This window comes from Adiantum capillus-veneris, chromosome 24 (genome assembly GCF_014529385.1).
Source record: "Adiantum capillus-veneris isolate H3 chromosome 24, ASM1452938v2, whole genome shotgun sequence".
Lineage (NCBI taxonomy): Eukaryota > Viridiplantae > Streptophyta > Polypodiopsida > Polypodiales > Pteridaceae > Adiantum > Adiantum capillus-veneris.
Genome location: NC_140954.1, coordinates 19,440,467 through 19,584,645, shown reverse-complemented (window position 1 = coordinate 19,584,645; position 144,179 = coordinate 19,440,467). Strand labels below are relative to the sequence as shown.

The window sequence follows — 144,179 nt, the reverse complement described above, 5'->3', positions numbered from 1 at the left end:
TGGGTTGATTATCAATGAATCCAAAACAAAGGGTATGCTTGTAATAACCAACCATAAGGAGAAGCATGCATTGTGTACAACAATGAGATACTTGAAGTTGTTGAGAGCTTTAAGTACCTTGGCCTTGAGGTTCCATCATCATAAGTGGCATGAATGTGCTATGAGTCGTTTGGAAGCGAGAAAGAGAGCATATTCTGCATTTGAGAACATGTATAATGCGGGAAACATCGAGTGTTGGGTTCTCAAGAAGTATCTTTTTGATGCTTTGGTGACACTGGTTCTTCTTTATGGAGTTGAAGTGTGGGGTGGGAGCATCTCAATGTCTACTTGGAAAGAGTTTCAGAATGTCCAAAAGCGTTTTCTTACAAACTTTCTCCAAGTGAAGACACAAACACCATATGTGCTCCTACTTCTTGAGTTGGGATGTCTTCCAGTTGAGGTTATGGGCATGGAAAGGGTTGTGGAGTACATGACAAAGATGCATCAAAGCCCCTCACATTGACGTCCTACAATTGCATGGGAAGCAAGAAAAAAAGTTCAAAAAGACGCATAAAAGCAAGATCTTGAGCACGGGATGGATGCAAGACATAAAGAAGTGGTTTGGGAGATGGGATGCATTACACTTGCTACATGATGCTTCAGTCGACTCCCAAGTGAATGAAGCTTTTCTACAACGCCAATGTATTACGGCTTGGGAGAAATCCGGTGGGTCACGCTTCATACATTACACCACCCATATTGCTCCCAACTACAAAACCATGTTCTTCACTGAAAGAGGAAACCGTACTCACACTTACATGCTTGAGCCTATCCCCTTGTCGATGATACGCACTATCATAGCCATTCGGCTTAGCTCCCATTTCCTTTCATGCGAGATAGGGTGTTGGGGCAATGGAGAAGAGTCAAATCAACTGTGCAATTATGCTCATTGCAAGTTCGAGAGTCTGAGTACCATACACTACTAGAGTGCTCAGCTTTTGCTCACATTATACATCCAAACTTGCGTCTCTCACATTTTCAGCCATAACTTAGACCTACACACTTTCCTCTCCCAGCCAAAGTGTGGGCTCTCCATTGCGACTCTCATCACCACAATTTTGGAGCATCGAGAGCCAGTCATCAGCCATACACATACTACATCACATGTAATTTTGGTCCCATAGGTCATTTTGACCTCCGAGGATGATAATAAAATCTCTCTCTCTCTCTCTCTCTCTCTCTCTCTCTCTCTCTCTATGTGTGTGTGTGTGTGTGTGTGTGTGTGTGGAAGTAGCATCTCAAGAGATAGCAGGAGGCAGTTGTCACCCCAATCCAACACCCTTATGACATTGTCCTCGTCCATACAGAGCGCCCCCTTTGCTACCTTCAAGTATTTGTGTACACCAAATGGGAGATGGCCACACAAAAAATTTCTACCTTCAAGTAATTGCACAAATGAGATGGGAGATGGCCATGGCAAGGTGATGGGACAACAAATCAGGAAAATAGTGAGGCCTAGCATCGGATGACCACCAGCTTCATCCAGATGGGGAGAGCAAAGACATAGTAGACCGCAGCCAAGGGTGACACTACATGCAATGCAAGCTATGGTAAGGGCTAAGCTAATTTACGACATGCGTGAAGAACAGTGGCAAGAGAGTCTTGAATGGCTGAGGGCTTCCACAAACAGTCAGCATGTGAATCACCACAGCAATAAGCCCAAGCGTGCAATCATGGCACTCGGTATGAGCAGCAGTACGTGGATTGCATTTTTTATCTAGAACCTGGAAAACTACAAATGGAACAATGACTATTTTTGAACGTTTCTACACTATATTTCTCTAAATTCTATAAGTTTTCTTACTTCAAATTTAAAGTTTAGATCTAAGCTTTGTAAGTTTTCTCGCCTCAAATTTAAACTTCAGAGGTAAATTTCAAATTTTGTAGTTGGGATTATATTGAACCTATGTTTTTTATCGAGAACTAATCTAGACCCCGAGAGAGAGAGAGAGAGAGAGAGAGAGAGAGAGAGAGAGAGAGAGAGAGAGAGAGAGAGAGAGAGAGAGAGAGAGAGAGAGAGAGAGAGAGAGAGAGAGAGAGAGAGAGAGAGAGAGAGACGTAGACGTAGATGATCAAAACCCCTCGGGATGTGAGGGAAATCTTGATTCAAGGTGGTATTTACAAAAACCTTCAATTCGGCGAGATGGAGAGAGAGAGAGAGAGAGAGAGAGAGAGAGAGAGAGAGAGAGAGAGAGAGAGAGAGAGAGAGAGAGAGAGAGAGAGAGAGAGAGAGAGAGAGAGAGCCTATAGTGCATTCTCTAGGGAAAATTCACGTGTACAAAGGTCCTACTCTTGTGCATAGCGACCTTTGGAGTCAGTGTGTGTGCATGGCTTCCTTCTCAAGTGTTGACTCCCAATAGTGACCTCTTAGTGCTATTTTATAGGTGCAAGCTGCATTAGTTTAACATAAACTGATTAGGTTAGGGCCCTAAGCTGGAGAGACAAAGCAGGCATCCGGGTCCTGGATGGTTGACTGGTGCTTTGTTTTGGGAGGAATAGAAAATGATACTCTCCTAGGTGGGCCTTTTTGACCATCTGGCATCACCTATAGAGAGGTGGAATATACAATTGATTTTTTTTACAAGGTTTTGTCTTGAAAAAGAAAAATGGATTACCCTATGGATGTTTACTGTGGAGATGCGTCGGGGACGAGATGCCGGTGAATTGCAAGCTTTATTGGTGCGTCGATGCAGCGCGCTCGTCAACTTCGGTGCCGACTGGGGCATGCCTTCAGCATCTTTCTTCAAATTGTGGTCGCCATTGCGTGATCTTGGTCCGCTTGTCGATGTGTCGTCGTCTGTCTTTGTTTCTTTTTTCTGCTTCCATGCGTACCATGTGTGTGCGTTGTTGGTGTGTATGTGACGGTGTGCGTGCACTCATGCATGTAGTGTATGTATGTGTTTGTGAGTGTGTATGTGTGTTTATAAAAAGAGAGAGAATGGGCTGAATTTTATAGAGAGAGAGAGAGAGAGAGAGAGAGAAAGAGTGAGCAAGAGGTAGATGGGGCTGTGTGAATATATGAGTGTGTGTGTGTGTGTGTGTATGGTAAGAGAGAGAGAGAGACTTCTTACACAGAGAACGAAAGAGAGTGAGACGGAGAGAGGGTTGAACGAGAGAGAAATGGAAAGAGAGTGAGAGATGGGGAGAGAGAGGCTGAGAGTGTGTGTGTGTGTGTGTGTGTGTGTGTGTGTGTGTATGGGGTTGTATGTGTGTGTACGGAGAGAGAGAGAGAGAGAGAGAGAGAGAGAGAGAGAGAGAGAGAGAGAGAGGTGTGAGGGAGTGTCTGTGAGAGATGGTGAGAGTTTGTGTGTGATGTGTGTTAAGAGAGAGAGAGAGAGAGAGAGAGAGAGAGAGAGAGATTTAACTGTTACAGTATACATAACACATGAGATATTCTACAAAGACCTTGGCCTACAGATAAAGTACAAAGTCATGTATTTGTTTCAACAGTTTATCCAAAGCAAATACATCATAATAATAGGCCATTAAAGGGTAGGATGGTCCTGTTATAGTCCAATAGTTACAAGTACAACACTTTATCTTCTTAATCAATTGCCAAGGAGAGGACACCCTTACCTGCATCCACAGTAAGAAAACAAACTATTTGTTAGCTTCCAAACAGCATTGCATGTAATTGGGGTGACCTAGTTGTCATCCATGTCACCAAGGTATCAAAAAAAGAAAAATCATGCTGCTAAGGTTTAAAGTGATTAGTAATATTTTGTTTCCCTAAACTAGAATGGAATTTTGAAACAACTTTCCAGTTTTAGTTCAAGTAAAAATCCTTCCTTCCGTACTTTAAAATTTAGTTTTTATCGATCAAAACAGTGTTCATGCTATATCAGTTGTTTTTTATGTTACTGTGAAGTCAGGTCTTAGTGTTTTTCATCAAGATTAATCAATCATTAGCATGGTTGTCCGCCTCTACCAGTATTTCCACCATCAAAAATATTTCAAAAAGCCTATTTTAATGAGTTAAAGCAATCTTTGAGTCACAGCTTTTCTTTAAAAACCAAAAACCCAAACAGTAATGATCCGAGATTTTAGTCAGCAGATAAAAGAATTTTTTACCACCAGCCTTTTTATCGTCTGGTTATGCTACCATTTAATCATATAGAGAATAAATAGAAATATATTTTGCAACCCCACTCATTCAGGTCGAACGAGAGGCCCATATCCCTCATGTGTTTCCAAAATAAATCCCTAAACCAACCATTAATGACTACAGCCTGCTATCGGTTCATTTCTCCGCAACAGAATGCTCAACTGTTAGTATTTTATTGCTTTACATAGCCTGCAAAATAGAAGTCAGTCGAGGGAAAAACCAGTCCGTTCCCAGACTAATGTCATCCAACCGTTCGAAACACACACTGTATCGACTAAATAGTATAGATTTGTAAGAGCCAGTCCCAAGGTCATGCAACCCTATCCCTATAAATGAAAAAGAGCATATGTATACAGTCACTCAATCAAGCTAGTGTGAGAAAATGCTTCAGCACGAACAACCTCCTAAATCCAGATAGAAAGAATATGAGCATATGCATACATTCACATCCAATCCAGTCATTCAATTGGTATTTCTCTCAGGCCAAAAAAAACCAAAAGCTCCTAGCTAGTACAAATACTTGTATGTAAAATATGGCTTTTAGAAAAACAAATAATTGCCATAGCTACCAGCCAATAAAAATCAGAGAAAAAGAGTATGGCTCCGGCACCAACTAAGACCAGCAAAGGCCACTAAACAATTTTCCACATAGAGTGGGGAGCCTTTAAGCCGTTCCGTTCCCAAACCAACTCAATCACCAGAATATGCTTCAGCCCTAAACAACTCATTAGGTCAGTCCATCCTATCCGTCAATCGCTGCAAGACAAACTTAATACTTAAGTTTAAGCATCATAACTATATATACAAGGCAGCAGTTTAATAAACCAGCAATCCAGTCGGAAAAACCAGACATCCTATCCAACATACCACTACCAGATAGTGCCTAGAGTCAAGGTAGACCAATCCCAAGAGTCGACAGCAGTGAATATAACCAGCAAACCAGTCGACAAAAATAACCCCAAGACCAGCAGAGGATAGCTTACCCTACCATATATAAAACATCGGCAAGGATTCTCACAAAACAACTCATTGGGTCAGTCCAACCTACCCGTCAAAAACGCTGCAAGATAGACTTGATATTTAAGAGTAAGCATCATAGTTGTATCATATTAGGCAGCGGTTTAATTCACCAGCAATTAGTCGAAAAAAAACCAGTCATCCTATCCAACATACCACTACCAGATAGTGCCAAGAGTCAAGGTAAGCCAATCCTAAGAGTCGGCAGTCGTGAGTAACACCAGCAAACCAGTCGGCCAAAACCAGCATAGGATAGCTTACCTCACCATATATTTACCAACGGCAAGGATCCTTACATAGTCAACAATCAATCTCAGTCCATCCACTGATTAGACACATCACTACCAGATAATGCCAAGAGTCAAGGTAGATCCAGCCCAACCCCTCAAAATGAGAGAGAAGAGTAGTCCAACAGCCCGAGACTACACCTTGTCTCAAAACCTTACTCCTTAACGGATATACTGAGCCATGCAACAGTCCGAAATAGAAGCTTAAGCTTTTGTAATATATCCAAAGAAAGACAACTCAGTCTGCAAAATAGCTAGGACATTATAAGAAAGCATACATTACCCCATACCAAACACCGGACAAGATACAATCCATCCCTTTATTCACCACATTCAGTAGAACACCCGAACAGTGTCAACCACTACTCGGATACAAGGCCAGTACAACCTTTTAAACACATTGGATTACCCAGCCCGATCCATTGAGCTATTTTGAGAAACCCAATCATACCATATCCAAAAAACCATAGAGTGAGCCTTGCTACAGCCCGAACCACGAGCGTCCATGTTCCCCATTAGAGATAGAAAGCATATTTTAATTATTTTGCAAAGTTTAAACCGAAAATGGTGTAAGAAACATTAGTGAATTACCCAGCAGAAAAACCTTCATTTCAAACCGTTATATCAAAGAATACCATGCCCAAAGTGCCATTCAATTTTAAAATCACACTGGGTACCTCTGTAGATCCGGCCAACGACTTCTTGTTAGGAGCCATCACCAAAGGACTTGCAGAGATGAAGCCACTCACAATCTCAACAGTATTGAAAAAGACAGAAAGGAAACCCAATGCGGAGTGGAAGCTAAGTGAGCTTAGGCTCACCTTATATAGTATTGCCAAAGAAAGTCCGCAGTCGCATTCAACTGGCCGTGGAGCCCTCTTCGGGGCATATGGAGAGGCTGGCTAGCAGCGCATTCGATTCCTCCCCCATCCGATGTCGGGCGGTGCTCTGTGCATGCAACCCAAAAACAGTAAGCGGCGCTACCTTCTTCCATTGAAGTCGATATGATGTGTTGTCACGCCTCATTATGCAATGAGATATTTGGTTAGAAAAATGAAGACCCTCAAAAAAGTCCAAGGCGCCCAAGAAGTCTTCTTTTCACACAATATATCAAGGGGTGAAAGAAACCCCAAGTAGTTACCATGGATGAAGAGTCGCCAATCCTTTAGCAGGATACAGAGAGAGAGAGAGAGAGAGAGAGAGAGAGAGAGAGAGAGAGAGAGAGAGAGAGAGAGAGAGAGAGAGAGAGAGAGAGAGAGAAAAGGGTCAAAGTAAATCAGAGAGTTACAATGTAGTAGATATGATATCCAGTCCGATCTAGTCTAGTGTTTAGACCAAGCCAGAGATAGGATGTGGTATATCAAATCTCGTTGATACCAAGTATATATATATATATATATATATATATATATATATATATATATATATATATATATATATATATATATATATATATATAGAGAGAGAGAGAGAGAGAGAGAGGGTGTGGTGCCAAGCTGGGGCGCCCCTCTGTGGGCACACGAGTCAAGGAGGGAGGGGTGGCAGAATTCAGAAAAAATATATATATATATATATTTTTCTTGTATTATGCTCCTCCATGAGTGGGGTTGGTTCCCACGTGCATGGCTCCAAAAGCCGGCGTCATTAGCCCTCCACTTCTGGCTAGATGCATTCATGCCTCTAGCTCTGCTTCTGATTCTCTAGCAGTGGAGTTGGAGGGTTCATCCTCCTCTGGTATATCTAGCATGAACTCCAAATCAAACCTTAAGAAGTACCTTTTGAGCCTCCATCCATTGACTCTGGTCCTGTGAGTTCGATTGTCTGCTTCGATCAATTTGTAGCTACCATTGGTGTATCACCTTTTGAAAATGAATGGACCTTCCCATCTGGGCTGAAATTTCTTATCTTTCCTAGTGTCAAATATATTATCGTATCTCAATACTAACATGCCTTTCTTCAGACCCTTTTCCTTAAGCCCTCAATTGAATGTGATTCGGCGTCGTTCTACTTGTGTTGCATAGTAGTTGATTGCATCTTCCCTGTCTAGAAGCCTTTCTAGATCCAAGGTGTGGTTGTAGAGATGGGCAATCAGGTGCTGTAGCTGACTAGCCATGACTCTTTAGCTAGCTATCTATACCTCATTGGTTAGAATGGCCTCCTTTCCATATACCAGATGGAAAGGAGTGAAATATAGTGTTGTTTGGAATGTCGTGCGATAGGCCCAAAGAGCGGCCATGAGATGCTTATCCCAATCACTTGTGTGGTTATTCACTTGCTTTGTGATGATCTTACAAACCATGCCATTTACCTTTTCCACTAGACCATTGCACTGTGGATAGTATGGAGTTCACCGTGTGATGCCTAGCTTTTTCATCAATTCTTCCACCAAGTCACCTCTAAAACCTGGCCCTCTATCAGATATTATTTCTAGAGATGTGCCAAAGCGGCAACATATGTGCTCAAATATGAACTTTGTTACCTCTCGGGCTGTAATGCTTGTAGTGGTTGCTGCTTCCGCTCATCGGGTCATGTAGTCTACACCAACTAGAATGTACAGTTTACCTGATTGGGCCTTTGGTAAAGGACCAATTGCATCTATTTTCCCACTTCTCAAATGGGCCATATGAGATGATAGGAGTCTGTGGCTCATAGGTTAGTGTTCGATCACTGAACACTTGACAAGCTTTGCATGTTTTACACCAATGATGCACATCCCTGTTCAGACTAGGCCAAGAGAATCTTGCCTGTAGAATCTTCCTACTAGTAATATCTAGAGCAAAGTCGCCACCGCAAACACCATCATGACAACTTGAGATCCCCTCCGTGATTTCACTAGAGATTGGCACTCGCTTGAGAATCTGGTCTTTGCCCTTGCAGTATAAGTTGTTGTTTATAAGGTGATATCTTGTTGCCTTTCGGACAAGCCATTGTTTCTGGCCCTTGGTATACACTTCATGACATTCTCCTGTATCTAAGAAGTTAATGATATCAGGCATAACATCACTACCCTGAAAGAGGGACAGCTTCAATCGATTGCTCCTATGGGAACATCTTGTATTCTTTCCTTGGCTAGAGCCTCTACTTCTTGATTTTCTTCCCTAGAGACATGAAATAGCTACACCGCTTCAAACTTTCTTAAAAGATCCTTAACTTGGCATAATCGGCCAAGAGAAACTTGATTTTTACAAACCCAAGTGCCATTTATCTGCTTAATCAAGAGCATGGCATCTCCAAACACATTTAGGAACTGAACCCCTTTCAAAACACATCGTTCTAATCCAAGAATTAGGGGCACGTGCTCTGCTTTGTTGTTGGAGTGGGAGTGTAGTAACTGCCCAATAGAGGAGACCTTTTCCTTTTGTTCATTGAAAATGACGATGCCAACTGCAGCCTGGTTCACTGTTCTTTTGTAAGCTCCATCAAAGAAAGGAGAGTGAGCTCCTTCTAGCTTAGGAACTTCCACCAATGGTGTCACTCCTTTGCCTCCTGTGTTGACCTTTAGCTTCTTCTCATAGTGACAATGAGTAAGAATAGCTGGTAGACTAGCTCTGGTGGATTTTTCCACTGGCATAGTGTAATCAAACTCTTGTAATCTAACAAGACACTTAGAGATTCTAGATGAGACATCCATGTGTTGCATCACTGTACGGAAAGACTTCTTCCATTGTTAGAATCACAAAGGGTCTAGGCAATAGATACAAGCGAAACTTTGTAGTGGCAAACATCAATGCGAGCACCATGTGCTCTATCGTGGTGAATCCTTTTTCTTATGGGGTCATGACACAACTAGAGAAGTAGATAGGAAGCATGAAAGAGATTTGGGGGTCCTTTTGCATTAGTACGGATCCAAGTGTATCACTCCCTACACTGGGGTTAACATAAAATGGCTCGTCTCATCTAGGGGGTGCAGTGGTGGGAAGTGAAGCTAGGATCTGTTTCACTTCGCTGAACTGTTGCTCATTTTCCTCACTCCATAGGAAGACATCTCTATGGGTGACTTGTTGTAAAGGGAGAACCACTTGAGAGAGCAAGTGAATGAACTTGCTCAAATACCTTACCTTTCTGAAGGAAAGAGAACAATTGCTTAGTTGTGGTGGGTGATGACAAAGACAGTAAAGCTTGAACCTTGCTTGGGTAAGCCTTAATTCCTTTTGCTGAAATTACATGGCGGAGAAGAGTGACCTTGCTTTCACCAATGTGACACTTATCTACATTAAGCTAGCTGCCTAAGGTTTGCAGCCTAGCCAGGCCATCATAGACCTTGCTCAAATGGAGGGAGCAAGAATTGTAGATGCAGAAATTATCTATGAAAACCCGTATTGACTTACCAAAGTATGGCTGGAAGACAAAAGTTACATAGTGTTGGAATGTGTCTAGAGCGTTGGTGAGGCCAAAAGGCATCACTCTATAAGCAAAACATCCCCATGGTGTTATGAACGTTGTCTTTTTGGTTTTCTTCTGCAATGCTTATCTGGAAGTAGCCTGAGTAACCATCACATACTATGTAGCCTCATGACCTGCTACCTCATTGAGAATTTTGTCTTGGAATGGGAGGGGAAAATGATCCCTTTTTGTTGCTTCATTGAGAGGTTTGTAGTATACATAAACCCTCCACTTACCATTCTTCTTTGGTGTGACCACCACTAGAGAGACCCACTCTGAGTCTTCGACGGGGTAAATGAAACCTGCTTGTAGCAAATTCCTTACCTCTTTGAGCAATGCCTCTTGCTGAACTATCCCAAGACTTCTGAGCTTTTGCACTACATGCTTACTTCCTTTCTTGATTCTTATGCACTGCTGCACCACTGTGATGCTTGTGATGTTGTCATAACCATCAATGGAAAGTTTGGTGAAGTTACCTACCATAGAGATGTATTCTTCTCTTTCTTCACTAGCTAACTTACTAGAGAGCATCCAATGTAACTTACTTGTATCCACCAAGGGTTGCGTACCTGATGGTCCCTCTTGGTTCCCTGGTGGTGCTTCAGATTGTGTCAATCCTTTTGGATCTCTGAGGATGACTCCCATCACTTCGATGCCACTATCACTCTCCTCAATTGTTGTCGTCTCTTCTCTCGAGGTGGTCAAAGAGTCACTGGTGAATTCATCTTCTGATGCCTCCAAGATCATGTTGTGTTGCTTCCCGATCATGTTGTGTTGCTTCCCAGTCTTCATGTCATAGAATATGGGCTTTCCCTTAGCATCCTTCATCTGGATCATTCCGATACTCCAGTCCTGCTTTGCCTCCATAGCCATGAGCCATGGACTTCCGATAATGATAGGGTGGCCCTCCCCTTTGTGTGGGATGATAAAAATGTCTACCTCCACTTCTGTGTTGAATGCCTTCACTTTGACTACATTCACAATGCCTACACATTTCACTTTGACGTTATTTGCCATTTTAACTCGACAGGGTACCGGCCTACTTACCGCTAGGCCTAGATGGTGCATCATTTTTTCACTCATGATGCATATTTGTGCACCACCATCTATGTAGATGTTTGAGATACATTTCCCCTTGATGTGGGCATCCATGATGGGTAGAATGTCGTCTAGATTCCTCCCAGAGATAGCCCCAGCTATCCTTGGTCTTGACTTTCTAGTACTTACCATCTTAGTCCATTGTCTCCTCGTCCTTGGTGCAAGATGAAGTAACTGGGGCCAGGTTATTTTCAAACCATGCATCAAAACATCTTGAACTAGGTCATATGGTTTAGCATATGCACCCATAGAAAAATCCACGATGTCAATCTTCCGTCGAGGCTTAGACGCATGTTGCTAGACTCTCCTTTTCCTTTCATCTTTTCCTCCCTTTGAGAGGCCTCTTCGTTCCTAGCACGCTTCACTCCCATGGCATCCACTTCTTCTACTTTTCCTTTTTCTTCATCCTTCTCTCTGACACACTCTTCTACCTTTGCCTTTCCTTTAGCTTCAAGACTGATGACACTTACTGCTTGGTTTCCAGCAGGTGGTGGAGGTAGCAGTGGAATGAGAGGTTGCAGTGGTGGTGGTGGTTGTATGGGTGGTCAAAGGATTTGGAGCGATGGAATCAGCTCTGGTTGCCTGGGCGGTGGTGGTCTTGCCCTTGGTGGAGAGATCTGATTCTTCCTTACTCCTCTATTAAAGTTCTGCCTTCTTGTATGAGGATAGTAATACATGCCATGGCCGTCCTCTCCACAATTGTAACAATGGTAGTCCGGATTTTGTCTTCGTTGCCCTCTTCCTTGCTCTGGATTTTTGGCAAGTGCATGCACTTGCTGCACCAGATGTATTGAAAGATTCTCTAATTGGTTGGTGATTTGGTTGAGCAGGACTTGTTGATCTTCAGTCGGTTCTTGTGGCTGATTCCTCTGGACGGTTGCTGCAGGTGCGGCTAGGTGTGGTCGGGCCCTACCCGGTTCCTCTTCCTCGGTAGTTCTGAATGTAGACGCAATTTCTTATCTTTAAGGCGGGCTACTTCAATTGCTACCTCATATGTAGCAGAAAACCTTCCCTTCACCTTCTCTTTAAGAATTGGCCATAGATCTGCCAGAAAATGGTCTTTTTTTAAGGAAGTTGGGTGCCCCTTCGCGCTCCCTCAGCGATGCAACCCATCGTCCATAGATCCACGAACTTTGATTTGTATGCTGCACATTCAGTCATACTTCTTTGCTTCAACTCCATCAGCAATTGTCACAATTTCTCCGATGTGGTGCCTTCTCCAAAGCACCTTAGAAATGCTGCTCTTAGCAGGTCCCACCTCTCCTTGGTGGCTTGCACCAAGGCGTTGTACCATGATCTTGCTTCCACTTTCATTAACAATGAAAAAATACGCAGATGCAAAGCATCGTCATCCCTTCCAGAGATGACACATTCTATTTCAAGATTATCTAGGAAATCCGAAGCATCTTCCCCCACCTTACCCGTGAAAGTCGAGAAGGAAACGTTTGCCATTGCAAAACACGATTATTATTTTTTCTTTTTTTCTTATATACAAATGACTTAGCGGCTTTCTTATAAGGTTGGGTGGATAGATCAAAACATGATGAGAATTGAAACATTGAAGGAGTGATGGTAGTCCAACACGAGAAGGATGATGGGGTTTGGGGAGCTAAGGATCTCTCCTAGCACCGCAACACCAAACTGATACACAATCTTCTACTGATAAAAGATCTTCCTATCTACATATATATGTAAGTGCCTATGTTGTAGAAACCTAAACAAAAAAGCAATTGGTCCGTTATCCACGATGTATAGAGTGTAGAGTACTCACTTATACCCTTACCATTATGGTGTTTACAAGTCGGCACATCCACAGGAGGTCATCGCCCTTCATAGGTTCCACCTTCTCTTCATTGCGCAGCACGTATGGAGTGATGGCGATGTGTTTGACCACTCCTAACCTTTTAGCTAGCAACAGTTGCAAGTAGTTACCGTAATCGGCTTGTTGCATGAATTCCACACCATTTAATTGTAGCTCATCTCCGGCCCATTGGGTTTCACCTGTGGTAGTAGACAATTTCTTTAGGATGAGTTGTACAGGGAGAGGAGGAAGTCCCTCTACCCACCCTCCAAAATAGCAAGGACAATAGCCAAACCACTCCACTCTAGGGCATGGGAACCTCCTTATCACCTCCACTTCGGGGTTGTCAAAGTGAACCGGCAGTACTCGCATGCACGCCATGAATCGATAGGCGATCTTTCGCCGCTTTGCTTCAAATGACCTTCTTTTTGGCAACCTAGGCACGATTCTGCTTTCCAAACTTGAAGCACTTGCATGGCCAAGTGTTTCTCCTCCCTTGGGGGTCACATGATTTAGGATTGGCCTAGCCCTCCTTTTCCCTTGGCACGAGAAGCCCCTTTGGGCCACTTAGGAGTTGAGGGTACACTTTTATTTTCAGATTCCTTGGGTAAGAAAGGCTTCACTAACCTCTTTCCTTCCTTAATATGGATGATTTCTCCGTGGTGGACGTCGATGTTGAGGATTTATGCATCTCCTTTACTTCCGTTGATGGCACTCATTGATAGAGTGCGGTAGGTGACGACAATGAGAGCAACCTGCTTCCCTCCCTCTGGTGGCTCTTTATTTATGACTAGAATGAGAGCTGCGAGATGGAGAACTTACTTCTTGGATGTTGACGACAGTGTATTCCGGAAGGAGAACTTCGATGAAAGCTATTAGTGCTTCTTCAATTTCTTCCTCTTCGATTCTCCAATTGGAGAATTCCCTCAGCCACTCATCCATGGTCGATGATGTGCATTGTTTTTAGCATTGTAAACTAAAGAGTTCCGAGAAGCCCTCTTGCGTTGGGGCACCAAATGACAAGAGCAAGTGCAAAATGGACCCCAGCGGCCTCTACACCAGGACCGTGCATGCCAAACTCCTCACGAAGAGTGAACTGGGGGCACCACCTAGCTTTGAGCGGCTAGGATGTAGACAACAGCGATGCAAATAACGCTAATCACGGCACACCGCATATATTATATATATATATATAGATAGATAGATAGATAGATAGAGAGAGAGAGAGAAGGACGAAGACGTAGACGTAGATGATGAAACCCCCTCGGGACATGAGGGAAAACTTGATTCAAGGTGGTATTTACAGAAACCTTTGTTTTGGCGAGATGGTGGCCGTGGTGATAGAGATAGAGCGAGAGACAGAGAGCCTATAGTGCGTCCTCTAGGGAAAATTCACGTGTACGGAGGTCCTACTTTTGTGTGTAGCGACCCTTGGAGTAAGTGTGTGTGCATGGCTTCCTTCTCAAGTGCTGACTCCTCGATAGTGACCTCTTAGTGCTCTTTTATTTGTGCAGGTTGTGTTAGTTTAACATAAATTGACAAGGTTAGGGCCCTAAGCTGGAGAGACAAAGCAGGCATCTGGGTCCCGGATGGTTGACTGGTGCTTTGTTTTGGGAGGAATAGTAAATGATACTCTCCTAGGTGGGCCTTTGCGACCATCACCTACAGAGAGGTGGAATATACAATTGATTTTTTTTACAAGCTTTTGGATTGAAAAAGCAAAATGGATTACCCTACGGATGTTTACTACAGAGATGCGTCGTGGACGAGATGTCGGTGGATTGTAGGCTTTACTGGTGCCTTGGTGTAGCATGCTCGTCAACTTCGGTGCATGTTGGGGCATGCCTTCGGCGTCTTTCTTCAAATTGTGGTTGTCATCGCGTGATCTTGGTGTGCTTGTCGATGCATCGTCATCCGTCTTTGTTTCTTCTTTCCTGCTTCCATGTGTACCGTTTGTGTGCGTTGTTGGTGTGTATGTGACCGTGTGCGTGCACTCATGTGTGTAGTGTATGTATGTGTATGTGAGTGTGTATGTGTGTTTATAAAAAGAGAGATAATGGGCTGAATTTTTTAGGACAAGAGAGAGAAAAGAGTGAGCAAGAGATAGATGGGGCTGTGTGAGTATGTGAGTGTGTGTGTGTGTGTATGGTAAGAGAGATAGAGAGAGACTTCTTACACAGAGATCGAGAGAGAGTGGGAGAGAGGGTTGAACGAGAGAGACATGGAGAGAGAGCAAGGGATGGGGAGAGAGAGGCTGAGTGTGTGTGTGTGTGTGTGTGTATCGAAAGAGAGAGAGAGATATGTTTCTCCACTAGCTGTTGTCGACACATGAAGAGAGAGATAGAGAGAGAGAGAGAGAGAGAGAGCTTATGGCTGCCGATAATGGATGAGAGTGAGAGAGGGAGAGGGGGAGAGAGAGAGAGAGAGAGAGAGGGAGTGGTAATAATGAAGGAGAGAGAGCAAGGGTGTGGTGCCAAGCTGGGGTGACCCCTCTGTGGGCACACGTGTCAAGGAGGGAGGGGTGGCACATGCAAGGAAAAAAACATTTCTTTTAAATATTTTTTTCTTGTATTATGCTCCCCAGCAAGTGGGGTTTTTTCCCACGGCCATGGCTCTGAAAGCCGGCCGTCAACACTTTTGAACCCACCACCAAACTTGGTGTCAAACCCACTCAATAGAAGCAAACATGGCAAATGATGGTGTGCTTACAAACATGAGTACCATGTGAGTGCCATCAGTTTCAATGCCCTGGAGTTGGGGGGGGGGGGGGGGGGGGGGGGGGGGGGGGGGGGGGAATGTACCATTGTGCACACTAAGAGCCATATCCCATCCACAAGCTCTGGAAACTATGGGGGCTGGTGGATGCTCTGCTAAGCATCTCTCACACATAAGATGGTGCACATAGAATGGGGATGTGTTGTAGCCTCTACAATATTTCTACAATTAGTTGATAATTTCAGCGCTTCAATTGTGCCAACACCAAGTTGGAGAAGTGACGAGTGATTGCGGGTTATCAAGCCTAATTTAGAGCCTAGGTCATCACAGAGAGAACTTTATACAGGCAATCTTCTGTTAAATGGGTTGAAAGGGGCATAATAAATGCCGAATCCTTGTGAAATGGTTGCTTGCATTGTAGGCATTGCAAGCCCTTAGCTGATGAGCTTCTTATGATGGCACAATTGTGGTTGTGTTGTTCTAAGTAAGTGATGGGGACCAATGTCTCCATGGCATGTTGAGATTCTTGGCTCTTAGAACTATTGTGAATCCTACTAAGTAAGTGATGGGGAACAATGTCTCTAGGGCCTGTTGAGAAGCAAGCATCCTTGATGTATTGGTGTTGGTCAAGGGATATGAAGTAAAGACTTCTCTCCAAATATAGTCTCTTGGATACACTTATACACCTATATGAGGATATGGCTAGCAAGAGCTATTGAGGGAGCTTTGCATTGTTTGCAAAGGATGCAAGAAGGGGGATTAGTCATAGATGCATTCTGGATAATTTTTTTAATATGTGCCATGCATTAAGCACTCAAGCCTACTATGATTGATGAAAAAATGTCCTTACTAGCATGAGGAAAGAATATACCCTCGCAACCCACTTGCATGGTAGATCTTTCAAAGCCACAAGGAGTCACTGAGAAGCTTCCTATCTAGCACATCATGCTAAGTATGTTAAATAATGATAGAGCAAATAGTTTTCTCCAGTTGCAACTATGTGGCGTGGTGGTTTTTCTCTAAATTCCAGTTTTTAGAGTATGTGGAGTGGGGGTTTTCTCTAAATGTTGTCTCCTTAAATGTGTTAATGCAAATAATGAGAAAGCTCCATGCTTGCACTACTGTTGATGCCCAATGCATTGTGTTTGCAATGCTTTGTATGATGTATCAAAGTGAGTCACGATAAGAGAGAGAGAGAGAGAGAGAGAGAGAGAGAAAGAAGGTTATATTCCTTCCTAATTAGTACTAATATTAAATCATCATTTTAGTTGATAGTAGAGAGATTCATTAATAAGCTTTTTATTGAACTGTTGTCATAGGCAGCATCGCGTCGAAGGCGGCGAGAGTCTCACTCATATATTAAATGTGCATAACTCTGTGTAGCCAATGAAGCTTGCTACAGTGATTGCTGAGTGAAGAGCTCAAAACTGGATTCCCACATTTTGTGCTGAAAAAGCACACGGACATGCTGCTCTTTGGGGAGGGTCACCCAGATTATAGTGGATCCAAAAATGGGGGATGACTTTTTTACCCAATGTGTGTGTGTGCCAATAAGGACCCTCGCCCCTACCTCTCTCTTTACCTCCTCCCATCTGAACCCAACCTAATTGACATGGAGTCTTTCAATGGGAATCTACCATTCAAAATCACTTGAGTGGTGTGAATTAAAAAGTGAAGTGGTGTTGTACCTTTCACCTCATGGCATAGCTCATTTTGATGGACTAGCATCTCTTCTAAAAGATTTTGCCAAAATCTCTATGACCTCGCAAGACAAATTAAATTTTGCATTAATGGATGTGTGGAGGAGAAAATTTTCACTTTATAATTCTTAGAGATGGAGAGAGATGCATTTCGTGCATTGTGATGCTTGTGCCCATCAAAGAAACAAAAAACCATACGTATGATACATATGTGTAATGGAATTTGCATATTCAATTTGAGAGTAGCGGAATTTAATGAGAGTACTTTCAAGAAATGATTTTGTGAGCATAGCGGGTAGACATAATTGAAGATAGCAACATAATTATAGCAACTAGTTAACTTGGCATGGACAATACTTTTGCAAGAGAAAGAATTTAGAGAACATGACAACAGTTGAGGACCGGATTTATGTGGAGCCGGTCCCCCCTCCAATAGGCATTTGTATTATGATTTCTCCCATAAAGAGAGACTTGTTACAATACATTCTTTGTGTTCCTTGTGACCTAGGTGAAGCAATGAAGATGGAAAGCTTCATGCATCACCATCATAGCATAACCTAAACTTGAAGAAAGCTTTACCTATACCAAGCCTCAGTCCCAAGACCTCAAACACCTTCGAAGGTGGAGAGAGCTAGCAGGGAATGAGGGTAGGGAAGAGGAAGAAGAAACATTTCATACGAGAAAGAGCTAGTTCCTCACTTATCATAACTCTTGTGCTAGCATACATAATAGCATAGTAATGAAGAAGAAATAGATGGCAAGCTCAAGCATTGAAGCATGGCTCTTGGATGGATTTGCACTCCATAGCCAAGAGTGTTGGTGTAGGCTCTCAACCTCTACTTGCTTGGAGAAGGAGAGGGAGCTCTTGCACTTTGCATAGTACACAATGAGAGTGGTTTGTGAGTGTGTGTGGGTGAGTATACCCCCTAAGCACCCCCCTAGCTTGCTTGGGTCGACCCCCCCTTGTAGCTCATGCTTGAAGCTCATTGGACCCCTCCAGGCCTAGCCAATCACAAGCAGGAGCCATTACAAGCAACATGGGTAGCCTTGGGACAAGTGTCCCCCTTTCCCCTTTGAGAGAGAGGACTTGATAAATGCAAAATCAATTAATTAAATATCATAAATTATCATTGGACCCCTTGGGTGGCCAACCAATAGGCTTCAGGCACACCATGAGGGCAACATGGGGAGGAACTTGACAAGTGTCCTTGCTGCCTCTTCAAGCTGGGGCTTCCCTTGTGTGTGTGTGCGTGTGTGTGTGTGTGTGTGTGTGTGTGTGTGTGTGTGTGTGTGTGTGTGTGTGTGTGTGTGTGTGTGTGTTCTCTCATCCCCCCCCCCCCCCCCCCCCCCCCCCCCCCCCCCCCCCCCCCCCTTGTAGACTCGCCCCCCTCCTTGTAGGGATATTTTTGAATTTGGATGAGCAAGCCCCTTAGTCATCAAGCATGACTAAGCACTTGAAGTAGGGGGTGTTCCCACAAGCATCTCAAGCAAGCTTCTCAAGACACCTCAAGCACCTTAATCATGCACCAAGTCAAGCACCTCAAGCATCTTAATCAAGCACCTCGAGCATGACAAGCACCTCAAGCAGGACAAGCACCTCGAGCTTGGGCTGGGTTCCCACCTCAAGCTCACCTAAGGTCAAAGGACTTTTACACACATTATTGGAGGTCTTCAATGAAGCTAACCCTAAGGTCTTATGCTCCATTGGTTAGCCTTGCTCTTGATAGACCATCTCCCATTTTGGCCCCTTTACTATTGGCCCCGTGTTGAGATAGATCTATAAGCACATATCTATATCTTAACACTTGTTCCCATTTATTCTCCCACATTAAGTGATCAATTTAATATGAGAAAATCATTTGGGTTGGTTAGATATTAGATTTTATGACATTACCTCTCTCTTGAAATCATAGTTGTCCTTGACTATGAGGTAGAAGAGATAAATCCTTAGTCATTAGTCAATCGTACTTAGCGGGTAGAGGATCCCTTTTTTACCCTACGACATCTTTCCAAGATGGATGACTAATCCATTTGGTGCTTGGGAGACATAGCTGCCGCAAGCATGTCTGCTCTTTAGTCCATTTCATTCTCCCAAAGTAGAGTGACAAATTTTACTTGGTGTTTGAGAGACGTCGTCATCACAAACATGATTCTAAGCATGCATACTAGTTAAATTTGTGCACAATTAAAAAGAGGATTAGTCTTATAAGACAAAAACATGAGTCATTTAAAAGAGAGTTGTACATTTGCTTACTCTAATGTAGCATTGTAAGCATTGACAAGGTTCATACTATCCTTAAGTTGTACTCCTTGCATCCATTTAGCATCTTCAAAAGGATAATTTTTGAACTTAATAAGATACCGTCGGATTATCTTACCATGTCGTAGTACCTTGTCTTCATGCCGAAGGACAGGTTCGGGTTGTAGCACCTCTTCTTGGTCTTCAACTTCGGGAGGGTCTTCAATAATTGGTTCAGTTGGTGGCTCTCCTTTGTAGGGCTTAAGTAGGCTTACATGAAAGGCATTGTGTATAAGCCAATGGTTGGGCAACTTGAGTTGATAAGCCGTCTCATTGATGGGCTTCAAGATTTGGAAAGGACCATAGTATCTTTTTGCTAGTTTAGCATAATACTTTTGATGGCCCGTAGGATTTTTGCCCGTCGTTTGCCTTAATCGAGCCTTAGGAAACTTGAGTAAGACCCAATCATTTTCTTTGAACATTAAGGCTCTTCTGTGCTTATCAGCAACAGCTTTTTGCCTTTGTTGAGAGATGGCTATAGCCTCCCTAATCTTTTGAAAAGATTCTTGTAGGTCACGGCTATACTCATCGGCGGCGAAGATCTTCCCATGTACTTTGAGTAGCAAGGGACTTTTAGGTCTTCCCTCTATGATCTCGAAAGGTGCTTTCCCCGTAGAAGTATGTACAGTATTATTGTAGGCATACTCTACTAGAGGTAAATACTTTTCCCATTGTGAGCGTTGATCTACTTCGGTAACATAAGTCTTGAGTAGATCGAGTATCGTAAGATTGGCTATCTCACTTTGGCCATCCGTTTGTGGGTGATAGGCCGAAGAGAAATTCAATCTTGTTCCTAGATTTTCAAAGAGACCTTTCCAGAAATTACTGGTCATTCTAGGATCTCTATCTGACACGATGGATGTGGGTAATCCATGGTGCTTGAAAATCTGAGATATGAAGAGAGTTGCCATTTGATGTGCCTTAATAGTCTTTTTGACAGGAATAAAATGTGCTTGCTTGCTAAACCTGTCGACTATTGTCCATATTCCTGTATTCCCATGGATAGACTTGGGTAATCCAAAGATGAAATCCATGGATATACTCTCCCATGGTGAATTTGGAATAGGCAATGGCTGGAGTAATCCAGGTTGCTTCCCTCTATCATACTTGGTCTTTTGGCATACTACACATTTTGAAACATACTCTTGTATGTCCACTTTCATGGTCGGCCAATAGAAATACGTCTCTACTCCTCGGAGAGTAGGTTGAATACCTCTATGCCCTGCATATGGAGGAGCATGGGATTCATACATAACCTTCTCACGAAGGGAATGGGTAACACATAGCCTATTGCCGTGGAGAAGATAACCATCCTGCAAGGTGAATGGTTCCTCTTTCTTCCCCAAAGCAAGGGCTGACATTATGTCTCTAAAGTCAGGGTCAGTAGCATACTCATCTATCATAAAGGATAGATCATTGTGAGTAGCTATAGACACCGCATTAACTTTTGGTCGTCGTGAAAGTGCATCGGCAACTTGATTGTGCTTACCAGCTATGTGAGCAATATGGAAATTAAATTGCGCAAGAAAATTTGCCCACCTCATTTGTTTGTCGGAAAGTTTGGTTTGCTTCATGAAATACTTGAGACTTTGGTGGTCGGTTCGTAGGATAAATGGAGTCCCCAATAGGTAGTGCTTCCATGTACCCAGGGCATGTAGAACAGCTAAAAGCTCTTTCTCATAAATTCCCAAGACTTGTTCATCACTATTGAGCCTTCGGCTCTCATATGCTATGGCATGCCCTTCTTGAAGCAAAACTGCTCCAAGGCAATCACCACAAGCATCACATTGGACCTCAAATGGTTTTGAGAGATCCGGAAGCACGAGGACTGGTTGGGAAGTAAGCTTCTCTTTGAGTTTTTCAAAAGCATTTTTCTCCTTAACAGTCCATACAAACTTAACGTTCTTCTTTGTTAAGTCGTGTAGTGGTCCTGCTACTTGAGAGAATTTTGCTATGAAGCGTCTATAGTATGCACACATACCAATAAAGCTTCTTAGCTCATGTAGATTCCTTGGGTTAGGCCATGATTTTATTACCTCTAACTTTGATGGATCCATACGAATACCATCGTGAGAGATAATATGACCTAGATATTGAATCTCTTGAAGGAAGAATTCACTTTTCTTTTGGTTGAGAAAAAGTTTGGTTTTCCCTCAAGGCTTGAAAAATCACTTGGAGATGTTGCTTATGTTCCTCCAAATATTTGGAGTAGATGATGATATCATCAAAGAACACTCCAGTGAATTTACGATATGGTCTAAAAATTTTCTCCATGAGACGATTGAATGTAGCTGGTGCATTAGTCAAGCCAAAAGGCATGACTAGATATTCATAAAGACCAAATGTTGTGCGAAACGCAGTCTTTAGGATATCTTCATCCACTATCCTTATTTGATGATAGCCACTCTTAAGGTCAATCCTACTGAAGTAGGTAGAGCCTTGTAGCTTATCAAACAGATCTTCTACCCGAGGCACGGGAAATCTGTTTTTGATAGTGATATGGTTTAGTGCTTGATAGTCCACACACATACGGTATGTACCATCTTTCTTTTGCACTAAAAGGACTGGAGAACAAAAGGGAGAGGAACTAGGCCTCACCATCCCTTTGTCTACCAATTCCTGTACTTGCCTCATAATCTCCTCTTGTTGAGCTTGTGAGACTCGATAAGGAGGTTTGTTAGGCGGTGAGCTTCCTGGAAGGAGCTCAATACGATGGTCATCATCCCCTCGTTTTGGAGGTAGGTCCATAGGGATATCATCGATGAACACATCTTGGAATCCTTTTAGAAAAGTAGACAAGTCTAACTCTTCTTGATTCCTATCATTTTCATTTGATGAAACATTATTAGCTTTTAGAGACTCTTTGACATAAATCATGTACGTAGAAACTGAGCTCTTCATTGATTTATCAAAAGAAAGAGGATTTACAAGTGGAATAGTGCGACCATGCTCACTAGCATCTATATACATGTTCTTTCCCCTGTAGGTGAAGTAAACTCTCCTTTCAGGGAACTTCATGTTGGCAGCCATGCGATCAAACCATGGTGCCCCTAGGATAACATCCTGATGTTGGAGAGGAGAGATGAAGAAGTCTTCTTTGTCGACATAGCTTTGGACATGAAGCCTCAACTTCCCAATCAAGGGAGTAACGGAGACTTGTTGTCCCTTGAAATCTTCATCAGCTGTTACTATATCTCCCATCTCAAAAGCTTGAATGCCCAACTTGGTGGCCAACTCTATTGATATGAAGTTGAGAGTAGAGCCAGGGTCAAACAAGATGAAGGCATCATGCTCTCTTACCTTTCCCCAAGCATAGGAGAGTGATGATCCTTTGCAATGAGCATCCTCTTTTGGAGCTTCGATGGTGGAAGCCCTAGGAGTCTCATTGCGAGTATTCTTCTTGGGGCAAGAACGATAGCCATGTCCTTGCTCCCCACACTTGAAACATTTACGGTCCTTGCGAAAAGCTTCAAGCTCTTCAGGAGAGAGTTTGTTTTTACCTTTGTAAACTCCCTTCTCCTTGGACCGATTGTTGTTGTTGTTATTGTTGTTGTTGGAAGTGCCTTGGGAATTATTTTGAGCATTGGATTTCCCCTTTGCATCATTTTTATCTTTGTTTTCCATGGGCTTGACATTACGTCTAGCCCCTTGATGGAAATTGATGCGTGAAGCAACCATGGTGTGATGGATTACTTCGGTAATAGTACCAGGCCGTTGAGAGTTGATGTATTCGGCCATCTCTTCAGGTAATCCCGCACAAAATTGATGTCTTTGCTCGGCAAAGTCTATCTTTTGAAAGACAGTAGCTTTGAGATGTAAATCCCAAAACTTGTCTACATACTTGTTGATAGACTCATGAGAGAGAAGCTTCAAGCTGCGCCATTCGGTAAGAACTTTATCTTTAGTATCGCTTGGAAGAAATTGCTTCATGATGGAAACTCGTAGAGTTTTCCATGTCTTTGAGCTTCTCCATTGCCACGAAGGCTAGCCCACCATTGACGAGCTGATTTTTGGAAGTGCATAGCTACATGGCGTAGCTTGGAGGACTCTGTGAAGCCCTCGTCCCCAAAGGCCGCATCAAATTGCTGGATGAAGGCCAACACTTTGTCGGTAGCACCAAAGGTGCCATCGTAGGTGAGAAAAGAGATACTCTTTCCTCCCTCCTTGAACTTCTTTAGCTTTTGTGACCTTCGCCATGCAGGAAATGATTTGCGATGTCCTCCCTCTTGTATTCTCTAGGAGAATAGCCATAACTTTCATCGGAAGAGTAGGAAGGTGAAGAAGAAGGAGAAGAGGGTGACCTCTTCCCAGCCCTTTTCTTCCTTTGTTTCCTCTCTTGCCTTTCAGAGTGATGAGGAGAAGGACTAAAGGTTGCTCTTTTCCTCTTGGGAGGAGTAGGCGATCGTCTAGACCGCCGTCTTCGTGGAGCCACCTCTTCAGAAGAACTTAGACTTTCATTGCTTTCTTTCTCTTTGGATTCCTCCTCTCGAATGGAAGAGAGTCTTCTTTTGGGGGTCTCTTCAAGAGGCCTCCTTAGCTCTCTTTCCTCTGGGAGAGGAAGGGAAATTCCATAAGCACGAAGTTGTTGAGTAACTTCGGCTTGCAAAGCAGGGTTGCCCATAGCTTGCTGCAACCTAGCGATGAGATAATTCACAAACATGGGAGCATCATCATTAGCACCTTCATGTGCAAAATCAAAGCTATCAATGTTCATTCTACTCTCTTGATAACTGTCGGCCATGTTAACAAAATTTATGTTTATACTTAGTGTATGCTTTGGCAGTTCAAAACCTTAGTTGCCACTCCTCTTAGCCTTTGAAAATCGACTCTTAAGTATCTACACCCACGGCTCAAAGTGGTTAATTATAGAGAGTAGAGGAGTAGGTCTAACATCGCAGAGTTGCCAAGGGCTAGCTCCTTTCGAACTTCTTATGGCTCAATAATGGTAAAGCCGTAGGCAAGTCTAAAAAGACTCCATTATTAAGTCCAAAGCTCCCGAGGTGTGCACCATCCCCCAAATAGTGGGCTTAACAAAACCGATATTAGATCCCAGTTCCACTTACTCTATTATAATTAACAACATCAACCATTTATAGGCTACTTAAGGACCTCTCTTCTTAAGCAAGAAAAGAGAAACCAAATGCTCTGATACCAATGTAATGGAATTTGCTTATTCAATTTGAGAGTAGCGGAATTTAATGAGAGTACTTTCAAGAAATGATTTTGTGAGCATAGCAGGTAGACATAATTGAAGATAGCAACATAATTATAGCAATTAGTTAACTTGGCATGGACAATACTTTTGCAAGAGAGAGAATTTAGAGAACATGACAACAGTTGAGGACCAGATTTATGTGGAGCCGGTCCCCCCTCCAATAGGCATTTGTATTATGATTTCTCCCATAAAGAGAGACTTGTTACAATACATTTTTTGTGTTCCTTGTGACCTAGGTGAAGCAATGAAGATGGAAAGCTTCATGCATCACCATCATAGCATAACCTAAACTTGAAGAAATCTTTAACTATACCAAGCCTCAGTCCCAAGACCTCAAACACCTTCGAAGGTGGAGAGAGCTAGCAGGGAATGAGGGTAGGGAAGAGGAAGAAGAAACATTTCATACGAGAAAGAGCTAGTTCCTCACTTATCATAACTCTTGTGCTAGCATACATAATAGCATAGTAATGAAGAAGAAATAGATGGCAAGCTCAAGCATTGAAGCATGGCTCTTGGATGGATTTGCACTCCATAGCCAAGAGTGTTGGTGTAGGCTCTCAACCTCTACTTGCTTGGAGAAGGAGAGGGAGCTCTTGCACTTTGCATAGTACACAATGAGAGTGTTTGTGGGTGTGTGTGGGTGAGTATACCCCCTAAGCACCCCCCTAGCTTGCTTGGGTCGACCCTCCCTTGTAGCTCATGCTTGAAGCTCATTGGACCCCTCCAGGCCTAGCAAATCACAAGGAGGAGCCATTACAAGCAACATGGGTAGCCTTGGGACAAGTGTCCGCCTTTCCCCTTTGAGAGAGAGGACTTGATAAATGCAAAATCAATTAATTAAATATCATAAATTATCATTGCACCCCTTGGGTGGCCAACCAATAGGCTTCACGCACACCATGAGGGCAACATGGGGAGGAACTTGACAAGTGTCCTTGCTGCCTCTTCAAGCTGGGGCTTCCCTTGTGTGTGTGTGTGTGTGTGTGTGTGTTCTCTCATCCCCCCCCCCCCCCCCCCCCCCCCCCCCCCCCTTGTAGGCTCGTCCCCCTCCTTGTAGGGATATTTTTGAATTTGGATGAGCAAGCCCCTTAGTCATCAAGCATGACTAAGCACTTGAAGTAGGGGGTGTTCCCACAAGCATCTCAGGCAAGCTTCTCAAGGCACCTCAAGCACCTTAATCATGCACCAAGTCAAGCACCTCAAGCATGGAGCAAGTCAAGCACCTCAAGCATCTTAATCAAGCACCTCAAGCATGACAAGCACCTCAAGCAGGACAAGCACCTCGAGCTTGGGCCGGGTTCCCACCTCAAGCTCAGCTCTAGCTTACCTAAGGTCAAAGGACTTTTACACACATTATTGGAGGTCTTCAATGAAGCTAACCCTAAGGTCTTATGCTCCATTGGTTAGCCTTGCTCTTGATAGGCCATCTCCCATTTGGGCCCCTTTACTATTGGCCCCGTGTTGAGATAGATCTATAAGCACATATCTATATCTTAACACTTGTTCCCATTTATTCTCCCACATTAAGTGATCAATTTAATAGGAGAAAATCATTTGGGTTGGTTAGATATTAGATTTTATGACACATATGTATGGTTTGGAGTTGGCATTGTGCTCCACATTTACAATAATACCGTAGGGAATGTGCCCTTCCCCTGCCATTTTTATCCCCTCCATTGTTAAACTTGGGGACTTATGCTTCTCCTCGAGTGTTGGAGGGACTTTCTTATTTTAAAAATATTACAGTTGCACAAAGAAGAACTCATTATTGTCGATGTTATGCAAGCATGTACCATTTAGATTGCCATGCCATAGTGTACCCTCCATTTGTCCCTTCATTCGGCATCACAAAAGCTTTTCAATTTTTGTCATCTTTATCTACATTGTTTTCAATAGAGATGACATAAATTCATTGCTTTGACGCGTACATGATGGAATCTAGTTCTAAGTACTTTTGAGATCACATAGAGAACTGAAATCAAAATATAAGTGTACCTTTGGTATTGATTGTATACATCAAAGCACAACCTTGGATGGATAATCCCTAAACCTTCCTTTCATTGTTCCACCACCTTGCCACTAGTATGTGTTTTACCATGGCCATCCTTTCTGTGACTTTCTACCAGCATGTCAAATGTCGCACACTTTCTCTATCACGCTTGCCATTACCTGCACTAGTTTTGATGTTCTTGCTCTCAAGGTAGTTTGAATCTAGCGTATTGTCCGCTTGCACTCTCTCTCTCTCTCTCTCTCTCTCTCTCTCTCTCTCTCTCTCTCTCTCTCTCTCTCTCTCTCTCTCTCTCTCTCTCTCTCTCTCTTTCTCTCTCTCTCTCTCACTCTCTCACTCTCTCTCACACACACACACACACACACACACACACAGAAAAAAAAAAAACTCACACTCAAGGACAAACCTTGAAGTTTATAGAGAGATGCACTCCAATTAGGACCCGAGAGTAGCGAGAAACACTCTTTCTCTCTCTTCTACGTCGGTAATCAAGTAGACATAGTAGCTCTCTTTGTCTCTCAAGTTCTTATTGGTGATTCCTTTTACAAGAGTCAATATTTGTAACATTTTCATCCCTCCTGCTCTAGTCCTTACATTCATCATCCTCATCATTGCAAACAAATATTTGTCTACTATCAACATTGCTTCCAAGTTCTTGCTCTTCTTTCAACCTAGTGGCATGGTCAAACTCCTTTTGTGGTCTCTATGTTTGTGAGAGTCGTCACTTCCAGCATATCCATTCTGCAATCATCAAGTTCTCTAAGAGTCTTTGATACCCACCCCTACAATCAATCCCCTTGATATATATTCTCTTTGTCATGGTCTCTTTGTGTTTCAAACATTATCTCACTCTCATGTCTATTGCAATCTCCATCATCGGGTCTTTTGTGTTATTTGCCAGCATGGTCACCGTGTTAATTATCATCGTCATGTCTCTCATGTATACGATGATCTCCGGGGAAAATGACACCAAGAATCGAAAAGGATGGCTTGATCTTGTTCAAAAAAATTTGTGCAGTTGTCTTTCTCACAAAAACAAGATTCTCCTTCTCCAAGCACAAGGAAAAGCCCTGCAAAATGCCTCCCCACAAACCTATTTACAAAAGAGGTTAATGTTACATTTTTAGTATTTGTGGGACGCATGTTTAACCTCATTTCTATCTTATTGCAGACATAGCGAGAACCACAAATATAATTGTCAATCCATGGGACAAAGATGACTCGACTAGTGCATAGAGGCTACAAGAGGCTGTCAATCTCTTGGAAAACAACAGACAACTCGCATCTAACTCAAGCTACACTCAAATGATAGAAATCACCAAAATCTAGTCACTAACCGGCAAACAAATCGTAACCCTTACAGCATCAAACAACATCCAAACGTCACAAAACTTCTAGGACATGTTTATGACACCTAAACACACATGCTTATGGTCTCAAATCTCACTTTAGGTCAAGTGCAAAAAACGCTAGTCGTTTTCAACCCATGCATCTAAATTCTTAGCAATGATGCCCCAATATGCCGCCTATGATTTTTAAGCTTAAATTCCTACTTATGATGAAATTAGGCCACGGGTCGACAACACCAAAAGCTACAGATTACCATGAAATGCTTACGTCAATGCGTAGAGCTCTTACCTGCAGTTGCAACGCAACAAATGGCATTGCAATGTGACAACCGAGAAGAGAGTAGGAAGCACGAGAAGGAGAGAAGTGAGCATCGTTAGCTCACACTGTGCTCTATTATCCAAAAACTTACAAAATACTTTAAAAAATTGGCTTTTATACCTTAGCCAAGGTTTTTGTGGTCAAAACTAATAATCTAGGAGCTTTAACTAAATATAGTTTAATACAATCTAGAAGATTGTAGCCCCGGCTCATCAATTACACTGTTTATCTGGAAAGTAGGAGTTACAAAATTCCCGATTCATCAAAATAATAAGTGTTTTTACAATAAAAGCTCCGAAAAATGTTATCCGCGTTAGCTTTCTGCTAACAATATTTTTTTATAACCATTCACCTGTCCGAATCTTTTTAGTATCCTTTGCTTGTAAATGTATGGGCACTACACTCGAAGAGCGAGCCATTTTCTTGGAACTCCTCTCTTTCATATGATTCCCCCCCCTAGCTCTAGCGATATCGCTAGTGGAGTGGGGTTTGCGTCCAACAAAGTGGGTGCCCTTTGGCCCATGTGTGAAATGGCCCCAACTACCATGAGTCAACACACTAACAATCATTGTCGTACATTGTCGTCGACCTCTAGAACAACATTACGTAGCTCTCAAGGCCACCCACATGATGAGGGAGAGAGAGACTCCATGGCTAGGCTCCCCCAAGATCAATCTCTCTCTCTCTCTCTCTCTCTCTCTCTCTCTCTCTCTCTCTCTCTCTCTCTCTCTCTCTCTCTCTCTCTCTCTCTCCCCTTTGATACCCATAAGGGGCGCTCGTTTATAGCTAAATACCCTACCACAATTACTTCTTGCCTTAGATGTGGTATTTTCCACCGCCACCTAGCATTTATAAGCTATGCACCCCAATAGTTGGGAAAAAACCATATACAAACTTTATAAAACCCTTTTTTTGTTGCTGCTTGGAAACCCATAACTTTCAACTCCACTGCCCAATGATCCATCTGTAAAATCTTAGCAAGGCTCCATGGTGCTGACTTTAAAACCCCACATCACCTTTGCAGATTCATTTTTTTAAGGTTGTAAACCGTCGCTTCAAAAAAATGAAAAAAACCATCCAATCTCCAATTACCACTGTAACTTACCTATCTTATTGCTTAAAACTTCGATCAGCATGTTGTAACTTCCAATGTGCTTTGTATGCTACATGCTACCTCTAAAAACTCTAGATAGCTTGAGAAAAACCTTGATGGCATACTTTTCAAGGCAATCCAAGAAATGCAGAGTTGGCCCTCAACAAATCTTTATTTGCTCATAATTTGACCATTAGGACTCCGATTGCAAACTCCTAAAAAGACCAACATGCACCACAAATTGAACATTTCAATCCTAGCATCACACATACAATTTGAGCCATTTCTACACTTGCTTCATATGGTATAGATTTTGAAACCACCTTTTCCTTCCAACTGCAATATCTTGAGCACTAGACGTCCAATTAACAAGTTAGACTAACTTGAAGAGTACTCTAAGGGCCACCTTATGCAACATCATCTGTGCACTTTTAGAAGCTTTTAGGACCCAAATTTATTGGTCCTATAGCATTAATTCTCACCCAAAAGAAACACCAAAAAAATGCAACTCTGGATACCTTTGATTGTACTGGCCCCTCATACTTGATATTGCACTCTGGCATGCACCTATATACGGCCCTTGCTTGGATTATGTCCACTTCTAAGTCTGACACTTAGCTATACCAATGCACACAGACACACACACACACACACACACACACACACACACACACACACACACACACACATGCACATGACATTGGAAGAGAGCAAAGGAGAGGTGTGTGTGTGTGTGTGTGTGTGTGTGTGAGAGAGAGAGAGAGAGAGAGAGTGAGAGAGAGAGAGAGAGAGAGAGGGCTTCCTTGGATCCCTCATGGCACGCACACACTCTCAACAAGAGAACAAGCACATTCGATAGCAAGACAAAGAGGGAGATTAGGTGCCTCTTCATCAGCATCAAAGAAAGAGAGGCTGGTGTGCATTTTCACACACACACACACGAAGATTCCACTTTGGATCTTGGAATCAAGGAACTCACTTTTTGGATTGTGGAATCAGTGGAGAATTTTAACATCTAATTCCTTTGACATCCATCACAGTCTCTATATTGACGGGCTTGCATGTCTTACCTTTGGCATCCTCTTCTTGACTTCAACATAGAGAGAGAGAGAGAGAGAGAGAGAGAGAGAGAGAGAGAGAGAGAGAGAGAGAGAGAGAGAGAGAGAGAGAGAGAGAGAGAGAGAGAGAGAGAGAGAGAGAGAGAGCACATCGGCTCTCCTCTAGAATCCGGTGAGGTGCTTCTTCTGTAGAGAAGTGACACCTGCATCAAAATTGACGACGATGGCAACATCAATTCTGGGATTCTCACAAACACGCTCTCTGGCATTCTAGAGAGCAAGATAGGGAGAGAGCTTGTCAATAGTGGGAGGCATTGTTACAACTTGTCATTAGTAGCAATTCTATGCATTGTTTAGAGAAATTTTGGATTGCCATATGTGTTTTTGGCTATGATGTATAGGATTGTGGTATTCTTGAGATTGTGATCTTTGTATCTACAAACACATGCAGCTCTCTTACACTCACAATGTCTACAAGTTGCAGATCCCTTACATTCATAGGGTCTAAAGTAGCTTGATACAGGTTTTTGCACCCATTTGGTTCCCATGGGAGTTCTGTGCATATCGATTATGTGTATGTTTTTCAAGGATTTCGTGATGTGAGGTCTATTGATCGTGTTTACTCCTCGTTGTCATAGCTAATGGGTTTGTAAGGTGAGCCATGTTAGCACCGTCTTGCTTGTTGTGGGAAACAAGAGAGACAAGATGGACGGCACCAAGAAAAAAGCTCAAATGACACTATAAATTACTTAATTGACACCTTGAATGCCTTGAGCTACTAACAATTAACCAAATTGGGATTCCTTCATAAATCTTGGTTGTTAGCGGCACTATTAGAGAAATTCTCAAGCTTGTGAGAGCTCAATCCTCCCAAGAATATTCCCAAGAGAGCAAAAATTAACCCTGGGTACACTTGAAAGCTTATCCACCTTGAGTATGCTTACTATTAAAGCTTAAAAGCTACTACTCATTTCCCTAGGTCGAGAGCCTGATTGCAATTTATTTGGTTTCTCCTCTCTTGACAAGGCCAAGAGTAAGCAAACTTGAGAGGGAGAGCTCCTTCTTGTTCTTCTTATCTGCCCCTAAATGGGAGCGGGTGAGTTGGAGAGAGAAATCTTTATCTCCTTTGCATTGTTTGCTTCTCTCCCTTCACACCAAGGTCGAGTCGAGCTCCCTTGATTTGTTCCTTTCCTTCAATGTCATTAGGAGAGAAAGAGACTACAAGATTGATCTCCCCCAATTCCCATAGCTTTCTTCTGTGTCATGGTAGAGAGAAAGAGAGATCTAAAAGCCGAGATTTTTATCCTTAAGTCAAGCGAGAGAGAGAGAGAGAGAGAGAGAGAGAGAGAGAGAGAGAGAGAGTAATCAAGATCCCCCCTCCCCACCCCCACTTCATATCCTTCACCACATTGGCCTCCTTCACAATACGCCCTTTTTATTTATTAAAAATCCCCTTCAATGTCCCCCCAACAATCAATCTCACGGCACCTTGATTGATGTGGCAGGTGGGTAGGTGAGGGTGCACCAAAACCGGTGGTTGTAGAGCCAATTTGAAGTGCCCTGGCCTGCCTTCCATCTTTTGCTTCATGGGTGGGCTTGTTAAAGCTCCCTACTGCCTGCCACAAGCTCCCAACCCCCCCCCCCCCAAACATTGTATGCTCGCTGCCGACACTCCATGCCCTCCTTGTTTTTCCTCCCTTCATACTAAAATCCCTTCATTGTTTATGCTACCTTGGGCATCCAACTCTTGGGATTTTGGGCAGCCATTGCAAGGCCGTTTGCCTTCAAGGTGCAAGCACAAGTCATAACATTTTGAGAGAGGACCTCATTCTGCATCTGCTAAAGGCACGCTAAAGCTTTTGGACCATGCTCTTCTTGCGCATATCTTGCAATTAATGTACTCCAAGAGACAACATCTCAGACTAGAAGCTCATCGATAACTTTTGTGCTTTGAAGATGCCGCATTTAGTGTATCTGTCAATCAAAGCATTTCCAAGCTTGACATGCTTTAATAGAAATCCCTAGCTAGCGATCTCAACATGAGATTTTTGACCTAGATATCTGCCAAGGCAATGTTGAACACAACTTATCTTTGACAATTGCACTACATTTGGCATACATATCTGTTGAATCATCGCCAAGCAAAACATTTGGTATACATATCAATCAAGGCATTGCCAGACATAACATTTGGCATACATACCTTTTGAAGCATTGCCAAGCAAAAAAATTGGTATATGTATTAATAGAAGCATTTCCAATCACCACATTAGGCATATATTTCAACTAAAGCATTGCAGAGTACCACACCATTTCCATGCCCATAAATTACATATTTCCGCAAGCACTTGTTTCTCTATAAAGTGCACCGTTTTTGGTGTGAATATCAATTAGAGCATTTCTAAACACCAAAGTCTTCTTCAATGCCACGAATCTGGTTCAATAATTGGCATCCATATTGATCAAAATTTTTCCATCTACAACATCAGCATGCAAATCAATCAAAACATCAATAATCAGATCATTTTTCACCTAATAGCCTATAACCAAGTTGATAGCAGATGCCATTAAATTTTCTCAGGGTGGTGATACAGTCAAAAAACCTGTGTCCTATTTGACTTTCCCCTTGTGGTCATGACATCCACCCCTTTGAACGTGCACATCCTTTGGAATGTGCCAACCATCTTCTTTATTAATTTGCATTATCAAAAGCTTCACCAGACAGATCGTCTGATGCATACAAATCATCACCATCCCTTGGTAGATGATCTAAGATTTGATCATCCCTGGGTAGATGATCTAAGATTTGATCCTCAAAATTGACCTTACCCTCTTGTTTCTTGAACAATTTAATTCTTTTCTCTACAATAGGCACTCTAAGCTCAGTGCCATGAATCTCACATAATTTATATGTTGCATTGTCATAAGCATGAAGTACAACATACAGTCCAAACCAATGTTTGACCATATTTTTCATAAAAGAGTATTGGTTTTCCACACTCTTGTCATAAGTACCCAATCACCATATTTGATAGCATAAGGCCATAGGCTATGCTTCTCATCAAATGCTGCTTTATTCTTCAATCGTGCCTCCTTGAGATTTGCTTTGGCGTGCTTGATATCTTCTTGATGCCTCTCAATTTTGTGAATATGTAAAGCAAGTAAATCTTCTGTAGAAATACCTACTTCCCATGGAATTATACTCCAAGACATTCACCATCTCCTCTATAGGCATAATGGGTTTATATCCATGCATTAATTCAAATGGCATAAAACCTGTAACAAAACTATGCATAGAGTGATCAACCCATAAAGAAAAAGGTAGAAGCTTATGCCAATCACCAATATCCCCTCAACATGCCTTTGCTAAATCCTTGACAATAGGTGGATGCCCTCTTTCACTTTTCCCACTAATTTCCTGATTGTACGTTGTAGTAAGAGCCAATTTGATGCCCAAAAAAGCAAAGAACTCACAAGCTTCATCTACATCCAACTCTCCTATTTAGTAGTGATTTACCAACAAAACCATACCTGAAATTACATCTTCAAGAAAAAAATTCACACGTCTCTCTTGCAACAAAGCAAGAAGCCTTTAACCCGTAATCACTCCTAAAGCACGGTAAGAAGCTCTAAACTCCATATCCATCATCTCTTTCTCTCTCTACTGTGTTTTTTTATTTAATCAAGATTTTGATTTAGCTAAGTGGATTTTGATTTAGCTAAATAGGATATCCATATCCACTACAAGACTAGGATCACCTACATCGCTTAGCCTTAGACAAAAGGGTCGATGACCTAGGGCATTGCTGGATCGAGGCTGTTACCTAGATCTTCTTTTTTGTTAGGCCCATCTATATTATTAGATTACATGGCTAACACACTGAATATCTTGCCTTGGATTTGGTCGACACAAAATGTTGGGTATCAAAGAGGTATGGCTCCTAAACTGGTATGGTTGGTGTTGATACCCTACCACCTGTTGGTATTTGGGATCCTTTCAAAGCTCGGGTTCATGGACGGAGGCATAGTAGCCTCAGCCTATGTCTATGGCTTAGGTAGATTAGATATGTTCTGGCTCACTCCTTGCCAAGTGAAATTCTCTATGTCCATAGTAGAGCGGAAGTAAATGGGTGGACCGGTTGATCCCTACACAGGGTCCGGTGCTCTACTAGTCATTTTTTATTTTGATGTTATGATGTACTTAGATTTTGTTATTGTACTAATACATGGTTGCTTGTCTCATTTAGATGGGGCATTTAAAGATTATCTTTTGTCATTCTCTTGTGTCTCTATGCACTCTACTTCACCCTTCACTACTCTCTCTCTCTCTCTCTCTCTCTCTCTCTCTCTCTCTCTCTCTATTTTTGCAATGCAGTGTACACTTCTATTCAACCTCCACATTGTTATTTTCTTGAGTATTTTTTCATGCATATTACACATTCAGAGGTAGCACTTGTCCTCCACTAGCCATTAGGTGCCTCTGCATGCATTCTTGCTTATGGCTTAAACTCCATGCTAGGTCAAGTGTTGAAAACTCCTCCCCTATGAAAACGCTTCCGTAACTCCGATGTATATTGAAACTATATAGAAGTGTAGATTGTATATTTTTTGCATAGATTGGAGGGGTATCTCTCACCTAGTATTAGAGCCAAAGGTTAGGTGGATAGCCTAAAACATGGTACTAGTCGGGTTAGTCATGCATCATGTACGCATTCATGCATGCTATTTGAGAAAGAATATTGTATTCACGATGCATTTATGAGTGATAGTGGCTAGTGAAACTTGTTTAAATTGTCATTTTGTGTGGATTTATGTGGTATTGGATTACAATAAAGTGACTGAAGTGTCATATACATGTATTAATAACTTCTTTGAATGTTTTAACAAATGGCTCCTAAGGTGACGTTAAATGCTTTAGCAAGGGGAAAAAGGTTTTGGCCATAGTGTTAAACAATATGGGAACACATCTATCAAGAGATGGGAGGGAACTCTTAATCTATAGATTGGGACCAAAGCCTTCGCAATGTCAAGAAGCATGACTTGTTGGAAGAGTGTTGACTATAATAACCTTACTTGTCATCAAGAGACCTTCCACCAATTCTTTATTTACATCAATGATAATCAAAGGGATTGGTTTGCCAACCTCAGACTACCTCAACTTAGGATAAGGCTAGGCCTAAAGGATATGTACTATTACTTGGAAACGTGTCACAAATGTTCAGGATTGCTGAGATTTTTAAGAAGTTTGAAGCACTTGCAACCATTATAGGCAAAGAGAGACTAGATAATAACTATAGACCACAATGTCGTATGAGAGGCCTAAGAGAATATCCAATTATGAGAGTTAAAAGAGTACCTAGAGAGTTAGCCCCAAAGAGTCAATAATGTTGTAAGAATCCGAGGGTTCCAAAAAACTAAGGGAACCAAATACAGTTTCATTAGAGGACTCCAAAGAACAAAGGGAATCAAATGATAGTTCATCTCACTGTTCCGACAAAGCAGGGAAATCCACTGATGGTTCATCAAAGAATTTTGATGATTAGTATTGAAATGCCAGCAGACAAGGGAGGCTAGCAAGGCAACCAACAAGTCCTAGGGCACAAGAAAAGAATATAAAGGGAATCAACTGGTAGATCATAGAACTCCAAAGAGCCAAATTGAGGTGCCAAGGACAGGCAAGGTCAACAGGTCTACCAATAGGTCATGGGGCATAAAAAAAAGAATAGAAAGGTAAGCTACCTCAAAAGCCCAAAAGTCCAACTCCCATGTTTCCCAAAAAAGAAAGCTATGTATATACTCTTGGTATGAATTAAGAGGAGTATGCAAACAAGGTCAAGCAAATACATATGCTTGCCTAGGATCTAATCCCCAACATCAACAACAAATGTTTGGGGGTGCTGCATCGGACCTGTAGCATAGCAAGAACTCTTCAAACATAAATATCTATTGAGGTTGTAGTTGACATGTCTAATGTATGGAAGCAATTGTGCAAATGAATGTGGGAGCAAGACACAAATGCCACATGATATCATATAACCACCTTACTTATGCACGAGAGGATCAAATCTCTAATATGCATGGATACATGATCTCTAGCCTAGGCTCCATAAAAGAGGACACAAAAAACCTAAATAATACTTGTGAATATTGAATGTCAATTGGTTATCGAAAAGTCCTAAGTACATTTTTGTGTGGTGATATCGTAGTATCTACTTGTGCCTTGTTCTCCAAGATCATTTCTACCAAAGTAACTATCTCTTTCATGTGAAGTACACATCACTTGTTTTTTTCATGAGTGAACTACATGAGCTTATGTGTCTAGGATGCTATGAAACTTTAGTTGTTCCTATAGTCATCTAGCACCCTAAGATACACCCTAGGTGTGATTGTTCCTCAATTTGGCCCTCAGTGGCCAAGATACATACAATTTGTAAAAATATTCGTGCGTGATTGTGAGTTGAGTTTTGTTTTGTCACTAAATGAGCTATATTCTTTTTTTCCAAAAAAGAATGTTGACTCATTTTCACCCCATAAATACACCACAAACTTGAATTAATCACACCAAAGAAAGATATATAGATCATCTATACTTGCTTAACTTTGTTTGGCCACATATTTGATATGAATCTTGGCAACTCTTTCTTTGAGGAAGAAAATAGATTCTTGGCAAGGCACTCCTACTTTATCAACCTCAAGCTTATGCAAAGAGCTCGCTACAAGAATTTCATAGCCACATGCAAATTTTGCAACAATAGAATTGACATTACAAATCAAAAATAAAACCACAAAGAAAGCCAAAGAACAAGCTATCTCAAATAATTCCCAGTGTAATGCTAGTCTCCGAAAGGTGTATTTAAATTGTCATTGTGTGGGTTCATACTTGAGAAGGACTCAACTATGCTACACCAACAAAAACAGCAAGAGTTTAAATTTCATGAAGAGCTTTAAAAAATTTATACATGTTAACACTAGTCTCTTGCCAAGCCAAAAATAAGGAAACATACCTTTGAATACTTGCAACCATGTAGATTTGCCTTTCTATAACATAATTATTTTGTTTGCTACCTCCGAAATAATCTAACCAAGGTCTTCTTTGACATATGCATTGTATTATTCATCAATGTGGGGAAAGCATAGTAGATGGTATGCATGTGAGTAGGGAAATCAAAATAGTCCAAACAATTGCTCCTCCATTGGGCCCCCCATGATAGCAACCACCCTCTCGTATGACCAACTTTAAGGGCTCTATGGATGCCTTTGACTAGCATGGCGTTGTCACTACTACAAATGAGGTTCTGGGAGTGAAGAACTTGCTTAGTAACCTCTTGCACACACTTATCTTACCTTTCCGACAAGCGAAAGAGGGCAAAAAATCAAAGTCAGTCACTTCCAATCATTGAGCCCCTAAAATACATTTTGGGATTATTCTAATCTCAGTATCTCAAACTTTAATTATATGCAATAAAAAGTATCATCTCATATACTCATCCATTAAAAATATAAAAAACATCGAATAATAATTGCTCAAAACAAAAAAAATGTGTGAAGGTTGATTTATAATACCAAATCATTATTCTATTCACATTCCATAGCAATGGTCTAGAGTTTATTGACCAAGGTGGTATAGAGTTTGTGGACATTACTTACATGAAGAGTTTAGGAACGAATGTTTCAGCCCATGCAGAGTTTTCTTGTAGATTGATGATAAAAGGACATTTGTGTAGAAATTATGTTTGGGCACAATGATATATCGGTAGCTTTGCAAGTTCTTTAATGGGATGTAAGCGTATATTATCTATCTGCTAAACAACTGTAAAACTCTTTCTTGGGAGAGTTCAATCTTCTGCTCAAACAAATTCTTCTATCTGATTCTTAGAGCTCATTCAATAAACTCAAAGATTTTGAGCTTTTAGTCTAAGCTCATAAATGCTTACAAATGCATCATAATGCTCTTCAAGTGAAACTGCTTACTGAAAATGGTTTTGAGACTTTGCCTAAGTGCAGTATTTTAATGAGATGAGTATTCTTGAAATGTGCTTTAGATTCCAACTTTAGTTGGGATATACAACTAAGATATAGGAGTGATCAGATAGTTGATCTTACTGTTCTTTGATTGTTGCTTGTACCTGTTTTACTGGTGCATCAGTGTGTCTGACATTAGGAGAAGGATTTGGTCTGGGTGGTAAGGCATTTCTCTTAAAAGGAGGATTTCCTAGATGAAAGTTCCTTTGAGCTTGTTAATTTGGTCATTGTTGAGGATTAAACTTACCTTGTTGTCAGGTATCCAAATTAGAATAAGAACTAAAGTAACTAGAAAATTTGCTTCTTGAATGAAGAATCTTAGGGAGCAAAGGACATTTACTCCTTCAATGATTTGGGTCCATGCAAATGTAGCATAGCCTTTCCTTCCTGGTTTTCTCTCTCCAAAAGATGTCATTAAGATCCATACATGTTATTGAGATTTCTCGTTCAATCCTAACCTTCTTAGATTCCTTGTTAGGGTTGAAATCGGTTTTATGCTTAGGTTGAGCATTCACTTCATTTTCAGTGGGCTTACCAGCTTCCATTACATCAATAAATATAGTAAGACATAATTCTTGAATTTTCTCCTTCAAAGGAGAATGTAATCCAGATACAAACCTACAACCTTCACTTCTTGAGTTATGCCTCTAGGAGCATACCTAACCAGGGTAAGAAAGTGTTGATAGTATGCCTCAAGGTCCATCGTCTCTTGATTAGTATCCACCAAGAACTCATTCATCCTATTAGGATGATAAGTCTTGTTTTGATAGTTTTTTACAGACCTGAGAGTTGTTGATATATGCCCAAATTATATTAGCTGGAGCAATATGATTCTCTTGGCAAATGATCTTTCCATCATCTTTTGGACATCTTTTCTAGTTTGAACCTAGCTATAGTAGCCTTGTGCTCAATTAAGACTAGGCATGATCAAAATAGTCATCGATCTTCTCCATCTAATCTTCAAGTACTTTGCCAACATCTTTGTCTTCCCCACTAAAGTTACCAGGTTGGGACTTTTGAAAGGTGTAGAGGATCCATTAGTGCTTCTCAAAGGCATTTTAGCAATTTAACTGTGAAAATAAAATGATTTTATAGATATAGCTTAAATTTCCAAGAATATCTACACAGAATCAAGTAATTATGAACTTGTCTATGAACTTGCCTTCCAAATATAAGATTTCAAGCAGGATTCTTACATTAAGAATGCCATGAATATCATTTCAAGTATAGTTCCCACCAATGTGCTTCCATGAGATATCTTTTTGGTTGGGATTAAAAGAATCATCAAGATGTTCATGAAGTTCTCAAGCACTTAACTTAGATCTTGTGTGACCTTTATACAATTATCTTAAAGTTGTTATTCTGATAATTTAGTTGTATTACTTCTCAAGACTATGTTCGTTACTTCATCTTTTTGGTCCACAATTAAGTAAAGTAGGGTTGAATCATGCATACAAGAAGTCTTTCAGGTTCTAAAATTTTCTTTAAAATGGGAAACCACTCATTCAAGCTCTACTTCAAGCTATGTAATTTCAATAATTTATTTTCAAATCAACATGCATTATGTGTACGACCTAAGTCAAAAGCTCTTAGGATCACCCCATATGAAGAGCTCTGATACTAGCTAAGAGGTCCCCACGTTGGGGGGGGGGGGTGTAGGATCAAGAGAACAAGGACGATGGTATTTTCATCCTTGATTATTTTTCAATTGTCTAGAGCACACAGTGGACACACTTGGGGAGAAGACTCTCGTGCCCAATCGACAAGCCGAGGAATAGACTTGAAGTGGACTGCACCCAAAGGTACCTAGCTTCCTAGTGTTTCTCTTGTATGTTCCGAATGACTCAAATTTTTAATGCTACCTTTTGAGTCTCATGCTTGATTGTGCACAACGTACGTGAATTTGGCGAGTGGTGAGTTAAATTCCAAAATTTTCCACTTAGACTGCTAGGCTACATAACTTTAAAAAATTAAAAGAAAAATCTATATTTTTGAGAGTTCATACGAGTCGTTTGGAAGCCAAAACTCTGCAAAAATCTTGTGGCATTATAGTGTTGTCTATGCACTTACACTCCCAACACCGAACAAGGTATAGGAAAGCAACCCTTTGAATTTGATTGTTGGGGAGTGCTCTACACATGGAATGGGGCTTTATGTCAACCAATTTGTTGGCAAATGCATGCTTCCTTCTCAACATGCCACATTTAGGTCCATCATGATTCATTGACACATCATGGCTATTTTTCTATGGATTCATTGACTCATGGTTCACAAGGTGATCACTTGTCTTTCCCCTAGAATTAAGACCAGAGTATATCATCACAATCAAGATAGTGCACAATGCTAACCATCCATGAATGGTACTAGCACTTATCCAACATTACTAACATCCCATTGCAATAAGAAATATGAAAATTAGTTTCAACTTGAACGTGAGAAAACTCCACCATCAATGATATCTTCTCTTGCTGAATTTGAGTGATCTTTGCAAATCGATTCATTTTTTGTAGCCATATTCAAATACCTTGCTTGCTTTAACTCCAAAGAAATTTTGGTAAGAGGCATCTATGCCTCATGGAAGGAGGTAAGAGGCATGTATGTCATGCAAAGCATGTATACCTCATGCAAGGAGGTAAGAGGGCAATCCCATGACTAGGATTATCCCTACAAACTCCTCCTTGAACCTATCCATGGAAAATACTCTAAAATATGAGCCATTTAGGTAAGAGGGCAATCCCATGACTAGGATCATCCCTACAAAGTCCTCCTTGAACCTAACCATGGAAAATACTATAAAATATGAGCCATTTAGGTCCATCATGATTCATTGACACATCATGGATAGTTTTCTATGGACTCATTGACTCATGGTTCACAAGGTGCTCACTTGTTTTTTCCCTAGAATTAAAACTAGAGTATATCATCACAATCAAGATAGTGCACAATGCTAACCATCCATGAATGGTACTAGCACTTATCAAGCTTTACTAACATCCCATTGCAATAAGAAATATGAAAATTAGCTTCAACTTGAACCTGTGTTCTAACATGTGATGTTGTCAAATGATGAAAATTTTGCTATTTTCAAGACCAAGATAATAATCGCAATTAATAGCTAGGTGCCCAATTTTGCATCTGTTTTCAACTTTTTCAACTCACACAATTTGAAGAAGGAATTTTAAGACCTCACCGGATGCTAGAGGAGAGCCGATGTGCTCTCTCTCTCTCTCTCTCTCTCTCTCTCTCTCTCTCTCTCTCTCTCTCTCTCTCTCTCTCTCTCTCTCTCTCTCTCTCTCTCTCTAGCAGCAGGTTTCATTTATCCAATGGAGAACTCAAAGTGGGCCTCTCCCATTGTTTTCACTCCCAAGAAGAATGGAAAGTGGAGGGTGTGTGTGGATTATCGTCCACTGAATGAGGCAACAAAAAGAGATCACTTTCCCCTCCCATTTCAGAATGAGATACTAAATGAGGTAGCTGCCACAAGAAGTGCACTGTGTGTGATGGCTACTCAAGTTACTTTCAAATAAGTATCACATTAGAGGATCAGTTAAACACAACCTTCATCACTCCTTGGGGTTTTTATGATTTCAAAGTCATGCCATTTTGCCTAACAATGCTCCTGCAACCTTTTAACACTTCATGAACATGGTGTTTCAAGCATTCTTTGGAAAGTCAATTAGGGTGTTCATTGATGATTTTTGCATTTATATCTGAAAATCATTGCATCCACTGAGGGTAGAAGAAGGATTGAATAATATCTATGACATGGGAGGTCAACTCAACCCCGCCAAGTGCCACATAGGTGAGGATGAAGTGAGAACCATTCACCTTGCAGGATGGTTATCTTCTCCACAGAAATAGACTATGTGTTACCCACTCTCTTCGTGAGAAATTCATGTATGGATCCCATGCTTCTCCCTATGCGGGGCATAAAGGCATTCAATCTACTCTTTGAGGAGTAGAGACGTACTTCTAATGGCCTACCATGAAAGTGGACATACAAGAGTATGTTTCAAAATGTGTGGTGTGCCAAAAGACTAAATATGATAGAGGGAAGCCACCTGGAGTATTCCAACACCATTGCCAATTCCTGATTCACCATGGGAGAGTATATCCATGGATTTTATCTTTGGATTACCCAAGTCTATCCATGGGAATATGGGAATATGGACAATAGTTGATAGGTTTAGCAAGCAAGCACACTATATTCCTGTCAAAAAGACTATTAAGGCACACCAAATGGCAACTCTCTTCATATCGCATATTTTCAAACATCAAGGATTTCCAACATCCATCATGTCAAATAGAGATCCTAGAATGACCATTAATTTTTGGAAAGGTCTCTTTGAGAATCTAGGTACAAGATTGAAATTCTCTTTGGCCTATCACCCACAAATGGATGGCCAAAGTGAGATAGCCAATCTTATGATACTCGATCTACTAAAGACTTATGTTATAGAAGTAGATCAACGCTCACAATGGGAAAAGTACTTACCCCTTGTAGAGTATGCGCACAATAATATTGTACGCATACAATATTATAGAAGTAGATCAACGCTCACAATGGGAAAAGTACTTACCCCTTGTAGAGTATGCGTACAATAATATTGTCCATACTTCTATGAGAAAAGAACCTTTTGAAATCATAGAGGGAAGACCTAAAAGTCCCTTGCTACTTAAAGTACATGGGAAGATCTTAGCTGCCGATGAGCATAGCCGTGACCTATAAGAATGTTTCCAAAAGATTAAGGAGGCTATATCCATCTCTCAACAAAGTAAAAAAGATGCTACTGACAAGCACAAAAGGACCTTAACATTTAAAGAAATTGATTGGGTCTTACTTAAGTTTCCCAAGGCTCGATTGAGGCAAATGACAGGAAAAAATCCTACAGGCCGGCATCAAAAGTATTATGCTAAACTAGCAAAAAGATACTATGGTCATTTTGAAATCTTGAAGCCAATCAATGAGATGGCTTCTCAACTCAAGTTGCCCAACATTGGCTCATACACAATGCTTTTCATGTGAACCTACTTAAGCCCTACAAAGGAGAGCCACCAAGTGAACCAATTATTGAAGACCCTCCCAAAATCAAAGACCAAGAAGAGGTGCTACAACCCAAAGCTATCCTTCGGCATGAAGACAAGGTACTACATATGGTAAGATTATTCGAGGGTATCTTCTTAAGTTCAAAAATTATCCTTTTGAAGATGCTGGATGGATCCAAGGAAGACAGCTTAAGGATAGTATGAACCTTGTCAATGCTTAGAATGCTACATTAGAGTAAGAAAATGTACATACTTCTTCTAAATGACCAAATTTTGTCTTATAAGACTAATTCTCTTTTCATTGTGCACAAATTTAAATAGTTTACATGCTTAGAATCATGTTTGTGATGACGACGTCTCTCAAAACACCAAGTAGTCTTTGTCACTCTTCTTTGGGAGAATGAAATGGACTAAAGATCAAACATGCTTGCGGCAACTATGTCTCCAAGCACCAAAGGGATTAGTCATCCATCTTGGAATGATGTCTTAGGGTCAAAAGGGATCCTCTACCCACTAAGAAATATCAACTAATGACTAAGGCTTTATCTCTTCTACCTCATAGTCAAGGATGACTAGGATTTCAAGGGAGAGGTAATGTCATAAACACTAATATCTAAATACACCCAAATGATTTTCTCATATTAAACTGATCACTTAATGTGAGAAGAATAAACGGGAACAAGAGTTAGAATATGAATATGTGCTTTAGATGCATCTTAGCAGGGGATCAAAGGTAATGGGTCCAAACGGGAGATGGTCTATCAAAGAGCAATGCTAAAGGAGCTTAAAAGACCTTAGGATTAGTTTCATTAAAGACCTCCAATAGTTAGTGTGAAAAGCCTTGGACCTTAGGTAAGCTAGGGATGTGCTTGAGGTGGGAATCCGGCCCAAGCTTAAGGTGCTTGTTGTTAGGTGCAATGGAGGCTAGGGAGGATGATGGCAAGGTGCCATGGCGAGAGAGAAAGCAAAAGAACGAGAGCAGAGAGGGAGAGAGATATTTGACACTCAAAAACTCACGCTATTGTATGTAACTCTTTTCGTAAACACCTTACAATATAAATCTTTTAACCATGCAAAGCTTCACTTTTAACTGAGCTTGCTTGCATGCCATAAGTTGAGTTTCCACGGGCTTGGAAACCCAACACTTGTTGTGCTTGATAATTGAGGTTCTTGAGGTACTTGAGGTGCTTGATAACTAAGATGCTTGAGGTGGTTGTCGTGCTTGGGATGCTAGGGTTGTACTTGAGGTGGGAACCCGGCCCAAGCTTGAGGGACTAAAGGGCCGAGCTTGTGGTGGGAACCGGGCCCAAGGTTGAGGGACTTGAGGTGTCAAAAAGGCCCCTACAAGGAGGGGGATATCCCTACAAGTAGGGGCATGATAAAGAACACACATACCCTCACACAAGGCAAGCCTAGACCAAGGAGGCAACAAGGACACATGTCAAGATCCTCTTCATGTTGCCCTCATAGTGTGCCTAAAGCCTATTGGTTGGCATCCCAAGGGGTCCAATGATAATATAGTTAATTGTTTTTTCATTAATCAAGTCCTCTCACTCAAAGGGGTAAGAAGGACACTTGTCCTAATGCTACCCTTGTTGCTTGATATGCACTAAGCATGTGATTGGCCAAGATTGAGGAGGTCCAATCAAGTGCAAGCTAGTGCTAGAAGAGGGGGTTGAACAAAGCAATGCGGGGGCTAGATTGGGGGGTATACTCTTCCACACACACACACACACACACACACACACACACACACACACACACACACACACACTCATTGAGTGAGTTGCAAAGTGCAAGATCATATGAGAGAGAGGAGCTCCAAGAAAATGGCTCGCTCTTTGAGTGTGGTGCCCGTACATTTACATGCAAAGGATACTAAAAAGAGTCGGATGGGTGGATGGTTATAAAAAATACAAAAAATGTAAAACATTAATCTCTTTTGTAAATAGGTTTGTGGAGGCATTTTGGGGGGCTTTTCCTTGTGCTTGGAGAAGTAGAAGCTCATTTTTTTTAGAAAGAGGACTTCACAAGTTTTTTTGAACAAGATCAAGCCATCCTTTCCAATTCTTGGTGTCATTTTCCCTTCCCACCTTTCTTTTATGTTGCTCTCTTGTGCTTGTGGTGCTCGTTGAGTGTGTATATGTGCCGAGAGAGAGAGAGAGAGAGAGAGAGAGAGAGAGAGAGAGAGAGAGAGAGAGATTTTGTTATTATCCTCGAAGGTCAAATATGACCTATGGGACCAAAGTTACATGTAATGTAGTATGTGTGCGTCTGATGAGTGACTCTAGATGGTCCAAAATTGTGGTGATGAGAGTCGCAATGGAGAGTCCAGACTAACTGGGAGAGGAAAGTGTGTAGATCTAAGTCATGCCTAAAAATGCGAGGGAAGTATTTCATCATTGTTTTTAAATCATCTCAAGTGTCCTTTTGAGATTCTCATTCTCAACCACAAGAACCCTTAGCATGCCATTCTCCAGTGTAAGTGCACGTAAGTCTTCACCTTGTTTGTTTACGACCTCTTTCAACAATACCAAGTATGTCGTGATCATGGTTTTTGATATCGTTGGTTGAGTGGTTGTGTTGCTATCTTCACACTTGGGATATTTTGGAGCATTTTGTACAATGGTTGTGGAACTTGTTGAAGAAGAAGAACCCTTGTGAGTGCTAAAAGACATTGTATGTAAAATAAGAGATGAGAGTCAACTTCCCCGAACCTGTTCACTTTGAAAATTCTGCAACAAAATTGCCTTCCTTAACTCTAAATTTTTTTGTTCTTACATCAATGTGTAGAGGGCGTTGTGCTCTTCAATTAAGGCTATAAATCACCCAAATTGGAGTTTGATGAAGAAGTTATTATCAAAAGAGTGAAATATTGTCTACTAGGTCAAAAACGGATTCACTAGAGAGAGAGAGAGAGAGAGAGAGAGAGAGAGAGAGAGAGAGAGAGAGAGATACTGTGTGTGTATCAATGTGGTCAGCTTTTCCACCTACAAAAAGTAAACCATAAAACCCTTGGAACATTGTTGTGCCAAAGTCAAGCCTTATCATAAGAAATTCACTCCAACTTTCGGTATGATTAACGTCAATCTTCTAGTGAATGGATTTTCTTGCCTACACAACTTTATTTGCATACCAAATGAGCATATGAATGAAGACATGGTATTAGGAATTCCCTGAATGAGAACCTACAAGGACGTTCAAGATTTGGATCCACAAGTCTTGAAACTTACACTCAAAGGCATACAGTTGCAAGCCCGTTGCAAGTACCATTTGCATATTATCATCAAAGAAGAGCGAGAAGCCAAGCTACGAATTTCTAAGTTGACAGAACCATGTCAACACACTCCAACAACAGCACAAGGGACTCCATAATATAATGATCGCCCCAGAATATATCCTCATAGGATATGCATGCAAGGAACTAGACAATATTGGGTGCCAAAAGCTCAATTGCAAGCAAACCCTAAGTAGATTTGGGTGCCTAAAGAACTTCATTCCACATAGAAACAGGATACATACAAATCCAAGATTGAACTTACAAAGAAGAACAAGCAAAGAATAAAACCACGTGCAACAAAATGGATCTGGACGCCCAAGAATCGACCAACACTCATAACACCAGTAGCCAAGGCAACATAGAAGTGCATATCAAAGAATTGATTGCAGCAAATTCAACAACAAAAACCAATTTCTCAAGCAAGTGATCATTGATACGACCACGATGACTATTCAAAGCTGACTATCAAAGAATGTGCTCAACTCCTCCAGAATATTCTATTCAAGAGAACAACTCGCAAGAAACCTCGCCATAAAAAACTCTTGAGAAATCCACTTAAGGAGTGTATTAAACTACATTGACATCAGTAGCATGGTAGAGCCAATTTGAGCTATGCATAGATATGAACTTTTCACCATGCGCATGCACAATACTACACGGGCCATACACTATCATCTTGGAGGATCCAATTCAGAGAGGGTAGGACATTCTAAATGCGCACTCAACTACATGAAAACTGCTATTAAAAGAGTAATTTTTGAAGTCAATTGTTTACATATTAATGTGTGGTTATTCAGTGAAATCAACTTTATATGTCCTACTCAATTAAGAGAATGGGTAAAATGCATTATAAAAACCCCTAGGTGTCTTTATATAGTGCACATATCATTAGAAAAGCCAAGTTTTTGCTTATTTTGTGTGTTATGTGGCCAAAAGCTCAATCAAAACAGAGAAATCCAAAAAATATGGCCATGTGTGGTACTTAAGTGTGTTTTGTTAATTATTAGCTTGGATTTCTATTTTTTAGGATGGATTTGTAACTTTCTTCTAGTAAATAGATCAAAAATAAAAAATAAAGAGCAGAAAAATTCACATGGAGAAATGGGAGATACACTAATGATCAAGAAGATACGACATATTAGAATGTCAAATCTTGTTCAATCATGACGATTGGAACGAAAAGCTTATATTTGGCCCATAATGCTTGATATTTGTAAATTTCCAAAAATTGAGCAAACAAAGTCCAAATGACAACTTAATGGGACTAGCCATGAGGTATGTTATATGGGTTCCTGGTATGTATATACTAGGTAGGCCAAAAATAACCTCAATTACCCTCTTTCTATGAATGTATACAGCTTGTAGTGGACTCCACAGTCCACAACTTCACATGATACTTGAGGGGTGAGTTCTTAACTTACTAATGAACTTGTTTTATTGTGGGTTGTCAATTAGGCAGTTCAAAAAAAACCTAGGTCAACAGGGGACTCTCGGGGTAGAAAGACGTAAAAATGACCATAGTGGTTGGACCGTGTACTAAAGTGAACCAAATTTGAATTGGACCATAACATAAACCTATAGAGCACTCCTATAAGCTCATATGACCATTTGACTAGGGTTCAGGGGGGTCTATAGATAAGAATCTCAATTTGTGCAAAGTGTCAAAAATAAGTTATTACTTTACAAGGGGCTTTTATATGAAGTATATAAACAATGTACTTAGCTCCCCATTTATCAAGTAAAATTTCCAAAGCCATTTTCATTGGACATTATGACAAAAGCCATTGAAGTGAACATCATGAAGGAGATTGTGATAGGAGCTTAGGAGCTCTCTAGTTAACAGAGGGGGAGTCTATGAGGTCTAAAGAAAAGAAATGCACCGAGTTGTTCACCAAGAACACAACAGCTGCCACATTTTTAGATATGATTCACAACAGATAGAAGATCCTACCCTTGATTGTAGCACCACCGTTTTCATTTTTCAACAAAGAGGCCACCAAGAAACATAATGCCCAACCATGCATTAGAATCAGCCTTCCCCATCTCAATGAAGTTGGAAGCAACCCATGTCTGCACCAAACTAGAACGCTTGGCTTATAGTTGGGATAAAGAATGAGGAGGCAAAAGGTGAAGAAGCCAAAGGGCCACAGTCCCCACGTACCTGCTCTAAGAGGAAGTTGTTGGATGGTGGGGGTCATTGTAGCATCACCTAATCACAACCCAAGACCAACAAAATTATCAATCTGTGGATCGAAAACCCGGTTAGAGCTCGGAGGCATGAGCATCATTGGATGTATTGAATGAGAGGATTCAAGAGAATGATCTTCCAATGCATATAGATTAGCCATGAATCACTAACTCTAATCTCACCATAATCATCAATCAAGCATCACCTACACACATTAAGCCCACCAAAGTCCAACTTGCCATAGACTTGAATCTCAAAGCATTCATTTAACAAGCACACACTAATTGCATTGGCGTTGGGCCCCTCCAATCACCACATGCCAATCAAGGTACTTAATCAAAAGCTACACACACAAGGGTAAATGGTGCTTCGATCTCATTAAACCCATCCACACATGAGCAAACAATAGGGCACATACTCTAATCATAAGATTAAGAACCCACTTAATCAACCTAATTAGAGATGTTAAATATCACAAATTGAGTACTCATATAATGATAGGAGTGGTCAATAAGCAAGAAGTCATCACCACACACTCAAATCTAGAGTAATGAGAAGGTGAAACTACTTCATGACATAATTGAATATGGAAGAATTACGATTAATGAAGAAATTAGAGATTAGATTAATCAAGAAGTGCTTCTCTAATTACAAAGGATTAGCACTAGCTTCTAAGCATAAGGCTAAGCCATCCAAGAGCACTCAAGAGAGAGATCTCAAGAATGACTACTCAAGAATGAAGCCTCTTTGCATAAAAGGTCTTCTTATAAAGGCATGCACCACAAGCCTTTCTACTATGGGATTAAGTTGAGCCCTCTAACATATACAATTTGGAACTCCCAAATGAGCCCAAGACCTTATACAATGTGAATAGAAAATATTGTGCACATCCATAACACATCTCTAGCTTGGTGCATAATTGGTGTAGCATGTGTTAGCCACTGTTAACATTCCCCCCCCTCCTAATTTGGCACATATCCTCATGTGCCGCTGAAGCAAAGCACGGAGACATGGGTGAAAGCACGACCATGGAGGAATGTTGAGCTGCAAAACATAAAATTAGTAATGAGCATCAAAGGCAAACAAATAAAAATAGAACATGAAGTACAAAGAACAATCATGCAAAGTGAATTCTTGCTTTTAAAAGATGGGTCAATCATAACCAAAAACTAAACAACATAAAGCAGAGAACACCTAAACTATTATGAAGATTAAACCACTTGAAATTTTAATTTTATGCATGAAACGCAAGCAATCAATTATGACCCTAGCCTAATGCAAGGTCATAAACCTACTAGCCTTAAAACTATATGATCAATCCTTAATAAAGCATCCAAGTCTATCATGTCTATGGCCACAAAGAAGGTAAAACACATCACAAGGCTACCACCCCAAGGAAAGTCTAGCTACGGCTCTCGGCTCCTTGAACCCTCAAGGAGGCGTTCCAAAAGTCTACTAGCCTACCAAGGCGATGGCGAACCCCTATCAGCCTAGGGCATCGGTTAAGAGCCTTGACCAAGCAATCCAAGTTAGTGCCCCTGGCCTACCAAGTGCCAATAAGGTGCTAGGTTTCACATAGACATAACATAACATAAAAATTTCCTTTTCATGTGTCTAATAGCATTTTTGCTACTCTTCTTGGACACTTTTTTGCTTCATTGTTTTATTTTTTAGCACTTTCTTTTATTGCTTCCATTATGAGATTTCTTATAGAAAATTGGACTAAGAGACTAAAAGCCTAATCATGACCATAGGTCATGTAAGAAATGAGTGGAGTATTAAGTCAATCACTAAGAGTTTAGGACTAATGAGCAATGACCCTACATTAACCTAAGGTCAAGGCCAACTATCCATGATTATCACACATAAAACCAAATTTTTAATGAGTTTAATATTCACAAAGCAAAGTGTTGAAACTTTAGTATGCCTAGGTTCTTAAAATGAAAGGAACCATAGATTAGAAGAAAAATCATTTAATCCAAGCATAGAGAATGTAGAGATAAAAAAAAGAGCAGTATCATGGAAGGATTTCACCTATTCATGCTCTTTTGAGCATCTTTGAGCAAAGCATCCACCCTTGTTTGGAGGCCTCCTGGTTCTTTTTATTTGCAAGCCAAGCTTCCTGAAGCTAAGTGTTAACAAACACAAGCTATAAAAGCCATTTATTGAAAGCCAAGAAAAACACACACAAAACATTATTGAAAACCTAAAGCTAGGGTGTGAAATACCCAAATATGCCAAAGAAAAGAAACCCTAGGGTAAAAAGTGCATTTGGTTATGCACATAATTCTCTAGGATAGCAATTGTATACATATATATAAAAAATGAGAGAGAATGAGCAAATTTTGCAATGTTAAAGTCTCTCATGTATGATTCAAAGCTGATTGATTGCTAGCTCGAAGTAAAATTTAAACGTTAAGTTAAGCTATGAGCTAGAAATAATGCAACTTTGATGAATAGAGTGGCTCTTGAAAGCCAAATTTTGCAATTTAAAGCTCCCAAAAAAGTTGGCTAAACCCTAGCTCAAATGAAAACATTCTCCCTTTAGACAAATCTATGAGCTAGCATGTATACAACTTTTAGTCAAAAGATTTGGACTGGCTCTAAATAGCCAAATATTGTACTATGATGCAATGTTGACTCCCCTTGGATTAATGCACGTTCATGCTTGCCCACAACCCTTCAAAAACAACTCAATTGTTAGTGCTAAAGCATTTACATTTAAATCAAGTACCAAAATCATGCTCATTTTCAACCCCAAAATTTTAGTGCTATCCCATGTTTATTCAAAGAAGTTCCATGTTTTAGTGCTATGTAGTGATATTTGTATTCAAATCAAGCATTAAAATGCAACAAGCCAAGTTCAATTGTTTACTCACACTCTTGACCAAGCATGAATGCATTGAATCTCAACTAAATCTCACATGTATGCCAAAATAATTTGTCTTTCAATGCAATGAAGGTTTCAATCAAGGTGATCTCTAACCCAATGCATAAGGCAAAAATTGGTGCAATTAAAGTTCATCTATGCATAGAAGTGCTCACACGATCATCGCACATAATGGTTGCCCACACCTTTGCTCTTACCTAACACAAATGGCATACATAGCAAAGAGAGAAAAAAAATATGATGAGATGAAATGTAGCTCTCCCAAAGTGATCAAAAACCCAATTTTGTGCTATTGGCCATTCCTCCTTCAAAAATATCACTTATTAGTGCATGAAAAAAGTTTATGTTCAAACCAAGCACAAAAAATCAACGCTCAAGCATAAATCCCATCCATGCAAAGCACAATGGCCATACCAATCAATTCTCGATTTTGCATCATAGGCCACTATCTCTTCAAAATAATGCTTATTTTGACTACTCTCATTAAGAAATTTGCAAAGAGCATTTACTTTTAATTGTTTTGAACTCGTTTTGACCAAACACAAGCCAAAAGCCCCTTGGTGATCTATAAATAATACACAATTGAGTTCTATTTAGTGAATTTTAGTCTCAAAATTTTTCCACTAGCTTTCACCTTATGGAAATGGAGTAAGCAATCACTCACAGATGCCAAAATGTTGAAATTTTCATGAAGCACTACCCATTCAATACTTTTTGTTGCTCTCTTCTCCCTCTCAATAACAAACTTGAATTCCTAAAAGACTCAATGTCAAGCCAAAGCAGGTGCTAGTTCAAACTTGTATTCCTCTCTACCGGCATTTGGCTCAAGGAGGACGATGGAAATTGCTTCTTTTTCGTGGGTAATCACTGCTTATGAGGGAAGGGCATGGGTGGGAACGCATCCTACGATGTTTTTTTTTCAATATAATTCTAAGTTGGATTAGTCGGCAACAATAGGGATAAAGAAAGATGGGAGGGTGTGTGGAATTGTACGGTGAATGGCTGCAGGTCAACGTGACTCTACGAGAAACTCCATGAGTCAATACCTTTGCAGCGAGAGCCCAATGAGAGATAGCGAGGGGGGAATATGGCCAGAGATTGCAAATTTGGCGGCAGCTGAAGCTGCATCACGACAACTTGAGAGTGTGGGCCATTGAGTGGGAGTGGGTCTGACATCCAACATGGCAATAATTGAGAAGGGCAAATGGTAGTACCATTATACTAATGGCGGGCTCCTGGGCTTGGGCAATATTCCAAGCACGGTGTGTGTGTATGTGTGTGACGTGTGTCTTGATGAGCTGTGCACAAGCAAAAGGCAGCCACCTGCGTGGTAATAGCACCAAAGGGAGGATAAGGAGTTTGCAAACAGATGGGGTACTTCTCTTGGTGAGGGAAAAGCAGGACTATGCACTAGCTTTGGTCATTAGGCAGACAGTAAGAGTTGACATGACCAAAGGCAGTACATGCACAAACTAAGCCTAATGTGGGTATGCGGCAATGGGCAATTAATGGGTAATGGGGCAAAGAGAAGCAAAGTATGGCAAGCCTCCATTCACTGTAGGAGTGGCAGGCCTCTATGTTGCATCAACTAATAAGTGTTTGGAGGGCACGCAATGCAAGTGGGTACGTGTCTATGGGTGTGGGGTCTTATCTCAAGCAAGAGCAGTGGCTAGTGGTTCAGTTGGAGGACATTGAGTCCTGGCAATGCACATAGTAACTGCCGAGATATTTTGGGCACATAGAAATTAAAAGTCATGTGTATTTCAGTCGGTTAAAATACACTGGACCCCGGTTCTTTTATAACATTAGTAACGTGTGTGTGTGTGTGTGTGTGTGTGTGTGTGTGTGTGTGTGTGTGTGTGTGTGTGTGTGTGTGTGTGTGTGTGTGTGTGTGTATTTGTTTCTTTTGTGCCTTTTCAGGCTCCATCCATGGTTTTTTTTCATTTTTATTTTTATTTATTATTATTTCCCCAAGGGGAGGTTCCCACATGACAGAAGATTGGTTTATGATGATGATCAACCAAGTGAGAGAGAAGACGTCAATGTATTTGGCTCGAATGGGCTAAATTGAGAGTGGTCCTATCACGTAGGCATCCACAACATGACTTCTTATGAGATTTTGTTAATGAAATAATTTGACTAGACAAACACCTCTTGGAAACACAAGAAAATGAAATATATTTGAGCTCCAAGCCTTGTAATTTAGCATCAATTTGTGAATAACCAATAAAATTTTGATCTTACTATAAGAAAGTTCTTCTATCAAGTTTAAGGAATCATAACTAATCCTCAATGCCCATTTGTAAATAAGCATTAAACCACACTTGTTCAATGAGACATGATCATTAATGGCATCATATCCTTTTCTTCTGTTACTCTACAAGACAACTCCTCATCAAAAAATTCCCCTCCTTTTGTGCTCAATACAAGTCCCTTCTTTCATTCCCCTTGCTTCCAATTGACGATGCTCATTGAATTGGAAAATTATTATACGCAATGTTAAATTACATATTATCAATCAAAAACCCATACATTCAATTTTTTGGTCATTCCAATTTCAAATTCTCAATCATCGTAACATTAATTGCTCATATCTCAAAGTCCTAATCATCCAAATCCAATTGAATTTGTCATTTAGGTTTTCATGAGTAAATTTTGGGTACAATTACATACACGAATGAATGCAACATTTCCATGTTCATCACATTGATCAATCATAATCCATCCATTTGTCTATCAATTGATATATCTATCTATATCTTTCTCTCTATTGATGTATCTATCTATCCATACATCCATCTATTGACCCATATTCCTCTCTACCATCCACCTATCAATCTATTTGTCTATCTATCATCTATTGTGATTTCCATTTATCTATCTACATATCTATCCATTTATGTACCTATCTATCTATTGGTCTATCTATCTATCTATCGAATTGTTTATCTATCTTCTTGCTTAATGGCCTTTAAGTCACAAAAGTCTTACAAGGATGACAAAATGTACTCTCCACCATTGTGTATGCCTAAAGACTTCACCTTTTTGCCACACTTATTCCCCACAAGTGTTGTAAATTTAGAAAGCATAGAATTTATCATTTTTTTAATGAGCCTTCTATACAGGAACCGGATTAGCTATTGCTAATCCCCCATAGGTACACACTGTTCCATTGCAAAGAATTGCAAAAAAGGAGAGTTTTCTCGCGTGAAAACTCATCCAATTCAAAGGGAAATTGTCCCATTGCGCGTGGGAGCACCCGAGACACACGTAGACATGTTTGTGCCGATCGGATCTTTAGGTGGTGAGAGAAGCCAAGAGGCAAAGAGTTTGTCAGCTAAGATTCGAGATAAGCCAAAGTCACTCATTAATCTTGCCGAAGAGGTGCCGATCAAATCTACCCAACTTGACTCAATTGAAGTTGGTGCTCAGGACCTTAAGATGGATTTCATCAGCCATGTTGTTCATGTTTGAGGCAACATTACCAACACTATTAGTTTGCCTAAATGAAAGAAAAAGAGAAAGTAATTCTAGTTGCTTCTCCTCTCGGTGGTATGTTTCAAATGCATTGGCTTGGCGGTCAAGGGGTGTGATGTGGCAAGGCTATCTGCTTGGTGGCAACACCAAGTTAGCCTTAGTTCCCTTCTGCTATTCATGGTTATAGGGTGGCACCCTTTTTCAACTGATGTATTTGGTAATGTGTGGTTAGGATGTTGACAGATGCCATGGCTAGAGTGGAGCATGGCTTCCTATGTAACTTTTTTTGGTTCTTAATACTTCTATGATTCACAATTTGTGATTTTGGAAAAAAAAAAGAATTTCTCATTTTTTCTCTTGACAAAGAGGCCCGCTTTTTTGTGAGTAATCATCAATGAAAGTTGTAAAATGTTAAGCATCTCATAAAGAAACCATTGGGACTTTGCACAAACATCATTTATGCACAAGCTTTCAACGCTTTCTTTTATGTTTTCCAATCCTTTGATGAGGCATGATTGTGTGCTTATAAAAAGACTATGCTTGTAAATGTAAAAACATGAGATATCAAATCTAAAGTAGAGCCAAACAAGACCGTATGACTTTCGTTCCTTTTCAACACAGATGCCCTAATTGATGATGCCACAAATAAGCCCTTGGCTACTCAATTACAATGATAGCATTGTTTTTGAGACCAAAGTACTCCTATGGAAGTGCACATCACCCAACAAAAACTATGTCACAAGGATAGTCAACACCTAGACACACAATACAGCTTTGAAAAGAACCACATGCCGTAGCCACTCCCGATGCAGAGTCTGTAGACAGCTGGATAGTCACTATGTGGGAACGTCTTCTTAGAAGATGGGCAGCAAATTACTTAGTAATTACTAGAGTAATTACTACAGTAAACCCGAAGTGTATAAATAGGACCCATTACATTGTTATCGGGTTGGCAATTGTTATCACTTGGGTTAGCGCTTTGGCTATAATTGTACTTGAGCATCATTGGCAGTATTGTCGGCTGTACTTTCTCTCTGTAATCATATTCGTTGTAATCTTGATCTATAATCCCAATCATGGCATATATTTTAGTTATACTTACTTCTTGTCCATTCTTCTAAATCTGAACCTTATTTCCAGTACATAAGTCTAATTCTTATTTCAGTATCCACATTTCAGTCTAGTCTCTGATTTCTGTCCAGTCTGCTGTCTGAAATCTTCCCACACTAGTAGTTGAAATCTTTCAACACTGGAATTAGCTGTCTAAAGAGATCAGCTCCAATTCCATTTTGGCGATCACGGTGGCTCGAGCTGAAGCTTGTTGACTAAAAGACTCTTCTCCCAGTTGAAGTTTTCAGCAATGGCACCAAGAATCGTGGCCGGAAATCTACCATTCGTGTGGACCCCATTCCTGAGGAGTCAGGAAGAGAGTCTGACTCCAAACAAGAGAAAATGACTGATACTGAGGCTCAGGAGGAGCATAGTCAAGCTGATGAGGCGCAGGACTCACAGCACTCCAGTCATTCTTGTCGCCGACGGGCAGAACGGGAAGCGCGAAAGGCAAAGAGTTCCAAGAGTTCTCAGTCTCGCCAGAGAGATGAGCATACCAAGGGCAGTAAGGGAAGTCACCGAACTTCTAGCAAACAAAACAGAGAAGACATTGATATTGAGACAGAGACAGAGATTGATTGGGATGCTGACAGTGACAATTGCAAGAAGGCTCCCAAGCGTCATTCTGAAGCCAAGAAGAAAAGCGGTGGGATCAGTAGTAATCGAAATGATTACACAGCTTCTCTGAAGATTTCCTTTCCAATATTCAAAGGGGGGAAAAAGGATGATCTAGATGTTCACATACAAGCTTTCGAGCAGTATGCTGAACTAAAAAACATTGATGAAGATGATTGGGGGGAATATTTGCCACAAACCTTGAAGGAGGCAGCGAGGAAATGGTATTACCATTACCCTGCATGCCAGCTGAGATCATATAACAAATTGCTTAAGGCCTTCAGGTTGGAATATTTCGACAATAGAGGGGACGAAGATATTCTCTGTGAATTAGATAAGATCAAACAGAGGAAATTGTCAGTCCGCAGCTATGTAGAAAAGATAAAAGAGCTAACCAGGCAGTTGCAAGAACTGTCGTCTGAGAAGAGATTGAGAGCATGGTTCGTGAATGGGTTCAGAAGCAAGAAACTTAGGGAACAAGAAGTACCAGCCCTACAAAAAAATTCAATGATCTGGTCCAAAGAGCATTAAAGCTCGAACAACAGGCTAAGAAGGAGAAGAGCCACAAGAAGCGAAGGACCAGTAGCAGTAGATCTGCTACTGAAACTTTTGATTCCAGTGAAATGTCCAGTAGCTCCAAGAGCAGCTCCAATGAAAGGACAAAGGAGAAACCAAAGAAGGGATCATGGACCAAGAAAATTGAAGAGATGGCTAGGCAGATTGCAAAAATTAGCCACACAAAACAGCCAGTCCGAAAGATGGAGACTTGGTGTTCAAGATGCAAATCCAAGGACCACATCTCCACCGAATGTCCACAATGTACCTACTACAAAGCCTTTGGTCACTTATGGAATAATTGTGGCATCAGAATTCACCATTTTAAGAGAGGAAAGGATCTGTCAGTGGTTGCCTACACTGAACCAGTGAAGGTAGAACCAGTCAAAGTAGCTCAAGAGGAGAGACCAAGTACCAGTGGTACTGGTCAAGGACGTGACAGATACCAACCAGGAATGGGCAGAGGAAGAGGAAGAGGCAACTTCCAGAACAGGAGCATGAATTGCTATACTTGTGGGAAGTATGGTCATTTTGTAGCCCAATGTCCAGATGCAACGGTAACGACTACTACTGAGGCTAAGGCACCAGAGCCAGTCCCAGTCAGGGTGGTTACCAGGAGCAAGGGAGTAGTCATTGAAGAAATTCCAGACATTTCAGAAGTACCAGTCAATCCTAACAGCAACAAGTGGGCTCAACAAAGGGAAGTTTGGAAGGCCAAAGGTAAAGAAAAGGTGGTAGATGAGTGGCAAGAGCAGCGGGAACTAGCAGCTAAAATCACGGAGGATTTAGCTAAGAAGCTTCCAGAGCAACCAGAAAGTTCCGAAGCTAGAGTCATTCAGAGGATACCACCCCAATTGACTGATAAAGATCAGTCAGTACCAACCATGACAGAGACCATGCTGGCTGTGGTACATGGACTAGTTGATGAAATGGGAGTGGATGGAAAGAGTAGAAGCACTGCAAAAGAAGAGTGGCAGTGTGAAGATACCAGCTCTTCAAGCTCTGACAATCAGTCTGACCAAGAGCGAGAAGAAATTCATATGAAAATTTGTGATAGAACCCAGAAGCTGACTGTAGAGCTGGAGGATATAAGAAAGACCTTGCCTGAGGTGGCCAACTTTATCAGACAGCGCAGAAAGACTGAAGCAGAGGCCAGAACAGTGGACCTGACGGCTGTCCGGGATAATGAAGTTCCACTTATTCAGGTAGACTACAAGGTCAGGAAGCAGTGGGAACCTCTCTCAAGCGTTATTCTGGATGGAGGGGTAGGAGTCAACATAATGGGAGCCCATCTTCAGTAAAGAATGGATATCACTAATATGAAACCAGCACCATTCAAAGTAAAAATGGTAGATCATAGAGTCGTACAGGCGACGGGTATGATTGAAAACATGCAGATAAGAGTTGGGAGGGAGAAATTCAAAACCAGTTTCCTAGTCCTAGATGTGCAGGGAGCATATGGAATGCTACTAGGGCGCCCATGGTTAAGAACAGCACATGTTGTTCATGACTATGTAAACCACACTTTGACCATAGAAGGGGCCAGTGGCAGAATCCAAATCCAGACCAACAACACCAGGAGCTAGAAAAAAGAACTGAGGCCGAAGGAGTTGTGTCAAAAGTACACAGCCAAGAAAATCGAGCGAATGCTAGCGGCTATGAACATATTCCCTTTGGCAGAAATCGATTTGAATGCAGTCTTGCTGAACAAAGAGCAGGCTGACAAGCAGAAGAGACAATTTCCTGATCAGTTTACCGAAGCCAATGCAAGGGAAAGAACAGTTCAACTAACTGGAAGGATGGAGGAACCAGCTGATACTGGTATAGTAGAGAAACCAGTATGTTCTGAAGAGTACCCACTGGATCAGAATAATGATTCAGAAATGAATGGACCATCCTAGGACTACGTTGAAGAATCGACCAAACAAAAAGGAGGCGGATCAAACTGGTTGCTTCCAGACGATCAGGAAGTAGAAGAGTGGAACCTAGGATCAGAGGAAAATCCCAGAATGATCAAGGTCAACAAGCACCTCAACCCGGCAATGAAGGAAAAGGCATGGAAAATGTTTCAGAACTATAAAGATGTGTTTGCCTGGGAACATACAGATTTGAAGGGAGTAGTTCCTGAATTCTGTCATCACCGAATACCACTTAAACCGGATGCTAGGCCAGTAAGATTGCAAAGATACCGGATGAACCCCAATTATGCAAAGAAGGTCAAGGAGGAGATTGATAATCTTCTCAAGGCTGGGTTCATTACGGAAGTAGCAAGCAGTGATTGGTTATTTCTCATAGTCGTTGTTCCTAAAAAGAATGGGAAATTAAGACTTTGTGTCGACTATAGGAAACTAAATGCTCAGACTATTAAGGATCCATTTCCCTTACCTTTTACTGATATGTTGCTTGATGAGATCGCAGGATATGAGATGTATAGCTTCATGGATGGTTGTAGCGGCTATAACCAGCTACAGATCGCTCCTGAAGATAGAGCTAAGACCACTTTCATCACTGAGTGGGGAGCTTTCATGTATCTGGTAATGCCTTTTGGCCTGTGCAATGCACCAGCTACTTTTCAGCGGTGTATGATGGAGATGTTTAATGAATTTCTTCATCGGTTCCTCGCCATTTTCATGGATGACTTCACTGTCTATTCAGATAAGGACCAGCACCTTCTATTCCGAGAGATGGTTTTTAAACACTGTCAGGAGAAGAGGATTTGTTTGAATCCATTCAAATCTGTTTTTCTAGTGTGGAAGGGACAGCTATTGGGACATGTGGTTTCCCGCAATGGAATAGAGATGGCCAATGACAAAATACAGTGTGTCTAGCAAGCTAAAGCACCCAGAACTACTTCAGAGTTGAGTTCTTTCTTGGGTTATGTGAATTTCTATAGAAGATTTGTACACAAGGTTGCTTCTCAAGCAGTACCACTATATGAGCTTACAAAGAAGACCAGTAAGTTCAACTGGACTACTGAGTGTGAGGAGAGTTTCCAAAATTTGAAAAAAGCCATTACCAGTAAACCAGTCCTTAGGCAGCCGAACTGGGATATTATTTTTCACGTACATGTGGATGCTTCAGGATTGGCAATGGGGGCAATATTAGCTCAGCCAGATGGCAGAACAGACTATCCGGTTTATTTTGCTAGTCGCAGATTCAGTCAGGCTGAACAAGGCTATACGACTACTGAGAGAGAAGCTCTCGGAATGGTTTTTAGCACCACGAAGTTCAGACATTACCTGTTGGGAAATTTATTCCATTTTTATGTGGATCATCAAGCTCTTCTGTTTCTGATTAACAAAGTCATTATTCAAGGCAGGCTGATAAGATGGATGATGTTCCTTATGGAATTTGAATTCAGAATTTTCCATAAGCCTGGCCAAAACCACTGTGGAGCTGACTTTCTTTCAAGAAGTACCGAAGGATATTCAGAATCACCCTTCAGAGATGAGCCTGTGGATGTTGAATTATTTCAATTAGAAGCAGAAGAATCAGTGGATCCTGAATGGTATGATATTTATCAATTCCTTTCCCAAGGTGCCTTTTCAGAAGATTGGAAGCAGAACCAGAAGAAAGCCCTGATCATAAAAAGCCTGAAATTTACCATCATAGGGGGGTTACTTTATCGACTAGGTGTGGATGGTATACTTCGACGATGTGTCCCTATGGAAGGAAGAATGCAAGTGATTTTAGAAGCTCATAATGGTGAGTCTGGTGGACACTTCTCCAACGAAGTAACCTACAAGAAAATTCTACAAGCTGGTCTATGGTGGCAGACACTGATTGCTGATGTCAGAAGTTTTTTGTAAAACTTGTGACATATGCCAAAGAATGGGCCGACCAATAGCTGCAGATACGACTCCCTTAATGCCAATACAACCATTGGGAGTATTCATGAAATGGGGACTGGATTTTATGGGACCTTTTAAGAAGGTGACTCGCAGGAAGAACAAGTACATCGTGATGGCTACTTGTTATGTTACCAAGTGGGTTGAAGCTAAGGCTCTTCCTGACAACACAGCCAAGTCAACTACAAGGTTTTTGTTTGAGAATATTGTCTGCCGATATGGATGTCCAGTAGAGATTGTGACCGATCAAGGAACACATTTTATCAATGACACTATGGAAATCCTATTGGATATGCTTTCAATCAAGCATCGGAAATCTAATCCTTACTATCCTAGATGCAATGGACAAGCTGAAAGTAGCAATAAGACAATAAATACTATTCTCACTAAGGTGGTGCAAAATAAACCAAACTAGTGGGATTTGAAACTTTAAACTGCTCTATGGGCTTATAGGACAGCTTATAAGGTAACTACTGGAATAACACCATTCAGAATGGTGTATGGTATTGAAGCTGTGGTTCCTCCTTACTATCCTAGATGCAATGGACAGGCTGAAAGTAGCAATAAGACAATAAAGACTATTCTCACTAAGGTGGTGCAAAAGAAACCAAACCAGTAGGATTTGAAACTTCAGACTGCTCTATGGGCTTATAGGACAGCTTATAAGGTAACTACTGGAATGACACCATTCAGAATGGTGTATGGTACTGAAGATGTGGTTCCTATGGAGTTTGTAATCCCTAGTCTGAGAATGGCTGTGAAGTATGGATTAGACTTCAACCATAATCTTAAGAAAAGGCTGGATGAACTGATGCAGTTAGATGAAGTCAGGCAAAGGGCTATATTGGAACAAGAAATTGTTCAACAACGACAGAAGCACTGGCATGATCGCCAAATTAAAATTCGAGAATTCCAGAAAGGAGACTTAGTGCTTCTATATCAGTCTAGACTGGGTCCAAAGAAGCCAAACTTAAAGATTGCCTTGGCAGGACCTTTTGAGGTAGATTGGGTCTTCTCCAATGGCACAGTCAGATTGAAAGAATTATCTGGACTGATGTTGTCAGGAGTATATAATGGAGCAAAGATCAAGCTTTATTATTCAGAGACCAGAGAAACTGGGTCGGAACAAGGTACTAAGGAACTGGAGGTTGTTGATCAAGAGATACTGGAATCAGACATTTTTGGACTTTTTCATGTGCAACCAGTTCCAGCTTCAGAACCAGTACCAGAAGGACAAGAGATGATCTTAGAATCAGTACCAGTATAGTCCAGCCAAAGTGGAAATCAGTTCAGTACCAGTATGGACACACTTTCCAATTTTTACGTGGCCAACGGTCAAATAGCACACCAGTGGTAATTATTACAAGGATGGGTCGCAGTCTTGTCCAATGCATGTCTGCCATGACAGCAACGCTGCACACAAGTCTAGGAGCAGCAAGCGGTGGAGCTTTTATGGCGCGAACACGTATAACAGTCAGGAGAGTTAGCATTTTTTCTCATAAATCTCCTACGCGACGCTTCCCTCCTGTCAACCATTCGCCATCACTGAGCTCCGAGGTTTCTTCAATACAGCCGCAAACTTCGACCTCTGACGAGACAGTTGACTGTCAGATAGTCTTGCCAGCGACACCAGGAAACGGCTTCGACACGACAAGTAAGTCATCTTCTCCTTCGCCTGTTTCATCGTCATCGACCTCACAGTGTATGGGTAGAAAGAAACGCTCACAGAAGATGTAGGAGTCTCTTGAGGAAACCCAGGCTATAGTTGTTGAGGCAAAGGCAAGCCTTCCCATTCTCCCATACAGTAAAATCCAACGTTATGTATTTACTGATCAAGCAATGACTCTGCTACAACTATGGGATCATCAAGTTGTGTTGCAAGCTACAAGGATTGCTTTTGATTTAGATATCATCAAGCAAGTTCTTGATTCCTTTGATGCTGAAAGTGGCAGTGCTATGGTAAATAGTAGGAAGGTGTCAATGACACCAGAAGCCATTGCATTTGCATTCCGGATGCCCAATGAGCCCAAACCTTCTGTGGCAACTGCGCAACAAATAATTATCGCTCTAAAGGAGGATGAAACGGCTAGACGAAAGCGCAAGGCCAATGCTCAAGGAGTTCCAGTAGCAGGACTGGAAGCCTTCGCTGCTTATAGGTTTGTAGCTGAAGCAGTAAGCCTTAAAAACAACCCAACGTATGTATCCGAAAAATTGTTCGCTATGCTGTTGGCTAAGATACTGGATCCACAAGTCCATATCAACCTTTGTCAAATTCTCTCGCATAATGTACTCCAGCAAACTGCCAAGCTAAAATCTCAAATTGTTTTCAAGGCGTGGTATGTTTGGCAATTCCTGTATTGGGCAACTATTGCAGATGTTAATGAGCAGGTAAAGCAGGCTTGGAGTGAAAAGCCAATTTTTAAACCAAAGAAAATTGAACCGTCTTCAGCCGACGAGGAAATAGACAGTCAAACCATTTCAATAGACCTAAAAAGGAAAGCAACTACAGAGGAGGCTGGTAGTTCAAAGAAGCCAAAAATTACACTGACTAAAAGCAGTGAGTTTTTTGAAACAAATAGAAAGCCAGGTCAACGCAATAAGCACTGAGAAAGTTGAAGTGAGTCAGACTGAGCAGCAATCTGCTCAGACGACTGTGGCTGACCAGTCAGTTGTAAAAAGTACAGTGGCTACTGGTCTGGGAAAGATTATGTCAAACCAGTCACTGTTGAGAAGATAACAGACCAGTTAGGGGACAAAGGCAAGAGTCAACTGGACAAAGGGAAAGGTCCAGCGTTCTCAGATTGGCCTGGTGGAGTTCCTACAGATACTGGTAACCCTCTGCAACTGGTAAAACAGGATAAGTTGCAACAAATATAGACTCAAAAATTGAGGGGGCATCTTCTGCTCAGCAAAGCTGATTATGCAACTTTACCCTACGTGGCTCCAGTGGCAATATATGAGCCTATTGATTTTGATCCAACCACAGTCAAGGACAGATGTTCAGTCCTTATACAGTCTTCTTGGAATACCATTGTTAGTTGTATGGGACAACTGGTGGAGGCTGCTGGATCAGAAGAAGAAGTTAAAAAGCTCAAAGCTGACTTGGCATAAGCACAACATCAGATTGAAACGCTCCAAAAAGCCCAGGAAGTGCAGAACATACAACATAGGGTACTAGAAGCTCAATCAGAAAGGACTAAGGAGTTGTTAAACAAAAAGATAGCTAAAGCTGAATCTAAAATCATGATCGTCAAGAGTCAAAGGAATGAAGCACTAAGAGCTGTCGAGCGAGCTGAAACAATGCTCAGGATGAAGCAGGCGGAATTCAGAAAACTGCTACTGCACCATAAAGCTCTGAAGGCTTCGCTGACTGAAAGATACATCTACAATAGCTTGTCTGAAATTTTAAACCCCTCAAGCAATGCTGTTTTCAACTTAGAAAATTTAAAGTCTTTGATGGAAAGTATGCAGAGCGATTTGCGGGACAAGGTGGGTGAGTTCAATAATGCTCTGATGAACCAAGCTATAATGGATTATATTGAGCAGCAGACTTCTCCGGATGAGGGTGAAGAAGACGAAGAAGATGAAGCTAATCAGGAGGAGGATGATCAAGAAGCTGGGCATACAAAGGATGATGATGATGCCCCACCACCATCTCCACCTCCAGGACCTGGTACTGGTGGGACAGGGTCAAATGAAAGAGGCCAGTCACAACCAGACTAGCCAGACCAGAATGAGGGCCAGCGGGAAGGACAGGACAAAGAGCACCAGTCGGGTAATCAGCAGACTGAAGAGCAGCAGCCCAGTCACACTGGGAATCAGCCGACTGATTAGTCCCATCTCAACAGAGATGCTAAAGGGAAAATGAAAGTACAGGATGAGGGACCAGTTGCTGATCATCAGCATTCACTGCAGCTCATTACCCTGAATAGGCAACTGAGACATCAACAGGCCTCCATCACCAGACAGTATCTGGAGGATGATGATCTCTGGACTGACGATTTCAAAGACTATATGTGGGAGCCAGGGAAATGGTAGAACATTGGAAATCAGCAGTTTTCCATGATAAAGAAGCTTGTAGACTACCTGTGCATCCCAGTACAATCCAGCTGTTGGAACGAGTTCCTGAATGGATACTCAATGCTGATGAGAGAGTGGCAAACCCGCACTAGCAAAGGCAGTCTACTGTAGATTGTCGTTCTCTAGCTCTGGAACTGGAACTTCTGCTGGGTAACAAACCAACTTACCGTTGTATGAAGGATGTTAGGGTACAACTCAAGGAAGTTTTGATACAAATGCAAACTGCCAGAGGTGTTCTGGATCAGAGAGTCAAAGCCATTCTTGAGGATCAGACAGCCACTAGCAAAGGACCTCAAACGCGAATGTCAGTAGGAGCACAGGCAACTGCTCTCCGAACACTGTTCCAGCTAGTGAGAATCACCAGAAAGATGATGCAGCAGGAGAACCAGGCTGTTCTCAATTTCTTAGAATTTGTGTCTGACTCTCCCGTTCTCTTGTATGCTGTTCCAGCAAGAGAAACTGAGCTGCCAAGATTCTTTTTAGCGCTGTATCCTCAACATCAAGAACCAGTTGATCGTCTCACATACTTCAAAATTACTGATGAGCTTCAGGATTGGTATGAGCGGTCAACTGTAGAATGGAAGACTTGGCAGACGTTGCTCAATGATGCTCTCCAAATCAATGACATTCGGGCAATGAAAGAGGAGCTGCATAGGATTCAGTTGTGTATGGGCCAGTGGAAGATTCAGGTCAGAGGACTGACCAGGATTACTAATCAGTTGCTACAACTTACGGTTGAATCTTCCAAATTGCCTGAAAAAGACATTGCAGCAAAGCCGGGTCTAGCACCACAGTACAGGGAGATGGCTGAGATTCTTTTCGAAGCCCGAGTCAAAACTAGTCAGCCTCTTCCAGAAGGATGGATCCATACTGCTTCGCATTATCATAAGCTGGACAGAACCAGACTGAGTAAGGGCAGGCGTACACTCTATGATCCTGACACCAAAACCTACCATTCTCTCACGCCTTATGAAGTAGAGATGACCACCGACCGACAGGATCAGCTTGAGCAGGAGGTTATTTACTGATTGATTCAGAAGGATAATGCTCGTGCTGGGACTTCTCAGGCACCATCTCGGTCAAAGAGCAAAGGCAAAAGGAAGACGGTCTAATGGAAGGATACTGGGTAGTTTCATCTCAGAATTCAGTGGCGACTTTTCTTTTCAGCATGCAGGGAGAGATGACAGCTCTACCTTGGCCTGTGAGAGCTCCACCTTGGCCTTTTCAGCTGCCTCTCGCAATCCTTGGTCCTTCTTGAACTCCTACTTATAATCTTTGAATGGCCATTCTCTCAGTGGTCAAGCTGGCATCCCAACATCAGAACCAGACGATGGATTTTTCAGTCTCACATCAGGTTCAGACAGGGGAATTTTTCAAAATTTTTGGAATCTTGCCAAAATTCAAGAAAGAAGGGAAGGATGTAGACGGCTGGATAGTCACTATGTGGGAACGTCTTCTTAGAAGATGGGCAGCGAATTACTTAGTAATTACTAGAGTAATTACTACAGTAAACCCGAAGTGTATAAATAGGGCCCATTACATTGTTATCGGGTTGGCAATTGTTATCACTTGGGTTAGCGCTTTGGCTATAATTGTACTTGAGCATCATTGACAGTATTGTCGGCTGTACTTTCTCTCTGTAATCATATTCGCTGTAATCTTGATCTGTAATCCCAATCATGGCATATATTTCAGTTATACTTATTTCTCATCCATTCTTCTGAATCTAAATCTGAATCTGAACCTTATTTCCAGTACATAAGTCTGATTCTTATTTCAGTATCCACATTTCAGTCTAGTCTCTGATTTCTGTCCGGTCTGCTGTCTGAAATCTTCCCACACTAGTAGCTGAAATCTTTCAACACTGGAATTAGCTGTCTTAAGAGATCAACTCCAATTCCAGAGTCACATTAAAAGATTCCCTTCAATAAATGATGCAATTTTGAAAGGTAAAACCGTAAAACCAGCATCAAGTGACCCAAAAGGTATAATCAAAACTAGAGGTAAACATGATATCACCATCTCAAGACTCAATCTCCATCTTAATTTACTCCACTTTCCTTCTCCTTAGATTTTGCATTATCTGACTTTCTTTTTTTTTTTGGGAAATTCTCACTCAAAGAAAGTGAGTTGATATTTATTAAAACATACAAAAAATAATTACAACCACCTCCATGCTCAGACCGAGCCATGGATGCCACAAAGACATAACGTTGCATATATGAGTCCATAGGTTCGGGCTTTTTACACGAAGTCCTTAACCCATACGTAGAGTAAAAACCTATGTCCAAAACAAAGCAACAGAAATGGAGACTGTGCATAATATCAAGATATTGAAAAGACAGAAAGATGCACCATGAGAGCCACCACCTCAGGTGATCTATCACCCCACACCAAGGTGCTCACGGTGTAGGAGCAAGCCAAACCAAAGACTTTCGAATAGAGTAGCAGGAACAAAGGACAAACAGATGTACCTTCATGAGCCAAAGTAGATGTTGAACCTAAACCATCTGGCTGTTATGGGAAGCCACCTCATCCCTTACCCTTGAGGAGATCATTGCACAGCACCTCCAAGCGCCCTGCCCCCGCAACACCACCGTGAGCGTTCCGTGTGGATCGAGCCTTACGTATGTTGTTGACTGGAGGACATACGTGCAAATAAGTCTTGTAGGTCCCTATCACACTAGGCTTGGCAATTGAAGTCCGTTCGTGCTTATTCTCTCTCTCTCTCTCTCTCTCTCTCTCTCTCTCTCTCTCTCTCTCTCTCTCTCTCTCTCATGCTCACACACACACACACACACACACATTGAATCTTTTTGCTTTTTGCTACATTTCATGCCGTTTATGTATTTACAAAATGAAAAAAGTTTGTTCATTTTTTTAATCTAATGCGCCTCTATCTACTTACCTATCTATCTACATGTCCGTCTATAGGCCTCTTAGTTAAATACTTATCTATCAAATGCATACCTACTTACTAGCATATTTGCCTATTATGTATCAATGTATGCATTTGAATGTTTGTAACTCTATCTATCCCCTCATCTACCTAGTCTCCACCATTTTGCTTGGTCATTCATTGATCTCTTGATTTATCTCATTATCTATCTATACTATCCATTATTGTACCCGTGTGAATGTTTGAGTATCGCTTGGTCTCTTTTTCCATTAGTTTGAATACCTCTCTCTCTCTCTCTCTCTCTCTCTCTCTCTCTCTCTCTCTCTCCCCCCCCCCCATGTGTGTGTTCCCATCTCTATGTCTATTTATCTCTTAGTCAATTTGATTGCCTCTATACTCTACATATGACTGCTTGTCTATGTAGGTGTCTCTTAATCCAATATTAAGTCAATGTCTTTTTGTATATATTCGTTCTTTGTTGATCTACCAATCCAAAAACCTTGCTTTGTGAACTACTGATCTATTCATTGAGATGTTCCTCTTCTCTTGTATTGGCTAATCCCAGTAATGGCCCTCTCTAATTCTATCCATTTACGTATTGACCAATCTTTCTTCTTGGAAAGACCCATCTATCCATTGATCTATCCGTATTCTTTTCTACGAGCTAATCAGTTTCTATTTCTCTTTCTCTACGCCTTTATTTATCTACCTATCCATGTGTCTCTCGATCTATCCATGTATCTCTCAATCTATCTATATGTCCATATACCCATCAATATGGTTATCTATTAATCCATCCATCTATCTATCAATTGATATATCTATCTATATCTTTCTCTCTGTTGATGTATCTATCTATCCATACATCCATCTATCGACCCATCTTCCTCTCTACCATCCATCTATCAATCTATTTGTCTATCTATCATCTATTATGATTGCCATTTATCTATCTACATATCCATCCATCTATCTATTGGTCTATCTATCGAGCTATTTATCTACCTTCTTGCTTAATGGCCTTTAAGTCACAAAAGTCTTAAAAGGATGACAAAATGTACTCTCCACCATTGTGTATGCGTAAAGACTTCACCTTTTTGCCACACTTATTCTCCACAAGTGTTGTAAATGTAGAAAGCATAGAATTTATCATTTTTTTAGCCTTCTATACAAAAACCGGATTAGCTATTGCTAATCCCCCATAGGTACACACTGTTTCATTGCAAAGAATTGCAAAAAAGGAGAGTTTTCTCACGTAAAAACACATCCAATTCAAAAGATAATTATCCAATTACGTGTGGGAGTGCCCGAGACACACGTAGACATGTTTGTGCCGATCGGATCTTTAGGTGGTGAGAGAAACAAAGAGGCAAAAGTTCGTCAGCTAAGATTCAAGATAAACCAAAGTCGCTCATTAATCTTGCCCAAGAGGTGCCGATCAAATCTAGCCAGCCTAACTCGATTGAAGTTGGTGCTCAGGACCTTGAGATGGATTTCATCAGTCGTGTTGTTCATGTTCAGGTACTATGACCAACACTGTTAGCTCATTAATCTTGCCCAAGAGCTGCCGATCAAATCTAGCCAGCCTAACTCGATTGAAGTTGGTGCTCAGGACCTTAAGATGGATTTCATCAGTCGTGTTGTTCATGTTCAGGTACTATGACCAACACTGTTACTTTGCCTAAATGAAAGAAAAAGAAAAAGTAATTCTAGTTGCTTCTCCTCTCGGTGGTATGTTTCGAATGCATTGGGTTGGCGGTCAAGAGGTGTGATGTGGCAGGGGTATATGCTTGGTGGCAACACCAGGTTAGTCTTAGTTCCCTTTTGTTATTAATGGTTATAGGGTGGCACCCTTTTTCACCTGATATATCTGGTAATGTGTGGTTAGGATGTTGAAAGATGCCATGGCTCGAGTGGAGCATGGATTCCTATGTTACTTTTTTTTTGTTTTTAGTACATTTATGACTCACAATTTGTGAGTTGGGGGGAAAAAAAAGAATTTATCATTTTTTTTCTTGACAAAAAGGACAACTTTTTTGTGAGTAATCATCAATGAAAGTAGTAAAATGTTAAGCATCTCATAAAGAAACCATTGGGATACTTTCCCACAAACATCACTTATGCACAAGCTTTCAACGCTTGCTTTTATGTTTTCCAATCCTTTGATGAGGCATGATTGTGTGTTTATAAAAAGACTATGCTTGTAAATGTAGAACACGAGATATCAAACCTAAAGCAAAGCCAAAACAAGATCGTATGACTTTCATTCCTTTTCAACACAGATGCCCTAATTGATGATGCCACAAACAAGCCCTTGGCTACTTGGTTACGATGATAGCATGGTTTTTGAGACCAAAGTACTCATATGGAAGTGCACATCACCCTACAAAAACTATGTCACAAGGATAGTCAACACCTAGACACACAATACAGCTTTGAAAAGAACCACATGCTGTAGCCACTCCCGATGCGGAGTCACATTAAAAGATTCCCTTCAATAAATGATGCGGTTTTGAAAGGTAAAACCGTAGAACCAGCATCGAGTGACCAAAAAGGCATAATCAAAACTAGAGGTAAACATGATATCACCATCTCAAGACTCAATCTCCATCTTAATTTACTCCACTTTCCTTCTCCTTAGATTTTGCATTATCTGACTTTCGTTTTTTTGGGAATTCTTGTGGGACGCATGTCTAACCTCACCATCCTATCTTATTGCAGTATTAGCGAGAACCACGATTAATTTGTCAAACCATGGGACGAAGCTGACTCGACTAGTGCATAGAGGCTACAAGAGGTTGTTGATCTCTCAGAAAACAACTAACAATTCGCATCTAACTCAAGCTACACTCAAGTGACTGAAATCACAAAAAGCCAATCGCTCATCGGTAAACAATTCATATCCGTTACAGCATCAAATGACATCCAAACGTAACAAAACTTCTAGGACATGTTTATAAGACCTAAGCACACATGCTTATGGTCTCAAACCCCACTTTATGTCAAGTTCCAAAATCGCGATTATTAACAGCAGTGGATTTTTGACCTAGTCCTTTAAAACCCAGAATGCATCTAAATGCCCCGGGGGATTCACTCTATATACAAAACAGGACGCCACCTGCGAGCGGACAACTTTGATAAAACCCCTATATACGACTCATATTAGGAAATATGACCCTCCTTTCTATGCTTATACGACAGTCAATGAAGAAAAATATCATACCCCTATCTTACATATAAAATTTAGGTCTCACATAATCTAATTGAGTAAAACTAGTCAAAGAGTGTGTTGCATAGTGACCGATAACGTACTAGGGAACCACTTCTAATGATATGCCCTCAATGTGTCTTAGTTTGACTTTCAAACTATGTACCCAATCAGGCTGCACTCTAGCTACTCGTCCATTTCTGACCCATCCAAAGTTGGTGTAAATCAACCCTTGACCTGCTCTAAATCAACCCTTATCTATGACCGGCTTGATGCCAAATTTTATATGTAACCTGATAAAAAACTTCCCCTAAACTCATCCGAGTTCTAGTGCACATCACTGACCAATTGTTACAAGTAATCAAACTGAGTGAGTCCCCCCCCCCCCCCCCACCTAAATATGATACCCCCCTCCCTTATTTTTAAGCTTGAGAGATAAATTATTGGGGGCTTGCCCCTAACTTATACGCTTATGTAACTTGTAAACAAACCCCCCCTCCCTTGCACTTACGTGGTGCGGTAAGTTTATCATGGTGAATCCCCTGGGCTAAATGCTTAGCAATGATGCCCCAATACCCCGCCTATGCTTAGTTTTCCGATTTAAAAGTGTAAATTCCTAGTCATGATGAAATTAGGTCGCGGTTCGACGATGCCAAAAGCTATGAAATACTGTGAACTGCTTACGTCAATGCGTAGAGCTCTTACCTGCGGTTGCAATGTAACAAATGCAATTTCAATGTGACAACTGGAGAGGGAGTAGGAAGCGCGAGAAGGAGAGAAGTGAGCGCCGTTAGCTCACCTGTGTATTTCTTATCCAAAAACTTAATAAAATCTTTACAAAGTTGGATTTTATACTTTAGCCAATGTCTAAAGTGTGTAATGTCTGGCGCCCAAGACCTTTGAGACTCCACACTTATTGTATCTACAACCTAGGTACACTAACTGACCTATGCTTTACACCTTGGAACTCTTATTGAGCCCGTAACACGTTACAATTATCACAATGACGAAATAATCCAGAAAACTACAATACATGGCAATTTTCGGAAAAATGTGAAAAGTGTGTAACTCCAATCTTCACTACTTCTTTATATTCATCTTCGATGTGCATTCATAAGGCTTTGATGTTTAGCAGCTCCTGTTAACTGACGTTGACTCGGTTAACATTCCCCCCTTCTCATTTTAGTGCCCGTCCTCGGGCACTGTTGAAAGGTGTCTGTGGAGGCTGTGGAAGGTTTTTCTTGGTTTTTGATGGACTGATCTTCATTTTGTCGTTGGATTTGTTGATGAGGTTCAATTTGCTGCAACATCTTCATTGGTCTGGATATTCGATTTTGAGAGATAATGTTGCATTTATCCGTTGTAATAGCATCATGATGAGGATGCTGTTTATTGATGAAAAGTATGTACAAGGGAAATAGATTGATGAGGTTCTAAATTAGGGTCTAATACCTGGATGACCAAAGGGAAAAAACCCAGTGGGAAAAAAGTGCCTTTGGGATATGCGCATTATTGGAGTACTTATTAGCATGGGAAATATTAATAAAGTACTCAAGGGGTTATTTTTTGATAGGTATGGAATTGAAAAGGCAGCAAATATGAGAGGGTAGAATGATGGAACATTGGTTTGCCTGTTGTCGTTCACTCAAGGTGCATAGGTGGAAGAAAAAAAGAGTGTCTAATGCATATGTCCAATGGTGGGACATCCTATTTATGCATAGACAGAAATGCATGGAAAACAATATGCTGTGCCAGAATGATTGTGAGGGGTCTTCAAAAAGATAGTGTAGCTATAAAAGCATATGACATGGCTTTGCAAGCTGGCACCCCTTTAAGAATGGTTTTCGTTGGCGAGGGTATGTGCTCTCATCTTAGCGTGCATTGTGCGTGAGTGTTGGACTCTACGACACTCCACCAATTGTAAGTTAATAGACTTCGACTCTTATGCTCATTTCATCGAGCATGAGCGACATGACTTAGATATGCTCAACTCTTCCAGCTTGAGCGTAAGCCTAATAACTACGAATCTTAGCACAGAGTTTAATATGACTTGAAGCTTTGGGACTAATGCTTTGCTTATTTTATGGCTCAACAACCCGACTCTGACTATGCCAAAGAATGTTTTTTGCACCCTGGTGACTTGACTTTTTACATTCTTTTGCTTACTACAAATATTTCTTCAGGTAAAAGTAAGCTTGAATCCTCAAAAAGAGGATTTGTGAAGGACCAAGCTGGCATTGAAGGTTTCTTTTGCCATACCTGTTTTTTCATCCTTGAATCTGCATTTGCATTGGTTGGGTTGTCCTTCTTTGACTGTGAAGACTCCATTATCTATTTGATTCGCCAAATAGGCATGTTGATAGGAGTCTTTGATGTTGGTGTAGGCTTCTGCTCACTGTAGGTATTTGGCTTTTGACTAGGAACATTGGAAGACTTAGGAATCCAAATCTCTTGATGACCTTTGTATCTCCTTTGTTGACTTTGTTGAGCTCTTGAGATCTTCATGCAAGTCTGGTGTAATTGGAGTTGGCTTGTGGTTGACTGGTAGCCAAATCTTTGTATACCCTGTGTAGAATCCTTGTCCAAGAAGAACATTCTTCGAGATCCATCTTTGTTCTGTATCCTCTTGTGAGTTGTGGTAGACTTTAGCCTCTTTCGATGTTGTTCTGTTGTATACCTGCTTCTTAGGTATCTTAGGATATTGTCGAGGTTGATACCTTGTGGGTCTTCTTTCTTGGGAGGGACTTGACGTTACTTCATATGCCCTTACCTGAGGTTTTGGTACTCATATCTGTATGTTACCAAGTCACACTCAAGTTCTCGACATTCAGTACAGATTTCAGTTTTTATCAAAGTTTTGGTCTGTTTTGTGATCCAAACTTTATGAGCTTTCACAAAAGATGTTTGCAATCATGTTTAGAGTCTATGGTATCAACCTTGACAGTTTGGAGCCAAAAGTTAATAATCCCGATTATTACCTTTTGACCTAAAATGAACAATCTTTTCAACTTTTTCACTGGACAGTCTTTTTATGATCTATTTTGAGCCTATGAATTAAGTTAAAACTTAATTTTAATAACATTCATCAAGTCAGACTCGATTTCTCGACAGTTAGTACAGATTTTAGTTTTTATCAAGTTTTTAGCTTGTCTTGTGATCCAAACTCTATGAGCCTTCACAAAAGATGTTTGCAATCATGCATAGAGTCTATGGGATCAACCTTGATCAGTTTTGAGCCAAAAGTTAATAATTGCGATTATTAACTTTTGACCTAAAATGAACAATTTTTTCAACTTTTTCACTAAACAGTCTTTTTATGATCTATTTTGAGCCTAAGAATCAAGTTAAAAATTAATTTGAGCAAGATTCATCAAGTTTATCAACCGTTTCGTGTCCGCGGACTCTGATTTCAAGAATTTGGCTTAAGTCTCACTTTTGTGATCCAAATTTCACCAAAATGGATTTGTAAGGTCTACTTGATGTGCTTGACTTTTGGTATGTCCAAATATGCAAGATTGTCAATTTTTGGAGCAGATGTAAATAACCGCGATTATTTACTTTTGCTAAATTTTTGCAAGTTTTTGTTCCAATCTTGACATAGATCTGTTAAGCACCTCAAGTTAAGGTCTCTAGCCAAGTTTCATCAAGTTTGGACAAGTTTTGGTCAAATGGTCATCAATTTTTCATCCGTAGACTAACTTTGCAAATTTAGTTCCTATTTTCAATCCAATGATCCAAATCTTACCAAATTTGGTTTGTGGGCTTATTACAACATGGTAAAACTAGTGGTATGCTTAATTGGTCAAAAAAGTTGAAAAATGGAGCAGATGTAAATAATTGCGATTATTTACAACTGGCAACCTTTTTTGTCTTTTTGATCAACTGAGCATATACACATGTTTATCACATCAATATAAGCCTATGAATCAAGTTTCATCAAGTTTGGACAAATTTTTTTCCAATTTACACTCAGGACTCAAAAAGTCAGTACAAACTTTAGTTTTTACCCGGTGTTTTGCCAGTTTGGTGATCCAAAACTTTTGTGCCTTTACAAAAGTTGTTTGTACACATGTAATGAGTCAATGGTATGAACCTTGGTCAAATCTGAGCTGAAAGACTGAACATCATGTTTCAATAATTCAATCTAGCCATCTCATTTCGTCTAGAGCTCTTGATGCATCTAGATGACTGTGCAGCCATCTCATCCTTCTAAAACTCTTGATGCACTCACAATAGTATCCAGTTTTCTTGTCAAGATAGACGTCTTGATGCAATAGAATCTCATTCAGTTCACATTCAGCTCTTATTCAATTAGCCATCACATACAAATCTTGTTGATCTCTAACAGATGTGTAGATGCACTAAGTTTAAATCATTCATCATACAAAATGCTGTAAACATTTCATCTTTCTACCTATGTCTAACAATACACACATGAAAGAGCACATGGCTTCAGTTCAATCAAGGAAATTTCCAATTTAGTGCACATATGTTCATAAAATTATCTCACAAAATACTATCATCCCGACAGTATCCCTAAAATCTCAAAGAAAAATTAGTGACTTTATTCAATATAGGCAATCTCTGACAAAGGAGTGGAGTGGCCCCTCTCTTGTGCATTCTACATTGCACCAAATTCAACCTGTTGATTTATCAATAACTTTTGGCATAGACACTGGTAATGTCACGAGACGGGCACCAAGTGCTAACAAAAAAGAACAAACTGAGCAAGTTTAAGCACTTCGAATAACAACTAACCAGAAAGAGATATTGCACGACACAAGATGATAATGGCAGAGTTCCACCCCAAGAGAGCACTAACCCTAAATGTTGGTGCCCCTTTTTTTATTTCTTTATATTACTTCAACTCAATACAACGCAAGTACTCCAATCCCTAGACCTTCACGCTAGAGAATGAGCCCACGGCACATATTTATAGGCTCTCAAAAGTAGTTACATGAAAAGCATCAAAATTAAAACCATCTGGTCCCAAAAGCACTAGTGCCAAAAGCTACCAGCGCATTTGGTGAAAATTGTACAGTTGCCATGTCCAACTGTTAACGCAAATTGTGGGCATACTATCGTGTGTGAGTAATCATTTTTTAGGATCCCAATCCATCAATCACACACTGAGTTCATACTAAACAAAGTGGTTCAATCATTCAGTTGTAGCATGTGGTCATGTCATCCCACATGAACTCTTGTTGCGCTCATGACAGTTCCATTGAATCATTCATGATTCAAAATTCATGATTCGTTATCAAGTTCATTCAGGAGTTGTCATTGCTCCAAAATCATCATCCTCATCCTCTCATTCTCAATCATGTTATCTGTTCACAAATAGTAGGTTCTTCCATAAAACATTAGTTTCGTACATAAATCAAAGTCATCTTCAAAAGGTTCTATTTCATTTATAAATTCACAAGGAAAATCAATCCTAGTTCATCCATAATTTTCTATCTAATATGTGTTCTGGAACGAGTATCTCCTCGCCCAATTGTACTTTCAATATGTCATTCATCTTTATTCTTGTGCCTTTTTGGGACATCATGCAGAGATATGTCCTTGTTCTCCACATTCAAAACATCTTCTAGCTTTGCAATATTTATCTCTTTGTTCTTCTGTCAGTCGAGATGGTGTATCTCTCTGTGGTCTATTTCTGTTATGACTTGTTGAAGGTTCATCTGGTGGGTAAGTCAAGTTACCGGGATGCATAGTGAATCCCCTCTTAGCATGTCCCATCAATTGCCATGTATGGACTCTGACTTGTTCTCAAGACAGTAGTCTCAAAATTCTTTGGGAATCCCATAGCAGAACCACTCAATTTTCCTCCTTAAGATTGATCTTCTTAAAGGATGAAGAAGGAAGAAAAGTATCCCAAAATCTCTCACAGTAAGTATCCAAAGGTTCTTCCTTGACCATCCAAATATGATTCTAATTAGTAATCAGGTCTCGTTCCTATTCTTGACTTAGTCATAAAGAAATCAAGAGTTTCTTAAATTGCAACCACTTTGTTGGTGCTTCTTTTCTTTACAAGAGAGTGGACCACCATATCCGTGCATTTCCTTTCAAAAAGGATGCTACCCATCTAATCTTAGAATGCTCTGTATAACGGCCTCTAGAAAATCCTATGTCAAACTGTTGGATAAATGCTAAAGCCTTGGGAGCATCTGAAAACCATGAAAAGTACTCAAACTTTACTGCATGTCCTCCCTATTTGAATTCCTTGGTCCTTTTGCCCTTGTCGTCGAGAAAATCATACTGATTGGCTCTATGAAAGTGCTTCCTTTTTAAGTAAAATGTATCGTCATTTTGTCGTTTCTTGCCCTTTTTGTCCTCATCACTCGAGCTAGAAGAGGATGAGCTGTCTAAGCTGTCAAAAGAAGATGAGAACGAACTGGGCAATCCTTTGAAGCATACACGCTTCTTCAAATTTTTTACATTCTCAAAAGAGGATTTTTGGCCCAAGTAACGAGGGAGGCTAGTTCCCTTGTTTCATTTCTTTAGTTGCTTCTTCTTTACCCCCAACAGTTTGTTGACTCGTCTTTCAACCATGTCCTACTGTTCATCTTCAGTAAACATCCATGGAACAGGAGGTTTCTTAAGGGCTAACTTTACTGGGAAATCGATAGCTTTCTGCCAATGGGAATGCACCTCATCAATTGGGTGCCGCATCACAAATTTGGCATATTGGGGATCATTTGCAAATTGAAGCATTTGTTTTGTACAATCATCAACCTATTGTTGACGTTGCATTCCCATCAATTGATATCGCATAGTCCAAGGTGGCCCATACTCAGGATATGCTAATCCATTCAAATTTCCTGTGATGTCTCCTGTTTTTGAAGTGTTAGGAAGGTTCATTTGATTCTTGCAATATGCATCATTTGAATCCACGTATGGTTGTAGTAAGAGGATTGAATATTTCAATAGAAGAAAAATCGTTCGTGCTCTGGTACCACTATCACAGGCTTGGACACCCAAGTCTAGAATTCGACACAACACACGAGAGAATCACTTAAAATAATTCACAACTTTAAAAGTCGTAAGTCAACACGGCCCGATGCAGTTTCAGACCCCAAAACGTGGTGCCCCTTTCGGTATTTCTTTAGTATATTAAAGCTTGAGCAAAGTACAACACCTGAAGGGGTCCTTTGCTCTCAGACTCTGCGTCCAAATGCTCTGAAGAGTGAGGCCCCTTGGGCTTATTTATTCTTATAAGGGATGCCCCAAAATCAGAGTCTCAAAAGCTTCTAACTCAAAAGCAAACAATCCCAAAAGAAGCTCATAAAAAATATGGCCCAAAAACATCAGCGCAATTTGCGAAAATCTGTATAGGTTGCCACGTCAACACCTATCAACGTAAATCACGAAAGCTTGTACTATCTGCCATGTCAGCCTATCATATTGCATGTCCGTATATTCTGCCACGTCAGCATGTCGTACTATCCTACCATATCATCTTCTTTATTTGTGTGTGTATGTGTGTATTCGGGCAGTGTGTTGCCATGTCATCATTTTGTGACAACTTTCGTCTTTTCTCATCTGTATAGCAATTAGATGATGACAAATTGTTGAAACTCTCTGAAGACAAAGAAAAATCTGGGTCATCCTCGAAATAAACATACTTCTTAGGTCTGCTTGTCACCTTGAGAGTCGATTCTTGGTCCAAATAATTGAAAAAATCTACTGATTTTCTCTTCTTCCGATAGTACTTCAAGCCTTTCATTAACTGGTTCACCTTCTTTTCAAGAGCTGTGTCTAACTCTTTCTGCGAGTACATTTTTCACTTTTTTTGCACTTGGCTTTTCTTTTTAACTGCTCTTTTTTCGCGAGAAAGAGATCCTTCTATTAGTTAATGAAAACTGCCCATAGGGCTACATCCACCTCTGCAAGAGAGGGCTACAACAAGCATGATGGGGAGACTCTCCCAATGAAAAAACAGCATATATACAAGGAGGCTAAATCAAGAGAGGGGAGGAGGGAAGAGCCACACAGGTGGACAGTAGTGCCATCTGAGCACCCCCTGAACTATGGTGTAGAATGGCCCAGGGCGCCAGAGTCGAAGGAAAGCCTCGCGGCGCTCCCGCATGCGGTCGGAGCTACCCTGTAGTCCCTCAAGCTGTCCTCTGAGAGTATGGATCAGCTCTAGCCAAAAGTCACGAACAGTCTCTGCTGGTGGCACAGGGCGAGCCTCAAAGATACGGAAACAACGGGCCCGCCAGATAAACCAAAGTGTCAGGCCATTGATGAGCTCCCAGCACTCGTCTCTCTCACTGCACCACTCCTGTGGAGTAAGCTCTGTAGCAGGCTGGAGTGTAGGTCGCCCCCCCTGCATCACTATCATCCTGCTGGTGGAAGATAGCTCAAACTGAAGTGCCGGGCCGGTGAGTGTGGACCAGGCCGCTGCCCCCCAAGTGTACTGTCGAGCCGTGGAGAGAGCAGGCATCAGCCGAAGAACTCGTAGCCACACCTGCTCGGCTGAGGGACAGTCCGAAAGACAATGGCGCTGACTCTCCACCAACTGGTCACAGGCTGCACATGTGGCCGAGAGACCACTATGCACAAGCCAACTCCCTATTGTCGTGGCTCTGTGTGCAACCAACCACTGAAACAAACTGACGCGCCTCGGCTGTCTGGAGTCCCACAACCTCTGCCAAAAGTATGCCAAGAACTCGACTGTGAGGCCCTCCTCTGCTAATGACGTGCTGCAGCGGGGCGGGCCTCTCTCTGTGCTGCAAGTATATGACGTCCAAGCCGAACAGTGTACTGAAAGAAGGGGACTCCTGGGCGGTCTGCAGAAGAGAGGGGGTCCCTCCATAGCCACTCACCACGATTCCAATGTACTCGTGCCAGTGGACAACACTCCCAAGCCCATAGCCTCCAGTGTCCAGTCTCAAGAGCTGCTGGGTCAGGATCTATGACGCAAGTCCTCCCACAGATGCCCACAACTCCTATCCTCTGGAAACAACACTCTGCTACCTGCGGGGCCTCTACTGCAAGCTTTTCTTTTAACTTCCTTTCCGACTAAGTAGAATCGATAGCCTCTCGTCATCTCAAATAAATCTCGTTATCGGGTAATTCTTCAGATGCTTCACATATTTCAGGTGTTTGGTGTAATTAATCAATCTTCTTATATACTTGCCAACATGCAATTGACGTTTATATTGGGCTCTAGCAAAATTCCCTGTCGAAAATTTTCCTAGATCCTCCTCAATTCCCATGCCGAGTTTCAACTTTTCTTCACCTCCTCACAAAGAGGTCTATGAGAACCCATTTTTGTTAACGAGAGGATCGGCTCCTCAGTAGAAGAAGAATATTTTTGGACTGTGATAACACTGTTACAACCTTGGACACTCCAAGCGAGAAATCAATAGCAACACACGAATAGAAAGTGCAAAATCACTGAACTTGACGAGAGAGAGCGGAGTCAACATGGCACGCTGGAGTTTCAAGTCAAGACTCACTGGCCTCAAAGATTGACGTCCTTTCCGATATTTCTTTATTATTATGCTTGCAAAGTACATATCTCGATAGTCCAACTCTGTTCGAGACATTTGTGTCCAGATTCTCTCTCTTGAGTAGCACTCTGGGCCCTTATAAACTTTTAAGTGATGCCAAAAGCAGAGTCTCAAAGTATTCAGTCTAAAAGCACTGCACCCCCCAAAAGCATCTGTACCAAAAGCATCACATAAAATTGCCTAGCAACCAACAAATCCATACAGCCTACCACGTCTACATCAACAATGCACTTTACCAAAATCCGTACAGTATGTCGATGCAATTACCAAAAATCACTTCCGGCGGTAAAGCTTTTGACTTTTAGGGTTTTAGGTCCCTCATCTGGTGTTCCTTAAGTTGGTTCAACTTGTTGAGCTAGGTTTTAAAATCATAACCTCTTATTCTAGGCCTTATGCCCAAAAGTCTTAAAGTTCTTCTAGGTTCAATTACTCCTTGTCCTCTAGACCATTTTCCTTCCAGCTGGGCACGCCGCATCATCACTTAGTGATAATAAAGCCTATGCCAAAAATGCCAAAGTGGGGGAGGGTTCTAGCTGCAAAAAGCGATATGCATAGCCTAGGTTGAGTGCTAGCAAAATCTAGAGGAGATTAAGATAGAAGATTGTTTATATAGGGGTTTTGGGACCTACTCGTCCGAACGTCATGAGTTGTCCTGTGGCTATACACATTGAGTTTTAGGGTAATAAATTGGCACTATCTCCTTATCTAGTGATGTGTTTGACCTAGGACCTAGATGAACGTGTTGCTTGTATCTTAGGCAATAGACAGGCTCACAAATAGACAAATTGAATTCTTGGGATTATAGACATTGTTGGCTCCGGTAGTAGGTTCAAATTATCCACGCGACGCAACCTGGAGCTTCTTTCCGTTCCTATGTTAAGACTCAATTATTATTTGCTTCAAATGATGTACCTCAACGCAAGACTCAACTCGAGTCAAATGAGATTACCATCATGGCTGCTCTTCTAGATGTAGCACCTCTGAGGCTGATTTGATGCCCTAATGAGACACGAAGAGGAAGATATGGTGCTGATTTGCACACTCCATGTAAAGGAATTCAAGGGCTAAATGCTGGCTAAAAAAAGAATGGCATGCGCATTTAGAGAACGCATCAAATACAATGGTTAGGGCTCGCCAATCACATGGTTGAAGATGGACAATGGATGAAGCAACATAGTCTTTAATTTTCCTCGTGAGCCAAGAAGGGTGCTTCAACTAATGGCAATTTGGGACGCAAAAGTGTTGCTACAATGGCTTCGTTAGGGCTGCAAAAATGTTGTTGCACAAAGGGGGGAAGGGTGCCTAGCTGCAGGCAATGCCAGAAGGTTGAGTGCGAGCAAAATCTAAAAGACATCAAGAGACAAGGATTGTTTATAAAAGGGTAATTTGGGACCTAACGTACGCAAGTCATGGGGTTGACCTATGAGTGTACGCATTGAGTTTTAGGGTAATAAACTGGCCATATCTCCGTATCTTTCTACCCCTTGATGCATTTGACACGTTGAAATTGGATGAGCACATCGCTCTTATCCTAGGCTACATGTTTATGTTATCGAATGCCCAACGACGTGTAATAATTCATGTCACACGTGTACAATCCATTTATGCAAGAGGGCTCCAACTGACAAAAACCCAATCTAATGGACTTGTCCAAACATGCAAGTCTTACAAACACGCTAAAAATTTAACGAGTTAGATCCTTGGGAGTTGTACTTTGCAAAGAGTAATAATAAAGAGATATCGAAAGAGGTGCTAGTGTTTGGGGCTAGTGTGTCTTGGCTCTCCCTCTCTCTCTCTCTCTCTCTCTCTCTCTCTCTCTCTCTCACACACACACACACACACACACACACACACACACACACACACACACACACACAAATGTTGATGCAATGGATTTGTCTCATTTGTTATCGTTGTAAAAGTGCTTCTGCAAAGGGAGGCTAAATGTTACAAGCTTGGACACTCCAAGCAAGAAATCAACAGCAACACACAAATAGAAACTGCAAAATCATTGAGCTTAACAAGAGAGAGAGAGAGAGTCGACATGGGCACAACAAAGTTCTGCGCCCAGACCCACTGGCCTCTTTATTATCGATTCGCAATAGTACAACTCCCATGGGTCCTCTACTCTGAGACTCTGCATCTAGAAGCTCGAAAAATGGAGAGGCCCAAGGGTCATTATAAAATTACAAGGGATGCCCAAAAATAGAGGTCCAAAAGCACTTCCCTTAAAAGCATTGCTTTCAAAAGCTAGCACTAGGAGCTACAAAAAGCTATTAGGGAAAATTGCAAAAATCTGTATAGCCTACCACATGGTAGAGCCAAGGCAAAATGTTGAGATTTCGTATAGCCTTGCCATGTCAACATCTGTACGGTTTGCCACATCAATATGTCAATTCGGTTTACAAAATTCAGCCTAGAGTTCAAGTATCACGAGACTTGACAACTACTAACTTTATTTGTTTCCTTCCCTTGATTTTTGTTTAATTTTTGGGACCCTCTTTTTGAAATCACAAATGTTAGGACATTGCATGGCTAATGTTAAATAGACATTGGCCGAGAGTTTCACCCGCAAGAGTCAAGGCCAGACAGGCACGAGATGGTTGGGTTGATTGGCACTGGAATCCAACTAGTGAAGAAGTTGAGTCGTTAGGCCCTTCGGTAGGACCTTGAGTTGGTGGGTGCTAGGAAACTAAACCAAAAGGAGTAAAGTGGACACATGGCAGTAGCAATGCAACTTGCAAGCTAACACACACATCGAGAAGGCTTATCCCAAGAGGAGGCGCCCAAAAACTGACAGGGGGCTGAATTTTGTTCATTGACTACAATGTGGGTGTAGTGAGTGCAGGTGATCACAACTTAAATCAAAATCTTACCTTCTCCCTTGTCTCATGTAGCGCGATGATTTTCTCTTGTGCATCTCTCTCTCCCCTTGGCACATTTTTTGTGGAAATCCATAAAACTGCCACATAGCACTATCAACGAAAATTGAAAAAATCCGTACAACTGCCACATCAGCATGTTAGCATGAAATTCAAGATGCCATACATATTTTCCACGTCATCAACCTTTACACAGGTAAGTGTACGCGTGTGGTCCTGCATTACTTTAATGGCTTCAGGTCCTTTGGGCCCGATCAAACGGGGTCCCAAAAGTTGGTGGAGCTTCTACTTTTTTTGCTGCTTCTTTTAAGTCTTTAGGCCCCTTGGCTAAGATTTGCAGGTTGGCTTCGCTCGGCAGTGGCTTGACATGTTAGCAATTTGTGACAATTAAAAATAGTGCAAATTTTGGGCAAGGAAGTTTCCTAGATGACCTTCAAAAATCTTTTGAGCGGTTGAGAACTTGGATATGCGACAGAAGGCAACATTGATCCTCTCAACAAGCTCTACAAATTATCATGAAAAGATCTTATGTCCAACAACTTTGGAAAATTAGGGTTTTTGCAAGAAAAATTAGTATGTGTGGAATTAATGTTTTTGGAATCTCTTGTTATCTATGTGCGGATAACTACTAGGAGCAAGGAACGCCTTGGATTGTGGTGAGAACCCCTCTATTTTTTGAGAATTCTATTATTGAATTCACACAAATGTTTCCCTCTAGCTTTAAATTTGGGAGGTAGTTACCACCTTGCTAGTTGCGACTCGAACATGGGTAGTAAGTCCACCTATTCATACATATACCCATTTTGACTAAAAAGATAGAGGTTCATCATACAGGTTGGGATTTAAAGCTAACATAAGCTCTATGGAATTATCATACTGCTACAAAGTGGCTATGAATTATACAATTTTCAAGATGGTATATAGAAAAGAAGCAGTTATGCCATGAGAGTTTGTCATTCCTAATCTTCAAGTAGCTTCTCAACAAGAAGGTTGGAATGATAACCCATTAGTGGAGCATTTATGTATCCTTGAAACGCTAGAATAAGAGCTATGAAGTGTGGTGTCAGCTAGGAAAATCACTCATATCCAAGAGTACCATCCAAGGCAAGGGTATCAATTAGAAGAAAACCATAGTCTTTGGAATCCTGTACACTCATGTCATCTATGAAAATGGGAAAATGGTTCAAAACTTTTGGGTCATGCATATTAACACTATGGAGGGTAACATAAACCTAGGGCACAAGTGGATATATGCAACTAAATATACTATCAATTGGGGGACCGGGAATATCTCAATGAAAAACCAACTCTTAGCCCTATCACTCAAGGAATGGCCCCTATGATATCCCCTCCTGATGGAACACATGACAAGGAAACATCGTAGATCTGATAAGTTAGATAATCCTTGTTAGTGGCACAACCCTCTAAAGTTTCAACTTCCATGGATAAGGCAGATAATGTTGCACCCAAGACTCAACTTAATTTGACAAAGGGTACATATCAATGGGTCCTAAACATTTTTTTAATAGCCCCTCCTACTCTTCAATCTCATTCAAAAAAGAAATCTTATAGGAATGCGCCAACCTAGCTTAAGAAATGGAAGGTTATGTCACGTTGGGTTTCTGAACAGTTAGAAACCCAAGGCCACTACAATGAGAATTGTACCTAAAGATAAACCGTGTTATTTTCTATTGCCTACAAAAGCATGCTTGTCAAATCCTGTAACTTCAAAGCCAATTGAGGGTCGCGGGAAGAAAAGGATCATGGAGTACTCCACACCTGCTATGGAGCTAGTTTGGGTGCCAAAGAAAAATCAAATTATTCCACCTATCTTAGGAAGGGGGGGAGTAACATGTAGCTTCTAGCTCCTTATGTCCTTCAATGATGGATGTAGAAGCTTTCACACAATGTCCACCTACCACCATCAACCTCCACAAAGATACCAAAGCATCTAAGCCTCCCATTTTAAACCTATTGCTTGATGAAACACTTCAATTTTGTATAGGAGAGTACCTTACCGCCCTTGCAACTTGACGAGACATCTAAGTTGGTGGAACACAAGTGGCTAAAGTACCCTTCTATTCAACTAAGTAGGATACCAAGTTTCAAAGGGTGATGACTTTTGGAGATAATGCAACTTAGCGTGTATCTTCCCGTGAATTCCCTCTCAGCCTTCCTTTCCTATCCTTTTAACCTACAAATCTCATAGAATGTATTTATACATACATACATACAGACACACACACACACACACACATACTTAAACTAGCAAAAAAAAAAAAGAAGAAGAAGTAAAAGAGTGAGAGCCATCTAGCAACAAAAGTGAGATATCACAAATCCGCAAGACTCACAATGTCACATCATGTACATTGAATAACCCTATAACTACAAGGAACCTAATCAAATCTATTTGTGTTTACAAATATGGCTAGTTCAATAGAGTCATCTACGTCTACACTTGGTAAGAGATATCCTCTTGACTTTTCTCAAGTATGCAGTGTCTTTTCCTCTTCTATTCACAAGTGGGATATTGCTGTCAATCTAGCATGTGAGGAGAATGATAAAAAAAATATAATGGATGTTGTGTTTAGTGACCATGATTAGTCCTAGCTACACAATAGACGATACTGCCCATTGGTGCATGCTTACCCCTACACACAAAATGCCTATCCATGCATGATAACATTCTTGATTAACATACTATGCACAAGAAGATGAAGAATTATCAATAGATGACACTAAGGAATCCTACGATCTCATTGACGATGAATTTATTTATCTTGATGATCCGGATAGAGGCTTATCCTTAGGATTGCGCCCAGCCAATAGATACAATATCCTCTTACCTTGATCCCACAATGTGGTGCAAATAGATTGGTTAGGATTCTATATTTATTTTTAATTTAGTTCAATAATGGTTGGTGCCTTCTCTCATTAATGTGCCAGTTGGAGGTGTATGGTATCTCTTGCTACTATGTTCAGGAAGACGTTGCAATAGCTTGACTTTTTAGCATCGTGAGGTCCTTTTCACATCTGCACAAAAACGCATCAAGAAATTGTTGCCAACACAAAATAGGTGTTTCTTCTCCATTGTTGTTTTTTCTAGCATTCATGCTTGCAATTGGGAACAAAGTATCTAACCTACTTCAATTAGTATTCTAATTTTAGCTCATAGCTCCGTGCGGCGGGCCCAGGGGGAGGGGGGGGGGGGGGGGGGGGGGGTCATTACAATGAAAAATACCTATCACATGTATTCAAATGTAGGGATTATTTTATCCTACATTTTCTCACATTTTCATATACAAAAGGGTGTTGAAAAAATGATCATGAAAAGATTTACAAATTGAATAAAAAAAAGATCCCTTTTATTGGTGAAAATTTTATAGCTTAGGGGTTTTATAGATGGTCCTTGAACACATGCGATATATTGGTTTGACATGTATTCACCCCCTTGAGCCTCTTGAGTCTCTTGCTTAGGCTTATTGATCAACAACTTTGGTTGAGTTACTCTAAACCAAGGTAGAGCCTTAGAGATCTTTTAATATTGTAGAAAGATGCTTTTCTAATTCTTTGTGGTTACTTTATATATTAGGCTCTTAATCTGATGTTATAAAGTGTTACATGTAGTGTATTAGTGCTTCCTAGTGGGCTTAATCCCTCTTGCCCTTTAGGTTAAGTATTAAAAAGAAAGTTTTACTATTGTGATGAGCTTGGGGAGGGTAACAATGTGAAGATAACCCCCCAAAGATACACAGTTGTAGATCAAAAAGCATCAAATTTACTACAATAAAAAAAAGAATAATAAAAAAGAGCCCAAAAGTGAATTAAGGCTCTACGTGGCAACAAAGAATATAGCCAAGACACTTTGGGGGTCAGCCAAAGGACATTATTCAAGCAATGACGTCATGTGTGATTGCCTTTATAGTATCTCAACTTGAGCATCTTTAGCTAGCTATAGCCTCTAATTATTCGTGGGATATGAAACAATATTCTCTTGCAATTAAACAACTCTAAATTGACTATGAAGAACTATGAGGATTGACTGTGGGATTAATAATTGACTTTTATTGTGCTACTGACATTAAAACTAGTGAAGCTAGAGTCCTTGATTCGTTCACCTCTACATTACTAATGAGTTTAATTATATTGTGTTTTAATGTATAATGCTCAAACACACTTGTTTAATATTTTGCATCGATTACTCCTTATGCTTACTCACTCCATATAATTTTTTATTAGCTGCTTCTCTAGGAATGCAGTTACTGTGTTACTTTCTTGTAGTTTTACAATGTTCAAGTAAATCTTGGTAGTCGTCATATAGCAGAGGAAGTGAACATTTTTGTTCCCTAAACATCTTGATTGTGAGCATGCCCATGTGTCGCTACTCACATCAAGATGTCTATTACTACTATCCTCATTACTTGCTCCAATTTGCAACTCATAAATTCCAAGGAGAATATGTACATCAAGAATCAGGACATGTTAATTCATGATGAAAAACTTCTTATTTGTATTATTTTTATTAATGGGCCGACTTGTGGGTCCTGTAGGTACATGGCCATTAATTGGGTGCACCACAATCTTGATCCGATAAGGAACAAGTGCTTACTAGTCGAATGTGTGTACTCGTATGTGAACAAAATGACCGATATAAAAGATGTTGTAACCTAGTTTTGAGGTCATTCTCAAAGGTATCAATGTAAAGTGCTCGTGCTCTTCTTATCCCTTCCCTCATCCTCTGACTGTCTATGTGTGAGCGTGAGAGAGAGGATGCATGGGTGATGTGGCAATAGTACAATGGTGACAAGATCATTGAGCAGTAGAGACAAGCTTCCTCTTCACTGCATCGTGAGATTCCCTTCTGGACGACAACACAATGAGGTGAAGATTAACATGCTTTCTATATCTGTCGAGCTTGTTTGCAACAAGGTTGTGTGTTTGTAGTCTTCATGGCTCGTGCATGGTGTATAAAAAGGCCCCTATAGTCGACACCTCTAATCCTAAGTAGCGCACTCATGCATTACCATACCTTTTAGTTTTATGTACGTGTATCTACTGCGGATGATACGATTCTCCCATTTTGTATCCCAACATACTACTTATTGTTTATATGTGATTAAGTTCGAAGCATGCCCATTTTTGTAATACACCCTTTCACACTTTATACAAATCTTTTTTTCTTTTGAGGATTGAGAGACAAAGTGTTTTATGAGCGGATTACGAATCTTGTAAAGAAGCATAGATGTACATCGGCATAGTAAGCTTTGACTTATCCGAGGTATTAAGCCAAAAGGCAACATCTGCGGAATAGCAACATCTGTGGTCTTTGTTCTATTAAGTGCCTTTAGAGTTGGATTCATTGAGGGTGAAGCCTTCAAATGAAAGACATTGAAGAGATTTCAGGTGCGGTGTTAACTAATTTTTGGGGAAAGATATGCTGGAGGATATGAGAGCACATATTCAGACACCCCTCCTTAGAAAGCTTAATTGTTATTTAAGATGCAATAAAGCATTATCAACAAAATGCATATTAGGATGTAGTACAAGTCTATCTTCCTTTGTCCCTTTTATAGAAAATAAATTTTCTTGAATATATTAAAAGGATAAACTTCCATTTAAATCCATACTTATTGTTTTGTTGTCGAGGAATCTATACACATCTCCTTGTACACTTGTTTTTCATAAAGAAAAATGGCAATTAGTGAAGAAATAAAGAGGAATTCCTCACTCTTATCAATAAGCTTTGCTTAGTGAACTGAGAAGCTTTGTTTTCATGGCATCGGATTCAAAGCCACACATACCAAGAGATCTCATCTAGCAAGCTAGCCCTCCTACTACTAAATCCATACTTACCAGTATATAATATATCTTACATAAATGTCACTCTACAAAGTTAGTTCATAGATTAGATTGATAGTATATTGCGCTCCCTTGAAAGAAAGAAATGTCAGTTTGTGTCAAGATGGAAAGAAAAAGCACATTAAATAATGAGAAACGGGAGAGCTCACATTCCTTTCAAGGAATGTGCATGCTGCTTGATGTCCCTATAACAGGTCTTGAGTTCAACTCCTCGTCGGCTAGATCTTTAAGGTCTGTTGAATTAGTTTCCTGCGACGTTGAATTAAACTCTCTTCTTCTCGGGTGTGTGTGTGGGTGTGTGTGCGCGCCAATAAAAGGAGGAAAATTGTATAACCTTTCTATCACCCAAGTGTGATAGATTGGTTATGCCATTTCCCTCTTGAATAACACGTCTTGAGTTCAACTCCTCGTCGACTAGATCTTTAAGGTCTCTTGGATAGTTTCCTACGATGTTAAGACTCTCTTCTTCTTCTCTCTCTCTCTCTCTCTCTCTCTCTCTCTCTCTCTCTCTCTCTCTCTTTTCCACTCTCAATGTGTGTGTATGCATTCTTTGTTTATGCATGTGTGTGTGCATTTTTTGTTTATGCATGTGCTCTCTCTCTCTCTTTCAAAAACACAATGTGTGTGTGTGTGTGTGTGAGAGAGAGAGAGAGAGAGAGAGAGAGAGAGAGGGAGAGCGAAAGAGGGGAAGGGAACATGAGAGTGAGGAGAGGGAAGGAGCATACCTGGCTCTCCTTCCTTCAACTCAAATTTCCACACATTGTCAGACTCATCGCTAGCTCTATAAACCCTTCTTTCATACGACTCCAAGTCACGCCCTTCTCCATTGCCATCTTCGTCTCCTCAGGAGTAACAACAGCATCCACAAGTTTTTCCTCAACAGCACTTTTCAAACTTTTCTTCACTCTGGTGTACACGAGAGCCCAGTTGAGGAAATCAGTAATGATTGTAGGCTCGACCAAGTTATTGGAACTTGGGTGCAAAAGAGGTGCCCAGTCTATCAGGACCTTCTTGATGCCTATGTAATGCACATCAGCTAAGTTGCTCGTGTCGATGCGATGCAATCGCACCCCCTTTTGCTGAAGATCTGCCGCCAGCTTTAAAGCATTCACCTCCGTCAGGACCAGCCGGATTCTGCCCAGCCTCCACTTGTCAAGAAATGATTTTAGCTTGGCTCGCAAATGGAAGAAGAGACAACCATACAAATCATTGACTGGCACACCGAAAGAAAGGCCTGTCATTTTGACTTGTTTGCTATCCCATCCGTCCAACGGCTCTGCCCCATCCCCCAGGGTCCATCCAAACAAATTAGGGCTGAACAAAAACTGATTAGTCTTCTTATGATAAGCAGAAAATGGTTGCACACCAAATGGTGATAAACCAGTCGATGGGCGGGTCACATACATCCCATCTTACGTTGTCCGAGATCTGGCCAACTCTTCATCACCGACTTCCGCATCTCCTTTGGAGAATCCAAGGATATGTCATTGTTGTATAAACGCTCTAAAGTGTCCATGACATTGTTTAAACCCACAGACATTGCTTAAGCATAAACCGCTTAAGCTGATTCCTAACCCACAGACAGGAAATCCAAGGACACAGATAAAGAAGGTTTCTTGCCTGGCAAGCACCCTCACTGCTTTGAGCTGGGCCGCCGTTAGGGCTACAGAATACCACAGCACAATGACAGCATCAATGGCATGAGCCCCATGAACTCTTAGAAGTTCCAGCGTCAGAAAGTTTCTCAGCACCACCTTGGGGTTGTCATCATTCACATATACAATAACTTTGCCTTTAAATCCGTTCGGAATCTGGCACACTGTTTCAATCACTCGCAGCAAAGCACAGGCGAAGTTCATCACTTTGACAAGCATCAGTCGGGAGTGCAGAAGAGCCAAGGAGGCCATATGCAGGGAAATTGCCCCAAAGCCACTCTCCTTGGAAGGGCTGGGAAAGGGCAATCTCAGGAGAGGGGGGACATACGAAAGAGGCCTTACTCTCTTGATCGGGCGAAGTGAAGGAGGAGGTGCGCAACTCGCGGATCCATGAGGGGAGCCAAGAGGGCTGCATCAAGGGCAACTTATAGAGCAGCTTGTGATGCTTCCAATCCTGCTTTTGGCAATCTCTGCTACAGTAAGCCACCAGCCTGCAGTTTTGGCAGAACTTGGAAGGGCGATGGCAGCAAGTGGTGGCATTTGCACAAAGCACAACATCGGCCAGCTGCTGGCCATGTTGCCTCGACCCAAGCCCTGATCGCTCACAGAAAAACCCAACCGCAGTACTCATCCTCATCTTCTTATAATGCACTCTCTATCGCCGACAACCGTGATGCAGTTAATGCTCCAGCCTCCCGACTCACAATTTCGGAGTCCCTGCCTCAGCTTTGAGTGCCTGGCGGGGGAAAAAAAAGAACCCAGAAGAGAAAAGCTTATGGTCATTGGTAAGAAAAAAAAAACAAGAGAAAAAAAATTGATAAATCACGAGGCTTGCAACCAAAACGACGAGATTATAGTAAAACTTACCCTCTAATTTGTGGGAATTCCCAAAATACCCTTCAAATTTCAAACATTCCTGCAGAGGCTCTAGGCTAGGTAGATTAAAAATCGAAACCGAGATAGAATTGCCGGAAAGCGCGTGGGCGAACACACACACACACACATACACATACACACACACACACACACACTAAGGGTTAAAACTGTTGAAGGCTTGTGTTACACAGAGAGCCACAGACTCCAAAGATCACAGTCACGCGAGATAGATAGATAGATTTCATTATCGTCCTCGGAGGTCACATATGGCCCATGGGACCAAAAAAGAGAGCGTTACAACGGGTTTTCATATCAGTTAGGGACTGAGGGTCCATTGGAAGGGAAAAGAGGCAAAAGGAAAATAGAAGATCCTAAGGGGGTTCAAGAGACGAAGATGCCGGTTTAGCAGTTCAAAACTCTTGGATGATGGCTTTACCACCTCGGTAGAAAGCCCATTTACCTTGTTTACGAACTTCGTGCATCTTCTTAAGTTCGCTAGCTTTGTGCTTGAGTTGATGTGGAGTCAGTTCCTTGATGATCCAAAGCGTTCTTCCCTTGAGGAGGCGAGATTGTTGCAGCAGTTTAATCCGTGCTTCTTTATCCTTGAATGTAAGAATACATTGTTGAGGTGGAACTGCCTTGTTTGTATCGTTGATCCAGGAGATGGAATCGGGCTTGATGTGGATTGGTTGGAGGATATCATTGAGCTTGGTGATGGATTCTTCGAGCATGTATTCTTCGGTGCACCATGGAGAGTTGAGCCCTCCAATCCTGACCTTGAGGCCAAGAGACTCTCGTCGTTGGTTTTCTTGTAGCACTTTTTGTATTTGTGTATCGAGCTTCTTGTGAGTTACCTCGTGCGGTTCTTTTTGTACCGCCATGACAGTTTCGATGAGGGAATCTTCGACTTCGTGAGCTTTTGTAAGTAAAGCTTGACTCTCTGATTCTTTTGCTTCCTCGAGCAAATGCAAGTGTTGCTTAAGCGACGCATTCTCCCTGATTAACTCTTGGATCTGCGTCTCCAAGATTGTAATCCGTGCATCTTGACGGGCAAAAGTGTCTTTTTTTGGAGCGGCCGCCATCGCAAGAAAGCTCTTGCGGCTCTATGTTGGAGTACTAGGGGAATACATAATCAAGGCCCCTGTGTGAATGGTTAAGTCTGTCAAAACAGAGTAGAAGGTTCGGACCTCGTCAAGAACCAGGTCAGCTTATGGTGAGCAAGAATGTCGTGTTTACATAGGCAAAAACATACCCTTATGCTTGCACAGAGCCGGAACCGCGTCAACTTTGTGGCCTACCACTACCATCGATGACAGACAGTGCTGAGAGAGAGAGAGAGAGAGAGAGAGAGAGAGAGAGAGAGAGAGAGAGAGAGAGAGAGAGAGATGACGAAGAAGGTTATATAAAGAGTGAGTGCATCTCTTTCTACAGAGTGTGGAAGTTTCTCTATCTTCTTATTGCCGCTGCGCCCTACAAGAAGAAACAAAAGGTGGGGGAAGGGGCCTTTTAAGGTGGGAAAAGAAAGGCAATCAGAAAATTGATCCCCCGTGTGTAGCAGGCTCATTACTCCGCAGGGCAGGGGCGCCCATTTAAGTGTGGATCAGAGATGAGAGCTTTCAAAGTTCAATTCCAACAAACTGGTAGAATTAGCAGGCAACTCTGAATGAGGCCCAAGCCCCCCTTTCTAGAAATGGAGAGAATATAACTTGGAAGTCGAAGGCAGCTGCCCCTATTCCATTGGCATACTACTCCTACTTATACAAGTGCACCTAGTATTGAAAGCAAGTTGCTCCTCATAGCAGTCTCCGTTAACATCCTTTGTGGGCTCCTTCACAACGTTAACCTCTACACTCCTTCCCTTTGATGTGCCGAAGCTCCATCTCCTCTTCTCTTTCTTCTGCTTTCACAAACATACGTAAGTGAGTCCCGATTCAGCTTCTCTCTTGCTAATAAATTTGATCATTATAGTGCTATGATCATTCCTGCTCTGAGTCCTGACCCCCTCGCGGACCATTTACCGCCACATTGCCTAGTGCTCTTGCATGCACATATCCATTTGCTGTTGCATGAATACGATTGATCGACACAAGAAGCACAACAAACTGAGGGCAGCAATTGACACAAGAAGCACCTCATGCAATGGTGCAAACTACTCAACACCAGAGAGTGCAAGAGAGAGAGAGAGAGAATCTCTCCAAATTCTCACTTAAAAAAATGATGATATTCTAGGTGAGCTCGAGAGTCGAGAGCCATGGAGTGACTTCTCTTTTTACTTGTTTTAAAAATCCCAATTCGCAAGATACCCCCAAAATAGGTCTGCTCAATTTTACGTGAGGAGCATCATTAGTAAAAAGCTCTTTGAGGAGGGAAAAAGGGGGACATAGCACGTGGGGAGAGAGAGAGAGAGAGAGAGAGAGAGAGAGAGAGAGAGAGAGAGAGGGGGGGGGGGGGGGGGGGGGGGGGGGGGGGGTAACTGAAAAAAAAAATCTCTATGTGTGAGATGTCATCCAACAACCCAATGAAGTGCATGTGCGCTCCTAAGTTGCTCCATTTGGCCTGTCAATGCCATGCACCAGGGATGTATGAGGACGAGCCGGTGCAGATAGAGACTACATTTTCTTACTTTGCTTGGGCATATCGCGAACATAGGACAGGAGCAGTGACGACAACAGTGATGAACGGAGGGAAGAATGGATGCAGAGCTTAGGCATATGGATCATTTGAAATATGTTGACTTTTAGGTGTTGTTCCTTTTTTATGTTTGGAAAAAAAAAAAGAAAACATGCAAGTCTTCTTGCATGGGGGAGTTTGCATAGCTCTCCCCAATTTGTATAATAAAAGGGAACGTGCCATTCCCACGACAGCATGGAATTTTCAATGCATTCATTTCACTACGTCGTTAGTAATGAGTATAAAATTCATAATATTTTACGTACCATTTTGTTTCGACATGCATTTATCGATTGTCATAATGAACACTATGATGTTGGATTAAGCTTTGTGAGATAGATGATCAAATATTGCAAGAGCCTCCTCCATGTTTCCGCGCTTTCCATGCATATCGACAAGAGAACTGCCAATAAATGGGTCGATTTCTAGGCCCTTTCAATAATTTGGTCATGTACCCATTTGCCCTACTCTTCAACTGGAATGCTAGAGCATGCTTTGAGAAGCGTAGTGAAGTTGACGGTTGAAGATCCTCCCACTCCATTTACTTTGCACAATGAAGTGCTTTCTTTGCTTGACCATTATATGTGTGTTATGTGATCAGTGTAGTTGAGGTTAGAACACTTATGTGTGGCAATCTTTCAAACAACACTTGGGCAATATCAAGCTTTCGGGCCTTCAGATACATGTCGACGAGCGTGCCACCAACAAAACCATTTGATTCACCATTCGTGAGAGTATGAGCATGCACCTGTATGTCAGTCTCTAAAGGGATTTCAGCAGTAGAGCATGCATTAAGAATTGTTACATATAGAGACCATCTGCCAATACTCCTAAGTTGAGTATCTCATGATAAAGAGCAATAGCTTGGTCCTTTTCATCGAGCCTGGCATGGGCCGAAATAATGGCATCCTAAGTAGAAGTTGCAAGTGAAAATTCCAAAATAATTAATTAACTTGGGCAAGATTCCCAAAGGACGCATGCATGCGAATCAAGAAATTTTCCGATGTGATATTTGTTGCCATACCATTTTGTAATATGGACTTCTGAAGTGCTTCTCTAGCTGAGTGGTCACGTTCATCTATATAGCTCTGAAGCTGACTCTGAAGCTCATTAAGGAGCCTTGGTTGATCCAAGCTATTATAAGGGCCAAGAAGGAGTGGAAACGACCCTCAACCACTTCCATCTGCTGGCAAGGAACTACAAGGGAACCATGCATCATTTCAGTCGCAACACAACATCTCAATCTGGAGCCGATAAATCAACAAATGACAAATGCATGTGAGAAAACTGACCTTTTGTGTGATTTTCCGCCCGATTCCAAGGTGGGTGGGGCTCTTGCAAACATATTGATGTTCCTGGACAATCGAAGCTAACTTGATTCACGTGAGAAGAAAGAGACTTCCAAGGTTCCTTATGGGTGCGACTTTGTATGAGCTCAGGGTTGACTATAGTTACCATGGGACGCAAATCTTGCAAGTTCGCCATGAAAGATCAATTTAGCAGGTAGGTGGAGGTAGCCATAGGCTAAAAACAAAACCAAAGGATGATGATGTGGCATCATCAAAAAGCACACAGGCTATATTGAGCAACATAATCAATCCTCCCGTTTGAAAAACTCAGCATCTTGCATAGAGCCACATGCCTTCAAGCATGCATAGGTGATTACTTCTAGAGGCCCTTGTTTTATGGCCTTGCCCTATGGGGCAAACCTTGCAATCAATGCATTCCAAGGGTCCACACTCTGGACAGGAAGCTCCTTGAACCCTTATGTAGAGCCACATGCCTTCAAGACGAGAGTATATGTGATTGAATTTGGAGAGATACACTTGCTTTGCATTTGCTGAAACATCCCAAAGCTTTTTGGCCCTGCTCTTGTTGTGTAAATCCTGCAATTAATGCATTACAAGAGGCGACATTCTGGATTCAAACCTCCTCAAGCCCTTTTTGTGCTTCCCCAAGTGCACCACATTTGGCATACATATCAGTCAAGTCTCTGCCTAACAATATAAGTGTTAATTTTTGTGCCCATATCAGCATCTTGCGTAGAGCCACATGCCTTCAAGATGCATACCCAGGTGATTGCATCTGGAGAGAGGCCCTCGCTTCGCATTTGGTGAAAACATACTAGAGCTTTTTCCTATGGAGAAAATCTTGTAATCATTCCTTTCAAGAGTCCACATTTTGGATAGGAAGTTGAAAACAGCCTAAACCGCTCTAGCCCTACTTTGGTGGTGCGTATCCCACAACCAGGGCATTCCAAGAGATGCCATTCCCATCACTCAATGCATCCTACAAGCAACATTTCAAGTTAAATGGCCATCAAGAACATGCGCAATTTGTATTGCATCTAGGAAAAACATTTCAGAGCATCCTCACCTACGCTTTCTTGGCATATCCGCATATAAAATCACTCCAACAAACTTTGTCTAGTAAGAAACCCTCACTTTTCATGTGGTTAAAATAGCCGAGAGATGCCTTGACACAACCATGTTGCTCGTATCTAGCAATACACATATAATGTAATTACAGAGGAAGTGAAGACCATAGTGTTTAGCTTTTGGCTCATAGTACATGCATATCACCCAACAAAAAAGATGTGTGCCAAAAGCATATTGCACGGAAAGTGTTTGAGAAACACCTAGTGCATCTTCATGAGCAACATAGTTAAAGTTTCTTTTTATTGTTATGGCACTGCTTTGATTTCCCTTTAGTTGACTATGGTAGCTAAATAATAGTTTGTTAGTTGTTGCATTGCTTCAAACCTGGTGACTACAACTGTCAGATAGGTAGCTAACTCTACATGCTCCCTCTCTTAAGGATTGATACCAAGATTGGTAGCTACCATTATCATCCTTATAATTACCACTTTAGAAAATGGTAGCTTCCATGCTATACTTGGTGAAGGTAGCCACTAGTCTGATAGTGGTTGCTACCAATTTTCCATGGTGTTCCTCGTAGATTGATAGCTACCACTATCAACCTACTAGTTGCCAATGTCATAGTGCTAGCTACCATGGTAGTCCTTGGAAAGTTTGCTACCACTATGATAGTGATAGCTAGCAGTATAATATGTTTATAATGGTAGCTACAAGTCTTCCATGGTAGTGCTAGTATATTGGTAGATAACATTGTGAGGTTGGTACCTACTACTAGTGTTCAGAAAGCCATCAGTCTTCTAGTGCTAGTCTTGGTGGTTGTTGCTAATCTAATATTGGTAGCTACCAGTCTACCATGGTGGACCTGGTGGATTGGTATCTACCACTAGTACTCTAGAAGGCATCAACCTTATAGTACTAGTCTTGGTAGTTTGTCAACCTTGTAGCTATCCAGCCTTATAGTACTAGTCTTGGTAGCCACCAATCTTATAGTTTTTGCTACTATTAGACTTCAGGTTTTGTTATTTTACTCCTTCTACCAACCACAAAAGTGTCAGTTACTAGCCTAATACTAACTCCCACCAAATTGACCTCAGTTTCTCATGCTAAAAATATGTTTTAATTTTGCCAATAAGTTTATTGATTATCATTATTTAATGCAGATAGAATTCTTTCTTCCCTTCAATCAGAGTCACCCATAGGTAAAAATTCATCAAAGGACATTTGAAAAGCTAAATACCTATTTTATACATAGGCTCCAAGATCGGGACAGTTGTTGTTGCATCACACATGTTCAAATGTCATTCTTGAGGGATGCCTTGAACCATATAAGGAAAGTTTCTCATGGTGTGCATGGAAAAGAGTGTAGTTGTCGATGTGACATTTGTGGTGCAGATGTGAAATGTAATGTCCATGCAAAAAATTTCCCTAACCTTACAAATCTTTGGGTTACCCAATCACCCAACTGAGGATTGAAATAGTGCATGCATGGTAACAATGAAGATATTTGAAGACCTTGAAGTTGGTAAAATGATTGTCGAGAAAAAGAAGAAAATAAAAGTTTTGTCACACAAGACGAGGTATTGCAGTCAATTTTTTGTATTGTTTAGGGATCATCTAAGCAAGTTATAAAGAAAAATTTTGTTTACAGATGGCAGACCGAGCAATTTAAAGAGAGTCACGCATCTTTCTTGAAGATGTGGTAGTGTTAGTTGTTGATTTTGCTGAAAATTACACATTCAAATAACAAAATGAGATTCAATCCATGAATTGGTTTTCTTGCCATGTCACAATCTTTGTCCACATCACATATGTGCGGTTTGCCACAATAATGTCCAAAAATGCTATCATTTTTGTGTATCTGATGATAAAATCCATGCTACACTTTTTTTTCTAGCATTGCTTTATGCCCCATTATGGATGGTTGAAAGAGATAGGCATATCGCTCAAAGAACATTAGGGGTGGTCAGACGGTGCAGCCTCACAATTCAAAGTAAAGAGGTCTTTCAATTTTATTTCTTGATATGGAACTCTAACAAGTTTAAAAATGGCATATCACTTTTCATGTTCACATCATGGGAAGGGCAAACATGATGGTGCAGGTGATATTATTAAGAGGTAACTCACTTAGAAGCATCTAAAGCCACACTATATGAAATTACAATGTGTAGCAGCTGTGGTGCCATTTTTGAGACAAACCATATCCAATGGGGCTACATCCATATATTCTTCTCAAGTATGATCATCTACTCAAGTGCTCTCGGAGATCAAGGAAGGTGATATGGATAGACGCCAATGTTGGGATTGTAAACATGTACCTAATGCACGTGGGTTACATTGTGCTAGTGGGTATTCCTTAACAAATGGAAAAGCTCACTTGTGTAGGCAATTCTCATGCTTCTGTACTGATTGTATGCCAGGAAGTTGGAGGAGGTGTTCTAGTATGCATGGGATTATGTTATTCTTGAACCTATAGACGATTTCAAAGATGATAACGAGATTGAAGAGTTTGCATATGAAGGACACCGAGATGCATTGAGTGATGCACTTTGTGTTGGTGACAATTTTGTTATTATAGCTCCTCATGACAAGTTGGAGTTTGTGGATTTCTATGTCATTAGGGAATTTTGGAGGTCATTTGGAGGGCATTCTAAGAAAATACATTTTTTTTGCATTCTCTCTCTAGAAAATTGGTGTAGTAAAAGAAAAGGTGTCCTCATCAACCATTTAGAAAGTTTACTTCCAAGTGGATTCCTTGGACATAGTGATAACGACCGTGATGATTGAGTGAATTTCTCTTTTTAGTTTAATTGAATGCACCTCATCATACTGGAGGGAGGTTCTTCTTCAAAGGATGTATGTGCTAGGGACTAATGGCGTTTTTCTCTTTCGCTTCTTGATTTTCTTGCACTGTATTCATGGCTTCTTCCTCCACCCCCTCAAACTTCTCACCAAACGACATAAATATCATCTACACATTGATCTAGATTCTGAATATGAGCCATTATGCAAGGGAAGTAAAAGATATACAATTGCAACACCCACCAAAAAATAAAGACTCTGAGTAGAGGGAGAAAAACACGTAGATATATGGACAAATGGCTCACTCTTGGTGACGGAGAGAATGGCTTACTTGGCTATTGCAAAGCTCTGATTAGGAAATCATAAATTCAAAAAAGTATACTTCATTATCAAATAAATGAGATTCTATGACTTTCTAATTTGCATTGTGAGGACCAAAAAACCATTTTGCAGAGCACACATGAAGTAAAGGTCTTGCAAGAAAAGGTGCAGACCTTCCAAATGAAAGACACAAGCTTAGGAGCTTGTGTGCAAAAGAAGAAGCTACAAAATCTTGAAACCTTGAAGGTTGGCTCTAGCGATCTTCAAAAAAGAATCCAAGCATTGAGTGAGGATTGTGAACCTTCTAATTTATTTCACCTAAATGTGATTTTTTCTTATTGTAGTTATGCTTCTTTTGTAGACATGCTATATATATATATACCCAGACAAAGAAAACATAGATTCGAAGGCCAATGTAGGAAAGCGGTTGAAGCCATTGATAACTAGTAGTCTTGCAAAGGATATAGTCCATGACAAAAAGTTTAAGGTTTTGCAGCAGGATGTTGTTGACCATTTTATTTCTAAGAATTTAGTGATTGAAAATAAAATACAGGGCAAACTTGAATCCCTTGGCGTGAGTAAAAGAGGGTACTTGGCTATTCAGCAGTCTATCTCCTCCATGTTTGTTAAGAAGGGAACAAAGTCTAAACTTTTACCAATAGTAGCAAGCGTTTGGAAAGAGAGACTTCAAGTCAACCATGCACAGATAGAATTCATTGGATGTCCATTTCATGTTGATGGTATCTATAGATCTCAAGGAGCAACTGTAACCTACGATGAGTACTACAATGGTTGAGTTCTACAATGTAATGTTTGAAGAGACTGGTGGTGTTCTATATTTTGTTTTGAAGTTAGATGAGTGTAAGATTCTTAAAGAGAAAAATATAGAGCAGGTCACAATAACATCGATGAATAGAGCTCGTTCAAAATTCCCTCCTGATGATCCTTCATACTTTAGTGTACAATCAAAAACAAAATATGGTGGCCTGGTGCTTTTCAGGTAATCCAATCTATTCTTCAGCTTTGATGAGCCCCCTTTTTATTTAATTTTAAATTTAATTTCATATCTCATAAGGATTTAATCTTGCAGGTGAAGAAAGAAGACCATGACATTTTATAGTAGGTGTTTCATAAAACCCTGTTCTTGATATAGTTGATAGACAAATGAATCAAGGACAAGTGTTGGTTATCTGCGAAGCCCTCGTCTCCAAAGGCCACATCAAATTGTTGGATGAAGGCAAATACTTTGTCTGTGGCACCAAAGGTGCCATCATAGGTGAGAAAACAGATACTCTTTCCTCCCTCTTTGAACTTCTTGAGCTTTTGGATTTTGTCATGCAGGGTATGATTTGTGATGACCTGTCCTCTTGTATTCTCTAGGAGAATAGCCATAGCTTTCGTCGAAAGAGAAGGAAGGTGAAGAAGAAGGAGAAGAGGGCGACCTCTTTCTTGCCTTTTTCTTCCTTTGTTTCCTCTCTTCCCTTTTGGAGTGACGAGGAGAAGGACTATGGGTTGACCATTTCCTTCTGGGAGGAGTTGGCGATAGTCCAGACCACCGTCTTCATGGAGCCACATCTTTAGAGAAACTTAGGGATTCACTTCTTTCTCGTTCTTTGGATTCCTCCTCTCTTATGTGAGAGAGTCTTCTTTTGGGAGTCTCTCATCAAGAGGCCTCCTAAAATCTCTCTCCTCTTGGAGGGGAAGAAAAATCCCATAAGCACAAAGTTGTTGTGAGTAACTTCGGCTTGCAAGGTAGGGTTGCCCATAGCTTGATGCAACCTAGTAACAAGGTAGTTGATAAACATGGGGGCATCATCATTAGCATCTTCATGTGCAAAATCAAAATAAGATCATAAATATCTACACCCACGGCTCAAATTGGTTAATTATAGAGAGTAGTAGGGTGGGTCTAACATAGCAGAATTACCGAGGGATAGCTCAGTAATGGTAAAGCCTTAGGCAAGTCTAAAACGACTCCATTATTAAAACCAAAGCTCCCAAGGTGTGCACCATATCCCACATAGTGGGATCAACAAAATCGATAATAGATCTCAAACGCACTTACCCTTATATAATTAACAAAATCAACCACTAATAGGCTACTTAAGGACCTCTCTTCTTAATCAAGAAAAGAGAAACCAAATGCTATGATACCAATGTAATGGAAATGGCTATGAACGTTTAGAATAGCGGAATTAAGAGAATTAAAGTGAGCATTTTTGTGAGATCACTTTGAGAACATAGAGGGTCAGCTTTATTGATGGTAGAAACATGAACATAGTACTTAGTTAACTTGGAATGAACAATACTTTTGCAAGAGAGAGAGAGTATTAGAGAACATGACAATAGTTGAGGAGTGGATTTACTTGGAGCCGGTCCCCCCTCCAAAAGGTGTAGATTCTCCAATCAAGAGAGACTTGGTACAATACAACCTTTGTGTTCCTTGTGACCTTGGTGATGCTATGAATATGGAAAGCTTCATGTATCACGAGCATAACATAGATTTTGCAAAAAGCATTAACTACCCCAAGCCAAAGAGAGCTAGTGGGGAATGAGGGTAGGAAAGAGAAAAAAGAATCATTCATAGGAGAAAGAAATTGTTCCTCACTTATCCATCACTCTTTTTGCTTAGCATAGCATAATACCATAGTAATTAAGATGAAGAAGATGGAAAGCTTAAGCATTGAAGCATGGCTCTTGGTTGGATTCCATAGCCAAGAGCGTTGGAGTAGGCTCTCCACTTCTCCACAAGCTTGGAGAAGGAGATGGAGCTCTTGAATTTTGCACTCCACATAATGAGATAATGTGTGTGCGTGTTTGAGAGAGTATACCCCCCTCTCATGCTTGGTCCACACCTCTCTCTCTCTCTCTCGTAATATTTAATTATATCATTTTGGGACATGTGTCCTCTTTTTTCTCTTTGAGAGAAAGAACTTAATTATTTATTTTTATGGCCACATGTGGAGAATTTTTTGAACATCTGTCATTTATGCTTCTCAAGTCATTTGGTTTGATTTGAATACTTTAAGCACTTAGTCAATCAAGTATGTGTCTTTTATGCTTCTTAAGTAATGAATTGAATACTCAAAGCCTTAGTCAATCAAGCATGGAAACATTCATGCCTCTTGAGAATTTATCTTTGAATTTAACATTTCAAAAACCTTAGTCGTTTAAGCATAAAAATCACGTCAATCTTTGGGTAAGGTTCCCACAACCACTTTAAGCATCTTAGCACCTTATGCTTGGGTAGGATTCCCACCTTGAGGTTAGCCCTAGCTTATGTTAGTTCAAAGAACTTTTTAACACTAACTTCTGGAGGTCTTTAATGAAGCTAACACTAAGGTCTTTTAAGCTCCATTAGATGCACGTTGCTCTTTGATAGACTACCTCCTTTTGGACCCCTATTGAGATGTAACCATCTCTCCTCTTGGTCCCTTGCTGAGGTAAATCTAGCAGCACTTATTGCACATTGCTCTTTGGTAGACCGTTTCCTTTTGGACCCCTATTGAGATGCAAACATTTCTCCTTTTGGTCCCCTGTTGAGATAGGTCTAGAAGCACATATCTATATGCTAACTCTTGTTCCCCTTTGATCTTCCCATATTAAATGATCAATTTAATATGAGAAAATCATTTGGTAAAGTTAGATATTACATTTTATGACATAGTCCATTTCTATTACATTGGTATCAGAGCTTTTGGTTTCTCTTTTCCTGCTTAAGAAGAGAGGTCCTTAAGTTGTCCATGAAAGGTTGGACTTGTTCATTGCAAGAGGGTAAGTGGAACATGGATCAATTATCTTGGCTAAAAAGGACTTAGTTGGAGGTACACCGTTGGGAACTATAGAATTAATAATGTAATCTCTCGGGACTTTCCTTTGGCTTAAGCATTATTGAGCTACTAGAAAACTCAACAAAAACCATAATAAACCGAGCAATGTTAGACTCTCTTCACTATTCTTTGCAATCAACAGTCTCTAAACCACGGGTGCGGCTGCTTGAGAGCTAATTTTCAAAGGTAAAAAAGAGTAGCAACTAAGGTTTTTGAGGGTACAAAAGCACAAAGTAGCATATACATAAGTTTAATTAGCATGTCTAACGATAATCAAGAGAGTCGATGAATACTGACAACTTTGATTTTGCACTTAAATGTGCTACTGATGATGCCCCAATGTTTGTGAATTATCTTGTTACTAGGTTGCAACAAGCTATGGGAAACCCTACCTTGCAAGCCAAAATTACCCAACAACTTCATGCTTATGGGATTTCCCTACCTCTCCAAGAAGAGAGAGAGCTTAGGAAGCCTCTTGTTGAGACTTCCAAAAAAAGACTCTGGCTCCGATAAGAGAAGAGAAGGAATACAATGAACGAGAAAGAAGTGAATCTCTGAATTTCTCTGAAGATGTGGCTCCACAAATGTGGCGGTCTCGACAATCCCCAACTCCTCCCAAAAAGAAAAGATCATCCTATAGTTCTTCTCTTGCCACTCCAAAAGGAAAGAGAGGAAATAAAGGAAGAAAAAGGCAAGAAAGAGGTCACCCTCTTCTCCTTCTTCTTCACCTTCCTCCTCTTCCAATGAAAGTAGCGGTTATTCTGCTAGAGAATACAAGAGAAGAGGAAATCGCAAATCCTACCCTGATTGGAAAAGGTCCCACAAGCTTAAGAAGTTCAAGGAAGCAGGAAAGAATATCTCTTTTCTCACCTATGATGGCACATCTATCCATCAATTTGATGCGGCCTTTGGATACAAGGGATTCATTGAATCTTCCAACTTACGTTATGTAGCTATGCACTTTCAAGAATCTCCTTGTCAATGGCAGCCTAGCCTTTATGGCAGCAACAAAGCTCCAAAGAGATGGAAAACTCTATGAGTTTCCATTGCAAGCGATGCCAAAGATAAAGTGTTCATTGAATGGTGGAGTTTGAAGTTACTTTCCAACGAGTCTATCCACAAATACGGAGATAAGTTTTGGGACTTTTATCCCAAAGCTACAGTCTTTCAAAAGATAGACTTCACCAAGAAAAAACAACAATTTTGTGCGTGATTACCTAAAGAAATGTTCGAGTATGGCAACTCCCAACATGTCGGTTCTGTCACCAAAGTCATCCACCATACTATGCTTGCCTCTCGTATCAATTTCCAAGAAGGGACTAAAAGGACCCATGGAAAACAAAGATTAAAATGATGCAAAGGGGAAAACAATGCTCAAAGTTCTTCCCAAGGCAATTCCAACAACAACAACAACAAGACCAAGCAGAAAGGAGTTTACAAAGGTAAAAACAAACTCTCTCTTGAAGATCTAGAGGCTTTTTGTAAAGATCACAAATGCTTTAAGTGTGGGGAGCAAGGACATGGTTATCGTTCTTGCCCCAAAAGAAATGCCCCCAATGAGACTCCTAGAGATTCACGATCGAAGCTCCAAAAGAGGATGATCATTGCAAAGGATCATCCCTTTCATATGCTTGGGGTAAGGTAAGGGAGCATGACGCCTTCATCCTATCCAATCATGGCTATACTCACAACTTCATATCGACGGAGTTGGCCACAAAGCTGGGCATACAAGCTTTTGAGATGGGAGATACTATAATTGTTGATGGGGATTTCAAGGGACAACAAGCCTTCATTAATCCATTGATTGGGAAGTTGAGGCTTCATGTCCAAATCTACATCAACAAAGAAAACTTTTTCATCTCTCCTCTCCAACATGAGGATGTTATCCTAAGGTCACCATGGTTCAACCGCATGGCTGCCAACATGAAGTTTTCTAAAAGGAGAATCTACTTCACCTACAGGGAAAAGAGCATGTATATAGTCCGTTCATACTACACCACTTGTAAATTCACCTGCTTTTGATAAGTCAATGAAAAGCTCAGTTTCCTCGTACATGATTTTTGTCAAAGAGTCTCTAAATGATGCTAATGTTTTAACAAAACAAAGTGGTAGGAATCAATTAGACTTTTCTAGTTTTCTAAATAGATTCCAAGACGTATTTATTGATGACATCCCTATGGAATTACCTCCCAAACAAGGGGATGATGACCATATGATAGAGATTCTACCCAAGAGCTCACTGCTTACTAGTAAACCTCGTTATAGAGTTTCTCAAGATCAACAAGAGGAGATTATGGGCAAGTGCATGAGTTGGGAGACAAGGGGATGGTGAGGCCTAGTTCCTCTCCTTTTTGTTCTCCAGTCCTCAAGATGGTATCCGTATGGATCCAACCAAGCTTGAGGTAATAAAAGGATGGACTAACCCAAAGAATCTACATGAGCTACGAAGCTTTATTGGTATGTGTGCATACTATAGATGCTTCATAGCTAGATTCTCCCAAATAGCAGTACCACTACATGAGTTGACAAAGAAAAATGTTTAAATATGGATTGCTAAAGAGAAAAGTTCTTTTGACAAGCTTAAAGAAAAGCTTACCTCTCAACCCGTGCTTACACTACCAAATCTCTCAAAACCATTTGAGGTTCAATGATGCTTGTGGAGATTGCCTTGTAGCAGTTTTGCTTCAAGAAGGGCATGCCATATCATATGAGAGGTGAAGACTCAATTCCGACGAGTGAGTATTCAGAATCTATGAGTTATTTGGAATCTATGAGAAGAAGCTACTAGCTATCCTACATGCCCTCGACACTTGGAGGCACTATCTATTGGGGACTCCATTCATCTTACGAATGGATCACCAAAGTCTCAAGTACTTCATGATGCAAACCAAGCACTTTGATAAACAAATGAGGTGGGAAATTTTCTTTCGTAATCAAATTATTATATTGCTTATATTGCTAGTAAGTATAATGAAGTGGCCGATGCACTATCATGACGATCGAGGGAAAATGCGGTGTCTATAGAAACTCACAATGATCTATTTTCCTTGATAGATGAGTACTCTATTGACCCTGGTTTTAAAGACATAATGTCAGCTCTTACCTTAGGGAATAAAGAGAAGCCATTCACCTTGGAGGATGGTTATCTTCTCCATGGCAACCGGCTATGTGTTACTCACTCCCTTCATGAGATAGTGATATATGAATCCCATGCTCCTCCCTATGAGGGGCATAGAGGGATTCAACCTACTATTTGAGGAGTAGAGACGTATTTTTATTGGCCCACCATGAAAGTGAACATACAAGAGTATGTTTCAAAATGTGTGGTATTCCAAAAGACCAAGTATGATAGAGGGAAGCAACCTTGATTACTCCAGCCATTACCAATCCCTAATTCGCCATGGGAGAGTATATCCATGGATTTTATCTTTGGGTTACCCAAATCTATCCATGCGAATACGGGAATATGGACAATAGTCAACAGTTTTAGCAGGCAAGCACACTTTATTCCTATCAAAAAGACTATTAAGGCACACCAAATGGCAACGCTCTTCATATCTCAAATTTTCAAACACCATGGATTGCCAACATCCATCGTGTCAGATAGAGATACCAAAATTAATAGTAATTTTTGGAAAGGCCTCTTTGAAAATCTAGGTACAAGGTTGAATTTCTCTTTGGCCTATCACCCACAAGCGAATAGCCAAAGTGAGATAGCTAACCTTACGATTCTCAATCTACTAAAGACTTATGTTACAAAAGTAGATCAACGCTCACAATGGGAGAATTATCTACCAATTGTAGAGTATGCATACAATAACACTATCCATACTACTACACGAAACACACCTTTGGAAATCATAGAGGGAAGACCTAAAAGTCCCTTGCTACTTAAGGTATATGGGAAGATCTTCGCTCCCGATGAGTATAGCCGAGACCTAGAAGAATATTTTCAAAAGATTAAGGAGGCTATATCCATCTCCCAACAAAGGTAAAAAGCTGCTACTAACAAGCACAAAAGGGCCTTAGAAAATGATTGGGTCTTACTTAAGTTTCCCAAGACTCGATTAAGGCAAACACGGGCAAAAATCCTACGGGCCACCAAAAGTATTATGCTAAATTGGCAAAAAGATACTTAGGTCCTTTTCAAATTTTAAGGCCAATCAATGAGATGGCCTATCAACTCAAGTTGTCCAATTATTGGCTCATACACAACGCTTTTCATGTGAGCCTATTCAAGACTTACGAGGGAGAGCCACCAACAAACCCAATTATTGAAGACCCCCCAGAGATCGAAGATCAAGAAGAGGTGCTACAAACCGAAGCTACAAGGTTCACCCTACTCCAATAGGATTGACCTTAAAAGTGAATATCATCAAATAAGGATAGTAAATGAAGATATCATAAAGACCACGTTCTGTACAACGTTTGGTTTTTATGAATATCTTGTCATGCCTTTTGGTTAATTGACAAATGCTCCAGTCACGTTAACCGCCTATTGGAGAAAATCTTCAGACCCTATCGCAAGTTCACTGGAGTGTTCTTCAACGACATTATGATCTACTCCAAATCTTTGGAGGAGCATAAGCAACACCTCCAAGCTGTTTTTCAAGCTATGAGGAAGAATAAACTTTTCGTTAACCAAAAGAAGAGTGAATTTTTCCTCCAAGAGATTCAATACATAGGTCATATTACATCTCAAGATGGTATCCGTATGGATCCAGCCAAGCTTGAGGTAATAAAAGGATGGCCTAACCCAAGGAATCTACATGATCTACGAAGATTTATTGGTATGTGTACATACTATAGATGCTTCATAGCTAAATTCTTTCAAATAGCAGGACCACTACATGACTTGACAAAGAAAAATGTTAAGTACATATGGAGTGCTAAAGATCAAAGTGCTTTTGACAAGCTTAAAGAAAAGCTTACCTCTCAACTCGTGCTTACACTATCCGATCTCTCAAAACCATTTAAGGTCAAATGTGATTCTTGTGGAGATTTCCTTGGGAGCAATTTTGCTTCAAGAAGGGCATGCCATAGCATATGAGAGTCGAAGACTCAATTTCGACGAGTGAGTATTCGACATCTACAAGAAGAGCTACTAGCTGTTCTACATACCCTCGACTCTTGGAAGCACTATCTATTGGGGACTCCATTCATCTGACAAATAGACCACCAAAGTCTCAAGTACTTGATGATGCAAACCAAGCTCTCTGACAAACAAATGAGGTGGGAAATTTTTATTTTGCAATTCATTTTTATATTGCTTATATTGCTAGTAAGCATAATCAAGTGGCCGATGCACTATCACGATGATCGAGGCCAAATGTGGTGTCTATAGCAACTCACAATGATCTATCTTCTATGATAGATGAGTAGGATACTGACCTGATTTTAAAGATGTAATTTCAGCCCTTGCCTTAGGGAAGAAAGAAGAACCATTCACCTTGCAAGATGGTTATCTCCTCTATGGAAATAGGCTTTGTGTTACTCACTCTCTTCGTAGAAAAGTGATGTATGAATCCCATGCTCCTCCCTATGTGGGGTTTCGAGGTATTCAACCTACTCTTCACGGAGTAGAGACGTATTTCTATTGGCCTACCATGAAGACAAACATACAAGACTATGTGTCAAAATGTGTGGTATGCCAAAAGACAAAGTATGATACGGGGAAGCAACCTAGATTGCCCCAGCCTTTGCCAATTTGTAATCCACCATGGGAGAGCATATCCATGGAGTTTATCTTTGGATTGCCCAAGTCCATCCATGGGAATATGGGAATATGGACAATAGTAGACGTGTTTAGTAAACAATGAGTGTGCGAATGCGGTGTGTGTGCGGAAAGCAAGAAGGAGAGAGAGAGAGAGAGAGAGAGAGAGAGAGAGAGAGAGAGAGAGTGGGGTGGAGCTCCCAAATCTCACTGTATTGGCAGAGTGTGAGAATGAGGGAGAGCTCCTATGTATAAAGAATAAGGAGATAAATGTGGGTGCTTGGACACTGGACGACGATCACAGGCAAAGCACAATGAGGCACACCGCCTTTACCTAACATTCTCCCACTAAAGGCTGTGTGCCGATAACTGGCAAGAAGACTAGCCTACAACTAGTATAGACAAGAGGTGAGAGAAGACGACTCTCAACCTATGCCCACTAGCTCACTCTATAGCTGCTCTAGTGTAGATGCAACATGCATATCACTAGGACTAGAGCTACAATGAGACTCCTGATGTATCAAGTGATGACCTGCATGGCTCATAATGCACAATGCCAGTGTCAATCATCGCATGACTGACAACTCTCACTACAAATGCACCAACCGCATAAGCAAGATCCAGTCTCGAGACCAAAAGGTGAGACACGAGAGACCCAAAAGCAGACAAAACATGAACTATGTGTGCCAACCTATCCCTGTCAGCAACCTTAGTTCCATATGTATCTCATCACGAACCACCAGACTATCCATCACCATGTGAACATCGTCTGACAAAGGTATATCTGCTGAGAATGACTGTAAAATCAAAAAATCAGCACCACTGCAATCACACACAGCTGTTTGAAGGACACTGTCACCCTAAAATGTATCAGACGCATCATAGAACAATGCGTCGGTCTCTGGCTCAACTGATGTCACCTCAACTGATGACTGACAAAGCTGTGCATCCCCAGAGATACCACTGTCTGCGTGAACGTCACCACAAGACAAATGCACTACCTTCTCTCCATGCAGCACATCCGCAAAAGAGACATGCCTTGTCTCTCGCTCTAAACATGGTTGCAAATACATAGACTACATCGCCTCATGTGTCAAAAATATGCAAAGGGTATACCAGACCACTCCTAGCACCTCTCGCTATCACCATGAATTTGAAATGAACGCTCTCCAAGCAGTACACAATGTCCACTAGTCTGTAACAACTCACGCACTAAAATGAGACTCTGGCTGAGTCCTGGTACATAACATACACAATGCTCGAAAGCATGATCAATTGCATCAAAATTGATGCTCACATATGCATAGAACAACTCCACAATCTGCAAACTCTGCAAGAATAAAGTGGGACAAATTGCTCAATCGAGCATAAATCGCATAGTTATATACGCAAGTAGAGAGCAAACTAGCTCAAAATGTGTCCCACAAGAGAAACTACCTACAAAAGTTTGCAAAAACCTATGAAACCTGTGACTAGCTTGTATTATAGCCACACAAGCATATGCAAATCCTCACTCCTGCGAGGGTGGGTACAAGAACACCAAACCGTATCCAAATTGACAAAACCTGTCAAAAGTGAGAGTAAACACTCGATCACTGTCAAAGTGGGAATATATAGACCACTGTACAAGATGGCATAACACTGCAAACTTTTATGGCGAGAAGATAGGGAAAAATGAGCAATTTTTTTTTCAAAATGAGTCAAAACACAACGCAAACTGCAAGTCAAAAAAACTGCAGATAACTGTCAGAGTGGGAGTCAACTCGACCACTAAACCATTAGAGAGCAAACTTTGAATACGTATAAACCATGGCAAGAAATCTTGGAAAAAATCCAGCAGAGTTTCCATTGGAAACTGAGCAAAAACTCAAAAAATATCACCAAATACGCATGACAATAGACACTGTCTCAGCAAAATCCACAAATGGTCTACATGTAATGCCAAAAGCCTGCCAAACTGGCTCACTCATGACCGAGCAACTTTATGGATGTGTACTGTAAGGTTTTTAGTTTCTGAAACCTTAGAAATTGTACAAAGCCTTATCAAATTAACTTGGTTGTTAAGAAAACACTATAGATGAAATAGTGGTATTTTTGGAAACGTAACCAGAGCTTTACTAGGGTTAGAATTTTTCAGAACCGAATTCCGATAAAATCTGAAAAAGTTACGGGCTCTGAAAGGTTACACTATGAATTTAATTAGTTAAGTAAAATTGAATGGTTTCAGTAATTATTACTGCTAAAGAATTTTTATTCTAAGGTTCTAGAAATTGCAGATATTTCCAAAATTAATCATTAAAAGTCAACAATCTAGCAAAAAATTGATTCTATGTATCTGGGGGGCTATGTGGGGTAATGATGAACTTTCCCAGACTTTTTTTAGCAGTAGGGGGCGTTTTTGGAGGTGTAGGACTGCTTGGGATGCAAGTTACTGCCATTTTCCAGCCTATGAGTGCGTAGAAACCTATAAATATGACCCTTGCTTCACAATTTCAGACAGACTAGGAGCCTTGGTACATTCTCTCTCATATAGAGAGACCTCTACGCAGAAATGACTAGAGAGCAAAGCTCTAGTTGGTTAATCAACGGTAATTAGCACTAACTTTTTTAAAATTAGCAAAGCTAAGTTAACTTATCTACAAATTATTTAATTAATTGAAGATTAAACCTATGTATACTAAAAAATCCTCTCTTAATTCAAAATTCTCTGTTGATTATTATGATTAAGCTTAGGGATACTAAGCTAATTAATTATTATATCATATTAGGATTGAAATTACTCATTTTAATCATAAATTAATGATAATTATACTAATTAAGTTCAGATTAAGATGAGATAATTATCAGAGCTGTGTTAGACTATCATTATGCTAGAAAAATTATCTTGTAATTTTTTGAGTATTTTTTATAATTAATTAGGAAAAATTACACTGTTTTTGAGAGAAAAGTAAAGGGGAAAATGATGAAACTAATCCAAAATGCTTTAACAAATTTATCACAAGTAAATCATATCTTAGGGAACCCATAATAATTATTTTAACCTCAGATAATTAGTTTACCTAATTATCTTAGCATAATTACACTGTTTTTAGAAAAAATTAAAAGGGGAAAAATACTAAATTGATCCAAAATGCTTTGAGATAATTATTAGAGGTGATTCACATCTTATGAAACCCATGATAGTTATCTTAATCTCAGATAATTAGTTTAACTAATTATCTCAACATAATTAAATTATTTTTAAGAGAAATTAAAAGGGAGAAAATAGCAAATTGATCCAAAAAGCTTTGAGATAATTTTCAAAGATAACTCACATCTTATGAAACTCGTGATAAATATTTTAATCTCAGATAGTTAGTTTAACTAATTATCTTAGTATAATTACACTGATTTTAAGAAAAAGAAAAAAAGAAAAAATAGCAAACTGATCCAAAATGCTTTGATATATTTATCAGAGGCAAATCATATTTTATGGATCCCATGATAATTATCTTAATCTTAGATAATTAGTTTATCTAATTATCTCAACATAGTTATTCTATTTTTAGGATATTAAAAGGGAGAAAACAACAAATTGATTCAAAATGCTTTGAGATAATTATCAGAGGTAAATCACATCTTATAAAACCCATGATAATTATCTTAAGCTCAGATTATTAGTTTAACTAATTATCTCAACATAAATAAACTATTTTTAGGATAAATTAAAAGGGAGAAAATAGCAAATTGATCCAAAATTCTATGAGATAATTATCAGAGGAAAAATACATCCTATGAAACCGTAACCTCAGATAATTAGTTCAATTAATTATCTCAACATAATTACACGATTTTTAGGAGAAAATAAATAGAAAAAAATAGCAAACTGATCCAAAATGCTTTGAGATAATTATCAAAGGAAAAATACATCTTAGAGAACTCTTGATAATTATCTTAATCTTAGATAATTAGTTTAACTAATTATTTTAGTAGAAAAACACTGTTTTTAAGAAAAAATTAATGGGGAAAAATAGGAAATTAAAATAAAAACCTTTGAGATAATTATCAAAGATAAATCACATCTTAAGAAACCCGTGATAATTGTCTTAACCACAAATAATTAGAAAAACACTATTTTTGAGGGTAAAGTAAAGGGAGAAATTAGTAAATCATGTGATATGATTACATACTATTTAGTAGAGCTAGACTACAGGATAAAGAGGCCGTGATAATTATGTGAAGGTTAGAAACCTAGTGTAGATATTTATCTAAGTCAATTTATACTAGTTTTAGGTGAAAATTAAAGATGGAAATTAGATAATTGAGTTGGAAAATTAAAAGATAATTACCAGAGGTTACAAACATCCTTATCTCCTTGTGATAATTATACCATAGTTAATTAGTGAGTTTAGAAAATTATTATTGACCAAAATTCATGTTTTTAGCAAAATATTAATTAAAATAAATAGACTTTGCAATCAAAAGTTTTTAGGAAAATTATAGTAAGTGTAAACCTATGATATAAAGTGGAGGAAATGAACTCTTTGAGAGAAAATAAATAGAATAAATATTAAGCTCAAAATAAATAGATTCCAAACTTAAATTCGATGGAAAAATTAGAGAAAAGATATACAAAATTAAAAGAAAATTAAGATAGCTTAGAAAACCCTTAGGGAAGCTGTGAAAAAAGTTATCATGCCTATATAGTAAAATAACAAATTACTAGGTCAAGAATTTACCAATCAAGACTATAAATTTAACCTAGATTTATGTAAAATTGGATACAAAGGTTAAGTCTAGCTTTCGGATAATTTACCTAATGATTATATGTCCGTTTTATAAGGATAAGAAGTTATGGCACCTAAAAGGACCCGAGAAAATCCTACATCTGATGATGAGGACGTAGCTCCAAAACGAACTAGAGCGTCGCACGACGACGAAGCCGGGCCTAGTAGTAGGCCTACGGAGGAGAGTCTTCAGGCACCATCGTAGGAGCAGATGGCTGATCAGTCCCAGTTGGGTTTCCCATTATTCAATTAAATCTTTAAATAGTTGAAGTTCTTTTGTAAGTTAACATTGCATACGTAAGGAGTGAGTAAGAATAAAAAAAGGAATAGTTGGTCAAAAGGTAACTTCCAAGAAACCAACGTGCATTTGTTTATAAAGTAGGAAAGCATTGTTTGGGTTAAAACTAGCTGAATTAGGAAAGATATGATTGATCATCCTTAGGACAGCTTGTCTCAAGACACCTCTGACTCCTTGGTTTATTTTGATGAATAATGATGGCTTTCCAGCCACGGATAAGTCGGTTACCCCCATGAACGTTGAGTTTCTACTCCGTGTCATGTCTTGATGTTTCTACATAAGTTAGGATACCGTTTTTTTAATCCTAGGGGAGCCGCCCGGTTGTATGGGCAACTGGTTTGGTGTATGGGTCCCCAGAACCTTGGGTGGGGGTTTATCCACTCCGGATTGTGAATAAGGAATGGGTGCCGTTTTTTCACCCTTAGGTGGTCTTGAGACAAGAAGAGTACTGGTCATGGTTATTATGGACAATGTTTTGATTGACAGTACCCTGTCTTAAGTTTAAAGATGGCTGTTTGCTAAAAGAATGTTTTCAATATTGTTTTCAAGGGCTGTTTTAATAAAATCCTGTTATGAAGGATAAGAAGAATCATTATTTTAATTGTGATAAGAACGTGGTAGTAATTAAATAACAAAAGAATCATGTGTGAGTGTGGGGTGGTAAGTGGGGATTGACTAAGGTTGTCAATCATGGACGAGTGGACCTGATAAGTCAACTAACTATACATCCCTGCGCACTAAAACATTTAGAAAACTTCTTTACTTGGAAGAGGAGTCCATCAACGGCTGTGCCCTCACATCTGTTAGGGGGAAAAAAGCGTTCGTTGAGGATACCTTAGCCCAATTGTGGCAGTTATAGGGCTGAAATATTTTTTTGGACTTTTAATACGTTGTCCCATTTCCACTGCGAGACAGAACTAGGTCTTCTTCTAAGTCTATAGACCCAAGCCATTGTCAATGGTAAAGGTCTATTCCTTGGATTTTTCTTGTTTAGAGACTCTGTTTTTTATCAGACCTAGAGAACTGTCAAGGATCCCATCCCGATCTTGGTATTGGCGGGTTGGGGATCTCACATGTACCTGTCCAAAAATACTGCAAAACCTATAAACCTTCTACCTGCGAGCTATGGCTAGCTCGAACTGTATCCACACAATGCATACATAGCATGAAACTGCACAAAATTGTGCTAAAAAAGCTCTCTGAGATGTGCCACACAGTCAAACAATGCGCATGAAACCACAATCGGATGTCTGACAATCCGAAAGTCACATCCCAAAGTATCACTTGCATACACAAAAACAAGGTGAATTATCTCTCAAATAGCACCATAGTGTGCCATACATAGCCAAAGATGCAAACCACTTCACTCTCTACATTGTAGGAATCAAACTGCAAAACCTCGATATGTCGAGATTGTTTGCAGGCTGCTGCAAAAAATTCAACACTCAAAATTTTAAAATTTTGACATGACGTGTAGGTCCAGAACATGCCAAAACCTTAGGGTAGACTCCTCGATTACATGTATCCGAGTCTGGGTATGAGAGATACGCCAAAAAATCCATTTTCGATTGAAAAAGCAGCGTAAACTTGCTGCTGTACCTACTGTAATTTAGAGATTTTTTTATTTAAAAAATGGACATCATCTTCGTGTCCGGAATGTGCCAAAACCCCAACCTAGACTCCTGGATCATATCCATCCGACTCCGTGTGACGGAGATATGCAAAAAAAACTATTTCGGGAGCCAAAGACAACAAAAACGAGCTGCAACACTCCTTGTTCCTACTCTTTTTCTGCAAAATTCAGCAATATCTTGCTACACAAAATGAATATACATGAATAAGCTGAGATCTGACACCGTCTAGCTATATCCACCTCCGTCGAGCACGCTCAAGCCACCATAGCTGAGCTTTATCGCTTTCGTCTCGTCGAGAAGCCGTCGCTCGCGTCAACAAAGCTCTGATACCAATTGTGAGTGTGCAAATGCGGTGCATGTGCACACACACACACACACACACACACACACACACACACACACAGAGAGAGAGAGAGAGAGAGAGAGAGAGAGAGAGAGAGAGAGAGAGAGAGTACACACGATATGGGGTGGAGCTCCCAAATCTTACTATATGAGAACAATGTGAGCATGAGTGAGGGGTCCTTATTATTTGTATGTACAAAGAATAAGAAGATAAATGTGAGTGACCGAACACTAGACGGTAGTCACGGGCAAAGCACGGTGAAGCACACCACCTTTACCTAACACCCTATTCATATCCCAAATTTTTAAACACCATGGCTTGCCAACATCAATAGTGTCAGATAGAGATCCTTGAATGACCACTAATTTTTTGAAGGGTCTCTTTGAGAATCTAGGTACTAGGCTTAATATCTATTCGGCCTATCACCCACAAACGGATGGCCAAAGTGAAATAGCTAACCTTACAAAGCTAGATCTACTTAACACCTATGTTATCAAAGTAGATCAACGTTCAGAATGGGAAAAGTACTTACCTCTTGTAGATTATGCATACAATAACACTCTGCATACCACTACGGGGAAGGAACCTTTCAAAATCATTGAAGGAAGACCCAAAAGTCCCTTGCTACTGAAGGTACATGAGAGATCTTCACTGCCGATGAGTATATCCGAGACCTACAAGAATCTTTACAAAATATGAAGGAGGATATATACACCTCATAACAAAGGCAAAAGGATGCTGCTAACAAGCACAAAAGGGCCTTAGATTTCAAGGAAAATGATTGGGTCCTACTCAAATTTCCCAAGGCTCGATTGGGATAGACTACGAGCAAAAATCCTACGGGCCACCAAAAGTATTATGCTAAACTAGAAAAAAAGATACTATGGTCCTTTTTAAATCCTAAAACCAATCAACGGGATAGCCTATCAACTCAAGTTTCCTAACCATTGGCTCATTCACAATTTTTTTCATGTGAGCCTACTTAAGCCTTACAAAGGAGAGCCACCACAAGAACCAATCCATGAGCATCTGCGCAAGATCGAAGATCAAGAAGATCTGCTTCAGTTCAAATTGATTCTTCAACATTAAGACAAGGTACTAAGATGTTTTAAGGCTATCCGACAATATCTTATTAAGTTTATCCTTTTGAAGATGCTAGATGGATGCAAGGAACACAACTTAAGGATACTATGAACCTTGTCAATGCTTACAATGCTACATTAGAGTAAGAAAATGTAAATGTTTCTTTTAAATGATCAATGTTTTTGTCTTATAAGTCTAATTCTCTTTTTATTGTGCAAAAATTTAAGTAGTATGCATGCTTAGAATCATGTTTATGATGACGACGTCTCTCAAACACCAAGTAGAATTTGTCACTCTACTTTAAAAATATGATATGGACTCAAGAGCAGACATGCTTATGGCAGCTAGGTCTCCCAAGCACCAAATGGATTAGTCATCCATTCTAGAATGATGTCGTAGGGTAAAAAGGGATCATGTACCCGCTAAGAAACATAGACTAATGACTAAAGCTTTATCTCCTCTATCTCTTAGTCGAGGACAACAATGATTTTAAGAGAGATGCAATGTCATAAAAACTAATATCTAGCTGACCCAAATGATTTTCTCATAATAAATTGATCATTTAATGTGGGAGAATAAATGGGAACAAGAGATAGAATATAGACATGTGCTTATTGATCTATCTTAGCACAGGACCAAAGTCAATGGGTCCAAATGAGAGATGGTATGTCAAATAGCAATGCTAGCTAATGGAGGTTGACAAACCTTAGGGTTAGCTTCATTAAAGACCTCCCAAACGTTAGTGTTAAAAGTACTTAGACCTAGGACCTTAAGAAAGTTGGGGTTGAGCTTGAGGTGGGAACCCGACCCAAGCTTGAGGTGCTTGTTGTGCTTGCTGACTAAGGTGCTTCAGGTAAGGTGCTTGAGGGGCTTCATGACTAAGTTTCTCAAGGGGTGAGGTGTTCCAAAGTCAACATGATCCCTACAAGAAGGGGGCGAGCCCTAAAGCTAGGGGCATGAGAGAGAAGACACTCACACTCGCTCAAATCAATCCCAAGACCTAAGAGGCAACAAAGACACATGTCAAGCACCTACACATACTGCCATCATGCAGTGCTTGAAGCCTATTGGTTGACTTTTAAAGGGATCCAATGAGAATTTAGTTTATTTAATTAATTGTTTAAGCATTTTTCAAGCCCTCTCTCTCAAAGGGGAAAGGAGGATACTTGTCCAAATGCTACCATGGTTGCTTGATATGCCTAATGCATGTGATTGGCTAGTCTAGAGAAGGTCCAATCAACTTCAAGCTTGAGCTAGGAAGATGGGTCGATCCAAAAAAGAACGAGGGTAGCTTGACCATTAACTCTCTCTCTCTCTCACACACACACACACACACACACACACACACACACACGTGCCAATTCCTAGGAGTTTTTTGGAAACTTTTGATAGGATACTTTGTCATCCTCTTTCTACCTCTCAAAGACTCTTAGGATGTTGGAAATTCTTCTAGTTGAGGATGTTATAAATTCAATTGTTAGCACATGCCTTTGTTCTGGCTCAGTCAAGTGTAGCTCATGCAAAAAAATTATAATCAAGGATTATGAAACAAACAAAAAGTACACATATCACGAGAAATTCAAAGAAACGAAAGTTGAAATTAAATAGGTCAAGTTCAATGAATTTAAGCACCACAAAACTACTACACAGGTGATCAAGCGCTTCATGTGTTGCGCAGAGGGTCTTGAAAAAAAAGCAAAGGGAGAAATTATCAGCATCATTCCAAAGCATCGAGCATCGAGGAACTTGAAGATTCAATCCACAGGAGCTGAGGTTTCCAATGATGAGCAGTATGTTTGATAAGTGAAATGCACAACACTATAAAGGCAATGAAGATACAAAAAGGTTTAAAAGACTTGTTTATTAAATGGGCGAGTATCATGATGGTTATGAGCTCCATAAGCATGAAACCAAATATATTAGTTACATCGAGACTTCTTGATATACATCGAAGGAACTTCTATGCACCTAGATCCCAATTGAAACATAATCATGCACAACTACCACTGCATTTGTGCAAGCAACAATCATATAAAAATGTTAAAAAATGACGGACTATGAGGAGGCCAAAAGACTTTTGGTCTTCAATTACACGTTTTGATTCATAATTAATTTACTTAGTGTTAACAATTTGACCTTTAACGACTACCTTGCAGAAATCTACCCACCATGCCTCATGATAGAACCTACATTAGTAGAGGAATTAGTGTTGGACGAAAAGACAATTGTTGCAAAAACCTGGTTTTTTAATATGGAAATTATACTTCTCTCATCCTTTATTAGACAATACACTACACGCTTCTTCTAAAAGCGAGATAATTTAATGCTTAATCCAACCGAGCTCGTTAAAAGAAAAAGTAACAGACGTGTCAAAAATGTGCTTAACACATGCTTAGGTATTTTTCTCTTATTATATATTTGTCTTCAGATAACTTTTCAGCTTTTGAAGAAATTAACAAACTAATAGGCAAGTTTTGTAATAATGGATTTCTCAGGATGGAGCTTATAGCATGTATTGTAAAAGCTATTCGCTTAAACAACTGGTCAGGCGCTAGGATTAACCCTGATTTACTTTGCAATCTATTGAAGCAGTAGGCCCATACATAATGGGTCTATTGCCTCATTAGGTATGTGTATGGGCACGTGCGCACCCGCGCGCGCAGACACACACACACACACACACACACACACACACACACACACACACACACACACACACACACACACACACACACACACACACACACACACACACACACACACAGTGGTATTTCTACCAAATTTGATCAATTGACCCATGCCCTCATGGTTCCTTCCTCCCATAGTAACCTTTTCCCTAATAAGCTAGGGTACCCATAAACCAAGATCATGCCTTCAGCACTAATTAGTTCACATGCACTACAGATTTATTGTTGAAAACATAACAGCTTATATTAATTAGCATTAATGTAAATTGTGTTTATTTTACTAATTTTTAAAGAAACCCATAATAAATACACCTCATACCCCAAAAATTCCCCCCTAGGCTTGCTCTACCCATCCTATGGCTTGCTAATTGCTCTGAAAGGTTAAACCAAGGACTTTTTCCTTAATATATCCTCCTCGGGACACCTCTGGGCTTTAATTCTTGTGGTTAAAATAGGTCTGGAACTGACCCAACAAAGAGTTGAGTGTATACCTCCCTACTCAGGATGGCTTGTTCTCTTTTGTTTTACACTTGGCTACCCGTGGGTTACTTCCCTAGTGGGAAGTTAACCTTGTTAAGGGTGTTTTGTAAGCTTAACCTCATGATAGTGAGGTAGAACATGGAGGGTTAATTTTCCACTTTTACCAAAGTCACCCTCATGCCTCTGCTGTTGTCTCCTCTATCTCCCCTCCCCCCCTCAGCCGCATTTCCTGCTCTCAAGTCACTCTGTGCACCCTAACCTAAATCAGGGTAATCGTAGCCCCCTCTGAGGCGGCCTCATTTGTGATCCATAAGGAATGGTGCCCTGCAGAATCGTGTTGATTATGATGGAAAATACTGTTGGGTGCTCGCATGTACCATCAAGGCACTAGATAACCACATGATATATGTAGAATAAGGTAAGCTATCATGCCTTCTTGGAGGTTCCTATGATAACGCAAAATCTATTAAATTTATACAATATAAGGATATGCTTCTTGATTTAATTCTTACTTTTCTATCTGTACATAACATGTTTCTTTGACTTCTTTGACTTCCCTTAGTTGGAATTAGGGTTGCAGAGAAACGCACACAGCTTGGAGAAGAAGAAGGAAGCTCAAGGCACACAATAGAGAGTGTGTTACTTAGTGTGCAATGGAAAGATTAGATAGCCGTAGAGTGATGTGCGTATATACAATGCACGGGGGAAAAAACCTCCTAATGAGGGAAAAAATGCCCTAGCGGTCCTAGTGTGTTTACACACATCACTACCATGTGTATATGGTAACAAATCCCCCCTGGAGTGATGCGGTGAACGAGAGCTGGCACATGAGTAAAGGGAAGTTCCATGCCCTGAGGATATGATCAATGCAGAAAGGGGAGTAAGCCCAAAGCTTTACGGAGGGCTTCGAGCTTCTCATGAGACAATGCCTTTGTGAAAAGATCTGCAAGGTTTTCTTGTGTTGGCACATAAGCCAAGATGATCTCTCCTGCTGAGAGCCTCTCCCTCACATAGTGGTAATGCACCTCAATGTGCTTTGTGCGAGCATGAAAAACTGGGTTCCTCACAACTACCAATGCACTCTGATTGTGAGTGTAGATAGTGTTGGCAGTGTCCTATCCAACACCCAAATCAGCCATAACGCGTTTGAGCCATACACACTCAACCGTAGCTATGAAGACTGCCTTGTACTCAACCTCACAACTCAAAGTGGCCACAGTAGGTTGCTTCTTGCTTAACCATGATATATATGATCTGCCAAGCATGAAACAAAAACCAATTGTGGACACTCGCGTGTCAAAACAGCCAGCCCAATCTTAGTCTGAAAAAGTATGTAAATCTGGTGGCAATGATCCCCCCTTGGGATAAAACAAGCCAAGATGTAAAGTGCCACTAAGGTAACAAAAAATCCTTTTGACAGCCTGCCAATGCTTAGACCTTGGGCTATGCAAAAATTTGCGGACCTGTGAGACTGCAAACTGAATATTTGGCCTTGTGATGCATGCATAAATGAGGCAGCCAACAACAGGTTGGTAAAGAGTGACATCAGTAGGATTGCCAGCATCATGTAGAATCATCTTCAAACCTGTTTCCATGGGAGTGGCAATAGTTTTGCAATCCTTAAGTCCAAACTTACATAGCAATGTCTCTATGTGACTTTTCTGCCACAAGGCAATACCACCATCACACTGCTTAAACTGTATGCCCAAATAATGATGCAAAAACCCCAAATCTTTAATCTTGAAAGCAGCATTCAAATCAGCCTTAAATTCCGTTGATCAGCAAATCATCTACATAAAGAACCACAATGAGAAGTACATCACCCTCACGCTTTACATACAATGTGCTTTCTGTTGGACTGTTACGAAAGCCTTGTTTGACCAAATGAGTGTCAGCTTTCTCATACCAAGCACAAGGAGGTTGCTTCAACCCATACAAAGCCTTGTTACATTTGCACACTTTTTCCTCTTGTCCTTTCTTGACAAAACCGCGAGGCTGCGTTACATAAACTTCCTCAAATATGTCACCATTCAAGAAAGCAGTAACAATGTCTGATTGATGTACATCCCAACCAAAATGAGCTGCCAATGCACATCGAAAATGCACAGTAGTCATACGACAAGTGGGAGCAAAAGTCTCTTCATAATCTATGCCTTTTTGCTGTGCATAACCCTTTGCAACAAGTCGAGCCTTATGGCGATCGATCTCACCATCCGGTTTGTGTTTCAACTTGTAAACCCACTTCGTACCAATGGCCTTTTTGCGAGGAGGCAAATCACATAAAGTCCATGTGTCATTTTCTATAAGTGCATCATATTCTAATTGCATGGCCGCCTTCCAATTTTCTGAATTCTGTGCTTCATCAAAAGTCAGAGGCTCCTCAACATCATGTAAGCTAGACACAGCCAAAGCATAACAATATGATGCATAAGATGCATGGCAAGAGCCTGAACGAGTTACAACTAGACAAAGGTGCATTCAATTTACTGTCACGCAAAGTGTATACCGGCCATTTTGGCATACCTCTAGTCTGCTCATTTTCAGCCCTTTCCTCATCAAGTACATCATGTACATCTGCATCAGTAATAGGCTGATCTAAAACATTTTCAGAAACCCCCATAGGTTGTACATTTGCCTCATATTTACACCACTGAAAAGAGGCAACAAAGTGTCATAAATGTCCAGTGAGCTTACATTACTGTCTCTAGTACATGACAGGAAGGGCCGAACACAATCTTCCATAAACACTACATCCTGTGAAACCAGAATACATTTGTTTGCGGATGATACAACTTGTAACCTTTGCTTTTAGCACTATAACCAACAAAAAAACATTTGACAGCCTTATCATCCAATTTTCTTTGCTATGTTTGTGGCACCAAGGCATATGCCAAACAGCCAAAAACATGCATGTGCTCAATAGAAGTCTTTCTATCATGCCATGCTTCATATGGAGTAATGGACTGCAAAGCTTTCATAGGACACCTATGTAGTACATATCTGGCACACATGATGGCCTCAAGCCAAAAAGAATGCGGCACAACTTGACTTTTGACCATACATCATGCCATTCCGTAAGTGACGTGTTTTTCCTCTCATCAACACCATCTTGTTGAGGTGTATAAGGCACTGTACTTTGTTCTTTTATCCCACAACTAGCTAGAAATGCATTAAATTCATGAGACATATACTCCCCCCTCGATCGGAACGGAGCGTGCCCATAGTACATTTTGATACATTTTCTGCCATAGCCAGAAATTGTTTGAAGCACATAAAAACTTTGGACTTCTCTTTAAGCGGAAATACGCATGCATGCCTGGATTAATCATCAATGAAAGTCACGAAGTACAGGTAATTGCCCAAGGACGGAGTTTGCATGGGCCCACAAACATCACTATGCACAAGCTGCAACCTGCATGTGGCCCTAATTGAACCATCCTTTGGAAACTCGCAAAATTCAGATGTTCAAAACATGCATGCCTTTGAATCTACAATAACATTTGCAAAATTTTGTCCACACTTGTCATACAAAGTGAACTTATACATCCCACGATACAAAAGGCCAGATGCAACAATTTCATCACCAAAACTGAGATCATAAACTGTACATCTGTCATCCACAAATTTGACTACAAGTCCAAGTCTAGCAAGTGCGGATATAGACAAGAGATTCTTCTTGATCCCATGTACATAAAGTGCATCAACAAGTGTGAAAGAAATGCCATTAGCAGTAGTAAGCACAATATTTCCAACTCCCCAAACCGGAAAAGAGGCATTGTTGGCACACGTGACTAAATTCCCATGAGGGACAGACTCGAGAGAGGTGAACAATTCAGGATGTGAGGTAATGTGCTTTGTAGCACCACTATCAAAATACCACACATGTGAATCTACAACAACTGACAAGCATGCATCATGGACAACATGATTGTAAGTGCACTCTATACTAAAAGCCCATTCTGCATAAACATCAGCATTAGAGTCTTCTTTTACAGAAGACTCAATAATTTTTGCATTTTGTAGTGGAACCAGTATTTGCAGTGGAACCACCCTCTTTCTTCTTAGCCTCTTTGGCCTTCAACTTAGGACACTGCTTGATCAAGTGATCATTAGATTTACAATAATGGCAATGCATCTTCTTTTTGCCCTTATCACCAGAATTTCTAGACAAATTGCTTCCAATAGAAGCATTAGGAACAGAAGTTTTGCCACTCGCGGCAGAACCATAAGAAGTGGCTGCATTGCTGTCACCACCCTTTCTTTGAGAAGCAATTAAAGCCTGTTCAACTGCATGCTACCTAGTCCTGTTTTTTTTGGAAAGTGACTCTTGCAAGAGCAATGTGCATAATGCATCAAACTTGGTGACTTCAGGATGTCCTTGGGTCATCAGTCTCCAAGTACTAGCAAAAGTCTGGTAGGAATCTGGTAAGGCATCAAGAACAGTCTGTGCAAGGGAACTGTCTGAAATGACTTCACCTGCAGAATAAGTTGCTCATTGATATCCTTGACACCAGTAAGGAAAGTGTCCATATCATCTTCCTCATGCATAATCTTCAACTTCAGGTCTTTACGCAGCAAAGAAATTTCAGCCTCATTTCTTTGCTCTTTATGCAGCTAGGCAATTTTAGCCTCATTGCGACTTGCATAAAGACCAACCAATATATCCCAAGCCTGTTTTGTACATTTTGCTGAACGAATGTGAGGAACAATGGTGCGCTTCACAGACAACGTAATTAGTGCATGAGCATGCACATCCTTTACATCCCAACGAGATTGTTCTGTCGTAGGCAAAACAACTCTAATGTTGGAATTAGGGTTGCAGAGAAACACACACAGCTTGGAGAAGACGAAGGAAGCTCAAGGCACACAATAGAGAGTGTGTTACTTAGTGTGCAATGGAAAGATTGATAGCCCTAGTGATGGGCGTATATGCAATGCACGGGGGGAAAAAACCTCCTAAAGAGGGAAAAAATGCCCCGGCGGTCCTAGTGTGTTCACACACATCACTACCACATGTATATGGTAACAAATCCCCCCTGGAGTGATGCGGTGAACGAGAGCTGGCACATGAGTAAAGGGAAGTGCCATGCCCTGAGGACAGGATCAGTCCACAAAGGGGAGTAAGCCCAAAGCTTTGCGGAAAGCTTAAAGCTTCTCACGAGACAATGCCTTTGTGAAAAGATCTGCAAGGTTTTCCTGTGCTAGCACATAAGCCAAGTTGATCTCTCCTACTGAGAGCCTCTCCCTGACATAGTGGTAATGCACCTCAATGTGCTTTGTGCAAGCATGAAAAACTGGGTTCCTCGCAACTGCCAATGCGCTCTGACTGTCAGTGTAGATAGTGTTGGCAGTGTCCTGTCCAACACCCAAATCAGCCATAAGGCGTCTGAGCCATACACACTCAACCGTAGCTGTGAAGACTGCCCTGTACTCAGCCTCACAACTCGAAGTGGCCACAGTAGGTTGCTTCTTGCTCAACCATGATATACATGAACTTCCAAGCATGAAACAAAAACCACTTGTGGACACTCTCATGTCAAAACAACCAGCCCAATCTGAGTCCGAAAAAGCATGTAAGTCTGGCGGCAATGATCCCCCCTTGGGATAAAACAAGCCAAGATGTAAAGTGCCACTAAGGTAGCGGAAAATCCTCTTGACTACCTGCCGATGCTTAGACCCTAGGCTATGCATAAATCTGCTGACTTGTGAGACTGCAAACTGAATATCCGGCCTCGTGTTGCATACATAAATGAGGCAGCCAATAGCAGTTTGGTAAAGAGTGACATCAATAGGATTGCCAGCATCATGTAGACTCAACCTCAAACCTGTTTCCATGGGAGCGGCAATAGGTTTGCAATCCTCAAGTCCAAACTTACATAGCAATGTCTCTATGTAACTTTTCTGACACAAGGCAATACCACCATCACATTGCTTAAACTATATGCCCAAATAATGATGCAACAGCCCCAGATCTTTCATCTTGAAAGTAGCATTCAAATCAGCCTTAAATTCAGCAATATGTCTCTCATTTGGTCCAGTGATCACCAAATCATCAACATAAAGAACCACGATGAGAAATACATCACCCTCACGCTTTACATACAATGTGCTTTCTGTTGGACTGTTACGAAAGCCTTGTTTGACCAAATGAGTGTCAGCTTTCTCATACCAAGCACGAAGAGATTGCTTCAACCCATACAAAGCCTTGTTACATTTGCACACTTTGTCCTCTTGTCCTTTTATGACAAAACCGCGAGGCTGCGTTACATAAACTTCCTCAAATATGTCACCATTCAAGAAAGCAGTAACAATGTCTGATTGATGTACATCCCAACCAAAATGAGCTGCCAATGCACATAGAAAGCGCACAGTAGTCATATGATAAGTGGGAGCAAAAGTCTCTTCATAATCTATGCCTTTTTGCTGTGCATAACCCTTTGCAACAAGTCGAGCCTTATGGCGATCGATCTCACCATCCGGTTTGTGTTTCAACTTGTAAACCCACTTCGTACCAATGGACTTTTTGCAAGGAGGAAAATCACATAAAGTCCATGTGTCATTTTCTATAAGTGCATCATATTCTAATTGCATGGCCGCCTTCCAATTTTCTGAATTCTGTGCTTCATCAAAAGTCAGAGGCTCCTCAACATCATGTAAGCTAGACACAGCCAAAGCATAACAATCTGATGCATAAGATGCATGGCGAGAGCCTGAACGAGTACGACTAGACAAAGGTGCATCCAATTTACTGTCACGCAAAGTGTGCACCAGCCATTTTGGCATACCTCTAGTCTGCTCATTTTCAGCCCTTTCCTCATCAAGTACATCATGTACATCTGCATCAGTAATAGGTTGATCTAAAACATTTTCAAAAACCCCCATAGGCTGTACATTTGCCTCATTGGAACTTGCATTCGTATTTCCACCACTGAAAAGAGGCAGTAAAGTGTCATAAATGTCCTGTGAGCTTACATTACTGTCTCTAGTACATGACAGCAAGGGCTGAACAGAATCTTCCACAAACACTACATCCCGAGAAACTAGAATACGTTTTGTTTGCGGATGATACAACATGTAACCTTTGCTTTCAGCACTATAACCAACAAAAATACATTTGACAGCCTTATCATCCAATTTTCTGAGCTGTACTTGTGGCACCAAAGCATATGCAAACAGCCAAAAACACGCATGTGCTCAATAGAAGGCTTTCTATGATGCCATGCTTCATATGGAGTAATAGACTGCAAAGCTTTCGTAGGACACTTGTTAAGTACATAAGTGGCACACATGATGGCCTCAAGCCAAAAAGAATGCGGCACAGCTTGACTTTTGACCATACATCGTGCCATTTCCGTTAGTGACCTGTTTTTCCTCTCAGCAACACCATTTTGCTGAGGTGTATAAGGCATTGTAAATTGGTGTTTTATCCCACGACTAGCCAGAAATGCATTAAATTCATGAGACATATACTCCCCCCCTCGATCTGAACGGAGGGTGCCCATAGTACATTTCGAGACATTCTCAACCATAGCCAGAAATTGTTTGAAGCACATAAAGACTTCGGACTTCGCTTTAAGCGGAAATACCCATGCATGCCTGGAGTAATCATCAATGAAAGTCACGAAGTATAGGTAATTGCCCAAGGACGGAGTTTGCATGGGCCCACAAACATCACTATGCACAAGTTGCAACCTGCATGTGGCTTGAATTGAACCATCGTTTGGAAATTTAGAACGCTGCATCTTACCCAAAATACAGCCTTCACAAACATGTTTGACAGGTGCTTCAAGAGGTGGCAAAGAAGCAACCATATCAGATTTCTGCAAACGCAGCAAACTGGCAAAATTCAGATGACCAAAACGTGCATGCCAAAGTTTTGCATCTGAAATAGCCCTTGAATCTGCAACAACATTTGCAAAATTTTGTCCACACTTGTCATACAAAGTGAGCTTATACAGCCCACGACACAAAAGCCCAGATGCAACAATTTCATCACCAAAACTGAGATCATGAAATGTACATCTGTCATGACTACAAGTCCAAGTCTAGCAAGTACGGATACAGACAAGAGATTCTTCTTGATCCCAGGTACATAAAGTGCATCAACAAGTGTGAAGGGACTGCCATTAGCAGCAGTGAGCACAATCTTTCCAACTCCCCGAACTGGATAAGAGGCGTTGTTGGCACAAGTGACTGAATTCCCATGAGGGACAGACTCGAGTTGGTAAACAATTCACGATGTGAGGTAATGTGCTTTGTAGCACCACTGTCGAAATACCACACATGTGAATCAGCAGCAACTGACAAGCATGCATCATGGACAGCAGGATTGTAAGTGCACTCTGCGCTAAAAGCCCATTCTGCATCAACATCAACAACACAGTCTCCTTTCACAGAAGACTCAACAATGGCTGCATTTGTAGTGGAACCAGCATTTGCAGTGGAACCACCCTCTTTCTTCTTAGCCACTTTGGCCTTCAACTTAGGACACGACTTGATCAAGTGATCATTGGCTTTACAATAATGGCAACGCATCTTCTTTTTGACCTTATCACCAGAATTTCCAAACGAAGTACTGCCAGCAGAAGCATTAGGAACATAATTTTTGCCACTCGTAGCAGAACCATAAGAAGTGGTTGCATTACTGTTACCACCCTTTCTTTGAGAAGCAATAAAGGCCCGTTCAACTGCATGCTGGCTAGTCCTGTTTTTTCTAGAAAGTGACTCTTGCAACAGCAATGTGCATAATGCATCAAACTTGACAACTTCAAGATTTCCTTGGGTCATCAGTCTCCAAGTACTAGCAAAAGTCTGGTAGGAATCTGCTAAGGCATCAAGAACAGTCTGCACAAGGGAACTGTCTGAAATAACTTCACCTGCAGAAATAAGCTGCTCATTGATATCCTTGACACTAGCAAGGAAAGTGTCCATATCATCTTCCTCATGCATAATCTTTGACTCCATCTCTTTACGCAGCAAAGCAATTGTAGCCTCATTGCGGTTTGCATAAAGACCTGCTAGAATATCCCAAGCCTGTTTTGCAGATTTTGTTGAACGGATGTGAGGAACAATGGTGCGCTTCACAGACAACGCAATCAATGCATGAGCCTGCGCATCCTTAACATCCCAACGAGCTTGTTCTACCGTAGGCAAAACAAATCTAACAGCTGCAATCCTTGCAGCAAGACCTGCAACATCCTCAACATCGCCTACATCCTCAGAACCAAGACGTACATCAATGCCCTGCACAATGTTCCAGACACCCTTTGACACAAGAACATGTTGCATCATATAAGCCCACATAGGGTAGTTGTCCCCATCCAACCTGTCCTCAGCAACAAACATCTTGAACACATCTGTGTTGTTGTTGTCAGCCATGGTAAATGCTGCACCTGATGTGAAAACTGCCCGAAAATAGGAGAAATGGAGCGGGAACAACCTGTACTATATAGCACAAACCGTAGAAGACTATAAGGCACCTGTTATGCAGAAAACGGCACTGACAGAAATTTTGCACAAAATGACGAAATAGTCTGTACAGTACTGCCTGTAGTGGAAACAGAGGCCGAAATGAGACCAAATCAAAATTCTGAGCAGACCAAGCTCTTCAAGTTTTCCCCAAATTTTTGTTGACCTGCGAACGCTCGCCAAAGCTCACTGAAATCGGAGAAAGTGAGAAGGAGTGTGCTAGAGCAGCTGGTGACTAAGCCCGGGAGGACGTGACCTGCTCTGATACCAATTGTTGGAATTAGGGTTGCAGAGAAACACACAGCTTGGAGAAGATGAAGGAAGCTCAAGGCACACAATAGAGAGTGTGTTACTTAGTGTGCAATGGAAAGATTGATACCCCTAGAGTGATGGGCGTATATACAATGCACGGGGGAAAAAACCTCCTAAAGAGGGAAAAAATGCCCCGGCGGTCCTAGTGTGTTCGGTCACACACATCACATCCTAGTATATGGTAACATTTAATAGCAGCAATCCTTGCAGCAAGACCTGCAACATCCTCAACATCGCCTGCATTGTCAAAACCAGGACGTACATCAATGCCCTGCACAATATTCCAGACGCCCTTTGACACAAGAATATGTTGCATCATGTAAGCCCACATAGGGTAATTGTCCCCATCCAACCTGTCCTCAACAGCAAACATCTTGAACACATCTGTGTTGTTGTTAGCCATGGTAAAGGATGCACCTGATGTGAAAACTACCCGAAAAGAGGAGAAACAAAGCAGGAACCACACGTGCTATATAGCACAAACCGTAGAAGACTATAAGGCACCTGTTATGCACAAAATGACACTCATAGAAATTTTGCACAAAATGACAAAATAGCTTGTGCAGACCTGCTTGTAGTGGAAACGGAGGCCGAAATGAGCCCAAATCATAAATCTGAGTAGACCGAGCTCTACAAGATTTCCCAAAAATTTTGTCGACCTGCAAATGCTTGCCAAACCTCACTGTAATCAGATAAAGTGAGCAGGCATGTGTTGGAGCAGCTGGCGACTAAGCCCGAGAGGTCGTAACCTGCTTTAATACCAATTGTTGGAATTAGGGTTGCAGAGAAATGCACACAGCTTGGAGACGATGAAGGAAGCTCAAGGCACACAATAGAGAGTGTGTTACTTAGTGTGCAATGGAAAGATAGATAGCCCTAGAGAACCTGTACATAGCATGTTTCTTTGACTTCCCTTATTCTCTTGGGTAATCTCCTATCCAGTTAAGGTTGACTCAAAATGGACACAATGATTAAACTTTTACAAGATCCTTGGCTCGTAGCTTAATCTGGCAGTCTAAATGAAATAGGTCACCTGTTTTGTGGTCTGGTATGCTATAGTAGGCCATTGATCGGCTTCTACTTAAGCTTGTATGGATGAGTGCTTTGTTAAACTAGTAGCTGATAACATTTTCTCCCTATCACTCTAGCTGAGAATCCGCATAGACTTGCAGGTAGGGTTGACCTGACATTATTGATGGTGAACATATTGTCAGAATATTGCTAATGCTATGCAGGGTCTCGAATACTCCAATTACCATGGGGTTGAGAGTGTTTCAATATAAAGATGCTTTCCAAACATGGTTCAATGTTTTAGTCGTAAGTATATCAGTGTGATACTCAATGGTTGTAGGTTACGGAAAACGCGGCTTTGATATAAGGTATGATCTTGGATTTATGGATGCCGAATGCAATTTGACTAACTATATGAATTTTGGACCAAGGGAAAGGTATGGCATTTGTGCTGTGCATTTTTTTTGCTACCTACACTTAGCAAGATATAGTGGTATTACTTAGTTTCATGGTTTGTTTTCATTTCTGAGTAGGACTAATAGAATTCCTTCTGGATGAAGAGACTTTGGTGAATTACTTGGCTGGTGGCGTGTTCTGCAATACTAAACATAATAGGACTCATTTGTTAATGAATGGTACATAGTAGAATGGCCGTATAGATTCCTACGAAGGAACTATGTATGAATACATGTGTAGTCTCGCTCGTGGTATGGTACTCCCAATTTTCTCTTTATTACTCTAACATGGAATTTCTTGTTCTTGTTGCATAGTAAATGAGTTAGTATACATTGACTTGATTTGGTATATATCAGAATATGCATGAGTGTTTGCTTGGTTTTTGTTACTCTAGTAATGCAGGTGTTCAGAGGGATTCTACCTCATGATTTTACACTCTATTACTCCTTATGTAGGTTGTGGTACACTATGGTTTGACACTGATTGTTGGCGGATACGCCGTGATGAACGTCAGCACAGTGAGAACTCACCTAACAAGATTTGTCAACTAAGGACGAAGCTCAACCCGCAGGCGCGTGGAAGCAAGCATAGGGTGTCAATCTACACTCGACCGACTCTCGACTAATTCCTACAGAGTTCTCTACCCAATGTCTAAACTGTAGCCTTCAGGAGTGCATAAGAGGAGATTTCCTACAACGCTTCCAAGAGACCAATACCCATCAAACGTTCTCAAAACACCACAGAACTTGGAGGAGACCCTACTATCACCAATAGGTTGCTCTCCCTAAGGTCTATGAACCAAAATCCCAACCCTAAACACCTGGTGCATGATCACGTAGGATGTCTGGTTGAAATTTGCAGGTCGTCGTTTTTGGAAACTAAAGTGCCTAATGTGTAGCTCTACTCAATGCGAACACATGGATATGCTGAAATGCAAAAACGGATAAGGTATGCTCACCGAATCACCAGATGAAACTCATAGGTTGAGCTTGCAAGACCATACCGTACACCCGCAATGTAGGTATCGGCGCGTAGCTCTCGTCGGGGGCAACACGCTGCACTTCTCTGCACTCGATTTCGACTACCGATGCATGCGTAGCATCAAGATGAAGCTCTCATTCTCTCTCGTACACAGTACGCTCACTCACAGACATAACTTTTTTAAAATGACAAAGGTTTTTTTTCATTAAGGTCAAAAGTGGTATAAATACCTTATAATCTCAAATACTAATGTTCCAATTTAACCATCTACTCAATCTAAATGTCAAAAATGGGATACAATCTGGAAACTTCTGTAAGCCCCAATATTTATAAAGGTGAAATGTCGATTTTTCTCAATAGATGAATAATTACAAAAAATAATATTCCGCCAAGCAGTCATTTTCCGTTAGGTGTGTCCAGGTGCTAACACTCCCCCCCTCCTTGTTCATGTCGTCCCCGACATGGCTTTTGAGCTGCTTCTTCAGTGTAGGCTGTCTCTCATCTTGAGAAGTGATTCATATCTCGCATGTTGAGCTAGTAGCATCGGGCCGAATATATATGTGCTGATTGTGAAGAAGTCGGTGTAGAAGGCTTCTTCTAAGGCCTGGAGGTGATAAGATGGCAAAAACACAATCCTTTGATACAATGCATGTATCACCTCGTGAGAAGGCTGACCAGACAGATCGTATGCACATCTGTAAGTATCTTGAAAGAAGAAGATACTGTCTGTCGCCTGGCCTGGTTTGAAGGTCTCAAAGACTGCCAAAAGTGTTTTACATATCTTTCTCATCATGATGCAAGATAGGTCAGGAGAGCCAGTGAACAATTTGATGGCGCCCGTTAGGGTTTTCACCATGTATTGCTCACTTATTCTCTCGCCTGCCTTCAAGCCTAACAGTTTTGGGTAATTTAGCCAAGTGGGTTAGCTTCTCTGCAATAGCTCATGGGCCTTCCATGTCCTCATCCTTGGTAGAGGGCAGAAACTGGGGTTATCTCTGATCACTTTAGGTGCCTCTACCAGATGGATTAGATATTGTGGATACTTTGTCAGCCATGCCTTTCTCCACTTGGGTTGAGAGTCCACTATCAGCTTGACCCCTTCAAGTTTGGAGATGTCTGCTTTGTACATTGGCAACGTTGGCTCCTCTCTGATCCGCTTGTTGATCGTGGCAGCTTCATATTTCAGCAGAGGATATGGGAGAGAGGGTTGGAGCCATTCACGCCGAAGGTTACTGGCATCTATCTTCTGAATAGTCATTGATTTGAAGACCCTCTGCTCCCATTCCAAGGATTCTTTGGCTGTGTCTCTGACTGTCGCTTCTATGGCCTTTTGCAGCTTCTCTTCTTCTTCTTGGGCCAGACATTGTGGCTCTTGTGAGGGTCCCACAAGGATTTCCTCTTGTATGGTGGTGTCCACTGGATCTGCCACATTCTCTATGTCTATTCCCTCTATGGCTGCTGGCCCGGTGTCAAACTGCTGCTCTTTTGTTTGCTGTTGCTGGCCTCTCAGCTCTTCTATCTGATTTTGACGTGTCTTCTTTTCTTCTTCTGCTTGCTCTCCCATGTTTACTAGGAGGTCGTTTAGATCTGCATTTATCTTTTGTGCCTCCTCAAGCTTTCTCTTGATGGCTTCTAGCTCATTATTCGTGGCCTGATTTTCTTCTTCTAGGCAGCTTTGCATTACCAATGAACTTTTGCCGCTTCTCCAATGCTAACTCCTTTTGAAGATCTTTCATTTGTTCTTCATATAATTCAGTCTCTGAAGTAGTGTGAGTCGAGCTAGTAGCTCTAACTCTGGCAGGAGATGCTCGTAGCCGGTGGATGGTTTGATCGTTGAATTTAATCTGGTCTTTTAGCTCAATCACCTCATCCTGGCTCGCTTCATGCTCTATCTCTGCCTTCTCTTTGGCATTCCTCAGGGCTTCCACCTCCTTGGATTCTTCAGCAAGTTGTAGGGTTAGGTTGTCCCTTTCCCTCTCTGCAACTGTGAATGACTTGCTGATTTTCCTGTATTCTTCTTCAGCTCTTTGAAGTCTTTGATCTGCTGCCTGATTTTCTCATTCCATCTCCTGGCATCTTTGTAATGCCGCGTCCAAACTAGCTTGCAGCTTTGTTTGTTTCTCTATCTGCTCTTGGCCCTGTTTTTGTAGTGTGTCTACTTCAGCCTTGATCTGAACTTCAGTGGTTTTGAGATTAGCAATCTCACTCTCCGTGGCCAATGATTTTGCCCTGAGCCAAGTTAGCTTGTGCATCACCACATTCTAGTCATTGGTTGGTGGCTATAGGTCTACTGTATCAGTGGCCATCTCTTTCAGTTCCACTAATCGAAGGCTTTGCATTTGTTCCGTGGGCCTTGTGCTTGTCAACTCAAAGGCTACCGTAGCTTCCTCTTCTCGAGAGTACCCTGCAGCTAGTAGATCAAGAAATGTGATGAAATTTCTTTCCTTTGGCTCTGGCTGCTCATCTTTGGGCTTAGCTTCTTCTTTTTGCTATTCCCCTTTGGTCTTCTCTTGCTTGGAGTCTTCTTGATCATCAGATGTGTCTAGCTCCTCCTTTTGTTGGGTTTGTGGAGGGCTAAGAGGAGGTGGTGATGGCGGTGGGCTGGACTCCCTGCTTGACGGTGGAGTTGCTGGCTTTTTCTTGAAATCTCTGTCCGCCTTGGTTTTTCTCTCCCTTTCTTGGCCTTCCTGCTATTCTAGTAGCTGCCATCGTACTTCATCCACTTCTTCTTCTGTAAAAGGGACATTAGGGATATTCTCTATTGTAGCATCTAAGATCTCGAAGTTTTTGATGTAGTCTTCAAATCGATCTCGGTGCACCCTTTGAGACGATCCCGACATGGCATCAAGGGATGGCTTCCACAGCTCGCTCAAATCCCCCTTGAGTGCTCTCTCGGCTGTGAAGCTTTCCATTAGTCGCTCTAGCCGCGTCGCTTTTTGTGATTTGGTTTCTTTGATCGGCACTTGTACACTTTCCTTCTTTCCTTTCTTCGGCTCCGACGGCTCTTCTAGCACGGTTTCTAACCGGCGCTTCAAACGTGTGGCTACTCTTGGTGCCTTGGGCGGTTCTTCTTCTTTATCTTCTTTCAGCCTTAGCCAATCATTCTGTGAAGGAGGTTCTGGCCAGTTTCCCTTGGCATGTAGTGCTCCATAAACCACTTTTGTTATTAGCTCACCTGGCACAATGTAGGTGGGATTTTTGTTGCCCATCTTCACCAGGTTGTCATGGATATAAGCAGCATAATTGATCACCTTTGGCTTGCTCTTCTGGATTTCCCAGGTGAAGGTGGTAGCAATGGATCCAGGCGGCCTTCTGTACTTCTGTGGCCGCTTTGTACACATGTGGAAGTACTGGTTGTAGAGATGGCTCATGATAGCCACTTTAGGGTCTGCAATATCTTCAAAAGTGTACTTGTTCTTCTTTTCGGAGTACATCTTGACTTCATCTCTTCTCTTGGTCACACTATCTCCTTTGTTGGAGATGTCTAGTGCGGCTGCCACCACCCTCTCTGTGATGATAATCATAGTGTCTGGCTTGCCCTGCAGATTAGTAACTTCGGCCACTCCATCTTCTTTGATAGTGGTTACGATTTCCCATACCCTTTTGATGTCAATCCCCGATGGCAAAGATTCAAAGTAATTAGGTAGGTCCAGCTTTTCTAGATAATCTCCCATTTTGCTTCGGACAAACTCATTGAGCTCCCGTGGTATCATGGGTAGCTCTACTGCATTTCCTTCAGTATCTTTGAACACACCTTGGTAGATCTTCAAGTTATTGGAATCTAGCAAATCATCCTGAATCCATGTGCTGGTTGGCTTCAGGGTTCCTTCTGGGATGACAAATGGCTCCACTTCTTCTAAATAGTCTTTTATTGTCATCCTCTTCTTCTTTGCCGGTGATTTTGCGGCTGCCATAGATCCTGTTGCACTCAGTAGTCCGAAGTTAGAGTTTTTTCCATATTATCTGAGAAACTGAGTTCTAACTATCCAAATGACTTGAAAATTGAAAATAAAACTTAAAAGGAACTTGGGAAACTAAGCATGTGCTCACAATATCATTCTGGCCAAAATTTATCATTTAGGCATCCTACGCGTAGGATGTCTGTTTCATCAGTTTTTGGTAAAACTTGGCAGGCTGGTGGCCTTGGCCTTTGCAACATGGCTATGTGGTTGGAATTGGGTTTGGGCATCAAAAAGTGCATTTTTGGGCAGATTCAGGCTTTAGGATCACAAATTGGTAGGATGTCCTCATCAGGTGGAAATGATATTCAAATGGGTTGAAATTTGATATATGAGCTTCTTGCACCATGGCAATGGCTCCCATGAAGTCATTTCTTGCACAGTAGGTCAAAATCATACTGGAGACATCCTACGCGTAGGATGTATTTTTCATCAAAATAGCTTGAAATTGGTTCTGTGGGTAGCTCTTGGCATGTGGAACATGGCCTTGCTCTTGGATTTTGATTTAGACAAGAATTGGTATTGGTAAGACCATGTGTAGTGTTTTTGGGCTCAAAAAGTGTGTCTTGGAGGTGTTGGGGGCCAAATGTGATGGGAATGGCTTGAAACTTGATATATGAGCTTATGAAAGTGTCATAAAGAGATCTGGAGTTGAAAAATACCATCTGGGGGCCAAAAATATCATTTAGACATCCTACGCGTATGATGTCTATTTCATCATTTTTTACATATGACCACACAGATAGGTTGGCAATGTGCTCATGAATGTATTGTGCAAGTTTCATGTGATTTGGACAAGGTTTGGTAGGTCTATGGCCCATTATTGATTCTATGCCCTAACTTTGCGTTTTTTGGTGCACATGAGGTCAATTTTTGTCCAAATGTGATGAAACTTGGTGGCTAGCTTGTACATGCTATTCAGAAGCTATGTGTGATGAGAAATGTTAGGTTTGGTGCCCAGATTTGGCCTTGAGACATCCTACACGTAGGAGGATGTCTCCTGATGAAATTTTCATTGGAAGTACTACTGGTGCCTGCCCTGAGCCCCCCTGAGTCCCTTTTAAGCATTATTTCAACAAAAAAGTCAAATTGATAGAAATAAACTCCCTGTGTGGATTTCAGAGCCTTCGAGCCGTTTTCTGACATTTGGAGTGCTTTTCGACGATGAAATTTCTTGATGTTGGTCTACATAGCTTCCTGATCCCTTGGGGATCCTCGCCATATGGTTTTTGTTGACTTTGGCTTTACCGGAGCTCTGTTTGGCAATTTGTCGCTCTGGAAGCACCCATGGTTGCTTTTTCATGTCGTCGATGACTTGTGGTGGTCTAACCATAGGGCTTGGCTGTTGATGGTCTAGGAAAGCCGCTCGTGAAGTTTGGTGGAAAACGGACATGCGGTTTGGCCGTGAGGGCTTTTTGACGCTTTGTGTGTCTGATGCCGTTTCTAAAGTCTAGTGCCGCTTCGGGTCACCTTTTGGCCATGTGGGCTACATAAACTTGTCGAGCATGTCGACATGCTCCTACCCATGAGTTTTGGTAGCATTTGGGCACCTTTCCGCCGATTTCCCATTTGGTGGCCTCTTGCTCGGCTCTAGGAATTAGGGTTTTTCTCGATTGTTTTCTACTGCCTTTGGTTATCCAAAAGTGGTCTCCTATGCTAGGGTAAGCTGCCGATGAAGTCTCATTGCTTTTGGGTTAGCCGTTAGGTGGCCACTTTCACTTGTAGGTCTCTATCGCTCGCTTTCTATGTGAACCCTACGCTAGTTTTCACGACAAAACAACAAACATGCGCGAAAAGCTCAAGGTGGCGAGCCTACCTCTCATGTCTAGAGATTTTTGGGTGGTCGTGCGCATTGTAGAAGCTTCTGGAAACCCCGTTCGCTCTAGGTGGCAGGAGCTCTCTCTCAAAGGCAATAGTGGAAATGAGCTTAAAATGAAGTGAAAATTTATTATAATGGGGGTCCCCGAACCACTTTTCATGAAATTTGACATGTGCTCCCAACTTCTTGCGAGATGTGGTTTAGGCTAAAAAATTTCTTGATTTGGGCTCCATTTGCCTAGTTTCCGAGAAATTTGATGTTTCGGTCAAAATCTGGCCAAAAAACGCTTTCCGCTCCATTCACATAATTGCACCCCCCATTGTACCATAGGTTGTCCTATAGTCACTGATCATCCCCCTATTTTTTGTTTTTCATTACGATCGTTTTTCACCTGCTTTTTGTATTTTTGAAGTTTTTTTGCCGATAATTAGTAAACTTAAAAGGAAAATAGAAAATCAAACCCAGAAAATCCTCAAAAATCATAATAAATCAAAAACATCACCGCAAAACACTATATACACTCACATGCAATTTTTATGGCTAGATTTCTCCATTTTACCAATATTTTGCCCGAAAAATGGCTATTTTTACCTATATACACACACCTAGGGGCTTGATTTGGCATTTGGCCCCATATACTTGTAGATTCATGCTGTATAAGGGTATATGTACTTGGGTTAGTTCAGAAAATTTCGCAATCAAACGACAACCCTTTAAAACAGTCGAAAAACATGCCCTTTTTTTGCTCTTTCTGCCATTGGGTCCGCATTTGAGAATGCCTTCCCCCCTCCTAGCCGGAGTCCTCCCGGACGACAAGGTATCACCTCGGTGTATGTGCCGTGCATGGGTTAAAAATCGTGCTAATGTGCGGCCGTGTAATGTGGCCCTAAATCATGCATACTCGGTCAATGCATGGAAAAAATTAATTCTATGCAAGAGGAGGTTATAAGCAAGATGCTTATTGGCATTCGCTGTCGAGGTTTTCTGTTTGTTGTTGATTTGGTCAGGAGACTTTCTTTGCAAGTAAAAGTTGTAACTCTATCGCTCTCTGTTTGATCGTCTTTCTTGCAAAAGTAGGTTTTGTTGCCGCTACTGTGGAAATGGCCATGGTTGTCTCCTTGGAGGTAATTGTCGTGGCGGAATTGGCCATAGACTTTGTCTCTTTTGCCTTCCATTTGTAGCTTTGCTTTGGAGGTTTTTGTAGGTTTATTGCTACTTCCACGGTTGTCATTGTTTTGCTGCTGATTGGCACCCACATAGATCGGTTTGCCGGTTTCTTATGTTGTGTGTGTCTGCATACCTTTGTTGCTTGTACTGAAAGGATTTCCTGTTGCTTCGGTTTCGGGATCCAAATGCGAGTCACATTTATGTTGTTGCTGAGCATTTTCTTTGGGATCTATATCTGCTTTATTTCCTTGGTTTTTGGTTGACGTCTTCTGTTGTATTGCGGTTTGTATGCCATGTCACCTCTATCCTTCCGCACCCATACTTGTTTGTTGCGTGTTGCTAACCTTGATCTTGGCACTGCGATCAATGTTGTTTTATGTTTGTAGTGAACATTGTTGGCAGGTACCTGTTTGTTCGCCATGGGTATGGTGTTGTTCTTGAGTGGCATCCATTCTTTTGGTTCGTTCTCCAGTGGACTGTGTTGCTGCCATCTAGTTCTTTCGGGGTTGCTGAGCAAAGGTTACCACCTGTTGTTCTTGTGCATGCTAAATTTTGACTGCATCCGCATTCCAATCTATCTGCACATTGTACTCTTTTTGCCAAGGTTGTCCCAACAACATGGGGTGTTGTGTGCTTTCATCCTCAACCACATAAAACTTGTGTGGGTAAATATATTGATGTACTTGTACATGTAGTATAGTCTAGCCCAATGTTTTTAGCCAATGTGATGTACTACTTTCCAACACTTGTGGAGTAGGATGTAGTTGACCTTTGGGCTCGAGCTGTTTGTATAATCTGTAAGAGATTAGATTTTCTTGAGCTCCAGAATCAAGCAATGCCGTCGATTCAACTTGATTGCTACCCACATTGACTGCAATTATTGGCTCCACTGTGTCTTCATCAAAATTCGTTAGTCGAATAGCATTTATTCGCAACGGTGATCCACATTGTTGTTGTTGTTGTTTTAGAAGCCGTCTTTTGGCAATGCGTTCTTTTGCTTCTGCTTGGGCTTCTTCGCGTACCCTCTATTTCTCCTTCATCCGTTGTTTTTCTTGATGGATTTGTTGAAGCATATCCTATGTTAGTGGTAAATGATATTTTTTTAATCGACATCCACTAATCCAATTTGGAATTTCTTCACCTGCTAATGTAGCAAGCTTGACAGCTCCACTTTGTGATAAGTCACTAATCACAAAGGGTCCCATCCCTCGCTTTTTAAGTTTCTTGGCATGCTGCTTCAAGGTATACACAAATCCATAATCACCTGTTTTGAACTCTTTCGTGCGCACATGCTTGTCAAAAAACTCTTTTTGTCTTCTCTTTTTAGCATAGATGGAAGCTATAGCTCTCAAGCGAAGTTCATCTAGCTTTTCAAGATCATCTATTCTTGAAGAGAGCTCATGCCTTGTCCATTCTAAGTGTTTTGCTACTCGTAGAGTTGGAATTAAAAACTCTATGGGTAATATAGCATTTAGGCCAAAGACCATGTTGTACGGTGTTGTTCCTATTGACGTTTTGTAAGCTTCCTTGTATGCCCATCTTTGTTGAGTGTAGCTACTGATCCCAATATGTTCTTGACTATGATACAATTTTAGTTAGCATAGTGCATAGTGTTTTATTTGTGGCCTCAGCTTGTCCATTTTCTTGTCGATGATATGGAGCAGATTTTTTATGTATGACCATGAATTCCTCTAGCAGATATTCAATGACTTCATTAAGAAAATGTGTTCCTTGATCACTGACAATTTCTATTGGTAACCCGTATCGTACAAAGACATTCTCATACAGAAATTGGGCAGCGGTTCTTGTGTCTGCTTTTGTGTTACCTTGGCTTCCGCCCATTTTGTGAGATAGTCCGTAGCCACAATGATATATTGGGTATGGGTGCGATATGCAGGGGGTGAAATAGGCCCCACAAAATCAATGCCCCATTTTGCAAATTCCCTTGCTCCCATCATTGGCCATAGTGGCATCTCATATCTCTTTATCGGCACCTTGGTGTGTTGACATGCGTCACAACGCTTTACAAACTCCTCCGCATCCATATGCAATGTAGGACACCATATTCCTGCAATTAAGACAATTTTTGTCGTCTTATCGCATGAAAAATGGCCTCCACTTATTCCTCCATGTGCTTGTTCTAGAATCAGCAAGTATTCACTTTCACTTGCACAGATTCTAAGTTGATTGTCCTTTCCCCGTTTATAGAGTTGGTTCCCAATTAAATTATAGTCGCAAGCCTCCAGCTCTATAGCCCTTTTTCGTGCTTTTGTTATGTTTTCAGGAAACGTCCTTGTGGTTAAGAAATCAATGATATATTGACTCCATGCAGGTGCAATGTCTAACTGAAACAATGTCGCGTGATCCACTGGTCGTTTGGCACTACATCTAATACAATTGTTAACATAAGCATGTGTATCAGCATACATAGTTGGCCAATAAATCGCTAATTGTTTCAGTGTTTGGTGTGTTTTCATTGTTGAACAATTAAATGCACAATCCTGGACATGTGCTCTTCAAGATAACACTCGAATTCCTCCGGATTTATACATAATCATAGAATCTGGTCCGATCTTAGATGATACAGTCGTCCGGCAATCAACTGGAAGTTTTTTGTTTGTCGAATTGTCTGTTGTTTGGACCTGTCTTCCTTGTTATCAAATCTACCTCCAAAAGAAAGAATGCTAACAATTTCTTGAGACCATTTGGGTATCATTTCAATATTGAAAAGATACGCATCAGGTATGTCATCATCTACTCCTTCAGGAGCTTCCCCGTTTTGTAGTCTTGAAAGATGATCCACCCGTAGATGAGTTTTACCCTTTTTGACCACCAGTGTGAAGTTAAACTCTAGCAATATAATAAACCAGTGTACAATTCTCCCAATATTGCATGGTTTATTTACCAGATACAAAAGAGCTCGATGATCTGTGAAGAACACAAATTTGTTTGCGAGCAAATAATGCCGAAATTTCTTTACAACATAAATCATTCCTAACCCCTCTCTTTCAGTGGTTGTGTAGTTCTTTTCTACACTGTTTAACTGTCAGCTTGCATAACAAACTAGAAAATCCATTGTTTCATCTCCAGGTTGAGCTAGAATACTCCCGATTGCATATGCAGAAGCATCAGTGTGAACATGGAATATCTTTTCCCAATCTGGTGCTTTAAGGAGAGGTGCTGATACAAGGTTTTCCTTAAGCTTTTGGAATGAAGTTTCACACTCCTCAGTCCAGTCGAAACTGACTAACAAATGATACAGAGGTTGTGCGATGATTGCATACATATATATGAATCTTCGATAATATCCGCAGTGTCCCATGAAGGATTGCACTTGTTTCGCGTTAGTAGGCCGGGGGAGGTCTACTATGACTTTGATTTTGTCTAGGTCAGTGGTTATGCCATTTCTTGAGACAATGTGTCCTAAGATGCGGCCTTGCCTAACCATAAAAATGCACTTTTCTGGGTTAAGACATATTTGAAATGTTCTGCACTTCTCAAATACCT

At 40.9% G+C, this 144,179-nt stretch overlaps 2 pseudogenes across 1 annotated transcript; both read right to left on the bottom strand.

Annotated features, from left to right (window-relative positions):
• Nucleotides 1-49,640: 49,640 nt before the first annotated feature.
• On the bottom strand, nt 49,641-92,346 carry LOC147426041 (uncharacterized; annotated as a pseudogene). Its single transcript, XR_015186263.1, has 3 exons — nt 91,546-92,346; nt 90,692-91,508; nt 49,641-51,150 (listed from the first exon to the last, which is right to left on the bottom strand). The product of XR_015186263.1 is annotated as an uncharacterized LOC147426041 (transcript).
• Nucleotides 92,347-95,510: 3,164 nt separating this feature from the next.
• LOC147426040 (uncharacterized) lies at nt 95,511-96,652 on the bottom strand (annotated as a pseudogene).
• Nucleotides 96,653-144,179: the final 47,527 nt, after the last annotated feature.